This window comes from Chelmon rostratus, chromosome 16 (assembly GCF_017976325.1).
Source record: "Chelmon rostratus isolate fCheRos1 chromosome 16, fCheRos1.pri, whole genome shotgun sequence".
Taxonomy (NCBI): domain Eukaryota; kingdom Metazoa; phylum Chordata; class Actinopteri; order Chaetodontiformes; family Chaetodontidae; genus Chelmon; species Chelmon rostratus.
Window position 1 is genome coordinate 23192094 of NC_055673.1, and position 144179 is coordinate 23336272.

At 40.9% G+C, this 144179-nt stretch overlaps 1 protein-coding gene across 5 annotated transcripts; it reads right to left on the reverse strand.

Annotated features, from left to right (window-relative positions):
* Positions 1 to 9246: 9246 nt before the first annotated feature.
* Positions 9247 to 87970, reverse strand: phf14 (PHD finger protein 14). Of its 5 annotated transcripts, none has more exons than XM_041955409.1 (18): positions 87888 to 87970; positions 83719 to 83829; positions 81923 to 82680; positions 80560 to 80692; positions 72914 to 73073; positions 71979 to 72090; positions 70373 to 70510; positions 68870 to 69016; positions 67776 to 68046; positions 66372 to 66478; positions 63586 to 63681; positions 56879 to 56985; positions 56503 to 56634; positions 52111 to 52261; positions 45209 to 45271; positions 43747 to 43868; positions 27070 to 27187; positions 9247 to 10571 (listed from the first exon to the last, which is right to left on the reverse strand). In XM_041955409.1, coding segments are annotated over exons 1-18 (2802 nt in total). In that variant the 5' UTR covers positions 87889 to 87970; the 3' UTR covers positions 9247 to 10496. The 5 variants fall into 5 exon arrangements, 4 of the variants coding, with proteins under 4 accessions (XP_041811343.1, XP_041811342.1, XP_041811344.1 ...); XM_041955408.1 differs by having other exon boundaries at positions 52099 to 52261; XM_041955410.1 differs by lacking the exon at positions 56503 to 56634 and having other exon boundaries at positions 52099 to 52261.
* Between the last annotated feature and the right edge of the window lie 56209 nt (positions 87971 to 144179).

Genomic DNA, 144179 nt, shown 5'->3' on the forward strand with positions numbered 1-144179 from the left:
AAATATAAAAAGCTAAAAAGAAAACACCTGTCAACTACACCTGCAAACAAAATAACCCAACGTCTGAGTCTGGAGCTTGTTTTGAACACATCCATTGACTCTCTCTGCACCGTTTCACATGATTCTTCTGTAGGTGGTTAAAGAGGCAAGTGGTATTTCAGCCTGTTGTGTGGACTGGTATGCAGCATAATTTGTGCAGTTTTCTGGTCTGTGTCAGACTTTTCATATCTAAACCACATCCATGCAGCAGACGTACCCAATCTATTATGTACAGGCTTGTTGTTTTATCCTTCTCTTGCTCAAAATTACCCCATTCTGCATCACGTTCGCCCTCCTCCATGTTTGCTTTCTTCCTGCTTGTATCCGTGCCCTGCAGAGGACCACAAAGTATCATCCAAATGATGAAACATTTCCCATCAAGCATGCAAAGGCTGAACTGAGTAGTTTGTTAAGGTTGCTGTATTATGTTCCAAAATGCAGACGCTGCTTTCTGTTAGTGTCTGTAATGTGTTTGTTCACGTTGGTAATTGTCATTTTTGTGCTGGTTTATAACTACTACTACTTATAACTATTAGTGAAGTGGCTTTAACATCTCTTCACATCAGCTGTACTGAGTTTTGGAGTTGATCACCCATGTGTTAATTGTCAGTATATTCCATTATAATGGACTGTCTGATTTGAGGATAAAAGTTAACAAGTAAGAAGTCTATACAAACTTTAGTAATTGTAATCATGTTATTAAATTTGAAAGACTATTTTTTTACAATTCTACCTACTGCCAGAAGTAATGAATACTTACAAAATATTAGCAAATCACTCAACTGTGTCAGTGTTTGGCTTCAAAGCCCTGCAGTCCAACCTGAATGCAAACACACCAGTTTCATTTGACATGAAGCAGATTGGTGAACTACTGTAGCTTGCGTGTAATGTTGGGCTAGAGGAGATGAAAACAGCGATAAGTCAAAACCAGACTCATAAACAAGCATTGAGGGGTTTCAGCCTGATGTGGACCCCCTGTCTCCTCAGGAGCCAATCAGGAGGTCTATTTTTAGAGACTGTGAGTGCAGCGCAGTTCGGGCAGCAGATGGTATTTGAGAGGGAGTGGGGTGCAATTTACAGTAAACAGATTTTTTATCCTTGGCAGGTCATGGAGAGAGCTACAACAGTATGGCGATTTAATAAGAGTGCTCAAACAAACTCTGGCAGGACAAGACTTAAGTGAGAGAGAGTAACCTCAGCTTGACTCTGAAACAAGCCCTGAAGCCACCAACTTGTTTACTCTGGCAAATTGTGAATATTTGGATGCACAAGGTGGACTGTAAAACTCTACAGCCTCTTATATTTTCATAGAGCCAAGGTACAAGGAATACAGTCTTCAAACACTCCTGAAGGTTCTGTATGTTCTGCAAATATAATGACCAGACATGTACATGTTTGGAATAAAAAAAAATCCATGTGTACATGTGCATTTAAAACAATTGAAAGGCTTTACCTGGAGAAGGTAAATGTACACTTTATCAACCTGAGCCTTCATTATGGTTTTACAGGTACATTTGTGTAGAGACATTATTCCGGCTACATTTTGGAACACCTTGACCTCATGTTTATGGAGTTTATAGAGTTCAGTTCATCATTTTCATAAATCACTATTCTGAAAATTACATTTTTAAAGTCTTCACAGACAATCCAGTTCCAGTCTCGCAAAATTTCAGATCAAGTTTCAAATCTGCATGACTATATCTCTTTCTCGGAAAAGGAAGTGGATAACCATTAGAGGTGAAACATTTAATCATTCATTTAATTTGATCAGCAGACAGATTCAGAACCCATCAGCTATCGTCTGATGGGGGTTTAACCTCTGGGGCAATCACTAGTGTCTCGAAGCTTCCGGTCTAGCCAGCAGATATCAGAATAACGGACAAAGACTAAAGCCAAGACTTCCTCCTTTGTGTGCAGTCGGATTAGCAGCATGAGAGGTGAAGACATTATTTTGGCCAATCTGTATAATAAACAAACACCTGCATATTAATGTAGTTTTTTTTTTTCTCTGACGGGTTCTGAGATTGCATTTTTACCAACATTTACCTGCATGGGCACAAGTGATGTGTGTGTCCTTGGAGGACTGAGAAGAATGGCACCGGGTGGTCTGCAGCGCTCAGCAGCACTGTCCTCTGAAGTGGATGTTTTATGAGACAGAAGGAAGCTGTGACTGTGGGCTGACCCCCAGCCATGAGCCTCTGCCCCGCCACACACGCTCAACCACACATTCATCTGTCAGATACACTGAGGGTGCACTTTACTGCTGATACGTGCTCTCCAGACGGGGAATTTACAGCCGAGATTAAACATGTTTCATTGAAAATAAGAATGGGGCCGAACACATCAGACTAACCACAGTGTTTTTCCCAAGTAACAGAACTAAAGATAGAAGAAACCTCCACTTGCAGCAACAGATAACGTGAGCAGCATATAATTTTCCATCATCTTATCCACTCCTTTATAGGGTCTTTTACTGGTTGAGGTATTTTGGAGGTACTGTATATGGGCTGATAATTTTCAGAAGGGAGACAATTCTCAGCTAAGGCTCACTGGTGGGTGATGTCTGTATGAATTACACCTTCCATAAAGCTGTAATAGGAAGGACAATCAGCAGCTTGTATCTGTGCAGCCTTGCAGGGTATTTACCTTTTTATGTGGGTGTAAATTTTACATGTGCCAAGGACAAGCCTATTTCCAGATGTCTTTCCTTTTTGTATTGGCTCATAGGGCCACACATAGTACAAACACGTAGCCATGCCTGAATAAACAGAAATATCTGGGCCAGCCAGGGTCATTCATGATGGTCTAAATGCTGTTTCAGAGGCAAAATTGAAATACAATGGTCAAAGTGAAAGAACATCATCAAATCTGAAGCAGAATCTGCCGTTATAGCCAGAATGGTTGAACCCAAACATGACCATAAAGACACATTTAATTGCACCACCAAATCCACATCAGTTGTTAAACATATAAAGGAAAGAGTGGCCTATCATTATGAAACTGAACTTATTTGCTTCTCTTTGAACCATTAAAATGAACTGCCACAGTATGTAAGGGAAAGCAACAGACTAAATATATCATAAGTATTAAGTACAAAGCTGTCTGTCTAACAGAACCGACTGCTGCTTGTTGAATGGATTATAACAGCTGCAGGAACAGACTGAATTATGGGTTGTTGGTCTGATGAGAGAAATAACAGAGGTGGGTGAACATTTATGGGTCCCCATGCGTGTCCTAACATGCACGGACACGCATGTACATGTGGACAAGGACTTTTTCAAACTTGGATTAAATTTGTGAAATATTTGCACACAATCCTGGTGCTGTAAGCTTACTTCCATGTTTTTGGCTGTACCTCCCAAAGACAACCTACTAATCAGTCACTGACTGAAGCAGTGAGCAGCCACATCTTAAATGAAGCATGCATAATTCGTCCAACAACCTGGACCTGTACAAGATGCAGTGCGAATAACAGCATGTAAAATCCTCATGAGCTGGGTGTAATTCTGCCAAAACAGAAATATATTCAGAGAAGTAACACATACTGTTATTTCTATCAAAGTGGCACAAGTTTAATTTCTGCTAATTACTTTCAAAGCATGTCATAGTGCTTCATTTGGTTGGCTGTTTTTCCCACCTTCCAGGCAGCCATTGCTTCCCATTCATTTTCTATTCCATGACAGTGAACAGCAGGTCAGCACTGCCTATTGCATGCACGTCTGACCCAGTCTGAGCAGACAGTCATCATGAGCAGATCCAGGGTTCATCTGCCAAAAATGCTAGATTTATTCTTTAAGTGGATGGGTGGTGCTGAGGCAAAACACCAACGCCTCAACTTCAAGCAGTCCAGTTACTAGCCATGTTCACTGATGGGAAGCTGGTGCGACCCTGCCTGGGTTATGTTCTGAGACGATGTTTCTTTGTGTGAATGAAACACGGTGTCAGATGAAAATATGAAATACATTGTCAGAGAACATATGTACAGTATGAACATTTTAGCAATGATTCGGCTGGCATAAGATTTCCCTGAAAACATGTTTGCTGTTTCTAATTAGTGCTAATTAGTTGTATATAAACCTAATTTCTGGGAGACAGAGCTGGCTGGTTAGGGATCATGATCTGTGAAACTGCTGCAGTTGTGATTCCTGCTGGCTGCCTGCACAAAGGGGAGTGGGATCTGGAGGTAGCATGGACTTGTATCAGGCCCTAAACACATGATGGTGATACGAGCGGTGTGCACAGTGGAGAGGCTGCTATGGTTTCAGGGGATTTTCGGACTCTAAATGCCACACTCAGACAGAGTAGCCTGGAAACAGGTGCACAGTTTAACAATTTAAGGAATGTTCAATAAAAAAGACAGCAAACAAATTCGACTAGGTAATGAGTTCACAAGGGTTGAGTCCGGAAAGCTACTGGTCCAGGTTTCACAGGGAGGGCAGACTGGCAGGGCGCAGACGAGAACAGGTGATATCTGAACACAAAAGATAGTCAGGGAAGCTGGTCACAAGCAAGCAGCAGACTGACAGGAATACTAAGCACACTCTGAGGTGTATGTCATCTCCACAGGACAGGAGGCTGGCCCAACCTGTCGGCCACGCCTTGCAGTGACGCCACTCAACCAGACAGACAGGAAACAAGAGGAGGGGAAAAACACAGGAGACCAAAGGGTTAAAGGAGGAGAGACTGCAGATCTCCACAGAGGCAAACATGCAGCATGGTCAGCAGTGTGTTCAGCTAACAGGAAAGTGTTGGGAAGTTAGAAAAAAACAAACAAAAAACATTGAACATACATATTTCAGCATTAAAACAGAAACATTCAACATCATTTTATTTCAATAGAACTGCTGCATTCAGCAGATTTGCTTGTACAGCCCCATTGAATCTGTGTGAATCTTTCCCATAGAGATAAACTTGAAGCACGGTCTGCACACAGTTATGAGAGAGGTGTACAAATATGTCTGTTCCATGTCATCTATTGTCTCGGTTACCGCACTGTAATGATTTGGTCTGATCATTAGCGTTTGTCTATAGAGGCAGGTGGGCTATTGTCAGAAGCTCATTTAAATACATTTCTGGAAAAAAAAAATAGAATATAAAGCACAGATGCATGTCTGGGTACTGTGGGGTTACATTGTACAGGACGCACTGATGTACATGCACACCACAGACAGCAGCCGGAGCAATGAAGCAGCAGTTTGTCATTAAAATGCAGCTAGAAAAGGTCATCCAAACATCTTCACCACATGGAAGAGATGTTATCTCAGGAATTATCCTCAGCAGTTAAAACTCAGAAAACAGAATAAGAACATACTCAAATCTTCTGGTAAATGTCACTGTGAAAGCAAATCTTACTTAGCTCACAGGCTACATGCTCCCCTGGCACAGAGTCAGCTGCGGTGAACTGTGGACGGAGGAACACACATGTCTGAGGAGGCGTAGCAGCAGCATTCTCACTTTGCTCTCCGTCTTTCCTAATAAGCACAATAATATGCAATGTACTGTTGTGGCTCACTTTTTGTGCTTTGTGCTGGACCCAACAGGATTAGTAAATCACTGTTCTTGCAGTTTTGGTGTCAGTTGGTCTGTTTGTGCATCACTTTGGTCCACAACAAGCTCTCTCAACAACTACTGGACTGGAATTTGAAGTGGAGGTTCATGGTTCCCAGAGGATGGTTTCTCCTACTGAGGTTTCATCCATTTTATTCCCCATTAAAATATTTTTTGGGGGTCTACGCACGGGGGTTGCATGCTGCACAAACTGTAAAGCCCTTTGATGCAAATTGTGTTTTGTGATACTGAGCCACATAAACTTGACTTGGTGATTTTTAATCCTTTGACCTTTCATCTAGCACCTCCCTCAGGACAAACATAACGTATTTACACAAGAACAGAACAGAACAGAACAGAACAGAACAGAATAGCAACACTGACAGTATGTAGTTTGAGCCAATAGACACATTTGTGTTGTAAGGTGTAATGAACACAGAGGCTTCTACTCATCCATCCTTCATCTTCTTTACTCAGTTACTTTAAGGTGCCTGGGCTTGAAACCTAGGTGGGATGCAGTTTGGGTTATTTCAGGTGTCCGGGGTTCTGGATGTACAAACCCAGCTCAGCACTTCTACGGCTTGGATGGACATGAACCTCTATTGGCTGAATTGTTGGTACAAAGAAAATATCTGGTTGTGAGAAGTCAAAGGTACAAGCCTGTGGACATAACAAGACTAAGAGTCTTAGAGAAACCACACAATGACAATGTCTTAACCACATGATTCATTTAAAATGACTTGACAGTTTCACTCGCATTACTCATACATATTCATTTCTAAGTCCAGATGTAACAGTTAACGCAAAGACGATAGTGATTCTGAACAATGGTGATAATAATAAAAATGGAACGAGAGGGTGAGAACAACACAACTGCTATGTGTTTAAGCCTTGTAAATGTGCAGCTCTGGTGCAGAATCTGTGAAACCGCTGTGATTTGCACTACTACACTGGCACCATCATCATCATCATCATCAGGAGAAGTGTGTGTACAGCGATGGCGAGGACGTGAAGACACAACAAAGCGAGTGTTTCCTCTGTCGTCGTGAGAGCTGCTTGTTAAGCGCCGCTCCCGCTCTGCGTATTGTTCTCTTCATCAGGAGCTGTTTAGTATGCTGCGGCTGTAAATGGGAGATTGGCGGGGCACTGGGTGGCAGAGCGGGCCACTCTGTCATTAATGTGCCCATCGCTGTTATCATACGGCTAATGGCGTCGCTCTCAGATGGCATGCTGGGAGCTCGACCGCGGGGAGCCCGGCTCAAACGTCTGCAGGCACCGACGCCTCCCGTCATCAATTCTACATGTCTCTTCACCAAAATCTGAGTCCTCCAGATAATGTCTTTCACGGTTCGGCAGTCTTACAGGGTTTCCCTCCTGCCTGGCCTTGAAATGGGCAAATTAATAGTTCCTTTGAAACAAATTGGAATTACACCCCTCGATGCCTTAATGTCAGAATGCGAATGCGTTGACGTCCCGGATCTGACTGCTGATGGAATTTTAAGATCTGAGAAACACACTGGAGGGGAGGACAGTGTGAAGGGGTGTAAAGATATGCAGGACACACACACACACACACATTCCTCCCTCCCTGCTCAGCATGGACCTGTACAATACTGTTGTCTGTGTGAAGGGAAGTGTTTCAGCCTCAGCATTAAGAGGAAAACTCTTCGGCCCGATGAAACACTGTGAGACTGAAGAATGTCATGAATTATCCAGTACTGTCTGACTCTACAGCATTTATTACAGAGCTGTGTACACAGCAACAAACTGCTTTAAATAACAGCACAGTCTCTAAATCCTTTGCAGCCTGTGCCATGTTTGTATCCTGTACTTTTTATGGACATCCTTGACACTCATTTGAGGATTAATGCTATTCTGCATACCGATGGCACTTTTTCCTCATAATTTCCATGGTGAAATGTCATTGTCGTTCTTAAACTCTTTAAGAGGGCACATTATTTATGCCGAGGTTAAAGATGTGAAGTGGCTGAAAGCCAGTGCTTGATTAGCCAGATTTTTAGTTGAAAAACCCTCAACCCAGGATACGTTGCTCTTTATTAAAGGAGGATTCTCTGTAATTTAGTATTGTACTTCCATTAAATCCATGGAGTCCTTAGCATGGGGCAAGCTCTGAAGTCTCTGCATACTACATTTCCCATAATGCAACTGAAAGCATCATTCATTGTTAGTAGTTAAGTTAGCAATGTCTTTCAAACGCCACAGACCTTAACACCCAGTTTACATTGAAAATGTAGAAACTCTGAGCCAAGCATCATTTTGACATCATCAGAGCTTATTTTCTCCTATAAAACATCATAAAACCATTTTCACAGGTAGAGCAGTGCTGAATGTGACAAGTAAACCACATCTTTAAGTCTGTTAAGTTCACCCAAAGTCAATTCACTTTCATGCAGAGATTTCTTTGAATTCAATTTTGGTGAAGTTAAACACACAAACTGCTAAGTATAATCTTGAGAGCTGAAGAGTTTTCAAAACCAGGAATGCCACCCCCCCAGTCCCCCACCCGGCCTCAGATCAGGTGAGGAAGGAGCTCAGGAGGACAAAGATGAGGAAGGCTACTGGCCCTGATGGCATCAGCTCCAGACTGCTCGGGGACTGTGCGGATCAGCTCTGTGGGGTCGTTCTGCATGAGCCTCAGCCCGGAGAGAGTTCCTGTCCTGTGGAAAACTTCCTGTGTGGCTCCAGTGCCAAAGACCGTGCTGGTCAGGAGAGCTGGCTCTGTCCTGGACTGCCCTCTGGACACCACTGAGGATGTAGGTGAGAGGAGGATGTGAGCCAAGCTGACATCGATCATTGACAACCCCTCCCACCCGCTGCATGACACAGTGGGGGGCCCTCAGCAGCTCCTTCAGTAACAGACTGCTGCATCCACCCTGTAAGAAGGAACGCTACTGCAGGTCCTTCATACCAACAGCTGTCAGATTGTTCAGCTCCAGCGTTGCTTAATGTAGCACTGGGTCCATATTCAGACTGTTTTTGCACTGATGTGTGATTTATCATACACAAATTACCTTATGCAATATTACTTTTTCACTCTCTTTAAGTACTCCACCTATGCATATATACTGGTATTCTACATATATATTTATTACTATGCAATAGTGTAAGTGCTGTACTTGTATTATCCAAACCCACCATGTGCAACTACTGTAACATCTGAATTTCCCCAGCTGTGGATTAATAAACTCTTATCTTATCTTAGTGATATTTACCAGTAATTATTTGGCTGTAATTTAATCAACACAAGCAGCTGAAAGTTCTTAACTGTCTATCACTGCTTATGAAATCAGTGTGGCTGTACAAAGGCAAAGCAGCAGAGACAGACTCACATGTTACTGAAGAGCTTGCAGGGTCTTTTTAAAGTTTATCTTTACTTCTGCCTGCATTGTATGAGTTGACTGATGTTGACAAGTAATCATGAGTTTTTCCACTTCATGAGTTGTCACAGTGTGAGAACTGATAAGCATGAAGGTAATCTGAGCTCTATGGTGTTATTCTGGCTTTATATAACAAGTACTGAGTGCTATTGTTGTGTCACTGTAGTCCGACACCCAACAGGCCAAGAAACACTCATGATCAAGAGATTTCAAACATTTCAAATGAGTATCAGCGACAGACAAACACACATTTTTTGCAGTTCAAATTTATTGGCACTTTAAGGGATAACTCCAGATGGACTGTGAGAAGCTGACGGTGCTTTGGCCTGACAGTAGTCTCTGGTCAAATTCATCATGTTTAAACTCACTGATAACGCTCATATAAACCAAATGGAATCATCACTTTCAATGAACTTTACCCGACTTCTAATTTAGGGTCAACTCAGCCATATTTAGAATCAAATTACATATGGAAATCGATTTATATAATTATACTATGAACATTCGCTGCCTCTGTGGCGTCAATTAGTTTTCAGTTGCTAAACTTTGCCCACAAGTGAGTGATGATCCCCAGAGAGCTCAGAGACTCAGTCTGGACCACAGACTACTACCAGGTCATAGAACCATCTGGCTAATAAAAAGAAGAAGAAAAAGAACCCAAAACTAATTCTACTTTACAAAGTATGGAAATACAATCTCTGAGTAAACACAACTCCTAAACATGGAAGATTTTTAGAACAAATCCATCGACGACATAGACTGGCATGTAGCACTTAAAGATACTGTAAATCAAAGATAAAAAAAGTTGTTTTTTCAACACAAAAACCAAACTCCATACTTTACAGAAGTGTTACGTGAGAAAATAAGTAGATATTTAAAATGGGGGAAGTAAGAAGATATGCGTGAAATATAAAAATAAAATCCTCCAGTCAAATGTCGAGTGAAATGCGCTTGGCGGCGGGGGAAAGCACTTCACTGCTGACGTCAGACCGGTGTGAGCGTGCTCGGCGGGGAGGAGGAAGTGTTCTGCGGACTCACACCCACTCTGCTAGTTCACCTTGTAAACAGGACGCTGAGGATCCTCTGTGTGCACACGCTGTCTGATGATCATTAGTGTATGAAAATAGATTACATGGAAAGTGTCATAATACATCAGGGGGCTGGGCGTTAACAGTCAGACATATCTCTGCTGTAGAGGGAGCACAGTGTGCTCCTGTGGCTGGATGCGTTCATGTGCTGCTTCATGAAGGTCTGTCTGAAATCTGTCTGCCCATCAGTCCAGCCCTGCCCATAAAAAGTACAAACTCTACCCTTGAGTCTAAAGATATCACCATTTAAACTGTGTTTTCTAAAATACACCTCTGGCTGCTAAACTATTTGGAGTGGAAGCTAACTGCTGGCTGACTAGGAACTTTGGGAGGCTAGTAGAAAGTTACGTGTGCTATAGTCTGAACAGAAATGCTAAGACTGGAGGTGAAGCCATAGAGCTGTGGTGTGTTTGTGTCCTCTCGCTCAGTTTGGAATCTCCTGCTCTGCTGTTTCCTCTTTAACAGAGCCATCTTCCTCCAGCTGCTCCTCCTCTTCCTCCTGCAAACACATGACACCTCGTTACACATTAACAATGAACAAAGTATGACCTCAACTGACCCTTCATCATTCTAGCTTCATTGATTTTTGCAAATATCTGCTTACCCCTGGTTTTCATAGCACTCGAAGCTAAATGGATATCTGCAACTGCACTGGACTGTAAAATTGTAACGACTCATCATTTTAGCCATGATATCATGACTGCATTCAACAGAACCTGAATCTGGACTCTCCTATGACTGTCAAAGCCTCGCGGGAGCTGTAGATAACCATCAGAGTACGATTCAGACAAATAACAGCTAATAAACAGCTAGCAGGACATCAGTGCTCACTATGACTTCTTCCTGGTGTTGGACAGTTCGAGGCCACTGGAGCACAAGCGTTCATCATGGAGCTGATGAGGGCTGTGACTGCAAGTATGCTGGTGCTGTCCTAATAATGTTTCTATATGGATATTCTACGCACTGTATATGTATATTGATTTAATCAATAATAATAATAAAAATGCTGGACCACAGTACTACGATGCACCCTCACATTAAGTTTCATCAAAGTCAGGCTGATGGTGTTGGATCCATGAATTTTATTTAATAATGAATAATGAACTACTGTTGATTTTACCATTTATTACCATTATTCTGCTCTATGGTTTGTCTGGTTGGTATGTGGTTGGTATGTTATGCAGAGGACAGCACATTCCTCCTTTTGTTAATGACAAAACAGCCCCTGATTGTACATGTTGGTTTAAAGCCAGCAAAGGGAAAGTGACACCCAGAGAGCAGGAGTCATGGTGGGCCGGCCGAGGAGCCAGCTGATTTAGTAAAGCAGACAAAGTGAAAGTGACAGTGGTGGGAGCTGCAGTGGTGATTAAATGACTCTGACAGATACAATTATACCCCCTCCAGAGGTTAATGAACACATCTACACACCAGAATGTGTGATCACTGGGCTCGGATCAGCAGCTCACAACACCTCATGAATCCACATTCCCCCAGCTCGCTGAGAGTGGACATTAGTTAGGCTCTAATTCTCTGTCAATCAGGCACGGTTTCACTGTCGTGCACTCACATCAATGCACAGATAGTCTATCGTAAATATTGTAAACTCTGACTGATCCTGGCACAGTCTGCTGAGTGCCTACATAAAAACGCCGGTACTTCAAAGCTACTTCCAAAAAACAAAACCACACTGTATGTGATTGTTGCCCTGAGAAGCCCGGCCCAAGGGATGCTGCTTTTAAGACTCCAGCATGTCCTGGCTATGTGCTCGCTAATTAAGAAACACGTCTTTGAATAGATGAGTGTCAGAATACATCTTTCAACAACAGATTGTGGGGGGAATTTCACTGGCAGACTCATTTAACATTCAACTCCTGGGCCAAAAAAGCACACTGCTCTTCATATTTTTGAAGACCAGGACTTTCTTTCTTTTAAAAACTACTATTTCCCAAACAATTTGGTCTAATGATTCTTTAGCTTGTAATTTATATCTGGAAAATTATCTCAAATGTATAATATGGCTCTAAATGTTGATGCTAATATGCTCATAATAACAAAGCTAACATGCATGTTTAGCAGTGTTCTCATGTGCCCCATCATAGGTTTGGCACTAAACACTTCACAGGTACTTACTTTACGTTTTAAAATGTAATTTACATTACTCAGGAACAGTTATTAGAATTCCTCCTCAGGGGGAAAGAAATTTACTAGACAATCAAGTAGTTTTGCCACCTCTAGAGACATGCTGGTAGCATGACTAAAAACATATGAACACTCTCCAGTGAGCCCACTCTGACAGTGTCTTATCAATGCTTGTATAACTCCATGTAAGAACCAAACTTTGGATGAAAAAGTGTGAAACGTTTGCACAGAACAAACGTATGTCGAGCCTAACTGGAAAATGCATAATTCCACATGTTCCAGTTAGTTTCCTGTCGACGACACTGGTCAGCAGTAGAACCTCTGAGCTCTAGCGGTGATGACCATATTTTCCTTTCCTTAGTTTCACCGACCGGCTGTGTGTGTCATGTAGGTTCATGCTTTTATTTGTTTCCACACATACTAAGTCTTTGTTGTATGTGAACCTCTTCCTGCCATTCACTTCTATCTGACACCGCTTGATGTTATGGATGTGGACTACGCAGACTAACCATGATGTTGTTGCCTGACCCTCGATCTTGCGGTGTATAGAAATGGACACAGGTTCCATTGGTCAAATGTTCATTTCTGACAGCTAAATTTGGTGTGGAAGTATATTAAAGAACATGACGGTGCTCTCTGTAATCATTAGAAATAAATAGGGTGTCATGGTTGCCATAGCAGCTTCATGGCAGCTCACTGCCTGCTCTGAAGTCTGTGGAGGAGCATGACTGAGACGCTGGCACGGCTGATAAAACTGACTGATTTTAGCTAATTGAACATATATTGGTGGTCATTATGACAACTCATAACCACACTAACTACCATTATGTTTACAGAAAACAACTTTGAGCTTTGAGTAATTATGGGAAACGTTTTACTTGACTACAGGGGGCTGCGGCCCCCACAGGACTCCTTTTCCTCTGCTAATGAACTGTGATGAACAAACTGTGGATGACATTCATTAGAAATTTCCTTCTTTTCCTTAGTAAAAAATCATGTTGGCCTTGCCTGTCGTTTGATATTAAAAGTGTGAGTGTCAGATAACCTGGGATGAGGATGAGCTGAACTCATGTATTTCCTGCATCTTGGTGTAAATAAATCAGAGTGGAGGATGTGCGGAGCTATTTGTAGCAGTTGTTAAGGCGTGTGTAGAAACAGTAAATTAAGGTTAGGGTTAATGCAAAGGACGGCCCATGTATCATCTCTTTACTAACAGGAACCTTGTCGGTGCCTCTACAGCAGGCCTGATATGCAGTCTCCCCTGGAGAAAAATGTGCTACTTTTTCCTGAACTCTGGACACGTTCTGGTGCCGGTCCATAGGGCTGATATAAATCTAGCTGTGGGTTGACACCTCATGAACTCCGCCATCGTATACATTCATGCCATCCACCAAATCTCCCTGACAAGCCTGCCAATTTTCCAATTACCTGTGGCGCCATCCGTTATCGGAGGGCCAGTCAGCTCTTAAATGGGAAACAAGAGGGGAGGAGGGGCCAGCGCATGCTAACTATGTCATAAAGCCAGAGCTGTGCCTCCCGAGCCTCCTCCGCCACTGATTTAGTGCGCGTCCCTGGGGAGAGGGGTGACACCAGTCCTCCTGGCCTCTAAGGGCCTTCACAGGATTTCTCATGTGCTCTTTATCCTCCCCACTCCAACACCTCAGCCACCTATCACTCCTGTCCCTGCCTGAGGGAAAGCAGATGGGTGTCAGCGCTTCACAACTTCACTGTTGCTGCCATTATCCTGCTGTCTGACTGCCTACAGATCCTCCTCCTTCCAGTCTGGGTAGGAGGGCAGAAGCGGGGAGAGACACGGCCCAGCCTTCATCTGTTTTCATCTTGCTTTGAATTTTGGAGAAATGCTGTGCTAGAAGTGATACTACAGCTGAAAATTGGCTTCCGTTATGGCCCACTCCTCATTTATCTGCCCTCATAGTCAGGCTTATGGAGTGAGTCTACAGAAATTGCCTGTGCAGCGTGCAATTTAAAGTGTCAGAGAGATGGAGAAGACGAGCTGTTAATCATATTTGAAATGCACCAATCACCTGGGGAGTCTCTGACGAGTTGTTTGGGGAGGGGTGTAATTCCTGTTAGAGACAGTGCGGAGAAGTCAGTCATTATACAGTAATTCTGTAAAGCAGCTCCTTCATGTGTCAGAGCATTATTGAGCTGTGCTGCAATTAAAAGATGATCTAAACCTTTTTGAGAATGAAAACCTTGTTTAGAGCTGCATTCATCGACTTTTTGGCCCAACTTATTGTGACATATTATCTTGCCTTGAATTTTGATGTGGCGAGCATTTTAGCAAACGATTCCCTATTAATCCATCCGACAGACAGAGAGCAACACTGGAGTGTTTGTGTATGAATATACTTGATGAATATAAGTCTAATATTCACTCTCATTTTTGCTCTGCTTTGGTCTCCACCAATCCTGAGAAACTACATGCTCCTGTAGCTTCACCAGCTGTTTGCTGTTCTGGGTACTGTTCAGAGGGTTTCTTAGCGATGTCTTGGTCTAAAGAGTTCCTTCTTTTCTGCTTCTCTGCATGGAATGACTGTCCCAGTGTTTCTGGTGTGTTAACGAATTTCAACAAATCAAAAACCTCACACACACACATGTTTTGCGCTGTGCAGGAGCTGCCCGGTGATCTGCCGTGAATCAGCCATACAAGATAAACCAGTGTGTGTTTGTCTCAATTTACTGACCCTGTAATACCTCCAGATATGACTGAAATGTACCATCCAGACCCATAAAGAGCTGGACGAGCCTCGTAAAGCTGGACCCAAAATGCTCGGCCCTCAATAATAAGTTTCACTGCAGCAACAATAATGTTCTTCTAGCGAGGAGGAGGAAGACAAAAACATCCCACGTACTGTATACGTAAACCTAAACTAGTATTGGGGTATATCAGAGATACCGATGACAAATATTCCACTAGCCAACCTTGTCAGACACAAAGGACGATGTACTCAAACAGCCTCGACTGCTGGAAACAAATATATGGCTGTGACATGTCGTAGCAACTATACAAGTCCTATTCAGAAGTGTGTAATTATCAATAATACAATACAGTAAACATGCAACCAACCAAACTGCATCACATCCATCACATCAGTGGTGGACGACATACACAAGATCCTGTTTTCGTCAACTTACTCTACTTTCTATAATATATATATATCTATGTTTTGAAGATGTGTGTGATTCTTGCTGTATTAAAATTTGTAGCACGTTTGAGAGCGCAGCTACAGCCGCTGATCCAAAGAAAGAGGACGGAGGGGAAGCAGCGATGTTCCGCCTCCCCCTGGTCTCTCGCTGTGGACTACAGAGGTTGAGGTATGGAGCTGCGTTTTGCATCAGTGGCCCCTGCTAGAGACATTTGCTTTGTGGAGAGCGGAGAGGCAGACGCTCCCCCTCTGACGAGCCTGCAGGAGCTGATGGGCTCTGGCATTGTGGGATATCTCCATCAATTCCCTCTGGGGAGACGAGGGAGAGGGGAGGGGAGGAGGGGCCGGGTTTGTTTTCACCGCTCGCTTTCCATAGGCTGGCAGGCCCTCTGGCACTAACATATACATATATGATAATGAAATGCCACATTTTTCATTCGAGCTGAAGTCCGTGTTTTAAAGGGCAGGAGCAGAGCGCCGAGAGAGGAGGAGAGCTCACACTGAGCCCTAGGTGGCAACAAAGACCAGTGGAGCTGTAACGCTGCTCAGCCTCACACGGCTACCGCTGGCACCGCTAACTTCACCTCCGACACACACACACACACACACACACACACACACACACGATCTGCCAACTACACAACCTTTGCAATCAACCTCATAAACTGGGATTAAATTTACCCTGTGAAGGAATCATAATGTACAACACAGCGTGCACTTTAATAAGCTTCGCCTTCCTTTATCAAGCATATTCAGTCCTCAAAAGAATTAGCAGTTAATTAGTGTGACTGATTTTCTTATCATGTTTTCTGCTTTCGCTGTATTTATTTATGAGTGTGTCTTACACTGCACAATGTGTGTATGCAGAAGGGGCTCTGATTTATAGTGTCCTATCACCTTTGATGGATTCACTGCCCCCACAGCTCAGATAAATGTTCAGTTGCACAGATAATAGCGCAGTCACGCACATTTCTGTGCTCGGCTCCAAACATTAGGAGAATAAGAAAAGAAAATTCGTGTAACTAGCAGGTTTATACCAGTTTGAACTAGGTTTAAAAACTGTCAGTACAGCATGGCTGATTAAAAAAATATGTTTATTTGCTTACGTAATGGTTTAAATGCTCATTGGCAAAAATATCCCCACAGCTAATGCTGGTACAAGCTCAAGCAGTTACATCTGAACTACTAATAACAGGAGTGTAAACTTCACAGCTTTCAACCACATTTGATGGTCTTCCTCAATGAGTCAAAATAATAAGCTATTTTGTAGGATTTTTTACAGAGAATCCCACGTTGTTCACGTATGGGCTACTACAGAAATATGCAATTCCAAAATGTAAAACAAGTAAATAAATATTATGAAATAGTGAAGAGATAAAAATAATAAATTAAACAAAACTGGACTTTTTATTTTGTTGCAGCATTTTTTTTTATTTTAAATGCCATTTTTACTCTACAGTCTTTCTTCATTATTACATTTTTGCCAGCTACACTTTAATTTCATAATTTGTATTTTTCTTTAGGTATTCCCCAAAAATAGGATATTTTAAATACTCTTTGGACAATAAGCCAGTATGTGATTATGTACAGGATTTTAGGTAAGTCCTCAACACAAGTTAAGGCCAAAAATATATCCAAAGTAAGTAAAATAAATTGTATGTCATTCTTATTGATAACTTTTATTAACAACTGGTAAACCTGTAAAATCATTGATTTCATCTTTTTTAAGTGTGAAACTCAATTCCATGCCATCCATTATGTGCATATCCCAGTCATGTATGGAGTATGAACTGCACACTGATCAGCTGCACATGAGCTCATTATGATGTGAATGGACAGTTTATCAGTTAAACACAGGATTAGAGTCAACTGAATACAAACGTGTTTTAAAGCCTCCAGTCCCTCCCATTGCATCAGTAACTCATTCAATACATGAAGCTCAATTAGTTTTCATATGATTATAAATTCATTAAAAAATCATGCCAAATAACATGAAAGCCTGCAGAAATCACACACATTTTCTTCTAGAAATGCATATTTATTTAATATTGGCCATTTTGGGGTTCTGTAAAAAAGTATACAAACTGTGAAGTGTGCATATCACTTTAGGGACTAAATAAAGATTGATTTATGTGTCGCTGTATTCATTTACATTGTATTTTTCCTGTTGCTTTGATGTATGTATTCTCTTTTATTGGCATTATAAAGTCATTATACTGACTCTGATGTTGTACGTGTGCTGTAGATTGTGGGTGTGTGGCCTCTTCTCAGCACCTGACAAGATTTTTGCTTGAGCAAATTCTCCCTTTTTCCTCTGAAAAACAAGACATTGATAAAATGTACTAACAACAACAGCACATTTGGTAGCTAGAAGCACATCCTGGAGTGTGTGTCTGTGTGTCTGAGTGGCTCCATGTGTGCGCTGGCATCTTGTTGCCATTCAAGAGATGACACAATTGCAGTGGGTCATAAACAGCGGCTTCATTAGCCTGTTCAGGCAGTGCGTTACGCGCTACATTTAACCACCTCTGCCCACAGCGCTTCTCCTGCACCTCTGCTCCTCAGCACCCACAAACCAGTCACCGGAGTGCACAATTAAATTTCATGACTGCGCATATTTGCAATTCCCATTTCATTTATTACAAAGGGCATTCTTTAATGTCCATTTTTTTTCTAAGAAACATATTTCCATTTTAGTGAGGCATGACTGATACTGCGGTGAAGTTACCAGGCAACACGTAATTTAATCAGAGGTAAAATTCACAAGCAGGTTTTTCTTTTTATTGCCTCGTCAGATGACTACAGGTGCCTCCTGGAAGAGGATACACAGTCTGGAAAAGGAGAGCTGCTTTCTCTCTGTTTCCAATTTGAAGCATTTAAAATAAAGTAGAGAATCAGAAATAGGTCTGAGCTCTTAGGATTGTGGGAAAAAACTGGTTGTGTATCTTCGCTTTGTTTCTGAACAAGGCTGGGAGCACATATCAAAGAGAAATAAAGCAAGAAATATCTTGTAAAATGAAAACAAAGAGGAATAGACTTCTTACTACATGATGATGGATGTGTTTCACCTGACACAATGATTTTTATGCAGAGTATTTGATGCAGGTTCCTCCCAAATATTGAAGTACAAGTACACAAATGCAAATGACAAGGACTTATCCACAATAAACTCAGGGCATAATTATACTTACTCAACATCACTATAGTGTTTCCTTTACATTGAGTCTTGTGGCGCACCACCAAAGGTTGAAATAATTAATGAATAATAATAAATATAGCTGCAGTTTCGGTGTTCAAGAGAAGGAAACAGCTCAATCACCTTCAGTTAGTTTCAACGGCATCTCGAGCTGTGCAAATATGTGATATATGTGATATGTGATTGTATCAGTATGGAACACCAAAACTGGTGAAATCCTGTTCATCTGGGTTTTTAAGTACAAATGTTTGGTATTTGTGATCCCCTATCATGTAATGCTTCAGTGGGCTTTTTCCCAAACACGGCCTGAAGATATGTACCCAGATTTATGATGATTGGACAAATTGGAGATATGGCCATTTCCCTGTTAAGACTTGCCCTTGGAGAAGTTAACTGGTCAATATCCTGAAAACTAAATAAAATATTAAGTTTCATGCAACTTTGGATTAGCTTGGTCCAATAATGATCCATTTTTTCCATCCACTATTCAGAAAGAGATGTTTAAAATGTGTTTTTTTTTTAATCTATTCATCAGGACAGACTTTTATTGTCCAAGTTGGCTATAGGGTGTGAGGGGCGTGGACTTTCCAAAATTTAATTTTTGGGCATTAATTACAGCGCCACCATCTGGCCAACTGAGCTCATATTTCTCAGGAAGCATCATTTTCAGTTATTGGGCCAGGTTTCATGTTTCTAGCTCTTTCCAGCTCACAGCAGTTTGAGCTGTTGGCATAAATAAATTAATTAAAAAATCTAAAAAATTACAATAAAAATAATAATAAATTGGAACAAACACAATAGGGTTCTGCCCCTTCAGGGCTTCAACCATAATTATAATGATAATAAATAAACCAGTGGCAGATTTTATCAGCTATAGATAATTAACATCAATTTTGTGAGAAAGTTAATGGCAGGCAAAAATAACATTTTCTGTCTGATGAATGTGCTCTCTGCAAGTTTGTGTCTGTCCTCAGCTAAAGATCATTTCTGAGGGAAAAGAAACTGGCCTCACTGAAAATGATTTCATAGAAGAAAGCATGAACATTTCACTAACATGTTGTAGAGCCGTCCTTCCAGTGGGTTGGGGTCTTTATCAACACGAGATGTGTTTTTGAACACATAGGTGCAGTACTTCAGCTAAAGTTCAAACATGGAAACAAAGTTGGTCTTAAGTGAACTTGAGGTTTGTGCATGCCAGCGATTACACCGTGTATTAAATGACAGAAAATCACAAGAAGCCGACATGTCCAGTATTTCAGTCATTAACACATCTATCCAAAGTAGCTGTCCATTCAACTGTGGTTCACAGAGAGAAAGTGAAGTTTCTCATGTATATTTACTGGAGATAACAGTGGTGTCTCTATCCAGACTGCCATTAGAATATAGCATGCTTTCTGCCCACGCAGCAGGAGCCAGGGACTTGTGGGAATGTTATCTTAACGAAGGCTGGTAGTGCTGCTGCTCGGTGTCTGCTACGCTGTTTATGGCCATAAAATACGGACGGGATCTGAAAAGTGGCCTCGTGTACGCTCTCCGCGAAGAGGGTTATTAGAATGAGCTAGATCCAGAGAAATGGACTGCAGGAGCCGCTGGGGATCCCGACAGCAATCACACACTCCTGTTTACTCCACAAATTGGCCCCTGAGAGGGGCATGGGCATCTGTAGCACCTAGTTAAAGTGATTGAGGTGACTTCTCGCCATTGATTTTCTCTTCGTCTTCAGCGTCCCGCCTGGCCACCCTTGACCATGTCCTGTGCTCCCTGCAGGCTACTTTAGCTAGCTGCTCCTGTTTAGCTGCCACGGCTCGCCTTTAAATCACATTAAACTGTGATTAAACTTTGGCCACGTCTAAAAGACAGCCATCCTTGATGAGGTTATCATGCTTTAAGCACCTCATATGCTTTAGTAAAAGCCTCGACTGTTGGGCTTATTGATCGCGCAGTCCTTAGGGCATTAAGATTAAACTTGAATACAGATAAGAGAATGAGAGCAACAAATTCAAATCACACTCAGGGATTTATCTTCATTCCATAAATGCACCAATGATACTGATTAAACCAATCAGACTGCTGATGAAAAGTGCCTCATTGAGAAAATAAAAACAGGCTAAAGGTTAGATTTTTCCACTAAGATAGACACCCAGTGGATGAGAAGCTGGTAAAAACTGCATTTCCTCTGCCTCACTCTAAATACCTGAACATCTGAGGAGTAATGACGCCTATTTTTCTTTCAATTTACCCGATATAGCAAGTCAGCCGAGTGTGACACTTCATTAAGTTAATTAGGCTAACTTAATTACAATCTTTCACAGGTCAAGTGGTGAAGCTTCTGATTGATGGCACAGCTTGTAAAGGTAATCTTCCTCCGACTTGGGAATGACATCAGAACGAACATTAGCTACTGCAAACCATCAAAAATGGTCAAACGTACATTTGCAGCATAAAGACCCTCTCAAGATGCAAACACTGGCCGTATACAGCGAACTCTCATTTATACATAAACAGAGCTGAATGCTCTGAGGTCGTAAAAGAACTTCAAATACAAACTGTTTGCTGAGTAGGAGTAGGCCTGTGGCTGTGGAGGAAGTGAAGAAAATTAAACTTTTACGCACTGTAATTTCAACAGTCGCAATCCTTTTGATGACAACAAGTCTGAGTGCAACTAAAGTAGTGCATCCCACACAAGTTCACAGCTGAGTACTTTAAACACTGCCTGAGCAACTTTAAGAGCTTTTGGCATTTCAAACCTTTTATCCAAGTCTTCTGGTCTGACTCACCGTGGAGCCCAACACGCAAGGCGACGCTGCAAGGGTGTAAATAAAGCCTTAAACAAGCACCCCTTGGCACAGTAACAGGCTTGAATTAAAGGCCATCCGTATATTACAGCAAGACTGTCACTTTATTACTGAAATCAATTCAGCGAGGGCCTGGGGCGACAGCGGGAGGGATGTGGCCTTGGTCAGAGCGAGGTTTATCTAAGCTGAGCAGGCCGAGAGAAACACAGCGTCTATAATGAACTCAAGCCTGTCAAATAAAGCCTTTTATTGCCCCTTTGCACAACAGAAACATGTCTGCAACCCCACCAACGCTCAGCTCCTGCAACGCTGTTAACCAACAGCTCCTCTGTAATGACTGCTGCTCTACAAACATCTCAACAATACAAGCAAATGACATCATCATCAAAAACGCATTTGTAATTAATCAGGACTAACAGACAGTAGCAGAAGCACTGGTGTCTTCGGGTTTGTTTTTCCTTGGCACGAACTACTGTATTAACTTTGTGGTACATTTGTATTTGGTTTGGTCACACAGCCAAAATACAAATGAACTAAGGATCACAAAAAGAATTAAGAAAGTTCTGCAAACCTTCAGTCCCTCTAAGGTAGGCTGAGAGGTTGGTAGTTTCGTACAGTGTGACCACTTGCTAAGTTTGGTTCTACACCTCTGAAACGCCACGCAAACCTCTGACTTGTCCAGTGATTTAAACAGACATGGTGTTGTGCTCATTGACAGCTGTTTGCCCTGGTTGGAGAGACAGTTAGTTTAGTGTAGCCAGACAGAGAATGGAGATGTCGTCGTCCTGCGTACAGCTAGCGACGGAGGAGCATCCAAAAATAGTGACAAATTCCCACAGAAGTGGTGACAAGGTTGGATGACATGGATGTAGTTGTACAGGTCAACAGGCATATTTATTTGATCATTGTGGTAAACACTCAGTCATCTGCTTGTGGAAACCGCCGGGGCCAGCATCTGGTCGTCATTAAGTCATAATCCAAAAATGAAAGAGGTTTATAAATGGTCATAAATGCCAAAAGCCAATTATTCTAGTGTGATTTTCAAATAATCTTTAATAATATCGCTTAAGCATATTTCCAACATTCTGATAACAACCAGACAGACAGAGATGCAGGAACAAAAACATAATCTCCATGGAGGCAGCAACAACCAAATAACTGCCAGTTAAGATGTAGTTCTGTTAGAAAGAGGAATAAAGAGATTCTGTGTTTGTCCGTGCAGCAGCATCACGGCACATCCTGGCTACTCTGAAGTAAATGTTCCGTTTTTGCTTCCTTGTTTGACACCAAATTTCTCTCTCAGTTGTTCTCAGCAGTCCAAAAGTATCTAAAGAAAGAAACATTATGTCAATGAAGCCCGCTTCATGCAGTGATTGGCCAGGCGTTTAAATGTGTGAAAGCAGGGAGGATCTGAACTCCCGTCTCACGCTCTGTCTTTGTTATTCTTCACACAGATACTTCCATCACTTTCCACCAACAACAGCCTAAATGTTTGAGAGGAAAGACTGTCCACAACACAGATAACCTCCCAGAGCCTGTAGCATAGCTGCACACTCCATGACTACAGGATTTATGCACCAATGTCACAAAGTGCTCTGGTTTGTCAGGTATTTAATTGGCTAGATGAACCAAAAACAAACACTCATGTCATGAGGAATCCCTCAGCTGGTTTGATACATAATGATATTGTGATCTAATACTACACAGAATGTTGCAGAGGATTTTTTTCATATCGCCCACAACTGGTGAGCTGTTATCTCCATTTGTATGATTTATTGCATCCCGCGTCCCTTCGAGACAGCAGGCTTATCGTCCCACCTTGACTGTGGCCATCTGGAAGAGGTATTAACACTTCTGTCTTCAGACATGCACAGACGTCAGACCTTCGTGTCTGAAACTCGAACAATGCCTCGCTCGCGTTTTATTTCAAGCAAACCTCCGGAACCTCGAGCAATGCACAAACAGGCTGGCTTTCAAACACGACATTTAGCCAAAACCGCGGTGAGCATCACATACTGTAAGATACTCTGTGCTGCTTCTCGCGTACCTCTTCCTTCAGATGTCATACATCTTCCTCTCAGATAAGAGCAGTGGCTGCAGGGAGCTTTGACAAATCACTTCCTGTGCCATTCTGTGTAGCAGACTGTCAGGCAGAGGAGTTGACCGCGAGCTATCTCTGCCAGCAGCTGAATCTCAGTCGCAACCATCAGGTAATATTCTGCACTTAATGCTGGCATTTAAGAAACATTCTCTCCCCACAGGCAAAAACGGTGCATGGCTTGGCATTTAAAAGCAGATAATAAAACTTTCCTTAAATACAGCTCTCATCTCAGAGTGCTTTTTAGATGCCCTTAGTGGAGTCAATTATCTCCCCACACTTGCTATTACTGAGACACTCTGAGCACCTTGCGCCTTAAAAGGTCTGTACACCATGCTTTCTCAAAAATGTCACATTCTTAACTGCCTCTCAAAATGTAGACCCTGCAATATTAGAAATGGCGTACACGTGTTGGCTTCTTTCATCCATTTGTTGCTTAAACATGCCTCTTAAATGTGCCGGATAAACTCGAATTGAACAGTAAAAACGCTTCAGAATCGGAAACCATGCAGCCCTTTCGTATATGTATGAGCTCCTTCCCAAGCTGGAACATAAATAGACGGGTATAAGCAGAGCTTTGAACAGGCTTGCAGCTACTGAACAGGAGTGATCTTTGCTTGCTGAAGGAATGGAGAGAAAAATGTTCAGACTAATTTGTCACATCAACGCAGCAAACACTGCTCTCCTGTCACCACGGAAATGTTGCCCTTCTCTGAAACAGAGAGCCAAAGCCCAGAGCTTCTCCCATTTGATGTTAATAAGGCGGAGGAAGGTGGAGGATTTGAAGCAACTTCACATGGACAATTACTCCAGAGGGAGTGAGATGGTGGGACGATAGAGATGACCACAGAGACTGGCTTAATACTAGCTACTCACTATACTCACTACAATATGTGGACAGAGTACATACTGATGCATCAGTGATGAAGGGGGAAAATACAGTGCATAAGGTCTCATCCAACATGAGGATTTGAATCAATGAAGTGAATACTGCAATACTGCATTGTTCCTGACGAGCAACCTCTTGTGTGTGGTGGGAATAAAGTTTGTTCTTTCTTACAAGCAAAGGCTGAGGTAGTGTGATGTAATGCGAGTCCAGCAGTTCAGTCAGCCACAGCCACTTTGACACAGAAACCACTGTTTGCTTCCCGTCCCTGTTACCTTTCACTAAACTTCATCAAGCAAAAGTGAACCACAGAGGGGGTTAATTAAGAGAGGTCCAGGCATTGCTGGCATGTAACAGGTATAAGGATACTAGCTACTGTGTTTGCCTTGCCAGCAGCTAAGCTTTCAGGTACAGCCACATCAGCCTTAAGTCTGGGGATGCACCAATCCAGATGTCTCTATCTCAGTTCAGGCTACCTGTCGATACAGGGTACTGATCTACAACTGGCGCTCTATTATTTAGAAGCCTGTGTGTGGAACTCAGCGGGATCATTTCATGTGAGGTAACATGAAACTAAGGATTGCTGTGGCATTACAGTCACTAAGTCATCCCTCTTTTTAGCCATCTCTATTTCATTAATATTATACAGAATGATCACAGACGACAAGCAGCCTATTAAACTAATGCCACCGTCTGCAGCCTATAGTGTAATACTGTACAAAACAGGTGGATACCACTAGTGGAATATAATGTAATCTGAAGTGGATGCACCAATCTTATTTTAGAGGTGTAGCCTCAGACCACCCTGAAGGATTTTTTTTTTTAAACAAGATTGAAAACATTTAGTCAGGTTTCCACTGAAGTGGTTGTTTCAGTTGATGGTCCCCATTAACAGATGATGAATCCTAATGTTTTTGGCGACCTTCTGACATTTCCTCTTGTAGCCATTCCAGGCCAAACCTTCCCCTTATAACGCAATCGATACAAAAATCAAATGCAAATAACATAACATTCAAGTTCGTTTGTGATTACTGCATCTTTCTATTTATTCTGGTGCAATTTATGTTTTGCTTTTTGGGATGGATCCTTGCAGGGAGGGTAGCAGCACACTGTGTCTGCTAGTGTCTTTTTTGATGCTACCACTGGGGTCACCAAAATCTTAAAATGTATAAATCTACATGTGAGGGCTTTAAACTCACCAGATATCAGACAGTATTCCCATTTTTCTTTCATTCATCAAGACACAAGCTCTCAAAGATTTGCAAATTAGAACTGCTGCAAGGAGTATTATTGACTGGAACCAGAATCAGATGGTACATATGTGTAATAACGTGTCTGTGAACGTAATCTACTAACTGAATGAAGTGAATTCCAATCATCAACAGAAACTAAGACTGAAGATATAAAACCATCAAGATGCCTAAACATTCTGGGGATGTTTTTTCTCAACAGAGCTACGCTGAGGTTTGTTAGAAGTTAGTGGATTCCCAGTGGACTGGAGCTAACCCAAAGTCCCTTTATGGATGTGAGGAGACAGATGTTCACGTCTGATACTGAAACATGCTGCCTGGACTCATGCTCATATTCAGCTTTTCTTCATGTATTTTCAATTCCTGTGAAAACTAGAGGTCAGTTATGGCAAAGAGCGCAGATCAGACCATCAGGCTGGCTAAAGTTAGAGTAAGTTAATCTGTTAAATATGTTACTTAATACAGCACCAAATGTTCATGTTCTGTGTGTACTTAGAGCATGTGCAGTACTGATTGTAAAAATACACTAAAGGTACATTATAAAGAGTTTTACATGGGGAACACTTAATATTAAACGAGAGCTTTAACCTATTGGTTTTCTTGATAATTGAATGCTTGATTCCTGTGATCCAGCGTTTTCACCAAGGCTTTTATAATTCACTTCCTCTGCAGCAGCATCAATCAGCCCTAGCAGGACAGACGACTACTTTCTACAGAAATGGAAATGGGGATACATTTATCAATTAGGTTGAGAGGCTACCAAATGTTAACCTTTATTGCAATATAATCTAATAAAAACAAGCAAACAAGACAACAAAAAAGAAGAAAAATGTGATAACTGTATGGGCATGTCAGTTTACAGGAGAGCTCACAGTGGAGTCTTCCTGTGTACAAACATACAGGCAGTTATATTTGACACCACATTTATTACATGCTGTTTTCAAAGCTTCTTTAACACAGATTTTGGCCTCACAGTGAAAACCTTTGAATTTTTTGGTTTGAGTTGAAATTCAATGAGTCCTTCCTTTAAACTGTAGCCCTAAAATGTGCTCCATCAGTGCTGTTTGACTAATGTCCTGTATTTAATGTTAGTGACCATTAGTGATTCAATCTCTCTGTTCCTGTACAATATTCAACATTTGGAGGATAAATTGTGCTGTTAAATTTATATTGCACTCAGAAAGTGGATGCTAGTTAGCCTAGCCTGCTAATGTTAGCACTGATTCTCATTCAACATTATGTTTTGAGCAAGCTTTTTCAGAGGCTGCTAAGTTGTTGTAAAGCTCAGAGGAGTGTTATTCCTGCGTTACAAAAAGGAAAACACAGAAGTAAAAAAGCCCGATGCAATATACATCATTATTGATAACGTAGCAAAATACTCTCATGATGAGAGATGTCAACCCCCCACCCCGCTTTGCTGCTTTCATACACTCATACACACACACACACACACACACACTCACCTTGGAAGAGGATGTGTCACACTCTTGGCAGATCCAGCCATATCCCGTCTGCTTGGGGGATTTCTTCAGCGGGGGATCCAGACACCCGAAGTGATAGCAGAGCCGGCACTCGTCACACCTGAGGCACAGACAGGAAGGGCATGTGTTGCTCCTCACATAAATAAATCCACCGTCTTCCTACAGTGATGAGGCCAGCTCAGACGCTATGATGGATGATGACAAGGCAGCTAGTTGTCAGTCATGAGACTCTGTCCATGCATTCCAAAGACCCTCTAATCACCCCAGTCCCCTGACCTTACACAGCCATTGACTGTCCAATGGTTCATATCGGCAGCCAGATAAATACAGGCCTTGTTAGTGTCAGATAAATGCCTGCTGGGTCTCCTAAAGCTGGACTGACCCTGTGTCTTCAGGTGAGGTAACAAGGGTTAGACAACACAGAGGACACAGCGGATGCACTGAAAACTATGCTCCCAGAAGATGACGACCAGGTTTTAGCTAATCTTTTTAATGGTAAAAATAAGTGCTGTTACTCACAATAACAATAAAAAAAGCTCAAACAAGTAAGCAGTTACACTAGTTATTGTGTACCAGAGAAAGGAGACACATTCTGCGTCTGTGATTTAGGAGCTGATAGCAAATACTCCAGTTCAACGTTCATGTGTGAACTCAGCAGCAACAACACACAACACTCAGCAGCAGTTAATAGCACCATGGCAACAATGTCAATGACAGGGATATATATATATATATATATATATATATATATATAGGGATATAAGCTACATTAAAGCCACATTCATCTGCTGACAGGGTCACTGTGAATGATCTCCAGCTACACTGAATTATATTATTTCAACATGTATTGATCAATAGAGAATTTATTTCAAAATAGAAAACATGAGGTACGGCAGGGGTCCCCAACTGCTTGTCCAAGGGCCAGAATTTTGTCTGTAGGGACCAGACTTCAAAAAAAAAAAAAAAAAGAATTAGGCCTAATCAGCCTATTATTGGTAAATATTTTCACTTTCTAAATAAATGTTATTTTTATGAGTCTATATCAATGTGAACTATCTAGTTATCGTTCTGGATTTTCCAAGTTTTTTAGGAGTCGATATCAATGTGAAAAAACTTGGAAAATCCAGAACGATAACTAAACAGTGATCTAGAAATAAGCTCAGTGCTGCATACAAAACCCACAGTTCAACTTCCATCAATGCTTATCTCAACGAAAACCCCTCTTCAGGATCCCAGGAAGCAAACAGAAATACTCAGCTTGTTGGCCAATGAAAATAAACCCATGTAGCACCTCTTGCCTCTAATAGACATGCTCTGTGAGTCTAGATGACTGTCTGTAGAGCGGGTGAATTATGAAATATGGACTCATCACTCCCAGCATGGACTGGACCTCCTCCACTGGTGAGCAACATCACATTCATACATTAATATTCTGCGGCTGCCAGCTGGATGTGACCCGTGTGCCGCCAGTTGATGATATGTATTGTTTTACCTCTGTATATGTGCTTGTCATGTAATGTCCTGTGTTTTCTTTCCTGCTGCTGTTTTTACTGATTTGCATATAAATAAACTGAAGCTGAAGTTGAAGATTAACTGGTAAAGGAAACGAAATATGACAACAATTTGAGAGCTTCGCACTGGAATTATTTCTTGGCAAACAACAGTTTATCCATTTGCTCATAAGACAACATGGTCTCTTTACAGGCATGGAACCAAACTCACGGTGACACCAGACTGCTCTGGGAAACTGTCGCTGCACCTGACTGCTTTGTGTCGCAGGGGCTTAATCAAGTGCAGCTGAGGATGATGGCAATGTCATTAGCGTTGCAGGTATTTAGTCATTTATTGGACAAAATGAAGTTCTGAGTTGACAATGCGCGAGAGGAAAACTTGGGGGATCACCAAAGTGATTACAAACCATCCAACAGTTGTGGTCATCCAAGTAGACGGACAGACAACGCCATCCACGAAAAGATTTTAAAAATAGTTTGTCATTCATAAAAGTTGGACTCTGGTAAATAAAGAGTTATAAAGTAAATGTACTTGAAGTGCAAAACTTGCACTGGATTCTTTCTTTGTACTGAAGGTCCACTCTTAAGCCCCTTTCAGACTTGATGTATTTTTTTGAGAGGTGGCTTTAACATCACTCGCGCTGGTCAGTGAAGTAGATACAAAATACACCTGTCGTTCTTGTCTTATGCTTCTCTCCTTGTCTTCAAACCTCTCAAGCTGTCCTTCTTTCCTCTATAATAGAGACGAATAGAGCGGGTTCAGGTTGACCTCTCTAGCTGTTTTCATTGGAGAATGTGAATCTCCTTCATTGATTAGGACATAATTGGCTCTAATTGAGGAGTGTGTGTGTGTGTGTGTGTGTGTGTGTGTGTGTGTGTGTGTGTTAACCAGGCAGGGGCTTACTGAAGGGCAGTCAGCCTCATAAATGATTAAAAGAAAAGTCTGCTCTCTTTGTGCTACAGACACAGGTCAGTGTATCCTGCCTCAGACACACCCATGCTTTTAATGTGTTTTATGTACTCATTCTGTTTCATTTTGTCAGGACTGTTCTGTCTTTTCATGCTGTGGTTTCAGGATGAATATAATGAAATCACATTATACACTCAGTCCAAGAAGCTATCTGTGCATGATTTGTGGCAGCCAGTGTTTGGATATCAGTTACTAACAATGAAGCCAGCTTTGTGTTGGATGTGTGTGTTGAAAGGAATTAGGCAGTTTGATGGCATCGGATCTGATGGCTCTACAAATGCAGTATGATAGATGGTAAGTGTGCCTCAGGCTTTCACTGAGGCAAAACATGAAAAGAGGCTGATACTCCGCAGAAAGGGCTGAGAACACCTCCAGCTTCTCTTCATTTTTCTAATGATATTGAATGAATTTTCAATTTTCATCACACACCCACAACAGTCAAACAAGCTTCAAAATGCATTCTGTGAATACAGTTTGAGCTATTTTCTTAATACACCTGTAGCCAGTAACCAGTTTGATTTCAGGAAGTACAATTGTATTTTTTTCCCGCTAAACAAAACCACTGTGTTTAAAAACAACACGTCAAAAGAGCCCTTTACAGCACCCCACCGGGCCCTTCCAGTGGAGAAAACATGATGCAGTGCCATAAAGACTTCCCTACATGCTGGAAAAGGGTTTGGAACTGTTCTCTGTAAAAGCATCATGACTTTGTGTGCACTGATGCCCAACAACATGCAGATGGTGCCCTTTTTGTTTGTGTCGCCTGTGCCCCTCAAACATCCTGAGTGCACCACTGTCTAGTGGCGTTATGGTGCTGTTTTTCAATGAGCGAAGCCCTGCTTTGTTCATCTAGATGCATGACGTCGGCCTTGCACGTGCGAACCCGCCAGTGATACACAGTGCTGCCTATGGTGTCACACTATTCCACTGATCAACAGGTGGCAGTTCACCAAGATACGAGCAGTCAAACCATCAGACAGGTCGGACAGACGCACAGTTTATAGAGATGATCTAAGCGAGCACACCTGTAGTGTTGGTAATAATCCTTCATTATATAGGAAAACCACCTATAGTAGGTCAAAGTTGATCCGGGGAGTTAGTCTGTAAACTGCATTGGAGAGTCTAGGTAATGAGTTTACCATCGGCTTTAGTCTTTTTTGTTCCTTGTCACATTGACTTGTCAGACAATGTCACCTTGACCCCAGGTGTTAACAATTAATTAGCTGACTTGTTGTCGATAGAAATGACGGCCAAAGCACAAACACACAAGCATGGATGAATTTCTAATAAACCAAACCAACAGTTATCCTACTGTACAAGCAACCAACCACACACAGTGGAGACTCCATCTGCATGCAGAGTGAGAAGGGCCAAACTCTTAAACCAGCAAGGATAACGTTATGGAAGGTAGCCCTCTGGCACGAGACTACAAAACCTGTGAAAAAGGTCTAATAATATACCTGTAGTGTTTACACATTAAGCATGGTAGATTTACTCAAATCAGAGTAGAAATTTAATTGGCATAGATAATTGGCATCTTATGAGTTGTAGGGGCATAAGCTACCAGCTGCTGCACATTAGCGCAAATATGCCGAGGCAGGTGGATCTCTCTCTCTCTCTCTCTCACTCACTCACTCACTCATACACACACGCATGCACACGCACACGCACACGCACACACACACACACACACACACACACACACACACACACACCTCTGAATCTTGGATGGGCTGAGCAGGCATATCTGCCTCGGAAACGATGGGAATTTAAAGTGCCCTCCGGCCACCTAGTGAATAGAAGACAAATGACCAAAGTGTGTGTGCTCCACTAATGAGCACACTCCTTTTGTTGCACACAAACCGCCGATTGATTCCACATGAATCTCCAACTAAGGCAAAAAGGAAGGAGCAAACTCTTCAGTTTCGCTGCTGGAGACTCTTGAAGACCTTCCAAACTCACAGGGGGGCTCTTTTTATTTAGCAAGACTGTGACGGCTGCACACATGCCTCCATAATTACTTTACCTTAATGAACCCTGTTGTAATGTTTGCTGTGTAGTGTGGGGAAGATCTTTGAATTAGAGCAGTGCTCACTGATGCAGACGCACCATTTTCTGTGTGCGTGTGTGTGTGATAAGGTGGTTTTTAATCTTCATTTATCCCTGGCAGCTGGGTTAAACTCTACGCTATGTTTCAGCAAAAGTGAGCTTTAATTTGGGACAGTTCCACACGTTCACCCTGACTAACACAACCACAGACCACTGCTGGAAAGGCCTGGCAACACTTACACTTTTACACAGAATAATTGCTCATGGAATCAAAGCAAACGCACAACGTGTTTCCATGTAGAGATCAATTTTGGTGAACTGTTGTGCAGTACTTCACACTGACCAACAGCAAAACATCTTGACAGTGCTGACTTTTAAGGAAAAGGAAGGTAAGAGATGAAAGAAACTGTCATGGTATTACCTGTGTCATGAGAGCTAATACTACAAAACAGTTCATTATATTAAATTTCTCTCTCCATAAACTTGTAAAGCTTGGTGTACTGTTGTGGCGCGCTAGCATGCTACTAGCTAGCCCGCTACTAGCTAGCCCGCTACTAGCTAGCACGTTACTGATGAGCTCACCGGCCACAGCTTGCCAACTAGCTGCACAAGTAGTCACTCACTCACCAGTTCGACCATACCCACAGGTGGTATCCACTGGTCTGAAGTGTCACGAAGAGGTAAGAGCAGTTAAAGCATTTTGGGAAATCAACCAAAGTCATTCAATTCATCAATCAATAAGGATTCAGTATCTTTCCTCTGCTGAGAAAGGGGAGTGTCATCCATTCATTCCTCCACTCCTGTCCACAATCAATCAGCTATTTAAGCGGACTGTTGTGTTTGGCAGCTTTGGTCCATCAGCTGGCTGCAGTGTTCAAAACTAAATTTTGCCTCACCTGCTACGGGCTTGTATCCAAGAAGAAGTACCTGACAACAATATTTTCATTGGCAATGTACATTTTGACACAGTTTAATGTAAGTTCAGGAAATAGATTAGAGCCACACTCATACAGTAGCTACTAATTGACCACTATGGCCTGACACGGATGGTTATGCCAAAGTTCCTTAAGACACAAACATGCCATGAACGTCTCTACAAAATTTTGTGCCAAGAACTTTAACCAGCTGGTGCGCTAAATAAAAAAGGGGATCACCAAAGTAACCTTGTTTCCTTCTTTTCACAACTAAAACCGTGACTCCAAACAAGTTGGGATGCTTTGCAAAACATGAATAAAACAGAACGTTATAATTTGTTAATCCTTTTTGACATATCCTCAGTCGAAAAACAGTACAAGGACAAAACATTGAAACAGTTGCTTATTTATACATCTAGCAGCCACAGAGCAACATTATCATTCCTCCAAACAATCATACACCCTGGAAAGCTCAAGCCCAGCATCAACTCTTTAGATCTGCTTTTGGTCTCTACCAACTCCTGAAGGAAAAATCTGACTTGTTAGCTGCTAAATGCTCCAGCATGTTTACCTGCTAGTCTCTAGCAGCATCTGTCTGCCATTCTGTGCTGAGCAGCATATGGTGGTTTTATAGCTGTTTTTTCTGAAATCAACTTCCTGCTTGAAAATGAGAGCAAATATGGTAAAATTACAGTCGGACAGCTAAACAGCTGAAACTCACTATAAAGCTCCGGAGCTGCAGGTTCAGGTGCTAATTCTCTGGAGGTTCATCACTATGAGCGATGCCTCTCACAGTGTCATACTGCTTTCACGTTATCATTTGATACATTGTTCTAAAATTAACCATTAAATTTGCATAAGGCTGAAAGAGAAGTACATCTTAACCATGCAGATATGATGTGATGCTTTAACGCAGTCTGTGGCTTTAGCCGGCATTAGGATGCTTAACTACCCGGCAGTGAGGAAACAGATGCTTTTGGGTGGTGCTTTAGTTCCATAAAAATCAAATATTTGCAGCTTTGGGCCCTTGGAGGATGGTGAACTTAGACCCTCAATGGCCGATCTTCGTAATGTAGCCAGTGTTCAGCCACCTGCTACCACCAGCCTATCTGCTCCCAAACCTGCCCTTACACACCCGGCCTCAGCAAGGTCCTTGATGTTATCAAAGCAATTTGGCCCTGCTTTAATCATTGGAAAAATTGAGCAGCACCCCTCCCCCTCCCTTGTACTTTGGAAGCAGACAAAATCCAATCACTCATAAGAGAGGTTATTGATTGATGTAATCTTATTGGAGGTGAGGTGTTGGAGGGGACATGATTGATTGCTTTTGTCTGCTACACATGTTGCTCTCTGTTGGCGATTTGTGTCCACTTTCATCTGGTGTTTAATCCCTGAGTGAAGTTCTCAGTTCCTCTCCTCCCTTCCGGTGTCACCCCAGAGCCTGTCCTCGCCAAGCAAGGCTGATGGCCCACAATTCTAAGATGGCTTCGTTTGATCTCATCCACCTCTTCAAAATCGCTGTCACATTTCTGTCCGGGTCTCATAAAAGGGAAGAGGAAGCGCCATTACTCGAGGAACCGCAACGATCCCCCATTCATCAACACAGCCTGCAGTAATATCCAGTGACGTATCACCGCAACTAAATTAAATCAAACTGATGAGGACACGTATGACACAATTTTAAATTGACTTACTGACACTAAATGCGAACTCTCTAGACTTGAAAATGCAGCAAGATAATTCAAGCTCAGTGAACCATGTCGAAGCAGAGGACAGCAACAAATCTTACTGATTTCTTAATGTACTTGATTACTTTTATGAGTAAATTTAAAAAGGAGTAGTTAGAACTCCAAGCAAAATGATTTCTTTAGAAATGCTTGAAGTGTTGTGTTGTACTGCCAGAGAATAACCCTATCAATTAACGCCAGTCTGTATTTAACTATATCTCGACCAAGATACAATGTCACATAAGATAATTTTACACATTAAGTTTCTTAATCAACGGGAAGTGATCAGTGCAAAGCATGCAACACTGGAGAAACCAGCACAAAAGCAATTAAAGCAAGCATACCCAACGTATGAAAGGCAGCAGTAACCCTGACCCTGAATCACCCTTGTCACTATGGGCACACGGGACATTTATAAGATGTTGGCAAATGCTACAATGCAGCGAAACAGTAGTACAAGCTGAGAACAGATAAAAGTCTGCAAAGCTGATCGCTCCCATTAAGTTTGTTTAAATCATGAACATAAGTTACTGCTCATGGGAGACCTTGTGAAAGGTTCAGTTTGCTTCAACCAAAGTGCTAGCTGGATGGTCAACAGTGTAATCCCCTGATCCCACACCTTTCCAATGACAGAAAAATCCAAGTCTGAAAGTCCTTGTAGTTAAGAATGTGGCCTAGACCTGCTCTATATGGAAAGCATCATGAGATAACCTTTGCTGTGATTTGGTGCTATATAAAAAAAAATCCAATTCAATTGAAAATCAATCAGCTCACTTCCAATAGTGACAGGCCCGGCACAAGAGAGTAGACATGGTCTGAGCTTCTCTCGCAAGCTCTCTTTTCCATTTTTCACAACCATTTCCATCACTTTTCATGTTTACACCAGAGTGAAACAACACAAATGTCTGTTTAACACTGTCCAGAAGTGTGTATCTTTACTCTCATTGGAAGAATTATCACACCTTGCCCCCGCTCTATGATGAAAGGTATCAACTGGTCATGACGAGTTTGTTCCAAGCAGACCCCAGCCTTACCCTTGGTCACTCTGGCCAAATGTAACAATTATGTGATAATGATGTGAATGCTGTAACAAGTCTTAAGTCAGCAGACTGATTCTGTGGTGTCTGTTATACAGAAAGTTTGTTAATTAGCAACCTAAGTGGTGCTGCAACAAAACCCTGAGTGCAGAATTGAGCAAGAGTGTGTTTTGTTCGTTTGAATTCATCTCTTAATGTGTGACATGGTCTTGCTTCAAGTGTTAATATCAGTTAAACGTGAATAACTGTTGTTTACCTTAGGGTGTAATCATTTAACCTATTTTGATTAGCTTCTCTGTGGCTGAACCCCTTGAGGAGTCACTATTTAGATATGCATCAGCTCCCATGTTCTCCTTTCCTTATCAAAACCAAACCAGATGACAAAAACAATGACAAAAATCCAAACACAGAAATGAAGCACTGAGCTAAATAACCTTAATGATGAGACACAGAACCTGTAGGGTTATTGATGTTGCTTCCCGACTGCTTTGTATCCACAGTCATGGGTCCATGTATTGACAGTGGGTTTGTGGCCTCGAAAACTTCTTTTCTCTCCAGCAGCTCTGGTGTCTGAGCCCAAGTGACTGAAACAAGGCAGTGAATTTATCACAAGTGGGCAATGCAATTATCTTGGGAGTGGCCACGTGACAGAAATCAATATGACACAAAGCGCTCAGCCATTGACTCTCATCCATGACAAAGTGCGCTGGTGTCTTTCCATAGAAAGGAGTGGATTATTGGACTTTGTGAGACTCCTACTTTTTTGATTTACTGTTGGGTCACTGCAACATTATAAAAGAGCCATTGTTTTACAAGAGGGGGAAGTAATGAATGGACTGCTGAAGTCACACCTATGGAGAAAGTCAGAGGGGCTGCCTTTATTAGCTCATCTGGACACAACTTATTCACAGCCGGGATGGAAAGGAAGGGAAGGGGAGTGATCTCTACAGCTCTCACTAGGTGCTTTTTATTCGTCTGAAGTTTTTCATGTCTTCCAGCAGGGGGCCCCAGTGAACTGGGCACAATCCTGGAGAAGAGTCAGGTCTCTGCCATCATTTCTGTGGGACAAACTGAAGCCTTGTAGCATCCGACCAGGCCAGAAACTCAAGTCTGCTTGCTACGTAAATTCCACTACAGATACAAACAGCTTGTAGTACACTACAACTCCATTAAAACGAGGCTATGACGAAGTAATCGATAGATAAAAGGCACCAGTAGAGCTTTGCAGTTCATATTCGGTGTGTAATGATTAAAAATGGGTTAGGAGGCAACACAGTGTTAGAGTTAATAGATAATAGGACAGAGAGCAGCTGAGGAGGAGGACAGAGGAGAGTGTGTACCTCAGGAAGCATTTGAGCGCACCCACACTGTAGAAGAATCAGTGGGATAAAGAGACAGGGGAAGAAGTTGAGGAGTAATAGATTTTAGCTGCTTGGCCGCACTTCCCACACAGACCCAGTCTGAGCTCTTGTGTTTTCTGTTTTAATAGGGGGGAAAAAAGGTGAAGTCAGCAAAAACAAAATGCCGCCATTAAATCATCTCCCCGGATCCAGTGTCAGAGCAGTAATGGGAAACGCACTCATCATCGGAAAGGTTACTGCTTTCCAGAACCTTCCTGCTAGCTTTTCTCTCTCTTTATCCCTCGGCCCCTCCCCTTCCTGTGCCTCCTGGCCTCAGTCTCATCCCCTAACCAGAAACCAGCTGTAACCGAGCTGATCTCCGGTTTGCCGCCTGCTGTTCGGTCCCCAAAGACCCTGGGGTCGAGGATGAGGGATTGGGGCAGCTACAGTTCGCTACGGTGAGTTGGTTCCATCTCACGGAGATGCCACCATGTTGAAAACCAAGATGTCTCTCTTTCTATCTGTCTCCCACCATTATTTCAAGAACAAAGAGGCAGCCCTTCTCTTCACCAAAATTTCTGAAATCCACCTGCAGACGAAGTCCCTTTTGTTGCAGTATGCTAGAAAATTTCACGTTTGGTTTTTACACCACTGGGGACAGCAGTATCGGCTCCATTTGTCAGAAACTGATCAGAGGCAAAATAGCGGCATGATCCGCATTCTGGACTCTTGTGGCCTTCTTCAGCAGATTTCTTAGATGTCACGAAGAGTCCAACAAATGAACAATCTAGGTACATTACAACAGAGCAAACAATAAACAACAATTCTTCAACAGAGGCCACAAAAAAATTCTGAAAGCTCCACAAAATCCGAATAAGTGGATTTTGTGCTAAATATTTCTGCCAAAAACTATTTCCAAGGCTCAATAGCTCAACTACTTCAATGAAATCTAATGTGGATGATTTTGTATCCACTGACCCCCCTCACTTTACTCCACTTTACTATGTCAACATCAAGCTTGGTCAAAACAAGAGCCAGTCCAAGAAATATTAGTTAATAGGAGATTTAAAGCCCTGATTGCAAAAACACAACTGAAGTGCTCTCAAGAGTGTGCCACAGTGTGTCTGTCACAGATATAACCCTAGCCCTTAAGCCATGTTGGTAAACCAGAGGCCTGGGGGAAAAAAAAAAAAAAAAAAAAAAGCTTTTACTGGTAGGGTACCTGAAACTACAGGTCCAATCCTACTGTGGCAAAGGCAGCATTCACCATAGCAGAAGTCATAAATTGGCAACAGTGACATTTTTAAAGCGGGTCTGTGTCGTGCGACTGTTGGATTACATAGCAGTGACCTTAGAAGAGCATTTTGTCACCTCTGTTCCTCAAACACAGTGGAAGAGTAGAGGTGCATTTATGTGTAAACATGGAAAAATTCCTGTTAGCAAAGTTAGTACTCGCACTATTGTGGCCAAGCCCACCCTGCCTCATGTAAACAAAGAACAGCGCACACTGTGATGTCAAACAAAGAAGATAACAGTGAGCACTGTGATGTCAAACAAAGAAGATAACAGTGAGCACTGTGATGTCAAACAAAGAAGATAAGAGTGAGCACTGTGATGTCAAACAAAGAAGATAACAGTGAACACTGTGATGTCAAACAAAGAAGATAACAGTGAGCACTGTGATGTCAAACAAAGAAGATAACAGTGAACACTGTGATGTCAAACAAAGAAGATAACAGTGAACACTGTGATGTCAACAAAGAAGCTAACAGTGAGCAGTGTGATGTCAAACAAAGAAGCTAACAGTGAACACTGTGATGTCAAAGAAGATAACAGTGAGCACTGTGATGTCAAAGAAAGAAGATAACAGTGAACACTGTGATGTCAAACAAAGATGATAACAGTGAACACTGTGATGTCAAACAAAGATGATAACAGTGAACACTGTGATGTCAAACAAAGAAGATAACAGTGAACACAGTGATGTCAAAGAAAGAAGATAACAGTGAACACTGTGATGTCAAACAAAGATGATAACAGTGAACACTGTGATGTCAAAGAAGATAACAGTGAACACTGATGTCAAACAAAGATGATAACAGTGAACACTGTGATGTCAAAGAAAGAAGATAACAGTGCAAACTGTGATGTCAAAGAAGATAACAGGGCACACTCTGATGTTAAAAAAAGAAGATAACAGGGCACAATACGATGTTAAGCAAAGAAGATAACAGCGCACACTTTGATATCAAACGAAGAAGAAAACAGTGCACACCAAAATATAGATGTCATTTTGAAAAATACCAGTGTACATGTGAACAAGGCATGATTGTTTAGAAACAGTGTCTCCATTACATTACATTAAAATTCTTTAGGATCAAATTTAAACGATCTTTATCAAAAATGTGTGTATGTCACAAACAAATTTCGCCAAAATATTGTCCTGTTTCTTTCAAATATAAATTTGGGTGTTTCCTTCAAAACTAAGTGGCAGACTTAAATTAAATTCTCCTCTCCAGAGGATGAACCATTTACATTTTGGACACTGCATGACAATTTTGTGTAGCACCAACCTCAGAATAAGATTTCATATCTAGACATACATATCTCACTAACTGACAAATTGCAATGAAGCATATTATATTCCTGAGATGATGAACTCTTTTGTGTTCTCTTTATGGGCCCTTTTTTTTACATTTTATTTTAATAAAAATCATCGGTGTGGTTATACAACTCGTAAATGCTTCATTGGTGGTCTCTGGGTTGTCAACTTCTGGGTCCCATGCTCGAAATGATTTTTAGGTAGTCTTTTTCAGACGTGAGAAATTTTTCTGTGTGTTTAGGCATGAAAATAGGCTAAAGTAAAGGTCAAGATGTTGTCAATCAGCCATTACAATACTGTGCACAAACAGTTCTGTTTTTAAAAAGTCTAAGCTGATCAAACCTCATCAGTTACTGCAGTAAGAGAATTCCAGCAAATCAGTCTTGACTGTACTACGGTGAGAAACAACATTTCGTCTGAGCCACCCCCTCCCCCCTACAAGAAGGCCACTTCCCAGGTGATAAATCACAGATGACAGAGGGCATTACACGCACAAACGGACCGCCGCTGCCGCACCTTTAGAACAATTAATTAGCTGGCTGACACTCATTTATCACTGCAGCAATAAGGTGAAAAAGTCAAGAGTTTATTAAAGCTCTGCTTAATTTTCAAGAGTAGGCCAGAGGCTGAGACACTTCACATACACAACAGCAGCAACATTCACATTCTTACTTCATACAGTATCACAGTAATACAGTATACAGTACACAATAAATCAGAAATATTCCCTTAATAGCATGTCTGTAAACAAATGTTTCGTAATTAAAAGAAAATATGGTAGTCACGTTAAGACTACAACACAAATCAGAGTTGAACTCTGTTCACAACACAAGCATATGATTTATAATCAAGTATGTAGGCACAAAAAGGAAAGACATGTATGTTTGGCCTCTTTAATAAATACTGTACAAATCGTCACACTACATAGCTACCTGGCATTCAAATTCCACAAGACGACATCGTGTTCAGTTTTAAATTACTGTACAGATCTGAATAAATAGATATAGCCATGCATTGTAGAACTGACACACAGTCTTTGAGAGTTTGAGTAAGAGAAGTGGGAAAGAACTGGTCAGGAGTCAGCAAGTCATTCTGCAGTGAGATCTTATCTCCAAAGACAAACCCAGTGTGGTGTTGTTTCTGGACACACTCCAGGGAGACAAAAAGCAGTAAACTGCATGGGTTTGACTGCTCCCAAAAGCATGCATATAGGGCCCTCGATAGGCAACAGAGTGACATATGAGGGCAGAATGTGACACTTGTCATGAGCCCTGACAGGGCAGCAAGCAGCTGTTGTTTTGACAGAACTGACTATGGGCCACTAGGGACATGGAGACAAAGCTGGGCTTCTTTCTGTGGACATGTCAGTTTAACTGTCACTTCAAAATATGCAGACAGAGGAAGACTTCTAAATGCCTTAAGACACTAGAGACAATTGGACTAATATTTAAGTACTATTAACGCTAACTACACTAGCTTGTTTCTACTACAGAGACTTTATGGTAGCATTACTTTACTGCTACACTTGATATACAAGAAACAGTTGGCTTTTCTATACATAACACTAACTTTTCTTGATTCTGGTCCTCAATTTACTTAGAAAACACAACACAACACTCAAGTCTGGGACAGCCTAAATCCAAGTGCATCTGCAATGAACCAAATTCACAGTGAAATGCTCAAGGTGACTGGGTGGCAGACGACTCCGATAATACTGACTGGTACTGATGAGAAGTTGTATGTGGAGGTCAAAAGTGCAGAGCACCAGCCTGGTACCAATGAAAAAAAATTGTTTATTAGAAAAAATGTTGGATGCAGGTGAGCCCCTAGAGGCATAGAGAGGAATTATTCATCTTAAGTCAGAAGATGCAGAAATCAACAGAGCGCAGCTGTTTTCTGCCTTTAATAGCACTTTGAGCTTTTTGCTGTGCTTCAACACTGCGAGCAACACAATCAACTAGCTAAGAGTCTTCTACTTATTTCCTACAGAGGGAAGCTCAGCTGCCATGTGAGCAGTCAAGAAGCTTGTAGGCTTTGCACCGACTCAACAGTGAGATTTGAGATCCGATGGGCGCTTGAGCTATCCAGAAACCTGATTCTGGATGGAAAACAGTGCATCTTCAGTGGTCTTCATGTTTCAATAGTGGGTATACTGTTAGCAAAAACTGACTGTCCCGTCATATCGAACTGATTTCCACTTCATAGCTGATAGATCCCTCCCTGTCTAACATCATATTTCGAAAGGAAATACACAACATTAATAAAGTATTGACACGATTTCATGGAATCTTCTCAAAACACCAGGAAACAATGTCTGGAAAATCTGGAACAGTTATATCCATCAACTGGCTCTATGGTTAGCTCTTTAGTCATTCTCTACTTATTTGTGTTTAATGCTACCTAGCATTAGCACAATAGAGGTTGTTGGCCAAAATGGTTTAATTAATGAACTGTATGAATAATTAACTTGTTCTTACTTGGTCAAAACTGCAGATGCACACAATTGTGTTGATGCAAGTGGAGCCACAATCAACCAAGTTACTCGTAGAGTGTAAAAAAGTCCAACATCAACCAAAAAAAAATTTGTCTCCAACAACACTTCAGTATTTATGCTCCAAGTTTTAGATTTAGACAGTTCTGCTCAATTTTCGTTGGACAGTTGTTGGTCCAGTTTGGATCAGAGGTGGTTGCGGGGCAGCGTGACGGTCTCTTTCTTCAGCCTGACTCGAGCGCCATTCTTCAAACGCCTCAATTTGCCACTCTCTGTCTCTAAGCCAACGGTCATCTGTCCCCAGTTTTAAGGGAGGTGAGGTGGCTGCCCCGGCTCTCACAACCTGTGCAATGCAAAGATAGAAAGAGTCAGGGCAGCACACCTCACACCCCGACCAGCAACCCTTACAACTTAAAACACTGTGGTACAACAGAGGCATGTCATATTCACCACTCTGCTGTATGAAGTTTCTTTTTTTCACAGGAAAACATTCAAAAAATGCATACAGGTGCTTCTACTTTGCCGCTTTTTTACTTTTCTATTATTGTTCTTATTTTGCATCTTATTGTTCTTATTTGCACCTGCACCCCCCCGTATGTTCTGAAGAGCTTCTGTATGAGTGAATTTCTCCATTGTGAGATCAATAAAGTCAAATTTAATCTAATCTAATGCAACACTTCATGATTGTGTATTACATTAAAAGCCTTTTTTATTTTACCATGGAATGATAGCTGCAATTATTTTCATCATTGATTAATCTGCCTATTATTTTCCCGATTAATTGATTGTCTGACTTACAAAATGTCAGGAAATACTGAACACTTTCCTGGAGACTACAGTCAAAGCTTTACAATTCTTTTTTTGCTTGAAAAATGACTTCAATGACTATTGAATTATCCAAAGTTGGCGGTTCATTTTCTGCTGACTAATTACTTAAGGTCTGGAAGAATTACATTCTTTAAATTGCTGGAATGTGAAACATCTGTGCAGAAAGTGCTGAGTTTCACTAAAAGTAGTAAAAACAACAAAGGTGCAGGTAGAATGAGGCAGTGAGTGACCATTGTATTGCTTGCCATACTCAGCGGAGTGGTGAGTATGGCATGACTCTGTTGTTGTAGAAATGGAATTAGTTCTGTAGGATGTACATTACTCTGAATTGATCAGGACAACAGGTAAAGATGGAAGAAGATTTACATCAACTGCAAATTAGAGCAGGAGCAGATATGAAGTGGGGGCAGATAAGATGGAGACGTCCTGTTAAAATGATAAAAGACACTTAAAAACATTACATTTTGAATAAAACCCTGTTTCAAGGCTTCCTTCCACTATGTTAGAATTCCTGGTTTTGTAAGGGCTTGTTAGAATACAAAGAGATGGGGAAGAGTGTCACGCTCAAAATGGTTTGTGCGGGATTATTTCAACCTAACAATTCAAAAACTTGTGAGTTTAAAAGAGCCAATGATGGTTTTGGAGGGACAATGTGAAATTCATGAAGGGAATTCTGGTCCAAAGAGAATGGAGAAAAATTTTATGCAAGAGATTCATCACATGACAATGTGCTGACATGGTGCCTGCTGTGATCTAGTTTTTTATTTTCTCGCAGAATTCCAATGTCAAAGAAGAATCCTAGTTATTAGATGGCTGACACCTGAAATCCCAAGAAAGGAGCAGAATAAATTGTGCTATTCATTACGCCTTAATGAACTGTGCAAATGTATGTGGCAGGTCAATATAGGGGGCCTATGGAGAAGATACCCTCAGCCCCCTCATTCTGCAGAGCCCAGGCGGCCAGAGCCTAATGAAGACTGAACTTTAATCATCAGGAGGATATGGCTGCCTCACGAGACCAACACGCACACACGCATGCACACACGTCTAAATACCCCACCCCCTGCTACCTCTCTGAGCCACACACACACACAATGCACACGCGCACACACATATGCACACACACAAGTATGCACACGCACGCACACAGAGCCACACATACGTGCGCATGCACACGCATATTCTCTCACCTCACTAGGTTTTCGTTGTCACCCGGTCCTTTGCAGGTAGTACACTCAGTCCTTGTGTCGTCAGCTTTGGGTTTTTTCTGCATTGCAGACTGGCGTTGACGGCGTTCCCGTGGCAGTGGTTCCTATGGAAACACGGCTGATTAGAATTGAGAGCTGTATGGGAACTTGTTAGCGGTCGGGGAGAGATAGAGAGTACGCCAGAGCAATATTTGTTGAATATGATCAATGAAAGTGACTGTTAAGATTAGACTGACGTGAGTCTTCAGTGGAATTTCTGAACTTATGCAACTATGCATACAGTGTTTATTTAGTTTTATGTGATTACTGCAACTTTCAGATTGTTTTGGTGGCCAAAATTTTGGTTTGGTTATTTAGGAAAAACCTATCCTAATGAGAATTAGCACATTCTGTTTGTAGCCTTCAGAAAATTCATCTTAGTTTCCCTGGGTCAAATCTGTTTTTACATCATTCAACTAAGGGGCTTTAAGAGACTAGTTCAACATTTTGAACTACAGAGCTGGATTCAGGACGCGGTTAGCCTAAGTCAGCTTAAAGACTAGCAACAGCTAGCCTGGCTCTCTCTAAAATCCAAAACTACACCAACACCTCTGCAGGTCAAGACATTGTATCTTGTTGGTTTAATATCTACACACACAAATGTAAAAACCTCCAGTTGTGGTTTTACGTTGAGTTATGAGTTACAACTATATCTACTTGTAGCTGCAGGGAGTCATGGAGCAATTAATGACAGGGTGGGGATGATGCCGACCTTACAACAATCCTTTTAATGGTCATTAGCCCAAACTCCAGGATCCCTGGACTTCATCAAAGACTCATAGAGGGAACAAAGGAACTGAGCTTGTAACGCAAAATCAAAGGAATTAATTGATACGGGCTTTTTGGTTACAATGCAGAAGCAATAGAACCTGGACCAACAGAAACCTGTTACACATACATGCTACAGCACGGCTGTTGTTACCAAGAAATAGTTCCAGCACAGAACTTCACTTAAAACCACAAACTTTCAGTTTAAGTCCATTCAAAGCTGGGCTAAACAGTCCTGGCTCCAGCTCTGTAGTCAACACAAAACCATCTCTTTCACTCTTGGAAACAGGCCAAATTTTCCAAAAATGAACTTCTTTCTGCTGCAGCCAATTAGCAACAGAATGATTAGACTCTTGCCAACATGGACAAGCCCCTCCCCCAATCTATAATTTCTAGGTTGAGGTTTCTTTTTGAATTTTATATTGTGATCAGTACATACAACACGGTCATATCTCTTTCTTTTGCATATATAAAAACTTTGTAGTTATAAAAACACATTTATTAAGATGTAATTTAGGAAAATCTAAGTCCAGGTGGTCAAAAGAAGAGCAGAGCTGAGCTGCTTCATACAGAACTAGAATACAGTATATCAGTAGCTCGAACAACAGCAATACTTTTCTGTAGCAGAATCACAAACCTCGATTTTATCTTCTCTGTCTTCACAGATGGGAACTCTCTTCCTCTTCTGCCCTCTGGTTCTCTGTGAAAAACAAACATTTAACTTTTAAGCAGTGCTCAGAAACACAGTGCACTAAAACCCTTCAGTGAAATTTTCATTTTCATTCTACTTTCTCCTGAGTGGGTCAACGCCTTCTTGAAATCAGAGCATGGGTGTAGTTTCCTGCTTTTACTGGTTCAGTCTGAGTCACTCAGTGAAATCTCTGTAAACAGTGTTCACTGACCAAGTGCCAAAATCCATATCACAGTCTCTGAGTTGATCAAAGTTGATACTCTCATCATGGTTGACTTCAATTACTACAATGCACTTACACCATTAAGCTTGGTGAGAAGAAATTATGGGTATACACAATGTGTTTTGGTGAGAAACACTGACTGGGAATAGCTTGTGTTTGTTTACACTGGAGGAGGACAAGGCAGCTTTAAAGGCTCTGAAAACTTTCTCAATCAGCTTCGAACTCTGAGTGGATCCTACATCAACACAATTTTCCAATTTTTGTTTTTGTCATTGCTTTTCTGAATTGTTTAAAATGGGGCAGGGGTCTGTTGGAAAATCATACTCTTCTGTGTGGTAAGTATATAATGCTATATAGAAATAATTAAGAGCAAGAGTTGAACACAATGGAACTTAATGTAATCTTTAAACACAGACTGAGTACGATTTGTCAGTTACGGTTTGTAAACACAACGTAAGTTGATCCGTCCTCCCCCAATTTTGTAGCTTCCTCCTGGGAGCAGGCTTACGATCTGGCACCTGGTTGCCATTTTTTCGCACACTTAAACTCTTGTGTGCCGTTATTGCTGGGGCCAACACATCAACTGCCCTCAGGTTGATGCCCAGAAACACAACCAAACAAGACAAAAAAAGAAAACAAAGGCAGAGGGCAAGGTCTCTGCAGATACAGACACCGCCACACACTTCTAGTGGGTCATAAGTGATGACTGGCAGGGTTTATTTCTGCATGAGTCTATACACAGCCTGACTCACAGCACAGCACTGCTGGATATCACTTCCACAGCTAGCCACACAGTGGCACTAAATATGACAGCTGAACACGCCAGAACAACAATCGCATTCTTTTATGGAAAGTAAACAATGCTGGATGGACATCTAGCAGCACTCCCATCTAATACACTGTTCTGAAGTGTGCTTCTTCCTCACAGGAAACTGAACAGGGCATGAAAGGGAAGAAAAATCAAACATCTCCTTCTTGCTGCTAGCAAGCGAGCGTCGGAGATGCTGGGGAGGGTTTAAAAGGGGAAGAAAAATCGACAACATATTTAAACAGATTGTGAAAACAATTCCATCTGTCGCCTTTGGCTTGCTACCACTTGCCAGATGGAGCACTTATCATTAAGAATGCTAACTGCTAGAATGCTGCCAATTGGCTCCTACAGACCTTCACTATTTCTCCTGTGACTGCGCCGCCAAACAAAAGGCCTGACATTATTTAGTTATTTCTGCATTAAAGTAGTGTCTGTTAAAGTAATCTATAAGGTCAGGGAGGGCAGAGTGCAGTTCAGTAGCTGGTTCAGCTAAAACGCTCAGCCACACAACACAGCTAATCTCAGGCTCTGCTCAGGTGAGGAAATTAAAACGGCAGGCAGTTTATAAGTCCCAGGCAAAATCAATCTTTTAATTAAGTACATCAGTGCATCTTTAACAAGCATGAATCATTTCACACAGGATTAGAGAAATTAACAGAGCATAGGAAGTGGTAGTAACTAAATATATTAACTTAATTCTCATAATTTCCATCTGATTAATGGCATATGGTCTTATGGGAGGTTTGATGTTAGCGCTGTGGTGGAAGCAGGCAACAGCAAATCGTGACCCATTAGGAGGAGCATTTTATGGTCACCTTCAGTCAGCCTCTTGAACCCCAAACTTCACCTTAAACCTCCCCTTGACTTGCTTTAAGGTTTGAATGACGATGCAACAGAATCAAATGAATACAGAGTAGATAAAAATTATTCACTCTCTCGTACTTTTTTTACAGAGCATGTTCTTACATTTAACTATAAAGGAGGCGTTGGGTATTTTTTGAAGGAAGATTTACAAGGCAAAAACAATCCCTGACTCACTGATTTAATTAACTGTAGCAAAAATTGACTACAAACCACCCATAATGCAATACTCTCTGTAGGAGTTTTACACCAGTAGTCTCTGAGTTTAAAAAGAAATCCTCACGTTGTGAACATATAACTGTGTCATCCTCGGATATAAATTTTAACAGACTAAAATTTTTTAATTTATATATATATATTCACCCACTGCAGTGGGTTGCTGCTGTAAATGGAACGGGTGACACCATGTTTGTTTTCAGAAAGTTAACCTAAACTTGTTGTCATTTCCTCTCCCTTTATTTACAGGTTTATGTCATTGTCTTAGCTCGTCTCAACTCAGAAAGCCATGTCCTGTAATTTTCATAGTAAGTTCTAGAGGACATCATAAATGACATCATTTAGCATGTCAGTGATGCCACACTACTTCTTGACAAAAAAGTTTTTGGGTGCCATTTGTACAGTATGGAGACGGGAGAGTTTCAGTGTGTCAATATCAGCCATGTACATTTGATGATTGTGAGGCAAAATCTTAAGTTATGAGGAGTGTCTTTTTTATATGATTTCAAAGTGGGTGTTTATCAGCTGTGCACATGGAGTCCATGGTGAGAGAAAACACTATCACTTGGGTATATGACATCTGAATGTTATGCTTTGAGAAAACAGAATGTGATTTTCTATGCAAATTGCATCCATTAGTCTTAAAGAGTTTAACAAATTCCAAGATCAACAGGGAAAACTGAGTGCACACTGTCCAGTAAAGTGGCAAAAGAAGCTGATCTTTGTACATGGAACAAATAAATGATGATATGAAATGGGAAACAGTGGGCTGGAGCCTTGCCTATGACAGGCATGTTTCCAGTATTTTCTAGCACAACTGATGGCAAAAACATCAGTAGCCACCTTATCTGATCAAACTTTATGCCACCGTCTCAATTCTGAGAGGATTCAGTGATGCCACATGTCTCCTCAATGGTAAGGTGCTGTCTGCATCCAAGGTCAAAGTCATACACAACACTCAGGTGTGTATACATGTCTTAACGGTGTGTTATTCAAACCTTCAAGACACCATTACACAATGATTTCTAAATCTTCAGTGATATCCCTCATGTAATGTATGCAGTAAAGACTTTGAAGGAATTGAATAAAAGGTATTAAATGTATTACATTTGGCAACATGGAAGTTAGCACTGTCTTGACAATGTGATTCAAGTGAATAATTTCCAGAGAGACACACGTTGTCTTCATTTAGAGACTCCAGAGGAGCACAGAGGACTGATAGAGAACTTCATCACATGGTGCAACAACAACCACCTGAAGATCCATTTCAGCAGAACTAGTGAGCTTGTGCTGGACTACAATACTTTAAATCAGGATCAGCACAGAAGATCTTTACAATCAGCAGTTTCCAGGTGGACGCCCAAGATTAGTGTCACCAATTCAGCATCTGACCAATTGTGAAGTCTGATCACAATCTGCCCTCTGTTCCTGAGTTATGCTGTTGAATGACGGCCAGAAAAGTGTTTTTGAGGAACCTTATGATGTCACAGTGAAGATGACCTTTGACCTTGTGGATATAAAACGCCATCACTTCATCATTTTATCTGATGACGTTTGTCTGAAATGTTGTCATTATCTGCAAACTCAAATTCTTGAGTTATGGCAAAAATGGTCACAGTGACCTTAGCCTTTAACCATCACAATCCAATCAGTTTATTCTTGAGTGCAAGTGAATGTTTGTTCCAAATTTGAGGAAATTCCCCGAAGGCGTTCCTGAATTATTGCGTTCAAGAGAGTAGAAAGACAACCTGAGAACATAATGCCTCCAGCCTTGGCTTGCGCTGGCATGGAGGCAGAATAAAACCCTGGCTGCCTTTCAGCTACATACCACACACTGAAGAACAAATGTGTGTTAATGAGTTGTCCTTGCAAGAATCTCAGTTTGTATCTGTAATAGTGTGTGAGCTGGTGTCTCGTAGGGTTGTGAAAAATCAGACCAAGTATGCTATGGAGCATTAATTTTACAGCTGTGACATTACACACATGCTAAATAAAATCCTGCTCACAGGTTGACTGTGAAGGTTTTCCTCCAGTAGGCACTACCCACTACGGCCATGAATAACAGCCACAAGACTCTCAGCTTCATCAAGGTGGCACTGGGCCATGTTAGCCCTTCTGGCCAAATGTAAATGTGTGCATGTGTGCGCACAAGCTCCTGCTTGACACACACCCACACCCACCCACACCCACACACAGCAGCCTTGGAGGCCAGCAGGAGGTCGATTAGCCAGTCCTGATAAATTGAGACATGGCTTTAGAGAAGTGCCAGCGCTTGGGTGCCCTGGTAAAAGCATTAAAAATGCAAAGCAGGGCCCTTTTAGCGTCTGCCATTGCACGCCTTGCATTTGAAGATAAATGCTGAACTGAAGTGCCTCACCCGAGTGGCTGTGGCTGCGAGAAAAATCAGAAAGCTGCTTAATCCCTGAGAGCTCCAGCAGGGTCCTCGGCACATGTCTGGGCCCAGGGTTTCCAAACCTGAACAGAAAAACACATTAACCCAGACTGCCACTGTGCTCCAACACTCTGCTATTTCCCCTCGAAGACAGATAGAGTGCAGGGAGCGGAGAAGTGGCTCAGACACTCCTTCTTTTCTTTGTTCATTTCTCTATTTGTAACAGAGACTGTAGTCAGAAGCAGCTTCTGCGGTATTGACTCTGGTTTGAGCATCCACAGTCACGAGAGGAAACTTCCCTCAAGTCCCAGGTGAATGGCACTGGGTCACATATCGACAGTGGAAAAAGAAAAGGGAAGTGAAAGACAGCTCCCCTTCCTCACCACCAAGCTGTCAGATATCAATCTGGAGTGTTTTTTGAGGGAGCGGGGAGGCTGCTCTTTATCGCACATCAGAGCATGGTCGGTACAGATAAGTGGGATCCAGTGAGGGATGGAGAGGGGTCTGTTCCCTCTCACAGCTGACACAAAATGTTTCACGACAAGCGTACACAGTCCACATGCTGTCGCTCTGTTATAGTCGAAGAAAAAGTCGTAGGGAAATAGGCAGAAGATTTACGGCAGCATTGACACTGTGATTGGCCACATGGACTTCAAAACTGCACGAATAACAACTTCCATAACTGATGCTGAACACTTGAGCGTTAATCTTGGCTGTCACTGAAATAACGTACATATCTATTGTTTGTTAGCTGCCTCATCATCATGCCTTATAAAGTCATATTTTTAGGTTTTGCCCAATCTTGACGACATCCTGGAACAAAATAAAAGAAGAAAAAATCATTGAAAGCCTTTTGTATTTGATGTTGAAATTATATTTTATATATTCCTCTGTGGATTTTCTGCTAAATTATTAAAATACCGATTATAGAAAATCATATCCATGCATGCAAGACTGGGAAGAAATGATAGGGAACATTAAAACCATGGAAAATTTCACACAAGTAAACATTTAAGAAAATCTTTGTATTTTGCAACTTCCTTAAAAGACAGAAATGTCGTAAGAAGGGAATGTGTACTGTACTTGGGCATCTATTTTCTGTATGTTGTTCTTTGTTATTTCATGTGTTGTCTGTGTGCTTTATTGTCATTTGTTTTTCTGAAATGCATTGTGTTTTTAAAGCCAACAACAATAAGATTTAGAATAAAACATGAAATGTTAGCTCTGGACAAATGACTGTTTCTCCATGTTATTAGCACTAAGGCTAATAATATCGCCAAAAGCTAAAAGTTTAGGTTTTGTTGTTTGAGTAAATTGTTAGTGTTGTTGATGTTCTCGTTTCATTTATTCTGTTATTGTATTTGGTACCTTCACAGGCTGCGAGCATAGTGGCTGAATAGACTAAATAGCTTGGAAAAAAGAAAAGGAAAAAATGGGAACCTAGGATTTAACTTCTTAATAAGATGGGACTGACATTTAACTGCATTTGTGCTAAATCCCCTTTCTCCATCTTCTACAGATTTCATCTTAATGACAAGTACACAAATCAATTGATCATCATTTTCACAAAATCCACATCACATTGTGCAGTGGATGCAGACACCAAGGCTTTAATTCTGTGGAGCCCTGATGCTTCATTATATGACTGAGTTGAGTTTGAGTTTCTACTTCCTCACATTTCTATGAGCCTACTTTTTAAAATACCTTCAAAACTACCAGTCCTCCCTGTGGAGACAATGCAAACTAAACTTTAAGCTTTGCTTTATTTTTATAAGAATTTGTGAGGGTTTTTGGAGAGTGTACCACGGGTGATTTTAAAACTTCGCTAAGAAGCCTTTTGTTTTAATTATTTCCCACCAGGCTCTTTCCTTCCTGCTCTCATCTCCTGCCTCTTACCAAATGAAGTAAGGATACAACAAAGGATAATAATACATTTTTCATTTGTTGATTGATTTTTGAGTGGATGCATCCTGCCTCAGTCCACCACGAGCAAATCCACATCTGATCCAGTGACGTTTCTCGCACTGCCATCTTTAACAAAAGTGCTTTTGGTTACAAATTATTATTTTGAGCTCATGGGAACACACCATCACCTGTTGCAACTTTCTGAAACATTAAGAGGAGCGAGAGACTAATGAAAACTCATGTTGATCATTTGTTATCAATAAAGATCAAACAATTAGCCAGCACTGACATCAGTTACAGTACGAATTAGAGCTGAGGACGAGTTGAGCATTCAAACTTTTCATTATCTTGTAACAAAAACAGTTTGTTTTCAGAAAGAAATATACTATATTGATTGCATTTTACGTTTCCAGTGTGTCAATACACACCGTGCCTCTCACTTGATGTTTCTTGGGCTCTGGTGACATCTCCTGTGGGATGAATTTGATTGGTCCCTTGATCTGCCTTCTGGACCTCTTGGTACCGTCTGGTAGCGTCTCCATGGCAATATCAGCCTCATCGCTGCTGGCCTGGTCACACTCGGAGCATTGCCTGAGGAGACGGGGGAGAGCTTCTCTCAATGAACTGCATTGATTTTATTATCACAGGCCCAAATCGTTAATCTCTACTGTAAAAGAAAAACAGGCCTTCACAGCTTCTTCTGATTAAAAGCTGAAAAACACAAGTGACACAACAGGGGCAGAGTGAAAAAAAGAAAATCGGTATACCAATATGTTTGACTGCTTTCTGATAAAGAATTGTGTTTGCAAACAGATATGTTGCTAAATGTCAGTCGGTGCTTCACATTGCTAGTTGGTCTTGTGTGTCCTTAAAAGGAAATAAAGTGATCTTTTGGTGATGAACAGCAATTGCAAAAACCTCGACAAATCAACTTTGAACTGGACCAGACTGGCTGTTTCCCCCTGTTCTCATTCGTTATGCTAAGCTAGGCTAACCACATCCTGACTTCAGCTCTGTACTTCGCACAAACATGAGACTGATATTCATCTTCTCATCTCAACCTTTGAAAGGATACAAATGAGCCAATTTCCAAAAAAATTACTATTTGTTTAACTCCCGGAGGGTGTTATTTATGATCTGTGTAAATCACTCTTCCTTTGATTTCCCATTGGAGGAGATCCACTGGAACTCAGAGGGAGTATACATGTTTTTGGATTAGACATTTTCTTCAAGAAAGAGAAGGATAACTTCCATGTCAGCTCTCTTTCAATTAAGCTGACTTTCGTGGTTTTACTTTGATGCCATGCGAGGGCCAGCCTGCCATCAAGGCCACCGACGAAGCTGTACAACAACCCTGTCATTGTCAGCTTGAAGAAACTAAACCATGCACTCCCTGAAGCAACCTCAAGTCAGAGGGTATCATCTGGGCAGACAGGTTAATAATAGTGTGTTACTGTAAGTTTTATTGTTGTGTAAGCTTTACTGGACTGTTGTGAAATTAACAGGCTACCACATCCCATTGTTTGCTTGAAATACCTCAATAATAGCGCTAGCTGCTTGTGTCTCGGTGCCAAAGATGTTACATTGATCGTGTTGTCCCATGCCAAAAATATTTGTGCATGTGTTGTGATAAAAGCACCACTGTGCCTAAGTACAGCCTCACAGAGCTTCTAGCATGGCTGTAGACTCTTGATGAGAGATTATTTATAGTTAGTGATGTTGCTGCTGTTGCAGTTCGTGACCGCATCAGTGCTCCTGAAAATATAACGGTATCTTGTGGAGCTCTTCCATCGAGCAGAACCAAGGCTAAACTCATCTTAATCTCTAGTTCTTTTAGCGTATTTGTGATAGTGTTCTCACAATCTTTAAATCACATCAAAATATGAGCCGATCAATATTCCCGGTTCTTGAAAACATTTCAGTGGCACCTAAAAGTGTGTGTCACTCAAAGTTCAAAGCCTGAAACCTTCTAGGAAACAGTAGTATACCGGGTGGAGATAGTCATCATTGTATTTGGGTGCTGATGATGCATCATACATGTGTAATTATGGGCAAGAGGAGGACTTCAGTATTTCAACCATGTGGTGAAGAGTAACTGAGATAAACATCCTCAGTTGCTGGAACTGTTTCAGCATTTGAAAAAGTCTACACCTTATCAGAGGTTCTAGCCAACAGACAGCCCTATTAGATAATACATATATTTACTGCATCTACCAAGTCAGACGTGGGAATGGAAAAAACAATTCCATTCCCACGAATGGAAAAAACAAAAAGCGAGCAGCTTTAGCCTCCTATATTTGTTGTATAAAAAAGCACAGTACCCTTTAGTCTCTGTGGCCTTTTGTGCGCACACATCTCTGTAATTAGTTATGACTCTGCATTCACACACTTAAAAAAATCAAATGGTTTGTAATTTTCACCCAATAAACCATAAGAGTTTCATGCCTAAAATGAATGCTAAATGAATTACTCCAGTCACAAACAGACTGTGTTACACAAACACGGCCTGTCTTGTAACACCAGCTGCATCTCCTCATTCCTTCATTTACTACAGAAGGAGAAAAAGATTCTCTTTTTCAATAAGCGACACAATATCTTAGAACGATCATATATGGAACAACAGACACACTAAATCTCCTTTCTAGATAAGGAACAGTAGGAGTTGAGAGAAGCGACTGTGACATTTCCACCATCTCAGCATCCGTCATCTGATAATCCTGCTGCCACAGAATGGCCTCAAATGTCAGGACTAATATGAATAAACAAACTGCAGTAATGTGTTACCGCTCCTAGCTGACAAAGAATGAAAGTGAAAAGTAATTCCTTTTCATACTCAGATTAAGATGTTTTATGATGGTAGCACCAACTATGATTGTGAAAGGTATTGATTTTTCTTTGAGCATCAATTCTATATTTATGGAATAATGGATAACCAGTATACATTTCACAACAAGATGGCCTTACAGTATCCCAAACCTGATCCATCTCTTACTGTAACCTCAACAGGACCATTTGATTGGCCTAGCGTCTTGACTCACAGTTGGAGTACTTCTACGTCTCGGACCATAACATGAAACTTATATCATTAGTGCAAAAGAGGACCAACTGTGTCACAAAATATCTGTTTTTATGATAAATAAATGAAGGGTACAAGCCTGTGTACGGAAACGGTTAGGGAAAGAAGAAGCAGAGGTTTGTGCGTTTGATCAGCACAGTCGAAGGTGAGCAGGTATGCTTCAGCTGCAGGCCAGCGGCAGGGGCAGAGATAGAGGCGGGGACTATTTGAATATTCAGAGCTATGAAGGCAAAGGTGCAGAGCTACAGCCAAGTGATTTTAAGGCATGAAGGGATTTCTTTCATGAAAAAAATTTTGAGATAACTTTTTAGGAGTTTATTCAATGCCAGGGGCCATATTCATAAAACATCCTAAGGCTAAAAGTAGCTCCGAACTCCCAGCTTTCAGTCAGTAATGTGCTGTAGGTTCGCTCATCACATCATTGTTTTGTAAGAAAGAATAATTTAATTTTAATCCGTATTTTGACTCACCAGTTTAATAAGGATTCAATTGGCTCACCAAGAAATCGAAACAATTCGATGACAGTTTGCTAAACTCCATGTTACCGAGACACAAAGTAGAAGTAACACACAGCTGATGATATAAGCCTCAGCTGTCCCACAGAGTCATTCATCAAAGCAAAAATGTTTTCAGACCGCATTTTGTTTGACAATGCATTGAAAACAAACCACCACCTACAAAAGGCAACTTCATGGCCATTGGTGGTTTAATATGTTCTTCACCACACTTGTGTATTAGGCTAATGAGCATCTATACATGTCAAACACTGATCACTTTGTTCATCCATGAGACATAATGTCATCCTGTATGAGCATGAATGCCATTAAAGGCGCGTGGATGTGGGTTAGTAAAAGAGAGAGGGGGGATCTTCAGTGCCGGGACACACAATCAATATAATGTCTCTAATGTTTTTTGTGTGAGTAAGTTCCTCATCAGGCTTTTGGTTTTACATCCATCCGCTTGGTGTGGTACCAATGCTTATGCTAGGACCTATTAAAGGATGATTAGGTAATACTGCATACTGTTAAAGGTGTTTTGTTGTAATGACTTCATGTAAAATTCAGTTCTCATGATTTATGATAGGAGCATAGACCAGTTTTTGTATGATATGACCAAAGGGTTAACTTCTAACACCTTCAGTTATACATGCATTTTAACGTATTGTTGTCTCTTCCATAAAACAAATCCCCAGGATATACCTATGAGTGGCTGTTTTACTGGATGTTATGGCAAATACGTGTACAGTTAGCTAAAGAATGTGCAATGTTCCATGACACAAATTCATATGTAAAGTATATTTACACTTTTTTCCTTTTGTTTTCTAGCTTTTTTAATTTGAATGTGTTGTGCTTTTACTGCACCTGGATACGTTCTGTTACCGATGCATCTGTCATCTTGTTAAAGAAAGAAAACATACAGCCACACCGCCTCTACCTGTTGGGTTCCTCTCATACTCTCTGTACCATCTTCACTGTCATGTTGAATCATGTTATGAAGCATGGCAGCCTGTACAATGGAGCCTCAGCAACCAGCAGATATTCAGGGCTGACAGAGTACCACACTGATACGCAGGTGTGCCTTCTGAGGAATCTTGAACTGTGTAACCTTCACTAATGGCGCTCCAGCAGTCTGGGTTTGCGCCTGTTTCCTTAGGCTTAAGGTCCCATACCTTCAGTATAAATCTTCATGTGTCCTTACATGCTATATTTCCCACGTATGGCTCTGACCTCCTCCCAACCCGCCTCATGTCTCTTACCAGTAGCTGTTCTTGGTCTTTTTGGGCATGCGTGTTAGTGGCGGCTCCAAGCAGCCCAGATGGTAGTAGAGCTTGCAAGTGTCACACAGCACCAGCAGATGTTGGTCCTGGTTCTTCTTACAGATGCCACAGCTGCAGGAAAACATGTGAAGTTATGTGTGAAGAAAGGCTGCTTATTGTTATTTCTAGTCATGATTTTGGAAGGCAAAAATGCTGGAACACAGCGGTGATCAGTTAGGCACACCGTTTCTGCCAATGGCATTTGATGATATTTAAAATAAAAGCACCCCGGTTTCATTCTCTTTATGATTTAACCTTCAGCTTTAATCCTTCCTATTCTCTTTCCCTAGCATCTCTCTGGACACCGTGTGTTCACCTGTAGAGGATTGCTGGCAGGCTGGACGACTTCCCTGGGGTTCCTCCCTCCTTCTTGCTGGGCTTCCTCTCTTTTGGGGCTTTCAGAACAGCAGGGGTGTTCAGTTTCTGCCAAAACAAGTACCACAGTTGTTTTCATGTTACAGCTATGAACAGAAACATTCCTTCTCCTCAACAGCAGCCCTGTTCCTCTGGGCCACTGTCCACACTGCTTCTAATGTAGGAAGTAGTTCTGATCAAAATTCAACATTGAAGTTGGTGAATATTCAGGATAAAGTCATAAAAAGTTGATAACAAGCAATACAAAAAATCTTAACCTATCTGGTTAAGATTTTTTGTTGAGAGCTCAAAAAACTCAAAAAACGCACTCAACTATGCGTCGTCCACCTCTGCCAGATGTGTTACAGCGCTGCTCTCCTTAATGACAGTCATGATCTACAATGTGAGCATTTCATTCCATATGCAAGTAAAAACTGCAAATTTTCAGTCCTGGTCTCTAGTCCTGACCATTGCTTTCACAGGTTAAAAAGACAAGAGACAAAAGAGACAAGAGAAAGGTCTCTGGCAGCAGATCATGTCTGTTGTGCAAGTAACTTGATAGCAGGACTACATGAAACTTGGCTACGTGGTTTGTTTTATGCGGTAAAAGAAGCATCATTATGTAACACCACTGTAGTACAACTGCACTGTTTCTGTAGCTCCAACAAGTCCAAAAGAGTGACAGTCACCTCTCACACAGATCGTGCCTCGGCAATTCCAGGAATTGTATTCTCCCAGTTAATCTTTCATTTAAATGATACAAATAATTTACGCTTTAGTTTTATAGTTTTGAATCAGGAGGTTCAGTATTTGGATCAAGTGGTTCGTGCAAAACAAGGTGGGCCGAATTTGAAAGGCTACAGCTGTTATTTCAATGATTTAGACACATAAGAGTACAGTATTAAATCAACATTTAGATAATCAGACGCATCAGATTAGATTTGACATTGAACTCCACATCAGTGTGGAGTCCGGATGAAAGGACTCAGATGAGAGCCAGAAAACGTGATCGCGATGTAGATGAGCAGGTAGATTTTTTTTTATTGTCGTCTTTTAATGCAGGGACCACAACAGGATTTCCATTCACCTCCCGTAAAGGGGTTGATGCAGATATGTGATAAATTCCAAAACCTGAGTGAATAAAACCAAAACTATCTGGATGACTAAATACCACTAGATGCAAGTGAGTTCAGTTCAGTTAGGTTTATGAAGAGTTCATGTTGTTGTTATAAGAGCAAACTGTCAACCATCTACTGTACAACCTAGTTCAATATTTTCTCTCTGAGCATGTTCACCCATAATTTTACCACACCCACTACACCACAGAGAGAGAAGTGAACTTGTAGGCTGGTGTTGCTAAGGGCCGAGTGAGACTCGCCAACCTGTGACACTTTATTGAACACCTGCTTTGTGCTGGCTGATAGTTTAGACTGTGCAAATAAAGTGTTAGCCAAAGCAGAGCTGTAAAAGTTCCCTCACAGCTGAGTTGTGAGGACAGGCGTAGGGAACATGTTGCATGTGGCAGGTGAAAAGCAGCAGTAGACAACCAGTTTATTCTCCCCTGCATCTCAGGTGCATTGCTGCCACACGGGTTAATTAGAAAACTTATCTCGTAGGGGCCGAGCCTGTCACTAAACAGACAAGGTTTTCCCTGAAGAAGTTCTAATCTCGGCGCGTTCGCTCTGCCTGCAGTGCCGAGGGAACGTCCCCGCAGGGAGGCCTGATAGATGGAGGGACGGGGTGACCGAAGCACAAGGGGCTGCTGGGGCTATCTCCTCAACGTGGACTGCAGTCTGCCTGCATCCGGCCGCAAGGAAGCGTCTGCTGATATGAAGCAGTTGCAACATTGTTAACATGCTTTATCAGACAGATGAAGGAGTTTAGCGGTACAGATTATAAATAGTGAGTGGAAACAGTCAGGTACACAGACGAGCTTTAAGCTGTCTGGCTTCCTGCCACCCAGTTCTCCCCTCAGGGAAAATCATCAAAACAATATAGCGCAGGAGCAAACTGGGCACTTTCTGCTGCTGAGAGCATGTTCACCATATTCAATACAGTAAATAATGAATTTCAATATGTGGCACAAAACGTCACTTGAACAGCTCTTCAAAGGCAAATAGGCTCCCTCGTATCTATGTCTACAAGTGCTAGTTGTGTGTTTCAGCTGTAAGACTAATCCACTGTTGCTGGCACCTTTGGGCCCTAAAGCCCTTATATCTGAAGCTCTCTGATCTAATATCAGATTCAGGGATGCATTACCACCTGAGGATACATGAGGCTGAGAGTGACAGCCACTCTCAGCAAAATCTGCAAGCAACCAATCAGGGCTCAGTCAGTTTCTATTATCTCAAACTATTTCAATCCCAAGGAGGTTTTGACTTGTCTTGGCCACAGGACTAGTCTTCTTCAGTCTGTGGTCTCAACCACGTCCAGTTGGAGTTTTTTGTTTGTTTATTTTTTGTTGCCTTCCCGATCAGTGCTGCTCCCACCACTCAGCAGAGCAACCACTTCTCAACTCTACTTCACCATCATAAGGTTTGCGCTTCGTGAGCCACTCGTGCTCAGCTTCCACTTTTGCCCAAGAGAGGTTTCACAACCACTGAAGATGACCCATCTGTGGTCTTAACGTTTTGTTATTAAGCGCACATTTGCAACCTTCAAAGCCAACAAACATCAGCCTCTTTTGTGCGACAGATTCAACAACTGAAGCGTCAAAGGGACATGATTTACAACCAAACAGACAAGAATTGATTTCAGGGCTGAAACAATTAGTCAATTAAACCATTAAACTACTTCATCCACAGAAAATGAGCTCTCACCATGTACATCATATAAGAATATTTTCAGCTTGTCAAAATTTGAGGACTTTTTGGTTGAGTATCTTGGTGTTTTAGACAGTTGGTCGGACAAAACAACTTTGGGAAATTATGATATGAATTTTTTACTTTTCTGACCCTTAGACCAGTTTATTGAGTAGTAAATTGTAAATTGAATAGTAATTTTTTTCTGTTGACTGAGAATTATACTTAAACACTTATCCCTGTTATGATACCTACCGTCTAGTAACTGCTTTAGCGTTTTATAGAGGCTGCTGGGAAATGTCTTATGAGTGTTTTCTTGTAAAGTTGCCAAGAGTGCTAAACTTCCAGGAGCATCCTGAACAAATGCACTGACTGTGTACTGGAAGAGGGATGAGAGTCCCAGTTAGGGACATCAATAATTTCTGCAAATGCAGAGGCAGGATGACAAATAGGAGTTGAAAATGTGGCAGATAGATGACACAAAGGCATGCGGTGCTGTGACTGATGTTGCTACTTAAACCGTGTGTGTTCATAATTAGATGATTTATGGTGGTCATTGCAGATTCACTGCCAGTTCTCCTTCTAGTCCCTGTCCATTCTGCGGCCTCAACACTGCATTAATATAATTTGAATATTTATCTACATGTCTCATACTCTCAACGACCATACTTTCAATAAGCCTTTTTATGGATTTAACTGGTACTTATATACATAAAACCTTAAATGACTGACTTGACTGTCCCATGTTCTTGAATAATTTTAGGTAAAGGGTCAGAGTTAGCTCTAGTCTTTGAGGACAAGACACAACATGATCTAGAAAATACTAAGAATACTGTGCACAACAAAAGACAAACACAGTACAATGTACATTTCATCATGCTATAGATAAGACACAGAGAACCACAAGACTCTGATGTATTATTTCAGCATCTTTCAACTTCTTGAGCACAAAATTTCATTCTTGACTTTGGAAACAGCAGTTTTATAAAATGATAATAATAATACTATTGGAAAGAACTGTTTTGCTTCAATAAATATCAGGTTCAAGATGGACATAACATATCAGTTGCTATAACTAGGAAGTAGTTTTATGAGCAGCATAGTTTTCCCTTGTTAAACTGGTTTCATTATTAAGGCATGGAATATTCCCAATCGTGACTAACTGGCCATGTTGTTCTCTCTCAGCTGAGTATATTTAAAGGCTGATTTGTTGTACACTGCATGTTTACAACCCTGACTCCAAACAAGCTGGGACACTGTGCAAAACATAAATAAAATAGAACTTGGTAATTTGATAATCCTTTCTGACATATACTGAATTTCAAAAACAGTATTTAATATTTACTGGGAACTGTTCGACTGTTCTTTGCTAGATGTAACCTCTGCTGCTGCTAGATCATCTTCCCTACTACCCACTTTCTTGTATGAGCCCAGCCTCAACTCATTAGTCTCAAAAGTTAGGTCAATTCATGCTAACTGCTGTGAGAACTTTGATACAAAGGAAAAAAATCCAAGTTCAAACCCCAGGCTAGCTGGTTAGCTGGCTAACTGAAAGAAGAGTTAATTATTCCTAATTATTCCATTGTGTCAAAGCAGTGGCAAGTTAGTTGAGTCAAAATGACTTTGGCATTGCTGCTGTTCAAACTAACAGGATCTAGAAGGCTTAATTTGGTAGAGGTTGATGACACCATGAAATCTAAAAAATATTATATCTTAGCATTTTCAAAGTGAAGCTACTTCATTAGTGGCACAAGGCAATGCACGAGCCACTCTATTGTAATCTCTCGCATTTTTCTTCTTATTCTTCTAGTAACTAGTGCCGCAGCTTTGACAAAAACCCTCGCAAACTATATATCAAAACGTGCGGCTCGATCGGGAATGGTGTGCTCTGCAGTTATGACAGGATTCGTTAATAATTCGTGTTATTCACAAAAAACTGCAATTTTTTTTTTCGTGCTCCAACAAACCTGATTCAAATGATCAGCTCGTTACTGGGCTCTGCTGAGGCCTGATAACGAGCCATTCATTTGAATCAGGTGTGCTGGAGCAGGGATACATCTAAAACATGCAGGGCAGTGGTACTCCAGGACCAGGCTTGAGAAACAGTGGTACAGATAACACCAGCAGCCCCCTCGTGCCACTGTCAAAATTTCGGTGGCGCCGGAATTGTTTAGTATTCTCATTAAACTCTCCGCAAGAAAGAGAATAAGCCTATTTCAAAAAGCCTGAGCGTCCATCTTTCAGTTCATCTCACCTGGCTAGTTGACAGTGTAAAAAAATTGCTCAGGTGATAGTTTACATGTTAATCTATTAACAACTAATTTACATATTCAATTCTATTTGTGCACGATTTCAAGTACTTCAGGAGTTCTGTGTTATATATTTTACACTGACCACCTGAATTTGTGTGCCAAAAATTGTAAGTAAATATACAGTAGCTGCAAGCCACAATGATCAGGGTACAAGCAAAATGTTGGATGCTTGTTTCTTATTTGAAGTAAAACTCTTGATTTTATTTAAAATAATTGAGCATGGTCATTACTATATGCTGACACTCTGTTGAGGTATATAAATCTACCTTTGATGTAATTGAAATAGACAAGCGTATCATTTTTTTTAACAACCTACAACCAGTGAATTGTTTAGATGAACCCAAGTTTTAAGATGATTAGTGGGGCTAGCATGTCAAGAATTTTTTTTTGTCTTGACACGTCTAGTGTGAGCTCTTCCATGACATGATCCTGAGCGTTTACCAATCAGTGCTCTCTCCAGGGCACAGTCAGGTAACCATGGTGAAGAGCAGGAGGACGGACGCTGAGGTTGCTGCTGTCATCAGTGGGACAATGAAAGAGAGGAAAACTTTGCTGAGCTGAGGCCTGCCTGTTTGACCTTTCCTCGAGTGACTCCAGGACTGGGCAGCAAAGCTCAGCCCTACCATTGAAACAAGTGTGGCAATTTTGGTTCCAATAGCTTCAGCCAATTTTGATGCAAAATTGAACTAAAACACAAAGGTTTAAAAACGTACAAATTCCAAACCATACGGAACAGCATTTTTCCAGATTAGTCCAGACATGCTACGCAACCAACTTAATGTAGATTGCTCAAAATTTGTAGGAGGAGCAGTGAAAAACACAAATTTGGACAAAATTGAAAATGGTAGAAATGTATCATGCTGCAAATACGTTATAGGCCAAAACAAGTTGATGTTATAGCTCCAACATTTGACCAATTGTTTTTGGGGGTTTTTTTGGTCTGAGTAGTGGGAGATTTTCTGGGAGCTATAGCTGTTACGTTTTCAGAGATCCAAATACTTTTAGGGTACAGGAAGAAGAAGTGATAGTTGAAAAAGAAGAAAAAGAAGAAGAAGAAGAAGAAGAAGAAGATTGCTGCAGCTTTATTATCATACACACCTGTGTGCTACAGATCAGCATTGTATTCTAACAAAAAACTAAAGATCTCAGTCTATTTCTGTAGACTGCAGTTCACATTCATTATATAACCCGTCACCCATAGTGGCACATCTTGGCAATTGGTTGCCATAGGAAAGAGAAGTGGGAGACAGCTTTTATTTCACCACAGTCAGGTCTGAATTCATGGCAAATGACAGGTCAATCAGTTAGCGCTAAATGAAAGGATATTTATAAACAGCACGGTTATTACACCCCACTGCTGTCCATGTGGGTCGCTACTCGTAATCTGGATAACTCTCCATCACAAATCACAGCTATGCTAAAAAGGAAATCTATAAACAGGAGTCTTTCTTCCGCAAACTTTCTTAATAACTAATCTGTATGTGGAGAGCAGGATGGCCTGAGGGGAGAGAAGAGGAGGGAGACGGAGCGTGAAGAGGCAGTGATGGTGGCGTTACCTGGCCCAGGATGCCCCCCAGCAGAGTCCACATGGCCTGGCCTTCACTACGCAGTTTCCCATTCACATTCAGCAGCTCCTCCAAAGATTCACAGAGCTGCAGGGGGGGAGAGGAGATGACATGAGGCGAGGTTTCAGTTTCTGCCAGTTAGTATGTACGCGCAGCGCAACACACGCACACACATGCAGACTACCTATTTCCTCTTTATGCTAAAATAACCATGTTCTGACTCCAGGTCTGTACTTAGCACAAAGACGTTGGCGCTATCAATCTTCTACCTCATTCGCAGACAGAAAGCAAATGAACAGTTTTCTTTCATCCCTAGCTCTAGTTTTGCTTTGGCTTTCTATATTTTAGTTAAAGGGAGCTTTGTATCAGTAACAGTGTCACTAGTATATGCATTTGAATAATGTCAAGCGTCCCCTGATGTTGCCTGCACCCAGAGCTCCCCGCTAATTTGCCAGTGAAAGTCCCTGTTGTTACAGACTGTACCACATTTTCTGAATGTCCACCTTGACAGACCGATCGAGAGAGATACAAGGTAGTGCTGATCAAATATGAGTCAAGATTATGTTACTGCATTGTCTATTTACCACCTGAAATGGTCTCAGAAAGATATTTTAGTGTACTGCTAAGCTGTAATACTGCTAAGCTGTAATACGAGCAAGTTTGTGACCAGGCCACCGGTGCTTGAAACAGGATGAGCCCAAAGCAAGTACTGCCCAACTCTCAGTACAGTGGCCACCTGCCACAGTGTTTAGTGGCGCGAGTGGCGCAATGCATTCTGGTTGTTGGAGGTTTTCTACCTTTTGAGCGAAAGGGAATACCACAGCCCTGTTTCTCTACTTTCACTGGTCATGTAGCCGTAACTTCTATTGCGTAGACAGCACAGCTTTATATATATATATATATAAAAAAAACATCTTTACTTGTTGAAGTTCACTAGACTTGCTAATCATCCAGGCTTGGAGAAGCAAGAGGACAGAGCCTTCTGGTTTTGTGACAGCCTATTTGATAAAAAGCTACTTTCTAGCTTTAGTTTAATTGGCTCACGGTCAGGATCACAGTTTGAGTAAAAACATGATGATCATCCAGTCTTATAAATGCTACAGTATATTGTGCACAGTGGCACCACTGATGCTGCAGGTGAACCTCTAAATGAATTTTGCAGCCAGTGTAACTGTTTAATGTCAACACTTCAAACGATGACAATGGAGTTGAACCTCGTGTCATGCGTAAACCTTGTACTGGGCTCTACCACTATTTATCCATCTAAGAAAGACTTGTAATAGCATTCCTCCGTTGGCATTTTCTCCAAGGCCAAAGCCACGTAAGAGCAACTCAAGCAGTGCAATTAGCACCACTCACTCCATTAATAGTGCTTAACACGCACGGCAGAAGAGTGAACGCAACATTAACTCTTGTGACTTTTACTCTGCTGGTGTATTCCCTTCCTCATGTTGACAGATGGAGCGGCAGTGACTTCACAGCGGTCACGTTTGCAGAGAGATGAAAGAAAGGCATGCACAGAGTTGGCCAGTTTTTATCACATATAGTAAGGCCATATACATGCCAAGCTGAGCACTGTCTGTAAAACATTACCAAATAGCACCTGAAATTCATAAATTGATTTTGTGTTTGATAAACACGTTTGTCACTAAATTCAGACTGACATGCCAACTGTCAACATGAAGATATGACTGATGAATTTATGACCAAAGCTTATTCTGCTTTAGTTTTATAGATTTTTTCCATGCTCGCAGCTCTGTGAGGCTGTTGGCACATGGGTGCTTTGAGCTAACGGCTACTGACAGCTAACATGCTCACTGTGATAATGCTGATGTTTACCAGGTAATGATTACTGGACTTTAGTTTAGCCTGTTAGCATGCTACCCTCCACTGATTAGCACTAAACCAGTCTGAATCTGAAGGAAACCTCATTATTCCTTTCAGTTATTTAGTCATAAACCAAAGTATTTATAAGACAAAGAGAAATGTTGATCAGATGATGGTGCTAGACGAAAAGTTGCAGAATAACCAGTCACACTTCACCCAGGGGGGACAGGAATGTCTCATTTCTGAACCAAAAATGCCCACCTCATGGTAGCACCAGAGGGAAAGTCACAATCACAGAAGAAGGATTTGTCTTCTGGGGATCATGAACACCTATACAAAATTTTATGGAAATCCATAATCCAGTCATCTGGTCCTCAACAACTATTGAATGGATTGCTGTGAAATTTGGTTCAGACATCCATGTTATCCTCACGATGAATCCTATTCGCTACATTATCCTCTGACTTGCCCTGTTTCACCTATCCTGTGAAATCTCTCAACATCTGCTGGATGAACTGGTGCACAATTTGGTACACACGTACATGTCCCCTTAAAGATGAACTGCAACAACTTCAGTGATCCCCTGAATTTCCCTTCGCCGTCATTATGAGGTCAAAATCTAAATTTGTCCAAAACTTATTAAACTTTATGACCAAATACATGCAAAAGGAGTGACGTACCCACCCGCCTCAGGTGTAAGATGTGTTCAGTCCTAATCTGCAAATGTTAAATGCTAAACATTATATTGGCTAAACCTGAATTCTTTGTTCATGTGGTCATGTGGATATTCGTCTGATCACTTGTGTTTGAATTATTACCTCATAATCTTACTTATTACAATGTAATATTTGAACATCAGCACAAATGTGTTCGATCACTGACACATTTCACGAATCAGTCTGTCCCAAGAAAAGACCCATATTCCTGTGGGTTTGGATTGTGCAGCTCACCTTGTTGTACTCCACGTGCAGTTTTTCTTGCTCACTTTCCAGCTTGTCTTTTAAGTTCTTCTGCTCCGAGATGTTGTCCTGGATCTGGATCATTCGCATGTTCCGCTCTGAATATCAATGGGACAAAAATCAATAGCACGATCACAATCTATATACAGGAAAAAGCACATGAGAGAGTGTACTGATGGCAGATAGGCCCTCTGCTGCAGGCTAATGGAGTATGCTCTCAAGGTTACTGGCATGGTGTCTCACACATCTGGCATCACAATCACTTATTTGGGGAGAAAGTGCCTTTACAAAGCATTAGAGTATGGAGCTAAATGGTAAAACCCTTAATACAACCGTTAATAGTAAGAGGTATTCTATACTAGTTCTAGACTAATACAAAAGTAATCCCTCTCAGTCATCATCATTTATGACCCACTAGCAGTGTGCGGTAGTGTACTTGCGCTGAATTTTCCGATGTCTTATTTTGCTGTCTTTGACACATTTCTGGGCTGCAGCCTTTGGGCAGTGTGTGTAAGGGAACAACACATAGACTTTCCTGGAGACTGACCCTAACCATAACCATACCCACTACTTGACTGACCCTAACCCCCACCCTAACCTTAACCTAAACCTAACCCAAATCTTCACCTTAAAATTAAATGACATATGTTATGGGGACATGCATTTTGTCTCCATGAGGAATACAAGTCCCCACAATGTGACAATGTAGACAGATGTATGTCCCCAACTAAATGAGTAATGGACAACCATGCATGCAAATGCAGTTCTTTTGCACCAAGTTTGCTGAAAGCTGGAGCTATAGCAATGGCCCACATTTCACATCACGGCGTGCTGGACTGAGTAGTTTGTTAAGCTTGCCGTTTTATATTCCAAAAAGTAATTTTAGTGTTTGTACAAGAAATGTCAATAGTTAACCACTGATCTCGTAACCACAGAGAATACTTTTGACCAGTTATGCCTGCCAGTCAATATTTTAATTTGCATTCACACACAGTGTGATGCACACCAGTCTGAGGCCCTTACCGAGTTGGTGTGCAGTATGATTGAGACCTGCATGGTGCCAATGAGCGTGGTAGAGGGCCAGAAATTCAAAGGGTAGTCCTGGTAGTCCTGTAACTTAAGGCTGAGTACGTAGTACCACTGAGAGCTACTGTGGCTAAAATCATTGAAAAAGACTAGGAGAAAAAGAGTGAGTTAAAAGTCAAGCTAGCAAGCGCAGACAAGCTAGTTCTGACCCCCGACTGCTGGACAGCTCTCATTAATAAAAGCTACATGACAACAGCTTGTCCTTCCATCAAAGTATGACAGTCGAGACACTCTAGTGTTTTAGTATATAGTTTTGCAACCTGAGAGAAAAAAAGCATGCTTCAGCAAGCTGATAATGAGTTTCCTCACCCAGGTAGTAGTTGACAAAGTCTGCTGTGAGGGCAGGCTGCTTGTGTTTCCTGCGACCATCCATACTGGCGTTGGCATCAGATGTGTCCACAGGGAAAATGTCAGTGCTAATGCCCATCAGCTCTGCCTTCCTCATTAGCTTCCTGATGGCTGAGGCACTAGAGGTCAGAGGTCGAGGCAGCTTCTCCCGGGGCACCCATGCCTGAGGCCGAGTGTTCCTCGACAGCTCTGCTTTTGCCCTGTACTGCTGCAGGCGGGTAGTGATTCGGGCCTGCAGGTGGGGCACATAAATGTTCACATACTCACACTTTCTAAAGTTAATAAACCACCAGCAAGTTGCCAGTGTCTTCACATAATTTGTTTGCCTTAACTTAAATCAAGAATAAAAAAGGTAGAACATTACATAATCTCCACCATTGGACTGAAGAAGCAGCAAATGTCCTAACATTGGAACGTTCTCTAATCTTCTTCTTGTAAGTCATATGGGTATATGGATAGAGGCATAAACACATGCACATGTACATTAAGGGTGGGCTGTATGGCCAAAATCTTCTATCACTGTGTATGTCATTTTTTAATCATGGTAATGATAAATATTACGGTACAGTAACAGTTCTGTAAATGTAATTAAAAAAAGGGTTTGGATTGTCTAGAGTGGCACATTTGTCCATGTCAGACACCTTCTCACTGACTGGAAATACTCTGCTTATTTGAGGAGAGAGGTGGTGCCTTTGTAGAGTGTGCAGGAGGAGGCCGTGACGATGATTGTTTTTCATCAATACTACATGTACTTGGACATATCCACGATATCACCAGAAGTGTGGAAAACAATATGCAGACAAGCAGATAGCGACACTCTGTGTAATGTCATCAACACACCCACTCGCTCGCTGTGTAGCAGGGTAGCAGTGCAAACACTGTGAATGACAGCGTGTAAATACAGCCTAAGGGACACGGAAGTGCCAAATCTCTGCCGGTGGACACATTTCTACTGTTGCACATATATAGCATCACATCGCCCAACCCTAATGCACATGTTTAACAGTTGTTCTGACATTTGGCTGCTGACACTGATATGAATGACAAAATCTCACCTGAGCTTCAGGAGTAAGCTGTTTCTCTCTCTCCTGCAGAGAGACCTTACAGTAAGACTGTAAGGCAAGATAATTCTTTCTTTTCCACTTCCTGTCAAAGCGGTCTGCATGCTGTTTGCAATATGCAAAAAATGGATCAGCAATATCCTGAGGAAACAAAAACATGCATCAACAGTTGGAATAATTAGTAATGACAGGGGACATTATTGTTTACAACTTTTACTAATTTGACATTTTACAGCCTAGTCCACTCCATTCCTCACTCTGTCACAGAAAGACAAACAGAAAAATCAATAGCAGTTTTTCCAAATATTGGGCTTCTAGAATCATTTAAGCCTGACTTGTCACAGTGGAGGCCATCAGCACTTTGACTTGTGATAGAAGCCTTTTGTGCAACTGACTAAGTGGTTTGTAGTGTGTGGAACGCTTTCTTGTGCAGAAGTACAGGATGTATGGTGCATACATGAACCGCCGTGTAGAATGGACAGTGATTATAAATACTCCAATTCTTGTCAATATCAAAAAAACTTATTACAAGTCACTCGTTGAAAACGAAGCTGAGGGGCTTATTTTTGATGATGATGATGATGGTACTGGGTAGTGGCATTGGCATAAACATAAACTGAATCCTTACATCCTGTAATTAAAGCTATCTAGCAAGTCAAAGGCTTGTCAGACAACAACAAATGACAGTAAAAAGGGTGACACTAAAACAAATATAACTACTGATTTACAAGCCAGGTAGCTTGGTGAGCTAATGCTGGTTAGCTTGTCTGCACTTAGGTCAAACTCAAACATCAGTTTTAGCCATCCTCAAAAAGAAGACATCTCATGCATTTGATTTGTTCTGCTTGAAGAGTCTGCAGGCCTTCAGAAGAGCCCGTTTGCTTTATGCTGCCTAGCTAAGAGCCTAGAAGCTAATGCTGCTGCACGCTGTTTTGTTGGGAGAAATTTGAGTAAGACTCACACCTTGTTAGTTTTTGAGAGTTGTTGGGACTTAAAATGTTTCTGTTGTTTTGTCAGCTCTGACCTGTTTGTAGATATAGTAATATTCGTCAATTAATACCACAACCCACAAGTAACTCACACTGAAGTCAACATGAGCTAAATGTCTCTGTAGGTTGAAGAATAATTGTATTTAAATGGTCACAGAAAGGGAAAAATCTATTTTTAGATTTATTACAAGTCAGTTATAAATCTACCAAACTTTTGATTGAGTGTGACAGAGGTTTTGATATTGAGTTGAACCTGAAGTACTTCAACCTGAAGCACTTGATATGCTGTGGGACAAAGCTCATCAGACTGGGTCTTCCTTGTGTTTCATTTTTTTTGTCTGTCGTTAAAACCTCAACTGTTTGAATATTGCTTCACTTTGGTTTGTCATTTAAACAGCTGCAAAGCTGCATGGCACCTAGAATTGGGATTTTTTTCACCACTTAGAAAACTGACATAATTAATCAATATGTTGCCAATGTGATTTGAATGTTCAGTTTTTTTCCTTACCTCCTCTGCTGCAGCCTCAGATAGGAGTCCCTCCCTCTGTGCACAGGTGACATGGAAATAGGAGCGACACATTCCTGCATCACAGCTGATGCACACACCAGTCCTGGCAAAGCGAGCATCCTCACAGAAGCTGCACTCCTAAATGCAACAGAACACAACAGGGAGACCTCAAGTGGCTGCTGCAACAAGGACAAAGTGAACACTAGTTTCTGTTAGCCCATCACCACATGACTTGCTTTTTTACACACATATGCACCATGAGTTTTTTTATTTAGGGTGGTTGCAGAAGACATGTATCTACTCCAAAACAATGTGTTTTATTTTATGAGTCACTGAAGGCATCACATTTAGCTGCACCGCACAATGACTTAAGTGTGAAAACAGGATGGATAAAATGTTGAAAATTGTGCTCTGTTCTCCCTAGGAGCCAGAATTAACAAAGGTAATTTTTCTGACATTCAAAATGTCCAAACTGACTAACAGTGATGTGGTGTTTAGTATTAAAAAGTGTCCAAAACCATGTGACTGTCGAGTGCTGTCTATGCTTTCATTTTAAATGAAATTGTTGCCTTCACAAGACACACTGAAACTGACTTTTACCCTTCAACTATTGACAAATGTTGTCAATACTTGCACATCAATTGACACTTTGAATGCAAATAAATCTTTTGCACTTGCACTACAACCGATATTTCAAGAGTTTTCATCAATTATTCAAAGGACTGTTTGTTGACAGTCTTCACTTCACTAACTGACTTCACTGCTTGTACTTGAACTGGCACTTCAACTACTTTCAGAGTTTAGATAACTCCACTGCTTCCTGTTCTTACACAGTACCAAGTACCAGATATATTTCATCTGGAATTAATTAGCTGGAACTTTGCAGGATTGTTAACATGTCACTACTGGACCTACTCATCTCTGTTCACTGTTTTCAGTGTTTTCACTTCAACAGACATTTCAACAGTGTACACAACTGTTATCTCTTCTATAACTCAGAATTACTATTTCACCTTTCAGCTCTTACACTTCTACTGACACACAGTATCTGCTGCTGTCAATGCTTGCATATGAACTGACACGTCAACAACCATCTCTTGCAGTTGCACTTCAACTGACAATTCCCCTACTTGGAGCTCTTCCGCTGACATTTCTACTGCTTTCATCTTTTACTCTTCACTTGACAGTTTCACTTCATCTCATTCCTTAATTACTTTAAATGATAACATTTAAACTCCTTTTAACCCTTCCACACCAATGAATACTTCAAACACTTTCAGTGCACAAAACTCCTGAACTGCTTCAGCTTCAAGTTAACTCCCATGCAAAACCTTGCCAGGATGTTCTGAAATCAATCTTTGAAAATTTTGAAATGTTTAAATGTTGTCCATAGAAGTGAGCATCCTAAATTTCCTTCAGAAAAATAAGCATTTTCTAGTGGACAATAATTAAGCAGGAATGATGATGTAACATAACCAATATATTTGAACAGATGACCATACACTAATCAAAAAGTAGCTCCTGCAGGATGCTAAGATGTCAGTAAAACCTAAATCAAGATGAATCCAACCTACCTAAATTGGTAAAAAAAGAAAAGAATACTTGCCTTGGCCCCGTATTTTGAATAGTTCATCTCTGTGAGCGTCACTGGTCGTAGTTTATCGATGTCTCCAAATGCTACTCCAGGAACGTAAAGTGCACAAACCACATGCACCCATCTGAAAGCAAAGAGAAAGAAAATCAGATCGGCTGATAAACTGGTTTGTCGAAGAGAAGCAGAACAAACTAAAGCACACCAGTATATAAAATCCTGACCTGAAAATGCTTCAAGATGAAAGGCACTTTTAAAAAGGTGACATTTTAAAATTTATTGATTTCTGGTCACTGATTTCAAGGAATACCATCAAACTGATTAAAATCTATGGCTGCGGTTATTTTTGCATTTAGTCTAGTGAATTACTGCAGACAATAAGATGCTTAATATCATGAAATTGGCTGCTCAGACACTTCAAAAAGAAATGGATTCATAGATTTATGAAGCCCCAGACTCTAGCTACAGTTTGGTGTGACACAATTTCAAATGCGGACTTTAGGGAAGAGAATCCGAAGTCCAATATAAAGATATCCATCTCTAGCAAGCAACAGCTTCACAGTTTAATTTGCTGTGTTTTTCATGCTCTAGTGAAGTAGTAAATTCGGGTGCAGCCTGGCTGAGGAGCACTATCAGCGATAACGTGGCTGAAGTCTCCACGCTTCACATAACACACTCTTTTCTCTCACTCCTTTTCTTCCTCTATCTCTTCTCTTCCCTCCATCCCCTTCTCTCACTCCTCTGCCAGTTCTCTCTCTCTCCTCCTTAATCCAACTTCGTCTTCTTTCCACAACTGAATATATGTACAATTTAGCCTGTACATATATTGCCTTCAGCATTTAACCAGCTAAGGTCATTAGCTAAGGCGTTATTTGTTTCTGAACACGTTCCACTCGCTGCCTCTAGTAAATGGCAACTGACCACCGGGTCAATGTGCTACTGTGTCCCACCTCCCAGCGTCCGTCTCTTTGAAGATGCCATCCTGGTTGGGGCACAGCTCACAGCTGGGAGTCACTCCATTCTTACAGGCGTCACAGAACCAAGGCTCTGTTGAATTCTCTGAGGCAGAGCTCATGATCGAGTCACTCTCACCGTCCACACCGTAACATCCTGGAAACACAGAAAAGGATTGTAAAAACAACTACATTTTTAAAGACAACAGCAATCTTATCGTCCATGTGACTGCTCCTCATAAAGGGTCTGTCACTACCCTACAACAATCAGAGGAAATATATGCTAATGAGCTGACTGTCCGTACTTTCAGTGGCTACACCCCTCAAAATCTATTTTTTGGAAGTTTCAAAATACAACTCTACTCTGTAAAGGTTAGCAACACGTCCTTCCAAAAATGTTTTATCCTTTTCAAAATAATATTGGAATCTTTCCATTTTTTTACGACAGCATTTAAATGTAATTTGCAGTAATTTAATTGCACTTTCTTTAAATTGCAGGATTTTGGATTAAAAAAAAGAACGGGCCAATCTAAAGCAGCGAGGCCAAGATAGCCTAACTATTTAGTCCCCAGAATGAGTATCAAGACAGCTCATAATGCAACTTGATAGCAAACACAGCATTTGCCATCGTCAGAAAGTTCAGCTGCAGGTTTTCCTCTTTGTGGAAGTCATTCCAGATGAATTCACATTCAAGAAACATTAGGCTGTCTTGATTGATGTCATTCTTCAACTGGATGACACAATCCATTAATCATCAACACTGAATGGGAAGAGATGAGTGCATGGACTTACATCTTGCTCTGCCATAGATTTGTTTGCCCTTCACTGCTAACAGAAATAACAACACAAAGCAATAAGAAGGATGCTGTTGTCACTGCAGAGCTTTTCTTGGATAGTTACTACAAAACTTAGTGACAAAACTGAGACCAATGAACCTCAGAGACATACAGTTCTAGCATTGTTATACTATTTATCATGTATTTAACTGACTCAAAATCAGTGGACACTGTACAACAGTGTCAACATGGCTGACTGTACTGTTGTTATTCTAACACTGGGAACCAAGTAGAAGGCAAAAAGTAAGAAACAGCCCTGATCTGCTTATGGTCCAAAGCTGTCAATCTACTGTGACATTGCAGCAACACAAATTGAACATTTGATAAAAAAAAATAAATAAATAAAAAATGAAGCACGAAGAAGCCAAGCGAAAGAATTTTAATGTTGTCCTCTTAATTTTCTGAGGTTGCCTAAACAATTACTTGGCTGATGTGGTTTCTATGGCAGCTATTACACCAGGCAGACGTGCTCTTCACTACCAATGAGGGCAGCAATCAGTACTCTGCCTCCGTTGAGGAGATAACACGCTAACTCCTAATTCAGTCAACCAGCCTTCAGGCTTTTTGAGGAATGGGAAAGACTCGCAAATCAAAAGCTCAATGTTCTGCATGCCCGTCACTGAGTGCCACACTGGGGAGTTGGGCAGCACATCGAAAGCAAACACTGGGGCAGATGGAGCTGTTTATTCAGCTCAACACTTTGTTTGGTAGATGCATGTCCTTTTCTGATTGAGAGACCATTTGCTGTGTGTCACAGTGAATCACTAATTTTGAACTCTGCTCTTCAGAGGCTGGTGGGGTATATCCACTTTTTACAGGCCACTGTTTTTTTTCTTCGAGATCAACTCAAAGGCAGGACACACCAATCAAGCTGCTGATTATTCCACTGGGGCAATTAAGTCACAGCTGGACTTCATTCTGACCTTCAAAATGGAAGAACTACTTAGGATCTAACAAAGCGAAATTGTGAACAGAACTACTGCACATTTCTACCTCCATTTCCTCCACAGTACAGTGTGTGGCAAGGGCAGGAGGCTAAGTCGTGCTAGCTCCAATATAGCTCCACTCAACGTTTATTTTCTTAAAGAAAGGTATTACCGGAATACCTCTGGCAACAGTTGAGCGCTTCATCTTCACTGATTGGGCTTTGAACCGTGGAACTGGGGGTTGTGAATGACCACCATGCTGGTTTAACCGACTTATGGCTGAACCATGGCACAAATCTTCGGTGTTCCTTTTGAACTGAGATACAAAGCTCAGACCGTTAAGCCACGGGTTGCTGGCTAATATGAGCTAAGCTGACAAAAAGTGATGACTACAGGATAGCTTCATAATCCCTGAGGGAAAGATTATCCTTGTCAGAAATGACGAGCTTGGCAGGAAAAAAAAAGGGGGGGGGGGGGGGGGGGGCGCGGCAAGGTAGAGTTGACTGAACCAAAATAAGTACTTTTAACTGTATTGAGATGTAATAGAAAGAAATGTTTTCTTGCCATCAACAAAGGCTGCTGGATGCATCGAGCGATGAGAATATAAAATCGCGTGTGTATGAAAAAATAGGATCCAAGTTAATGCACAGGGGTTCCCGTGGGTTGTTTTTCCATGGGATGAAAAGTTATAAGAACCGCAAATAAATGTACCAGCCATCTGTTATTCTGACAGCACACTGACGGCCCACAACTTGGCAGCGGTCTCCTACTAATCATCTATGTATAACCATCTACATACCAAACTATACAAATGAGCGACAAATTAAAAGAAAAATGTGAATGAGTGGAGAAACATAATGAATAGAGATGCTTCATACAGGTCACTGAATGGTTTGATGAGTATGAAAATGATGTCAGTCATGTGCTACAGCCTTCATAGTCACCAGATCTCAACCGAACTGAGCACCTACAGGAGATTTTAGAGAAACATGTTCGAAACCACCCTCGACCCCCGTCATCAAAACACCAGATGGGGGAATATCTTTCATCTTTATCATCCCTTCAGTAGAGTTTCACACACTTGGAGACTGTATGACACGGAGCACTGAAGCTTTTCCTAAGGCTTGTGGTGGAACAACATCTTAATAACACACAGACATCAGCTACTACCACTCAGCTATATTACTTTGACTCAACCCCACATACACTGTCCTGCTGCAAGAAATTCTCATCAAAGCACCAAATATTGAAAAAAACACTATTTGAGTAATATCTGTAGTAACTGACAGTGACCAGCTGTCATAGGAAAATACCGAGACCTAAAAAAAAACACTATACATTTGTGAGAAGTTTTTGAGGTATTTGGGCCTTGGGGCTGAATTCTACAGACAAGCAGGGGAAGTTAAGAGTATTGAGAGATACTAAGAAATAAAATCAGACGTATCCATTTCTTGGTGTTAAATAGAACAAATAAGGTGACAGCATAAATAAGTTAGGCACATTTGGGGAAATAACAACATTTACAGTGCCTGTAGCTTAATTTCACTCACATTTGTATAAAAAATTCAATATCACTTTGACATCAATGAATCAGGAAAGGATGACAGTTTGAAAATGATATACTATTAATATAGTGTATATTAATTTAATTGATATTAATTATCAATTATATGTCTTTATATATCTAAAGTAACATATAATTGATAAGTAGAAACAAAATAAGGGACTTGGATGTACTAACTACTAACTAAAAGGAAACCAGCAGAGCTCAACACATAAATACAGTATGCAAAAAAAATTCCCTTCTTTTGCATTTACAGTCAAAGGCAAATAAAAGCAAAGGGAGAACTTGTGGTCCGGTAATGATGTCTCCCTGTATGACTGGCAAGAGTCTGATAATCAAAAGGCAGGATGGTAAGAACAGGACTCCTCTATGTGCTCTGTGTAGATTCTTGCTTTGTGGACTTCTGCCCACTCCAGCGTTTGATCTCCCACCCGGGTCTTGAGTGCCTACCTTTCATGTCAGCTTCTCTTCTCGTCTGAGAGGGAGTGATGGTGTCCGGAGAGTGGTGTGAATGCAAGAACAAAGAAACCGTGAAGTCGAGCCAGTATTGCTATACTGGCTCGTATGAGGACTAGATATTGACGGCTCATCTCTCATCTATGCCTCAAAGTCCTTCCTTGTTTGACCTTGTCTTAACCTTGAACAAGGTACTTTGTGATCTCTAAAATGAGCCAACATGTTACAAGTACATCTTTTCAGTAGAGGTGCATGATATCGTCTCCGGCTTGAGAACTATCACTCATCCAGCACGCAAGTACACAAATACCCAAATTAAGCTGTCAATATACTGCTAATGTAGGACAGCATTATTTTACTGAATATTTTTTCTTGATCTATTAATCACTGAGTCGACACACTGTCAGAAAATAGTAAATAATGCACATAACAATGTTTCAGATCCCAAGGTGAGGTCTCATTCTTTGGGTTTTAATATATTATTTTCATCAGCTAGAGAGTTCCATCGTGAGCACAGCATACTGAGTGAATACAGTGCTATTTCCCAGTAACAGCATACACTGCAAAAAAAAAAAAAATAGGGCCCAAATTTCAGCCCTGAGGCACACCAAACCAAATTTTGGCCAATAAATGGAGGTAGTTTTCTTTGAAAATACAGACTTGTCTATTTTCAAAGTACAATTTCAGGGATTCAAAGTGTCTCAGTGTGTCAGTGACAATGTAATGGTCAATTACATCAGATTTCCATAATCTTAAAACAACAGCTGACTGCTTTCTATTTCAAGTCACGTCAGCTCAACACCCCTTCCTGATGTCCTGTGTCCAACGAACAGCATCAGAACAACACTGACTTTTAGCACAGGTTTCCCATACACTGATCTATTTGTGGTTGCCCGCCACAATTTCAACATCTGTCACATATTGATTGATTATGATTTCTAGAGAGAGAACACCATCACTGATTGTGGTGTGCCCTCTCCTGTTTAATGTAGGCATACCTGTAGGCCATTGTTTTGTAAAAACTTGTAAGTGCACCTGATTGTGCCAATGTCATATGGTATCATGTTGGTTTAGATTGTTTAGACCGGATATGTCATAAATAAGCAACTGGACTTGCTTGAGGTTCTAGAAGATGTTCTGCCTTTCATCCAAGAGTCTTTTTCAGTTCTACCTGACTGGTGGGGAGTCCAAGGCATTTCTCTTCTTGCAGGATCATTGACCCAGCTGGCCATCATCTTATGAGACCAACAAAATCTAATCAGTTCATATTTGAGTCCAAGTGAACGTTACTGATTTGATAATGCAATGGATGAGAGGTCAAAGTAACCTTGACCTTTAATGTGCTCACTTAATCCTGACGTTCAGGTGAATCTGTGTGCCAAATTTTCTGAATTTTTTTCTCGGCATTCCTGACATATAGCATTCATTAGATTGGGACAAATAGGAGGGCAACCCCGAATCATAAAACCTCTGTCAATGAATGTCACTGGTGCAGAGGCATAAAACACACACTGTATATTACTGTCTACCCAAGCATATTCCTACCATTCCATGTATTAACATGCATACTGACAAAGTTAATTTCTGATACTCTACGGCCACATCAACAATTGTGCTCATGGGAGGACAGGACATGCTGCCAGTTCCAGGTCAAACTAGCCTGCCTCAGCATAACCACTTGGCAAAATAAATGCTTGGAACAACTCAATTCAATACCTTAGATCACAGTGCAGTATTGCCCTCAGCCCTACCCCTAACTGGAATTTTCCTGGGGTGACACTACCAGGAGCTTTTGCCCCTGACAACACATCAGGTACACAAACCCGCAAAGAAACGCCATCCATGTCCTTGGAGAGGAAGATAGGAAGTGGCCACAAGTGCTGCCACTGCCTCCTCCCTCTCAAGCCTCCACTGCAAACCACTTAGTCTCCCTTCTGTGTCTTTTCAGGGAGATTAAACATGTCTCAAAGGAAGTAAATATCAACCAACCAAAGGAACAAGATAAATTTAAAGACCTGCTTCTAATATCTCATGTCTGCTGTGGAGAATTGGTGATTAGGAGTGAGTGTGTGTGTGTGTGAGCAGGAGCGCGTGCACATGTCATAAGAGAGTGCGTGAGTTACACTGTCTGAGATAATATAACAAGACCTGCTTGCACTTCAAAGGTGGTCGCTGATTCGAGGCGAAACGCTGATACATTTCAGCCAATCACGGTGACACTGGACTGTGTCAGTGCAGCGTAAGCTGTGAGTTTGTGTGATGTTATGTGTGATCACAGGCATATGTGAGCTTGGTAGCTGACTATGAAGCCCAATCAATGTCTTTTAACTGTCAGTGTTTTGAGTCATACAGTGTTATTTTATGATGAAATCTATAAAGCACTTTGAACTGCCACTGTTTATGAAAGGGGTCATCAACTACATTTGTACAAGGGCCAGAATTTTTCTAACCAGACACATAAGGAACGAACATAAAAAAAAAAGAAATACATATATTTATGCATAATTAGCCTACTTTGTACTATATTTTCACTTTCTTACAATTTTTTTAATAACTGTTAGCCCATATGAGTGTTGATACTTAACTAGAAAATCTCAGACCTCTACCAAGGAGGCAGTCAGTGTTCAATACAAAGACCAATGAAGGAGTCTTTATCTCAACAAAAATTCTTCAGGATCCCAGGAAACAAAGAAAAATACTTAGTCTGAGATTCACTACAAAAGTTGCCCAACAAAAATAAACCCAAGTGACAGCTCTTGCAATAGACAAGCTCTGACAAGTACGGAGTTACCCCACGTAGTATGGCTGCTGTTGGTTCCAGAAAAGTGCCAGCCAGACAAGGGCCAGCCTGGGAGCCAGGTATTTTGATGTAGGGTCCAGGAAGCAGAGAGGATGGAGTTGGACAATAATCCTCTTCTGTAGAGAGGGTGAACTATGAAGTATGAACAAAACTGATTTATTGGCTCGTTGCCAGAGGTTGGCAAGCTGACGGACAATCATTCTCAGGATGGACTGGGCCTCTCTCACTGGTGACTAACATTCAATGCATGTATTTTAGGAATTCATTACCATCCTGTACAGGAAGCTTTGGCCAGCTGGATGTGGCCCACAGGCCTCCAGTTGATGATCGCTGTTTTATGGAATGTGCTATATAAATATATTGCCTTACCTTATTTCAATGTGTCAGGGGGGAAAACAATTAGTGGTGACTCAATACAAGTGCAGCCATTTGCAAAACTTCCTTCAAACCCTACTTTCACTCCCCCACACACCTGGCCAATGGTAGGGTAAAATGACCATGATTATTAGACTATCTGCACTGGAAAGTTACAAAAATTGGATTGCACATTTGCCTCTATTCCAACATTGGACAGTGGTGTGACGTAGAAGGCAAGCACTTCATTTGAAGCATAGTGAGGCCTAGAGAACTGACGACAGTCGTATCAGTCTTATTACCTTTTCCACTATGTAAAGTAAATGTAAAGTAGTTTGGAACAAAAAGGTATAGTGCAATCACCTTGTAACATCTAGTGGTAGTAAAATAGATATACAAAGTACAAAATAACTTCTTTCTGGTAGAGTTTGCTGGCAGTGATACACGGCCTGAGAGCACATACTGCCAACTTCAGGGGAAAGCAAGTCCCTGAAGCATCAATGTACTTGCAGAGAAGTTGCTTGGTTAAGTTCAAAATTCACTTTTTAGTACTTTTTTTGTTTTTGACCTGGGATGCTAACGGTCGTTTTTAAGAGTATTATTTTATGAAGCAGTCATGACAATGGACAGTTGCCTTGCTGATTTTGGGCACTTGCAGCTCCTCATATATGTGCACACAAATACATTGGACTAACTCTGCAGCTTACCTTCATGCACGGTCACCCCACAGTTGTCACACTGGATAATCTCATCTGCATCCTCGCTGTTGTCGCCCAGACAGACGCAGCAGATGAGGATGTGCTGAGTGCTCCAAGTCTGGGACCTGTCCAGCAAGGCATCCTGGGAAATCAGGAAACAGAGCCATAGTAAAGCCACTTATCTTATGTTGCCCCCCTCTGATCTGACCACAGATCCAGTAACTGGCAGTTAGTAAATCCCATATACAATGCTCATGGACACTGTGAGTCGGTTACAACAAAGGCAGAAATTCTCCTGCAACTATTGTGATACCATCTAAACCTCTCATTGGATTATATGGTGACTTTGTGACTCATATTGTTGTTTGGTATTACGGAGTGCCACACAAAGTAGCCAAAGTGAGGACCGAATACCTCGTTCATCTCCAGTGCTTTACATAACTAGGACAAGGTGGAAGACTGCACTTGAAAGGAAGAAGAAAACTTTCTTCCTTTAGAGCTACATCTGAAATTCTCTGTTATCTTACATGCCTGAGTATGTGTTTGATTGACAGCTGAGCTGGCAGGGGCACCCAGACACAGCATATGCAAACCCGTGCTGGTAGCTGTAGCTTACAAACATAGTTTTTTATTAGCAGAGCTGTTGAACAAGGATCACACCATTTATTAAATCTGAACGAACATGTATTTTCCTTTTCTTTCCTCTTTCTTCTTTAATTTGAATGCAACACATGTGGTCAAATCCTACACTACACTGTACAGTTACTGCTTCACAGTCTGCCTCACAAGCTAACATTACTGTAAGATGTGAAGTTGCATTTTACAAACTCATCATATGCTTCAGCTTTTTCCATGATTTCTTCACATCAATGGTGCTGAACCCAAAACGCTTCCTGACATTACACAAATGACTGGTTATCATTTTCTATCAGTTGATTAATCGATTAACTGACTGATCACAGCAGCTCTAATAAGGAGATACTAGCTAATAATCAGTTGAGAGCAGCAGTTTTAAGTCTGTGGCTCATTTTGTGTTATGTCTTGGACTACTTTCTGGTTAAATTTAAGATAATAGTAACAGCTAATGATAGACTTTTAACATTAATGCTTTATGGAAAGAAGTTTAAAAGATGTTTTTCATGTATGCAACAAATTTGTTTGCATCGACGGTGAGTGGAAGGCATCCTGACCGGTTAATGCACAGATGGGGTGTACTCATGGAACCAAAAAATACTAAATGCAAATTTCTTGTTTTGAGTATTGATTCTAAAAAGGGAGGACAGCAAATATGTATGTAGTAGCAAAATGAAACAATAATTTAATTTCAGTAGGACTAGAGGTCTTAGACCTGTGAGACTGGAGTTGCACTCACCTCGTTGCCCTTTCCCTGGGACATGCTGTCATTAGTCAGCTCTTCATCAAAAGCACCAGCGCTCTTAGCTTTCTTCTTGGGCTTCTTCACCTCTTTGTCACTATCACTGCTACTGTTGTTGTTGTCATCGCTATTTTCCTTGTTATTATCTTCATCATCCTCATCATCGTCATCATCATCATCATCATCGTCGTCGTCGTCGTTATCATCGTCATCGTCACTGGCACTGCCGCCGTCCTCTTCCTCAGTCCCTCCTTTTTGAGTGGCTGCTTTGCCTTTCTTCTTCCCCGCTGTAGGTCTCCAGTCGTTATCATCCTCACTGTCGTAGTCGTCCATCTCGTTCAGCTCCTCCATGGTGGTGAAGTCCAGAAGCGGCCGGTTCCTGCGGAAATTCCATTTCTTGGGCTCAGCCTGAGACTCCTCTGTGTTCACGCTGCCGGACCCTGACCCTGACCCTGACAATGAGGTAGACTCAGTGCCAGCAGCTGCAGCAGGTTCAGGCTCAGATGTCTTCTTGCTCTTGCGTCTGCTTTTGGGTGGGGTGACGGCGGGGGTGTCTTTGGTGGAGCTGTCTGAAGAAGGCTGCTGTTTGGTCTTCTCTTCATCTTCCGTTAAGTTGTCCTCAGCAGCCAGGTCTTTGGCCTCCTCTTCATCTATACCATCGTCTGCAGAGGCAGCATTGTCCGAGTCACTTTCCGAACCTGCAGCACTCGCTTTAGATCCTTCCTCGTCACTGCCATTGCCTGTGCCATCTGATCCTATCAGAACACAAAGCAATGAAGACAGAATCAAAACAGTGCACAATGGGGTCCTTCTGACACACACACACACACACACGCACGCAGGCACAGTATAAATATGTATGTAATACACCGTTTTTTGTTACTAAATTCTGTGTTACAGTGTTATTGAGTGGAGCTTCTTCACTCATAAAAAGTCTTTGGCTGAGTACACAAAGTGGCTTGCAGAGCTCACAAAGACCCAACAAAAGCCAAGTTCTATTTTGACCTGCCATTAAGTTACTCAAGAAATGAAAGTTAGTTAGTGATAGCTGATATGAACTGTGAAAGTGATGGTCAGCCCCAGCTAAGAGTGAGAAGCTGTAACATATTAGAGTTGGTAAATACATGCATTTTTCCAACCTCACTGCCAGAACTAATTCACTCACAACTTTGCACTTTTCACATTCGTTCCGCTTGCATATGAATGCCTAATGAAGAGATTGAGAATACTAATCATTCCAATCATTGACAGGTGGATTTGACAAAATTGTATCAACTACTGCTCAACTATTTTGATTTTGATTTTTCAAGCAAAAATCCAAAAGATTCTATAGTTCCAGCTACAGAATTTGCTTACTTTTTTTTTTTTTTTTTTTCTCTATTCCAAATGAATATCTTTAGATGTTGGGCTTTAGAAAAGTGTGATGGGCATTTTTCACTACTGAGAGAGACTTTAGATGTCATGCGATTAATTGATAAATGGTAAAAATAACAGGCAGAATAATCTATAATGAAAATAATCTTCGGTTCTAGCCCTACAGCGGTTGTACCCAACCCTTGAGGATCCGCTCCAAAGGGGTCCAAAGATAAATTTGAGGAGCTCACAAGATTGGAAGATGGGAAGCATTGTTTTTTATACCTAGTAGGGGTTGTACACAAAAAGGGAACTTTTCAGATCAACAACAAAAGGAAGATCCACAAAGGTAGGATCCTTTGTGGATCTTCCTTTTATTGTTTAATTGGGATGTAAGATAATTTGGTTTAAGGCTGCTGTGTTATAGAGACTGTGCTTACCTGAGGCATCTCCCACTTCAAAGTCACTGTCATCTGAGCTGTCATAATCCAAGGCATCTAAGAGAGAGGCAGCAAGTGGCTTGACCTGCCGGCGCTTCAAACTGCGGTCCACTAAAAAAGGAGAGTTGCAGAGAACAAAACACAAAAAAACATAATTTGAGTAAACAATTATGGTCATAAATCAAGATAACAAATTTGGATTTAGGAGTGTAGTGACAAGCAGCACAAAACTATGGAAAACTACCTACACAAAGCAGGTAATCAGAGAAATCCTGTTACTCTGTATCATGTAAAACCTGTAATTAAACTGTTGCCTAAAGGCGATTACTCCCACTCACTGATGCTATAATCAGACCTAGCCTCAATGAATCGGACTGATGATAAGACTGTGCAAAGAAAATCAATGAAAATTCTGTCATCCTCTATACATATATGTATACAGTGCCTTATCAGAAACTGAAATTATGTCCAAATTTAGACTAAAAGTATTAGGTTTGGGCTCAGGCTGCCGTGTTGAGTGACAGTTTCTTTAGATGGAAATCATTACAGAACTACAAGTAAATCAAACTGATCCACGCACAAACCCTAAATGACCATGTTATAAATACTGACTCAATAATAACAGGAAATGAGGAAACGCTATTATAACTTTTCATGAATCTGCAATAAGGAAAACATCAGAGATAGTATAAAAATACAAAAACTTGTAATAACCAAATAAAATAAAATAAATGACGATTGATAAAACGTAATAGATATAATAAAGTCACTATAAATAATGTGAGTACAACCATAAGTTTAATGTGGGGTATTAAAAGGAAAATAAATATAAAAAATAAGAGAATAAAATAGTACAACCACGACCAGGAGATGTGATGTAGTAAAATCAGACATAAAAAGTATATGTATATATGCAGTATAAGTACATGGATTTAAAGCACCATGCTCAACAAGTAGACAATGATATGCAACTCCAACCCCAGATATATGCTTGACTTAAGGGTCTAAGGGGAGTCATATGTTTTCATTTATACTTCAGCCTCAGATTTCACCTACTGATGGCACCCCCCAACACGGAAAGATGTATCATACTTGATCAAGCAGTATCATGCTTTAATCGTAATTCCCACATCACTTTTCCACAACTGTGGACTGCTGAGTCTTTCTTAAACGTCCCTAAAATTGTTTGCACTTTCAACAACTTCTATACCTGCATCAGAAATTTGTAGGAGAAAACACAAACAGCTAATCACAGTTCTTACAGTCCCCCACATACTATCTCTGTAACTGCCAAATATGTATAGCATCATTTTAAGGAGGCTACCATCAGTAACAATGAGGGCTTAAGGGGCTACATATATCTATCTACTGCAACGTCACATGGTTATTTACTATCTACCCCTGTTGAAATTGTGTTTTTTGTTTGAACAGGAAAGGGCACAATCATAGTCGTCAAGAAGACATACTCCTGTCACCCTTTGCATGCAAGCCAAGCACTGCTGAAAATAAACCCAACAAGAAAATGAATGAATGAACATGCCGATAACTAAAAAGAGATTGAGGATGCTCTATCGACTTTTAGAGCTGATGTGCGGCAGCATTTCGGTTTTCCTGTTTCAAGGACTGACATTGGCAAAAAAGACACTGACAAACGCAAAACAACTTGCAAATAGCCTACTGCTGATCAACTACACTACTGGAAATACATCATACATGAGAGGTCATTGGCACATTGCCACCCAGTCACAACAACAAAGCTTCAGCCAGACCAAAGAAGATTTTTTAGCCCCTCTTCCACATGACAGTCCGAGAGTTGGAGAAATAACAAGATGCATCAGTGAATATATAGCCAAACACTTAAGGCTGTTTTCTGTGGTCGACAACGATGGATTTCAGAGGTTAGTAAACACGTTGGAACCAAAGTATACAATTCCACCAAGGCCACACTTAAGTCGCACAGTGATACCAGCTCTGTACCAAGAGACAAAGGCTAAAGTGACACAGAGCCTCACAGAAGCAGAGTGCACCTGAATAACCACAGATGGGCGGACTTCATGAGCTACTCTGAGCTAGATCACAGTCTCAGCTCATGTTATGACCAGTTAATGGGAAATGAAAAGTTTGTCCTACAGATGTGGCCTCTTTTCCAATCACACACTGGACTCAAGGTAGCTGAGGTTTTGAAATCTGCTGTTTTGGAGTGGGAGCTCAGCATGAAGAAAAACAACAGTCATCACCGTCTTGCTGTTGTTACAGACAATGCACAAAATATGGAAGTAGTGGTGAGAGAGGCTGGACCGTCCCCACACATGAAGCACTTTGCACACAATTTAAACCTTGCTCCATAAGTGAGTTTGAACGTAGGACGCGCAAGCCATCTGCTTGGACGAAAGAGGCATCTAGCAGCGTTTTTTTCAACGTTCAACTGCCACAGCTCTGCTGACACCAAACAGAGAGTGTGCCAGTGCATAAAGTGATCATGGATGTGGTCAACTGATGGAACAGCTCTTTACTTTCTCTCTCATGTTCTAGAGAAAGCTCGCCAATTCTCTTCACACATCACAGTAAGGTGCTGCCTTTAATCTTTATTTTCTCTTACTGTGCTTCTTGTTAAGCATCAATTCTCAAAGGCAAATTCCTTATATATGAAAACCTAATTGGCAATAAACCTGACTTTGATTCTGAGGTACCAGTTGCAATATGCCAGATGAACTGCAGCAGCACAACACCTGTCAAACTGGCATATCACTAACTACCAGAATATGACACTAAAACAAGGGTGACACACCATCAGTATGTGTCGGTGGAAAACAGCACCTACCAGTCTAACACAAATGGCATGCCATTTACGCACAAGTGGCCCACAGCAGCAACACTCCATAATCGGTAGTGGCATTTGTCAGTAAGAGTCAGAATATGGCGATGGGATGTAGTATGTGCTACTGGAAAATGATGAAGTGCCATATGCCAGTGGAACAGCAGCAGCACACCAATAGTGAAGAGTGGCATGGCACTAACGTATGCCGCTAAAACAAGAGCGTCATAGCAGCAGACACATTTTGATCTCAGCATCACTTCAATTTTCTTTAATCTTTTGCTTTACCATTGCAGTAAACTTGGGTAGTCTGCTACCAAAATCTCACTGTAAACTGAAGAGCACTTCTTTAGAGCCACTAAGATGAGTTTAATGAACACAAAGTTGTGTGTTGGGATTTTAGAAGAAACCGTGGGCTTTAAGATTTTCCTTAATAGCATAATGTATACAGCTTTTCCGTTTGTTCACAAAGAGCTAGTAGAGGTAACTATTGCTCTGCTAAGTAACGCCCAGAGCAGCTCTCTTTGCATCTGTCCTCGTTTTGGATTTAAGTTTTATTTACCCTTCTCCTTGTAGAAAAGGCCTCACGATTGCTGTCTGTTTACATTTTGCAAATCTTTTCACAGCCACTGTAGCTAAATTATGCTAAGCTGCGACAACAGAAACGTGAAACACGTCTGTTTTTAAGCATCTGCTTTAATAGTATGTACCCTGATGCTGACACGGGGAAAATGTGAGAGACATGAACGCTCCTCACCTGCATGCTGCGTTTGATAGTAGCAAGCGGTTAGCAAACAAAGAGAACCGCTGCGCCTTTGCAGCTAACGTGAGTTAGAGTGGTAACGTTAGCAAACTATTGCTTTTTCGGTCAACAGTGAAATACACCGACTCTCTGCAACCCGACCGAGTTTCGGTGTGCGCAGTAATTCCGTCAAATAACCTCGCATTTACTGTAGCTGTGTCCTCACCTCACATCCTTTCTACCGAGCTAGGTTATAGCTACCATTAGCTAGTCTTTCACGTCAAATTACGGCATTAGTACGAAAATCCTTAGGTCCGCTCCACCCAGGTATAAATATGAAAAGACCATTAAAGGGTAAGATTCCGATTAGACTGACAATAATAGACCGAGCATAGTACCAAACTTCACATACAACAAACCAGAATTAGCATTGTTAGCAACACCAAGTGCTATACTAGAGAGCGTAGCTAGGCTATCTTAGCCGACTAGCTGCTAATTAGTAGCTGTTCAAGCCAGCAAATAATGTTGTTTGATCGGCGTGCCGGAAAATCCAGTTTAACAAAATCGTGCTGAATCTCAGTGGAAAGTCACAACGTGGAAAGTAGCACTCACTCTGTAGTTCGTGTTTACTACAAGGAACGAGGCAGGTCTCCTCTTAGCAGCATGTTATGTGGACAATGGAAACTAGAGGTGACGTAAAGACGACTGGATGTTGTTGCCATGGGGATAATTAAGCTTGAAGCTACAGGATACCTAATTAACCGATAAATTAATAAAAAAAAAGAGAACTAAATAAATAGACATACTGTTGCGTATTATTTAATCATTTAGTTATGTTATTTGTTTTATAAATGAAATGCATTGGAATGGTATAAACATTTATTTTTATTTTTGAAATCATATGTACAGCATCAGCATTTAGAAGACAGACCTTACTTTTTATATCAGACTAACAGCTGAACCCAGAACACTGTCACAAGCATCACAAATAAATCTATGACATACAATGAAAAGAGAATCAAAATATTTGTGGTTCCCTAAAGTGCTTATTATTTGTAAGACCATCTCTTAACTGTTGTTACTTCACTTTACAACTGGTATTATGGACATTGAAACACAAGCACTGCAAAGTCAAAGGGGAAAACAAAAAAAAACAACAGTAAGTGTCTCAGTCATGTGATATTCCACTTTGAGCCTTCAGAACAGCTTTGGTGCTTCTTGTCATAGCGTGTGTGAAACTCTGCTTGAGGAATGAAAAGCTCTCTTAATGTGAGGAAAATATCAGTTTGTAACAGGACAAGAGCGATGCAACTTAAGATACTGCATAGAGCACATGTAGCTCCAAACCGCCTCTCCAAATATTGAAAGGAGGTTTCCCCATTTTGTCTTAATTATAGGACAGGAATTGATGATCTTGCTCACTGTTTTTGGTTTTGTGTAAAGATACAAAAATATTGGAATGATGTCTTATTCGAAATGCGAAAAGGTTCTGAAGAAGGAATTTGAATTCAACCCGGTTTCCCTCCTTCTAGGTCTTCTCAGTAACTGTGTAACTGATATATATCAGAAGAAACTGTATAATAAAATGACATTTTGTGCTAGGAAAAACATTCTTTAGCACTGGATCTCAGATAAAGCCCCCTCAGTTGTGGGATGGCATCGGACAACAACTGAATATATACCTCTGGACTTTTTGACCTGCCTGCTGCACTACAAAATTAATGTTTTTGAAAGAGTATGGAAACCATTTCTTGACTATATTAATGTAAATATTTCTGCCATAATGACGAGAGCATTTGTATGAAGGAAAGAAAAATCTTATTTTCCTCTAGCTCTCATTATATTTTACACTTCATATTATACTGTATAATTTACCTTTACTTTAGGTTGTTACCCCCAGCTTGTTTTTGTGTTTGTTTATATTTGGGTTTGTCTTTTGTGTTTATTGATAAAAAAATATTAAACACATAAAAAAAGAAAGAAAAGCTCTCTTTCGAAGTATTCCTTTATATTTGGATGATGATGGTGCTGAGCACATCTTGCATATGGCTCCATATTCTTCCAAAATTGCTGAGGATATGAAAACTCAGATACTCTGCAAGCCAAATCACAGCAAGGATACTAGTGTGACCAGTGCCATGTGAATAGACTCACTGATTGTGTAAGTAGAAGGGCCAAACAGCCGAACAACTACATATGATTACATTTGAGCAATCAATATGTGCTGTCAGCACATTAAAATCACATTCCCTGAAATCAAATGCATAACATGTCCAGGCTTCTGGGACATTCCTGCTGATAGAGCCAGCTAGTTATTTCGTGATCTATTACTTGAGGGAAAAATTGTGCCATGCAGAAATGGACAAAAGGAGTAAAAGAAAAGAGTAAAGACCTAAGCTGTGCAAAAAGCAGAGAGACAAAAATGAATACATAATAACAGAAATGAGAGTGCATAGCCAAATAAATCGGTTTAGGTTTGGCTGTGGAATAACATAGAGTTGTGGTTCCTGTTTTCAACTGTGTTCATACAAACAAACACAAAACTGGTTTAGACTGAATTCTCTTGAGTGCTGAAAATGACCCGAATTATTTTCCCTTCTGAATCCTATTTTGTCTGTTTGTTCTCTGCAAATGTTGTTCTTGAAAATATTGCTGTATTTAGACTTACTTTTGGATTTAGGAGGAAATAGTAAAGTTCCTTTAAAATGGTGCAGTTGTATTAAAATGAACTGTGGCTCATATTCAGAATGAGCTTTGTTCCTAGTGTCCTCCTTTGACTTTGCCAGTTTAGCAAATAAGAGACGATTAAAATAAATGAGCCTAGATTGATCCTGATACATGGTAAGGGGAAGACTGATGGGGTAGGCAAGCAAAAGGGATGATTACAACTGTCCTTGCTTGATGACAAATGGCCCTGTATTGTGCTGGAAAGAGGTAGTTTTTTATCACCTTGCATCAAAACACTTTGGGGATATCACAGTAGCCATCATTGTCATCATCACTATCAGCATTTTCATCGTTTTCTCTCCTGCCCTGCTTTGATCAACATCGAGCCAGTGATGCAGCCAGATAGTGTTGGAGGGAATACGACAAGTGTTGGGTCTGAAAGTGCATTGATAAAGTTAGTGAGGCCAAATGTAAATTTAACAGAATTACACTCACTGAATTATAAGCTTTTTCCAAGCAAACCCGTTCATACAATTCCTGAGCAGTACAATTGGAAATAGAGCAGTAAAGTAAGGCCTACACTTCTAAACATTTGGTAAAATAAGGAAATTGTATTCCACTATGTGGTTTTTGACCTCTACTGACCCTCCTGAGGGTAAAATTAGTGAACGAGCATCATGATGAGAAAGCATATGGATATCAAGAAATGCAACAGTTTAGTTTTTTCTTTCCTTTTTAAATCCAACCATTTGATCAGACTCAGAACAACAGCTCAAAAAAGGAACACTGTGTTTGAATGTATCCGTGTAAACACTGGTAGAGGACTGAAGGGAGTCATTCCGATGTTCCCAGGGTCCTTTGTTCCCCAGATTTACATGGCACTTAAGGGGAACGTGACAAAGGGTCTCATGTTCCCAGGGTGTGAATGCTCTCTTCACCATGACTAACTTTGTAATTGGATGGACAATCTAAATTCCAAATATAATTTTGGAAGAAGTGACATCCTGTCAAACGAGGATAGTTTGAGCATATAATCTCTCAACTGTGGCAAAAAAAAAAAAAAAAAATCAAAGCCAGATACACAGGATTAAAATGAAACAGCGTCCATGAAGCTGTTCATTCATTGGTTTAGAAATAACACACTTATGGAGTTGTCCGGGAGACATAATCACAAGCAGTGATAATGTTTTAATCAGGTTATGAATTACTAACATGTATTCAACCATTCATTTAGTATATTGTTATTCAAAATCACAGACAAGGCTGGAGTCATTTAAAGGGGAAAAATGAGGTGCACAAACATACTGTATACCCATTAGTCTGAGGTAGAGTGAAATGCAGCTTTCTAATGTGATTTAGGAGGAGCAGTAGGGAAGGCTGTGCAGGCTCAGTGCAGAGAGCTGAGATCTTGAGAAAGTGTCCTACCACAGATATTATTCAGTCTGATGAGCCAGAGGACAGAAGCAATTACATTGAGAGCAAGAATAACACAGGGTTTAGGAAATAAAAACATTACTATGAGGACACACCGTGACAAGTAAGGTTTAAAACCTCATTTGAAGAGGAGTAATTGCATTGGATGTTATTTATGAATCCAGAGGTAAAATGTACCAAAATGTCTGTGTTGATCTACAGCCTCGCTCCACCTCAAGATTTTGCATTTAAATTGGAATATTTGTCCGTTCATATGGTGTAAATCATGTGACACCATGTTCTGCATTTATCTTTCATGGGACTGCCTTTACAGTTCATTCTACATCTGGAGAAAGTGAATTGCATTATTACCCCACTGGCAGTGCCTGACGATGTCTTGCAATAAAATGTTCACCAGTAACCAATTACTTCTTAGGCATGCAGAGCAAATTATATTTAAAGAAGTGTCATTTTCAGCTTTCACTAAAATAAATCTGATAACGCAATTTGATGAACATAGAATATAATGCCTCACTATTTAATACAGTGGTTGTCAAACAGCGGTTCAGGGACTCCCAGGGGTCTGTCAGGGGTTCAAAGAGCCCTTGTGAAAGAGGGTTCCAGTGGATAGGACTATGAGCAGTATTTCAGTTAATTGTAGTTTCACTGATTCTAAATTTTAGCTAAAGTTAGTCCAGATTCAGATTACCTAGAGTTACAATAAGACTGATAATTTTCATCTCTGTACTAAGTGCAGAAATAGTTGTAGGTCCTGCAGACCCTTGCTTAAAAGGAGACTATGGAACTTTTACTGAATACTGGCCACTGTGGCCGCAAGTGACCAAAAGTTCAAAACCTAAATAGTCTTGCTTTGCTGACTGGAAGTAGGTGGAAACTACTAGCCTAGCTCTGTCAAAGAAACAAACAAAATCTTTCCAACAACTTTAAGATTCACAGTTCACAGTTTAAGACTGCGTGGTCATTTCTCTCGTTTTATTTTCACACCTGGCAACGGACAGCACATGAAACTTTACATTGCATGCTCACTTGTGCTCATTTACAGTTCATTTCAGTTGATCAATGAGTACTGTCTGTAAATAAACTACATGGCCATAGTGAACAGGCAAATATAATAACTGTCCAAGAGACATTAAGCTGCCAATGAGAGCAAGCTTTCTTTTGCAATGACACCCCGATAACAACATATAAAATAAATTGAAAAATTATGGGCAGAATGATAGACTGCAGCTTGAGGTTTAAGAGTGGAGTAAAGAGTAAAGAGTAAATCACCATAGTCCATAACAGGTAAAAATATTGACTGGACAATTTGCTTTCTGCAGTTTGGACTAACACAGTCTAGTCTACTAAGTCTTGTTTCTATAAAAATCAGCATTTAAGGACTCATTAAAATGTTAAAAAAAACAACAACACAGCTTTCATCCAGCCAGAAACCAAGGTATTTATAATATGATAATCATTCAATGGGAGGAGGGGTGTAGGAGGTTTTATGTATAGAAAGACATTGTACAGATGAATTGTACTGTCTCCAACTTTTTCACCCAATTCATTTATAAAACATGCGAATAATAGCGATCCCAGAATAGAACCCTGTGGCATACCTTTGTTAACGCTCATAGAATTGGACTGATGGCCATCGGCCAGAACAGATCGTGTTCTACCACTGGGATAATTTAGGGACCAACTTCAGAAGAATTTGAAGGTCAATAGTGTCAAAAGCCTTGGATAAGTGAATAAAAAAGGCAACACAGACCAAATGGCAATTATGTTATGATGATCAATCACAACAGAACAAGTTGAGTGGAGTCAGTAAAGTCAGCCAGCTGTCTCAATTACACAAATAGTGTTAGCAAACTTCGGGTAGATATTTCAAGCATTAGCACAATAAGCTAGTGGTTAGAGCAGAACAAGAAAGGCTGTAGCAGTAAACCCCCTGAGCAGTCTGAATTGAGGAAGGTTGTGTTTTGTGTCTTGAGCTCAGCCTTGCATTTACAGGACTGTGTTATTTTTCTTTCAGAAGAGACAGTCTTACTTTAAATGTGTGCGTGAGACATAAATGTCTACATATGCACGCTCTAAAAATATGGCACCAATAGTAGAAAATATAATATTGAAGTGCAATTGATTGACCGATTAGATCATGTGCCAAATTTTGTGAAGGGCATAGAACTGATTATTGTAGCAGCTTGTGGGAAGTAGCTGTTGGACAGCCTAATGGGCTGGATGCACCAGTATCAATTTCAAGACAACGACAAGATGAAAAGACTGCAAGTGTAGTGTGTGGAATCTTTAATAATATTCTCTGCTCTTTAATTTGACAGCGATTGTGATTCATAGCTGAGACTGGCGATCAAGATAAAGCATTGTTGCACTCAGAGGGCTTAATTATGTGCTATGTATTCACATGTTTTATCTTGTTTAAATTTTGTGCTTGGAATTTTTTTTACTTTTCACAATAAAAAATTTATCATTTAATCTAGCAGTCATACATTCAAGATTTTAAAAATCTTTGATAAAGGATGGGTCCAGGTCATCCAGGTTCTACATGGATACAGGCATATGAAGGAGGTTTTGAATCACAATTATGGCCCTTAATACATTTTTGTACTAAATACTTCAATGAACGTATAAAACTTGACTATATACTAAAATAAGTCCAGATGTTATGTTTTTGTGCAGTTCAAAAAGACCCAAAAGCAAAAGAAACTCAGGCAGGCGGGTTGAAGAAACAAAAAGTGAGCTTTGATAACAAAAGCTGATTCCCGTCATATAAAGCAGGCAGGCAACAAAAACAGAGGGAGCAGTCTGGGGCAAAATCCAAGAACAAAGGAGAAATGTAAATAACCAAACTAGTAACAAAATGGTATGGCTGGAAGAAGACTGGCAGGAATACAGATGAGGAACTGTAGCAACAAACACAGGACAGAACAGATGCAGGTGACCTGACAACTGAAAGAGGGAAAACACGCTGACTCAATGCATGAGAGGGAAGACTAACGAGGGACAGGTGAAACTAATCTACATCATAAGAGACAGAGACAGGAAGTAGAACAAAACACAACACATGAAACTCTAACTAATAACAGGCATGTCAAACCGATTCCATAAAGGGCCATGTGGCTGAAGGTTCCAACCAAGGAGGAGCACACCAGGCTGGAATCAATTAATCAGCTGATCTCAGTCTTCAGATGAATACTAAGTGATCCCTTGAAGTTAATTGGTTGGCCTGGTGTGCTTCTCCTTGGTTGGATGGTAGGTTCAGGTTTCTCAGAAGACTCTAAGTTGAGTGTGTGTGTGTGTGTGTGTGTGTGTGTGTATAGATATTTACACACACACTGAAATTCTGTTCTAATGTATCTAATAATAACCCAAATAAAAATATTGATTAAATGATTTTTTTAAACTCAAAAGATGTAGTTGGTTGTACATTTTCTAGCTTTTAGTGGTGTCTGCAGGTATAACTTTAGCCTACAGTTTCAACAACCTTTACCAATAAGGTAGGGCATTGTAGGCTGAGAGGCCAAACCCAGAGCAAAAAAGCACTACACCAACCACTGCTGCTCGTTAGTGTTGCCAGATGTGCTGTATTTGTGTGATAAATTTGCCCTCTGTGCGATGTATCAATAATGCCAAAAGTAGCATAATGTATGATAATCTGACCATTTTGTGAGGCTTATGATGAGTTTTAGTCTACGCATTTTAATTCACTTTCTAACCTGATCAGGACAGCAAAATATGGATCCTATATCTGTGTTCTCACGTGACCTTCTTCCATCCAATAACGCTTCATCTGTGCTATGATGATCATGAAGCAAACACCGCTGTCGTTTTCTCTCTCCTGGCTCAACCCTCATTTAAAGACAGTTTGCACAAGAGATAGCTAAGCACACAGAAATGGACGGCTAAAACCTGTTGCAGGCTGTGACAGTAAAGCCTTTTGTTGCTGCAGCATACAGATGCTGGCGGAGATCACAATTTTGGAAAATCATGCAAAGTCAAAGAAACACCAGGAGAGAAAGAAATGTCTGGCCCCCACATGGAGGTGGGGCTTGAACTTTGTCACTGAGTTCTGCTGTATTCAAGTCGAGTTATTTTGAACGCACCAGTAATTCCACTTATTTATTTAATTAACTTCGCGTACGGCTTGAACTTTTTTCATTCAGAAAATGAGCAGGCTTCCAGTTGTGCTGTCTTGCAATTAACATTTTTATAGGCTATTCCAAAAAATTGGCAGACTGATGGACACATGTAGCACCTTCCACGCACGCACCACAGCCATGTCAGCTTGCTTTAAAAAAACAAACAAAAAACCCCTAATGAGGGTAGATTTGTTGGTGTGTCAAAAAGTCGTTTATATACTATACATGTTTTTTTTTTAATTACACATTTAAGCCTATCTGCTCTCATGGTTATGACGCAATATTATCATTTTAAGCGTCCAGCAGGATAGTTTAACTTTTCTGCTGATTAAGCTTATTGCTTTAAACACAATCTAATGGACAAAGACTTAATAAGGAAACAAACTAAAAACAATGAAAGTGAGTTGGACAAAAATAGAATTGTGAAAAGTGACTGGCGCATACTATTAATCATCCACATGATCCATGGAGGATATCGCTAGTCATTGCACTGGCTTCCTGTATACCAGTCTAGTACTGAGACTGTGATGTGAAACTGAACTTCACTGCAGAAGACAGTCCATGCACTCATCGTTCAGCCCTCTGCACCTCCATATTTAATTTCCACTCATGTTATAATTGCACAAAGTAACACTGTCTTTGTCTCTTTTTGGCAACATGGTTGAGTCATGGCTGGTCTGTTGTAGTGTAGTGTCAACACAATGTCAAGACTGCAGTCTGATCTCATTGTAATTAAACTTGATGGTGTCATAACATCTACGTGATTCTATTTACCAACTCGCCAGTTTTCTGAAAGCTTGGAATTCTTAGACCGGAAACCCGAAGCCCTCAGGAGCCATTCTTAAACTGGCCCCCTTAGCAGAACAAGAAATAAAGATAGATGTTCACAAAACACAGTCACACACACAAAATCAGCCACACAATCACATACACAGCATAGTATGAGCGAGGGTAACAGCTGTATTGGGAAGCTCGCAGCCCTGGCACCTTGACACTGTGTTACTGGGCTGTGAATAGACTCCTCTCAGTGCAGCAGGCGATCCAATCGTTTCAGGATAAGCTCTCAGCTCTGCCACTTTGTATGTTGTGATGTTTCAGTCATGTTCAGAGAGTGCCTCTATTGGAGATATTCTCAGAAAAATGCAGATGGCATGTGTCTGACAACTTCCAATTTTCTTTAAAAGGCACAACTATTTATAAAACTTCCAGGCACTCTCTCCTTGGCACTTTAGACACAGCCTCCATTTCTGTGATGGATTGGCTGTCATATTCTGACACTGCAGTGCTTCTTTCACTTTCTAGACGTCTCTGTGCTCCTGACTGCGCGTTGCAAGTAGTTTTTCTCCCTTATCGTTACACTGCTGCTTCCGGCCTCCTCGTGTAAACAAACAAGCAGCAACTGAATAATCAGGACTTTGGAATTGTTTAACTCAGCTGATGGAGCTCATATGCCGTGTAAGGTAATCGCGGTCACTCATTACCTCATCAGAAATGTGAATCGCTTCCATGGCTGTGATAGCACGGAAGTGATTTGCATGCATGTATTTTGTCAGTGTGTAAGCATGTGTGTAAAGTGTACATATGTGTTGCTTTATTTCTACAGATATGCCCAGTAAATGAGATCACAACAATAAAATAGGGGGCAATATGGTTCCTGCTTTTTCAGTCATACAGACATAACCAAAGACTCCAAAATCTCTGCGCTGCAGCTGCTGAGTTACCTGTTGTTTTTTATCCAAGAGCCACTTTGAAAAGCACTGGAATATTTTATCAAGCGGGAAGGTTAGAGGTTGTGGCAGAAATGTAGCTCATGTCCTCACAAGAAGAGTTATACAAATGAATGTGTATGTGTCTGTTTTTTTTTTTCGCTTGCGAGCGTCTGACCTCGTGGACATTGTCTTCCTGGTAAATCTGGTCCCTCCAGCAGGCCTGCGTGTGAGCAGCAGCTTATCAGCTCCGACCAGAGTTGCCCTCACTCCCAACCACCTCCATCGCCTGAGAGGAAAATAAATTGCACCCATGCAGTTAATAAGAATAAAAAATATATTGCGACGGAGTCTCACACAGCCATTACAAATACTGCACAGAGACGTAGCTGGTGGGGGGAGTGTGTGCCAGTGTGCTTCGACAAGAACTCGTTGGCATGGTGAGACATCTCCCGGTGTCAGATGGGGGGTTCGACCTGCTTCTCATGATGAACAGCCAAGGTGGTTCTCACCCTCCTCCGCAAAGCCAAACAAACATTTATTTCCTTCGTGTTACACTGCCAGTGTCATGGGTGCATATTGAATTTCTGACAACACCGTGACGATGTCTATGGAAGGTAATTACATATTGAATGTTCTTTTTCTTCATTCAGCTCCTGGAGGGGAAAATCCATCTGTTGCGCCCAGTGATTGTATGGAGAAATCATGTTTCCTCAAGCCCTCAAACACAGCCATTTACATCGACATCAAAACAGGTAGAGCAGTGCGGGATATCTGCTCCATGGTAAATTAACTTCTGGCAATGCTGCACGTGAAACATTTCCTGTGAAATAAGGAGGATGTTCTATTATCCAGTGCCGAAAAAAGGAAACACTGAGTTCTCCTACAAATATGATTTAATAGAAAGATGTTGTGTTGGGTTACAGTAAATGTCTTCTGAGAACTGCCTAGCAACACAGCTATGTGTTATGTTGCAGGCTTCTCAGAGCGTTGTGGGGATAGGCAGGAAATGAGCAGAGGATAATAAAAGCAGAACATGAGCTGGGTTTTGTGGCACTGAAATTTCCAGTGAAAGGACACCCAGGTAAACCACATCAATGTGCTCCACACTGCAACACAAAACAAAGGGCTTTTAATCGCAAGAGTGGAGACTGAGGCACTTTTATTCTGTAATCAATATAGTTAAAACATTTAGACAGTGTATCCATTCAGTGAACACTCTTGGTACAGACATGACGGTACTAAAACCTGGTACCCTCTCTGTAAATATGAGTGTTCACAAAGCTACATACAGTCAACATGTTGCCAACTCAGCACTTCCATTCTAGAGTTGGCAACTTTTATGACTCTTTCAACAAAGCATGTGGCAACTTTTTAGCGAGCCCTTAACTTCCACTCCTTTGAATAGAGTCGTCAGTATTTGTCAGTGAATGTGCTCTCCTCATCATCAGCTATGCATTAGTTGACGTTGTGAAGGTTTAAATGTCAGTGTGACAACTTTCACCATCCCGTTTGTTTTTCATTCGCTTGCTTGAATGACATCCACTTTGGTGATGATTGGATATTCAAGTGCTTAGAAAATGTATGAATTTCAACCAGATTTTGTGAACTGCAAACATTGTATTTCCTCACCTGGCGGCACATCGCCTGTATGAATGAGCTGTGCATGTATGTCCTGAATCACTGATCCTCTATGTTTGTCTTGGGAACTTCTTCTTCTTGTTTTTTTCTACATGATTTATATTGACGATTTAACTTTTATTTATTTTCTTTGTCAATATATAGACTTTACAAGTGAGTTTAATCCATTAATTCCAGTCCAAAAAACATACTGATGTGATACTGAAGAAAACTTAAAAATGTCATTATTCTCAGGCAAGCTTTGAGGCATTTTTTTTCTTTGATGTCTAAGCAGATATATGTGATGTGATGGTAATTTACATTGAAGATGTCATCCTCTGGAACTTGTAAAACACACTGAAACATACAGTGTTTCATGGTTGAAGATTTGACTGAGTTCTGAGTTACAACGTTATTGAAGGATGTATTGTATTATGTTCTTGACTGCTTGGTCACACTGAACACTTGGTCACAGCCGAGGTACACAGAGCTACTATAGGGCCATAGACGTCTAGTGGAAAAGTCAGGGGATGCACATCTAGCAACTTTTTGAGCAGGGCAACTCTGACATAGTTGCTGTACCGCTGTTGTTCACAGAGAAACTCTTCCAGCATGTAACACCTCCTTAAACCACACATTGTTGTTTTTAAATTAAAAGCTGTTGGTAGGGGTATTATAAGCTTTGGACGGGGCCAGGATAGCTGCTTTCTGCTGTTCCCAATCTTTATGCAAAATAGGTTAACCTCGGCCTGACATACCTTTCAACTCTGGGATTGAAAATACAGGACATTTTTCACTGCCCTGCCCTGGGCCGTCCCACCACCCTTACTACTGTCCACATACCCCTTACATTTAGACAAGGGTACACACAGCGAATCCTAAAATCATCACTAGACAACTTCTTGCTTTAAAATATCAGAGAAACAAGGATTCTACTCCTCTTCCCTCCCAGGCTAAGGAAGAAGTGGGGGCAGAGTCCTGTATGACTAAGCCAAAAACACACTGACAAAGGAGATTGAAATAGCAAAGAGGTGCTACACCAAAAAGCTACAGGACAGCTTTTCAACTAACAATCCTTCGTCAGTGTGGAGCAACCTACAGGACATTACTCCCTACAGGAGACCATCCCCCCCACGCAGCTAAGAACCGGCTGATGACCTGAATGCATTCTACTGCAGGTCTGATTGGCCCATGTCAACACTCAGCACCCACCCACCCACCTTCACACAGATTTTCAACAAATCACCAGAGTTGTGTGAAGTTCCCTCATGCTTCAAAAGCGCCATAATAACCCCAGCGCCAAAAAAATCCTCCATCTCAGGATTAAATGACTACAGACCCGTCGCCCTGACATCTGTGCTCATGAAATCCTTTGAGAAACTGGTGCTGACTCAGCTGAAAGACATCACAGGGTCCCTGCTGGACCCCATGCAACAACATGTCAACATGGGACTCAAAACTCACCCAGCTCACTGTGCCAGCCTCCACCTGTCATTGGATAGCAAACTTCCTGACTGGGAAAAATCACATTCAGCACCTGAACCATCAGTGCTGGAGCTCTTGTACAGTCAGAACAACCTGGAGCACCTAAACACTGACCCCTATCACCGTCCTGAGCAACACTTTTTATACTGTGGAAACCTTCAGGTTTCTGCGATCCACTGTCGCCCAAGATCTAAGGTGGACTTCAGAGATAGCCTCAATCATCAAGAAGGCGCAACAGAGGATGTACTTCCTGTGTCAGCTCAGGGAGTTCAACCTGCCTCAACAGCTGCACATCCAGCTCTACACAGGAATAATCCAGTCTGTTCTATGCACATGAACATCATCTGGTTTGGGTCTGCCACCAAACAGGACAAGGACAGACTGCCAGCGACTGCTGAGAAAATCATTGGGGCCAACCTGCCCTCCATTCAGGAAACTAAAATCCATGTGACATATCTTACAAGAAGCATGACTTTGATGTTGATCTTCGTTAATTATGGGCAGGAAGCATTACTGCAGATCCTTCACATCCTGGACACAACATGTTGCAGCTTCTCCCCTCTGGTAGGCGCTACAGGTCACAGAACGGCACAACAACCAGACAAACACCAGTTTCTTCCCACAAGCCAGCACCCTGATGAACAGTTAACTATTCATACAGTGTCACTGACCCTCTGACACCAAAACGTCCACTGATATGTCCACTTTATAATCTATTAATGCACAGCTTTTAATGTGTCCATTAATCAGTCACTGTCAACATAAATGCCTGCACATTGTAAATTTCATTGTATATGTATGTATGTTATTGCCTCATCATTCTTTGTAAATAATGTTTATTGTCTATTTTGTAATTTTCCATTACTTCATTTATTGTCCGGTCTTTTGTTTTTTTGTCTTTTGTAGAATCAGATACCTGGTTGGAGGTGAAATGTTGTGACCATCCCTGCATAATACCAATAAAAAAACAAAAGGGCAGACAAACTCAGCTCAGCTCAATTTAGTTCTATATTACTTGTGTACAAATCAATGACACATTATGATTCAGTTGTTACTGGTGGGGGATGGATGGCAGAGATAGTATATACACAGGCATTGGTGAAGCATGTTTCTGCACCTCTTGGGTGAGCTTATGCTTGGCTGCTAAAATCCATGTGACATATTGTCCAAAAAACATGACTTTGATGTTGCTCTTCATTAAGTATGGTAAGCCTCCTCCCATTTGGTGGGATACATGCACAAAATGTTGTACTTTTTGACAGGTACTCCATCCACCTTCTTCTTCTTCTCCTTCTTGCTCTTTTTTTTATTGTTTTATTGGCAGTTGCCAGTTAAGTGAACGACTTCTCATCACTAGATGAAAAAAGGGCTATAACAAGTAAAGTTAACTTGACTCTTTTGCTTTCTTCTGCTTGTCCACAGTGTTTTCTTATCATCTCTTCCAAAAACATGGTATGTCTGCACCTTCATCCAGTCCAAACCTTCCTGGACAGCATCCTGAGGACCCCCTAAACCTCTGCTGTGTGTACGCCTCTGTCAGACTGTGGAAATAGAGCTTTTGTTCTCTGATGTAAGATCCTGAGCTTCAGCTGGTGGGATTAGCACTGGTTATTCACTGCCTTGGCAGGGGCTGGCTTTGGTTTGCACAAGTCTCACAGCGGCTACAGTGCCACAATGCATTGGTTGTGGGAGGGGACTCACAGTGGAGGTATAGGCTGGCCATGGTTCCTGGCAAATAATACTGAAGCTACTATTGCTGCCACCAGGGACTTAACTACAATTGAGGACACCGAGGGCATGTCCTCAGTAGTGTTTCAGGGACGTTGGAGGGTTTAATGACCTGCGGCGGAGTCGACATGATACAATTTCATACAAATGACACATTTCTTAAATTTGACTGTTTTAGGCCGTTAGCAAATTTCTCCACCAGAATGATATTTGTGGTATTGTGGGGAAGGTTTGAATACAAAAAATACTTTATTGGTTGAAATAATAGTTAAAATGTAGAAAAGGAAAATTTACCTACTATTTAACACATTCAGAGGGGTTGGGTTGCACTCGGGGGCTGTGGACTGTGGCTGACCCAATTCTGACTGTCTCCTACAGAATACTATTTGATTCTGCATATTTACATGCATTCTGTAAAAACAGGAAGCTAGTATAGTAGTATATAGTAGAGTATAGTATATAGCAGATAGTCCTGCTATGACATGTTTCTCACAGGACACACTGTAAAATATTTCGCTGTGAATTCACAATAAATAATTGGATAAGTTTTGCATGACTTTCACAGCAAGGATTACAGCATTATACTGTGAAATGTACTCACAACAATTTACTGTAATTTCACATATGTGATATTATAATGCATTGTTGTGAAAGCACAACTGTATACTGTAGCTTCACAGTTTCAATGACAAAGCAATTACTGTGATATTACAGTACACTACCTTTTGCTGTACATCATTACAATGTCAAGTCGTTAATGTCAAGTTGTCATAACAAAGACATCTCAAACAATGTCAACTTAGCATTAAAAATAACAAAACTGACCAAATAAATAACACATCATGACAACAGTCACATGACATGTTGTCGTACACATTTATAGGACAACTATTAGTGCATATAATTTCTTAAAATGCCATTAAAAAGCTCAACAGCAATACATCTTCCAATATCCATTGCATCTACTTTCTATTTCTAGAGAGAGTCCTCGTGAAAACAGTTGACGGTTTGTTGACTGTGGATTAACCAGAGTAATGAAGGTGCTGTTTCTGGAAAGACAAGCTGCTGCTGAATTTTTCAAATTTCATTTTCAAAGCTGATCAAATAGTTCTCACAATAGCTGCTGACTGTGTCTGTCTGCTCCCTGGTGCTGAAGGTTTTCACTGAAAACAGCTGCCTGCTGCTGAAAACAGGGTTAACGAGAAAACCCACAACAACAACAACAACAATACTAATAATGTCTCTAACCATAATGTACAAATTTGCACATTAGAACAACCTGTGTTGGTGTACAGTGTATGTTGGCTAATTGAAATGTAGTGTCATGATGCCCTTGAAGTTCATTTATTGAATCACTGCTCAATAGCAGCCAGTTCAGGAAATTCAATGGAGCTCCCCTCTCTTATGAACAACACTTCATTTGGCATTGTGATTGCTCTTTGATGAAATGGACGAACACTTTTCATATCTGTGTCAGTCATTCACTCTTCAAACAGCATTTCAGACATTTTTTTCATGGAGCACAAATGGCAGAGAGCCTGTTTTCCTGCTGCCAAACGTGACACATTTGTATCCCACACCTTCAGACCACTCCAACACACAGCAGCGAGTGTCAAAGTGCGCTCCGGCTATGTTCATATTCATTTCCTCCTGATTATGTCTTTCTCGTGTCTGTGATTACTCTCAGACAGCGCGCTGGGCCCGCTCATTTCAGAATACATCATAAACAATTTACACGTCATTAGTTTTGTTTTGATCATATTTGTTTGACGAAATGTCTCCCTGCATGGTGAGTGCTGGGGTTATTTTCCCCATTTAGAGGCCCAAGGAACACCACGCGGGGTGTGTTACGTTGCTTTGTGTGATTAATTGTCATTCCTCTATGCAGAACTTTGAATGAGACTAACTACGAGAGGGAAAAGTGCATCGAGTGTTTGTGTGTGAGGTTAACTGAATATGTGAGAGCTGCATGTGTTCATTGCTTTATTAATGTAAGCTGGAAAGAGGATTGGCAGTGTGTCATTATGTACTAATAAAGGTGATTTAATGAATTTAATGTGTCATCCAACTGCAAATACAATGCAGATGATGTGCAACTACCGCTAAACTGCCAAGAGGGTGAAAGGGCATAGTTGTTTTGGGTTTTTTTTGCGTATGTGTGTGTCTGTGTGTGTGGTGTGCCCTGTGCTGATGTCCTGCAGAGGGCAGTAAAACTAACAGCAAACACAGAGGCTGGAGCAAATAAACAGTAAACTCATGCAAAAAACATGCAAACAGAGCGTAAAATATCATATAAAATCCACACTGTGTCATTATCCCTGTGGTCTGTGGCCCAAATTGTTTCTCACATACACTACAAACCTCTGCTACTAGTCTTTTAGGAGGTCCACACACTCCTTAACATATTTAACATGGCATATATTTCAACTCCTGAACCACTTTCTCAATCAACTTCTTACCATAAGCAAAGGGATTGTACATGAGCACACAATATTCTGCCAAATTAAGAAGTGTACAACATTTTTACTCTGTGCTTCTCTCACTGGTTTTAAGGAAGCAGGGCTCAGGTAGGAAAAGGTGATGTCAGCTGCACCAATCAGGATTTGGGACACCTGAATCAAAATGGGCTGTTTGGTTTATCAAATCTGATAAATCACACCCACACAGTCCTAATGAAGCAGATGAGTTTTTGATGTTTGATGTTTGATGATTTTTTTTTTTTTTTTTTTTTAACACTGATTGTTGCTGGTCCTGGATGTCTAACCTTCTGGTTGAAGATTTCTGGGGCTTCAAAAATAGCTGTTTAGTGTTGTTTAATGTAATCTGAAGGGATATTGAAAGACAGTGTTACTTCTGTGAAAAATGTCGTGTTCAGCAAACCACACAAAAAACTGTTTTAACATGACCTTCGAAATATGCAAATGTGCAGCACAACAACTGAATGTTTGACATCACTGCAAAGAGGAAACTAATCTAAACTGCTACAGTTGATGTCAGGGCTGTAGAAAAACTCTGCTAAATTCATTTTAAAGACATCACGAAATGTCACATTTAAATCACGTAACTATCAGTTACATCTTCTGTAAAACTGTATTTCCCTACATTATGTTCTGAATTTGTGTTTTCCAGCTGGAGGGATGGGACCCTGCAAGACAAATCTGAGGGGTCAAAAGATGATCATAAAAGAAAGAACATATTTATTTTGCAAAAGTACAAAAGAAAACTGAGAAATCAAACTACTCTCAACTAATGTCCACAACTGTCCTCAGTGTGTGTGTGTGTGTGTGTGTGTGTGTGTGTGTGTGAAATGTGCAAATCTAAAACCAATTACCAATACCAATTGTCAGATTGGTGAAATTGTGTGTCTTGCATTGACCGTGTGATTGTGCACATCTGTAGTATCAGTAATGGTTAACTTTCCACATGGCACCTTAAAGTAAACATCCTGTTTCTCCTCTAGTGGCAGATGGTGCCCCCAAACTCCCAAATTCTGTGGAGTTGCTTGGGGTTATGGAGCCACTATTATGTACTATGATAAAATTGGAGAAAATTCTAATTATGACAAAAAATAAAGAGGAAATTAAGACTTTGACTTGTAAAGAGCTTGTTTGAAGTGGCCTCTCAGTGTGTCAGTGGCTTGGGCTGGCATAGAGTGAATAATATCCAGCATCCTGGAGAAAAAGATCAGCATTGTCAGTCTTTATACATCTGGCAACACTTGATACAACATGTAGTGTCGACACAATATGTCATACAGTATGCCTGCTGGCACAGGCACTCATTATGTGCTTGTATGTTGATGATTCATGGACTGTTAAACAGGTCAGCTGATCTGGATACGAGCAGCAGCTCCAGCATATGGCCCAAAATAAAAAGGCAGATGTGTGTAAAATGGAGCGGTTCTTGACTACTTTCATAGATTTGCAGATTCTAACATGGGAGAGGTGGAAGTGGTTGTGGTGCCAGCTGCTGCTGATCACTTGCCCACAATCAGTTAATTGGCAGGTTGAGCAAAGCTGGGTGCTGGCAGCAGGTCCAGCCTAAGTGTTGTTTTCTCCCTTTATCTGTTGACTGCTAGACAGCTCTTCCAAAGGAAGTTGATTCTCTTGTTTCTCAGCCCTGGCATCACATCGAGGTAAATGTCCAGGAAGCCACTGTCCTCCCTATTGATTCATTTCGACATGAGAAATACTGATGAAAAACACATTAGAAACCAAAGTAGAGAATAGAGTACTGTGTAGACTGCACATGACATCCACCTCCTTTCCAGGTGAAATGAGATTTGGGTACATACCACATTGTGCTACGCTCATGTCATCTGCGATGAAAGGTAGTGATGGGAGTAATTCTCATGGCTGCCACTTGCTAGACAGCTCTAGATAGTGGCTGGCAGTGTTATTAATAACCACTGTAATTAGCACAGTGAGTGAACAGTTATCTGGGATTGAGATGGTGGTGTGGGGGTAAAAAATAGTGTCCATGATCAAAGCTGCAGCTAATCAAATCAATAATGGAAAGATTTTATTAAGCTGTGCCACTGTCAAGTGCTGCCAAACACTCCTGACTATTGTTTAACATCTGCTCATTAGCTTCCCTAAATCAAACTTATCCATCATTACTTTTATGGGGTCAGCTGTGTTTTCCATGTTACAACACAGCTGTGGACCAAAAGTAGTTTGCGTTGCTAAAGCTACATTGTTAAAGGAAATCTATGGTTTATTTACATGTCTATACATCTTGGAGTGCTTTGGCCATCATTTGTATTTGTCATGAAAACACTGTCTTACCAAATTAACTGCTAAAATATTGCTACTGTCAAATAAAGTGTCAGACAAGCAGCACAGGTGGTCTGATGATCCGACAGGTTTGACACCCCCGTGTGAACCAAATGATGACTCAAACATCCATCACAGCTTACAGAACCACGTTCTGCTTCAACTTTGGCCTACCATAGCCATAGCTGTGCTGGGATTTCCACGAAAGAACTCTGTAATTTGGTACTAATTAAAGGGCAAAAAGTGAATGAACCAATAAATGAATTATTTGGATTCAGATTGAGCTTTTCTTTCAAGTAAGTCTTACTATTTCCCCCATAATTAGTGCCAAATTAAATATTCATTCCATGAAATGAAAAAAGACTGACCTGTTAAGTGTTTCTGTATTTTCTATTTGTACACACATACAAAAAATTGAAAACACCAGAAATTTGGAATAAGAGAAGGTCTCAAATCAGAAAAATCAGAAAAGAGGATCCAAATACTGTAAACTCAATTAATGCTACTGTAGAAATTCACTCCTCTCCTTGTGGAATACTTTAAGAATACAGAAACCAAAAGTTGATGGTAGACGCCGCCGGCTAACCAGCATACCTGTCAGATACTTTTTTGTTACTTCTGGGTTAAACAACATAAAATATAATCCAGCGATCACAGCACATACATGCCTTTAGCTCGAATGCATTAATCCTGAATGGGTTTGGATGTGTTGTCACTCGCTTTAACTGTATAAACAGCTTTGGAGGGACAATTTACGATTTGCAGAGGGAGGCTGTAGCACAAACTGATACCACAGAAGCAAAATGAGCTGCCAGTGGCAGGGCTTTTCACACTGAGGGATTATGCAGGACTTTCCAGCCGTACCATCGCTGTACCTGGATGCCAGCATCATTGTGCACCCAGCAGCAGCAGCAGCAGCAGCAGCAGCATTCCACCAGGTTTACACACAGCTGCATGAACAGACTGGAGTTTTTAAATGATCTGTTAACAAATGTAGAGCAACCATTAAGCACATCATCTGTGTGCGTTGAGCAGTGTGTGCATATGCTACTGTTAGTCTACACTGTGTTCTGAAGAGCACAGCACACTGTATGTTTTATTCTATATTCTTCTGAATGGGGAACTGAAACAATGAGTACACATACACGTCGATAAAAATCTAAATAAATACATTTGTCCATATATTACCCTCTGAAATATTGTACCTGATTCTCAGAAGTGTATTGTAAATTGGGCAAGGTGGGCAAATGCTCTGGCAAAATTGTTTGGCTTGAGTGTATTCACCACTAAAGCACAACACAAACAGAAAGGATAGGGGCCTTAGAGGGCTAATCCAGCTATATTGAAGGCCTACTGCAGTTCTAAAGTTAGGGGACTCACAAGACACATAAAAAGAATGGTCAAACTGTGTGCTGTGGAGGCTGAGACATCTACTCTCTAGCATGGGCTCACTTCCGAAATACTGGATCCGACTTTTCTCTGTAATGCAACAGGAAACCATCTTTCAGCAGATCTCTCTGCTTCTTAAAGTCACACTCCTTTCAAACACCTCATATTTGTTACACAAGCTGTCTGTTCAAAATGTTAAACCTCAAGCCCAATGCGAAAAATAACCCTGATGACATCATTAGGGTGATCTGTCAAACTTTCTAAAGCTGCCCCAGAGCCACAGAAGAGATTTACAGGCTGAGAAGTGCTGAATATGAGGAGCACACTTCAAATGTAAAATCATCGAGGAGCCGCATTGTGATCTGGGCAAAGTTGGCCATTTAAACCTTTCTTTCTTTTTGTCATTAATATGGCATTCATCAGACTGACCAAGGCTTCATGCATTTCTCCACACTAGGCATTTGAACATATACAATTAGTGATGGTCACTGAGGTCTGTACACTATAACTTTCAAAAAATTGTGTAGAACTTGTAATAGTAGAGCAGTTATCAGAAGGACGGTGGTTCGATCCCTGGCTTCAGCTGCCTACATGTTGAAGTATCCTTGGGCAACATACTGAACCCCAAATTGCTCTCAGTGCTGTGTATCACTGTGTTAATGCTCGTGATGAGCAGGGGGCCTCGCTACCATTGTGTGAATGGGTGAATGCAGGCTTGTAAAAGTGCTTCGAGTGGTTGTCAGGCTAGAGAAGTGCGATATAAATACACTCTGTTTACCATTTATGAACAGTTAAAACACCATAATAAGAAACAGGGAACAAATAATAAGCAAGAGTTAAGGTGGGTCCACATAGTGTTGTTGCCCTGGAGCCCTCTGTGGAGTTAATCCGGTCCTGTTGTCTGCGAGGTGTCATTAGATTATATAGATTTATAGGCTGGGATACATGAGGATTAGATTGCATTACACTTTTCTTATACGCTATAGGTGGAAGTGGTTCACGTGATAAAATAACACCAGTTCTGCCAGAGCAGTTTCCCTATATAATACACATACTGTACCTGCATGATTAGCAGGCCCTTTATCTCTGCTGACATGCCTGAGTCCTGAACCATGTTGATGTTGGTTTGATGCTCCTCCAAATGAATGCTAACCGCACTGACTGGCTATCAGCAGCCTATCAGTTATTACTTCAAAGCTCGGGTGTGAGCTCAGCAGGCTGAAGGTCTCTGCTCTAGTGTCTGATTTAGGAGATCAACCCAAACAGCCCAGAGTCAATTACCAGGCTTAGCTAGGATATGAGCTAAAGTAGCTAAGATTTCCACCAACACATGGGGAAAAGAAAGGCTGAGAGAGAGGGAGAAGGCAGGGGAGAAAGCGAGAGAAGAGAGTGAGAGGGAAATATCAGGGAGAGAAACCTTGGAGGCCATTTCAATACTTTCCTTCAATTTATCTCCCTCGTCTCTCCTCCCCTGCCTCCCTGCAAGTGCCCGCAGGTACAGAACAGACTTCCACTGAGCAGTTTTATTTGAATAATTCCTTCCTGTATATACATATATATGTGTGTGTATATATATATACATCCACACACACACACACTCACAAAAATCGGGGGGTTGGATCAGAGAAAAAGGGATTATGCCTGAGTGGTAATTTGTCTTTTTTTTCTTTTTATCTTCGCTGGTTATGCGTGAACAGAATCAGTGTGAACAGAAGGGTGGTGAACACTGTGATGGCTTTAAACTCTGAGGTTTCCCGCACCAAACCAGGCACCTTTACATGCAATGTGATACTGGCTATTAACATTGTCTTTTGTAGAGACTCCAAAGCTCTTCTGATGATGAAAACAAGGTTAGCAACTTAGTTGTCTGTTTAAAACTGCACTATTCAAAATCATCAGATTACCTTCTGTCATGTCAAAGTAGTTGCTAGAAGGACTTATGACCTTACTCTGCACTTCCCCTCAGTTTAAAGCAGCTTCTTAGCCTCTTTTAGTGTGTTTATTTTGGTTCACCAGCATGCAAATTCTGCTTTTATCAGGTTTCGAGCTGTAGCAGCAGGGCCAGAGTTCACCAATCTGTCGACTGTGCTAAACAAAGCTCCAGGAATTTTTGTATTGCAATCGCAATTGGTAAAATAAGCATTTCTCGCCTCTTTCACTTCCCTATGAAAAGATGAAAGTAGTTGCTTCATGGGAATAAAATGAGCCTCCATTTCAGTGCTTTCCCACCAAAGTGCAACCTTTCTGCCCTTTCTTTTAAGACAACATATGCTATCGTTCATCCATTCGGTCTGGGCAGGGAAAGACATGTCCTTACTAAGGTCTGCAAAGACAGAGGTGTGGTTGGTTGCAGTAGATGAGGCAGTGGCTTTTGAGAGTGGAAGAATGGGTTGTGTGTTTGATGGGTTGGGTGTCTGCATTAAAGGCAGCATCAAAAACAATACATCTGTGGTCAAACACAGAAAAGTCGTCAATGCATAGAACATTAAACTTCAGACGCAAAGTAAAAGCCAAATCAGGATGCTCAGGGTGCTTTAAGACTCTTTGTTTGTGATGATGGATTCAGTGACCCAGGATCTGAGGGACCGGTTTGAACGGGGAGATGGACCGCTGGCTCCGGTTTGTAACGAGGCGTCGTATTTTCCACCCTTGTTTAGGGTAACAAAATTGGGTATTTTAAGATAAAGTATTATCCTTTCCAAAGCCCAACCAAGAGGTTGATATCTGTGCTTCAGAGTGAAATGTCTCCACTACTATTGGATGGATTGTCAAGAAATTTATTACAGACATTAATGGTCCCTAAGATGAATTAATACTGATAATAATTAATATTTCCTCTTGTACACAATAAAAATCAGCATTTAATGGAGAGACTGTTGTGACTTTACATTCATGCTCATCAGAGGATTAATTACTCCATTTTATTAATCATGATCATAATCATTTTGGACCGTTCATGTTTTCCTCTAGTGTCTCCTTCAGGAGAGAATGTCAGCTTTATACATGTGACATCTCACAATCCCGTGGACATGTTCATATTGATTTTGCTGTATCCGTGATCGCAAGGGCTCAGCGCCTTGGGAAAACCAAGACTCTGTAAAAAATAAGGACAAACAGTTAAACTGAAAGATTTTATAACTTGCTATAGTTTGAATCATGTGATAATCAATATGATAGATATTAAATATATTACAAACTATTGACGAAAAAAAAAGTGAGACCAGTCACTTCTTTAATTCTTGAAGAAATTTACCCCAGCATCTCTGACTTGCTTAGTGGGAGCAGGACCAGTGCAGTGTTCAAGATCATAAAACCCCAGATTTATCTGGGTGGGTCAGATTGATCTATTAGAGGCCCTCTGTTGACATCACATCCACCATGTCCTGTGCTTATGCTTGCTAAACGCCTGCTCTCCACTCAAGTTTTCTGCTGAAATAAGCAGCGCTCGGGCTCCTCGGGGTGGGACAACCTTCGCTGCATCGTGCCTGGATCATCCATAACCATGGAACTGCGGCACTGATAAACGTTCCCCCTACAGTGGAGGAAAGGGCTTGGCAAACAATGTGTGCTTCTTTGGGCTACGGGTAATACATTCATTCAATCAGCCTTGTCAGAAGCGGTGCAGCCTCAAGATGGTATTGTATTTGATTTTCAAACTGGTCTTTGATTGCGAAAGGGAATGGCACCCCTGTGACACTAAAAACAAGTAATGCAATTACTCCACTATGCTGCGCTCTTCAGGCAATTAATTCATTTTGATTTGCTGTGTATTTCCTGGGCCTCCTTCCTCATTAGTAATGATTAATCACGGAGTAGCCCACTTCAGTCTTGGGGTTTGGTCTCTACTTTTAACCAGTGTTAGAGTAATGTGAAACAACACAAAGCGATCTCTACTCTCTCGGGTTAGGTGTGACATTTCTGCAGCGTTTTAAATCAATAGGCTAGATTAAAGGAATTGACAAATTTCTCAGGTGTGAAGGCGAGACACGTTTCTAATTTAGCACGGAATCATTTTCGTGGACAGATTGTCTGAGGCGAGTTTTAATTAGAATTTAAACTACAAGATCAGTTGAGTTAGAAAGCAAATGCGGAAACAGTCGGAATAAAATAAACATGTATTCCATTCTCTCTGATAACTGGCAGGGCGGACCCGATCTGGGAAAAAGATTGTCCAAGCTTTCCAGCGGCAGCAGCCCTCCCCCCTCCCCTCCCGCCCACCAGTGGTCTCTTCCAAATGGAAGGTACGGGGTAGGAGGGTGGTGGGTAGGAAGAGGCGGTGGGAGGGAGAGTGCAGAGAAGAGGAAGTTATCACCAAATTGCCATATCTACAAAGCTCTCCCTGCACGCCACAGATTTCCCCTCTTTAATCTGACACATACAGCCTCATGCCTGCTAAAACCCTGCAAGGCGCTGTGAAGCTCAGCATCCTGGGCTGAAAGAACACCGCAGCCAAGAGAGAAGTGAGTCAGAGGGATAGACGGAGAAACAGAAAAAGAAAAGATAACGTATGTGAGAGAGAGAGCGGGAGAGAGAAAGAGACCATTTTATTTGTTCTTTGGAGCAAACATGCGCCCGGCTCTATGAAGGGAGTTAAATCGTGGAGGTTAATTGAAAAATGAGATAAACAAAGGCTGTGAAAAGCAGAGGGAAAGATTGTGGCTGGCAGCGCAGGCGGGCCACCACTGAACCTCCTTCAGACTGTGCAACCCTGATAAAAAAGCACAGTTAATTGTCTCGCAATTTCTTCCACTTAATTTCAGTCCAATTAGAGAAAAAAATAGCGAGGAACTGTCTTCTTCCTTTCATTGCTATGCACGTACTGTACCTCCATAGAAAATAACTTAAATGGGTGGATCTTTCTGCAGACAAGCTTTCATTTTGTCATGAAGTCATGCTCAGCAGAGATGTTCCAGTGTCTCCGAATATGTTATACGTTATCACATTATGTCCTAAACAATCTTCTTTTGAGTTCGTACATTTTCTCAGCATGGTTAGCAGTGAATTTTCCAAGTCCTGGATGAAGTTCAGCTCATTTGGTGACTAATAACTCCCTCGTGAATAAATGAGGCAGTGCGGGAGCCACAAAGCTCATATATCACACGTTACTGTAGAGATGTCTGAGAGGATCAGAAGCAGTCCATTTGGTTGAAGACCCCTATTTCAGGTAAGAGGCAAATTGAAATGTCAACGCACTTAAAGGTGAGCGAGTGACCTGTGAGATCGCAGCAGTGAATGTTCTGCGTGGATTAGCTGTGAGCAAATTTCTAAATAACAATATGAAGTATGTGTGAGGATATCAGCAAAACCACACCGTCTTTGTATTTGTATTATGATTTGACTAATGTACCGCGTCAATAAGAAAACCTCACTCCAAATCACATCCAGGCTTGGAACATATCTATTTGTATAGATAAGGATGGTCATTTTTTAAGCAGCATCAACTGATCTTTTTTTGGTCACTTGAGGGCAGCAGAACAAGTTGTGAACACTGATATATTATCACCTTATGAAGTTGATATGCTGAATTTGTTCGCAAACAGTTGCCTGTGAAGGCATCCAGCAGGCACAGGGTGATATTTATTTGGAGTCATATTTCTGGCAATCTGATGAACGTAAGTCCAGTGTTCACTCTCCTTTTAGCTCTGGTTTGGCTTCTACCAATTCTTATTCACCAGCTGGGCTAACGTTGTCTGCTGTTTGGTGTTAGACGGTGGCTTTTTGGAGCTTTGTCACTGAAAACAGTGGCCAGCTGCCAAAACAATGAGCTGCAAAATGCTACACAACGTAGATCTCAGGGGAACTACAGAACTGAGTGATAATTCTCTGTGGGTTTTTCACTACAAGCATTTACAATAATATATCATATATATTTAATCATTTGATCAATAGTTTACATGAGAATATCAATTTATTCAGCTCCAGAAGTATTCAATTTCAGAAAGTTTTCTATTTATGAAGCTTAATTGGCAGTAACACTGTGAAGTTGTTGTTTATATGGTAAAGTATTCTGATATTGTATACAATATACTAACACTGCAATGTGATCATTAGTATGTCTGGATTTGGGATATAGCATAAGCAGAAGCATACCAAGAAAGCTAAGGCAAAACAAACAAACACAAAAAAAAACATGACTTTTCACATGACATACATGAAAGTGAAGTCATTTTCTAAATGTGTAATTCATTCCTTACATGTTAAGCAAGCATACTGTAAATCCTCAACTAGCAGCCTTTATTTACTTCAACTGCAGAGAGGACCAGGCCTTTATTTGAAACAGGCCTATTTAAGACACAGGCCTTTATTTTAAATTTTTGTTGCTTTAGAACACATTTTACAACATATATTTTACAGTAGATTTAAATACAATTTTTAAAACCAGAGTTACATTATTTCAATCAAAGACAGAAGGAAAAAGCCAGGCATGGAAGCATCTTTGATTAGGTTGGTAATAATATTTGTCATTTATTACCACACACTAGGTAAGTTACAGACCAATTTGATGTGATGTAATCAACACACACACACATACACACACACAAACACACACACACGAGACAAGAGACAGACAACCGTGGGAGAAGTAAGTGAGTCAGAGAAAGGAAATTTCACATGATGTGCTCAAAAAATAGAAAAAAGTAGACTGCAAAAATGGAGCTTTTAATCAAGAATGGCCAGACTCACATGCCATGAACATGACTTACATGTTCATTCTTCCCATGGATAGTTCAAAACCAGAATGTCTCATATCTTCCAAGAACGTGGCGACTATTAACAGCAGCGCTGTGAAACCTCACTATGAAACAGAGCATCTTTTGAGCAAGTCTGCCCACTCAAATCCAAAGTGAGGGCACAGAAAATAATTTATATGACACTGAACTCTAACTTAAGTTAGACATCATGATGTTCTGGACCATTAATTGAGGAAATTTTCTCTAACTAGACCTAGTTTCAAATTTAATTGAATACTCCTGCACACAGGAATGCAAGCATCATTGCCAGCTTTGTAAATTTTTGGCCAGAATGACATCAAAAAGAACAGGAGGCCTTTGTTTATTTTTCAAAAAGAAAAGGACAGAGGAGAAATTAGCTTGGATTTGATTCCTGTCCACACTCCACACCACAATTTAAATATGCATGAAAACTGGCTTGTGTTAGGTACAGATGAACGAAGCATGTGGACACAAAATATTCTTTAAACTGCCTAGCTATGGCAGGGAATTAACACATCACCTGCTGGTCCTAGCCCTTTCAAAATGTTGTTATCTTTATTAACGAATGGCCGTTTTTTTCAGCTGGCTATTATTTGAGACACAGCCATTAGCTGATCCTGGCTTTTATTTGAGAATTTAGGATAAACCTAAAACACTGCAATAGTAGAAATGACATTGCAATTTTTCTGGACAGACACCTTGGGGGCCAGACACTCAAACAACATGAAATAAAAATGTTTATTGTTTATATATATATATATATATATTTTTTATTGCAAAACTGAAGGCATTTTTAGCCTTTATCAGTCAGGCTGCTATCACCTATACCACAGTCAACCACCAGGAGTGATGGAGATATTTTCTCTCAACTCAATTCAAGCAAACTTTATTTATAGAGCACTTTAAAACAAACACAGCTGAAACAAAGCTTCGATTGTGGGGCTTACATATCAGTAAAGTACGCATATCATGCCAACCTTCCGAAATGCATCACCTGTTTGCCTCATCTGCAACAAAACTGTTGCTGTTGTAAAAGAATATAATCTGCGCCGTCACCCCAACACTGCACTGAGCAGACAACTTCCTGCTCTCCATGGTGCTGAAAGCCTGAGCACATGTTGGGGGTCTTGTCCAGAGGACTGTGGCATATTAAAGACGCCGGCTGTGACTGTGCTCACCATGATCAGTTCAGCCTCCACCTGCGAGGCTGCTTCTCCAAGATGAACTCGATAAAAACACAGGAGAGGAAGCGACTGTCAGAGCAGTCTGACAGCTGCCAGCCTGATGTGAAGAAGCTGGTGTCAGAGGGGAAATGTAATTTCAGCCATTAGGCAGTTTGAGCAGCCTCATTCAGCCTTGTGATCTGAAATCGCTACAGCCCACTTAATGTTTTATTTGATGTGCCGGACATTATTTGTGACCTGTGTTTTGTTCTGATACCAGGTCAGTATTTACCTGCTATATTTTTTCTCCTGGGCCGCCAGTTGATGACCACTGGTCTAAAAGTTTAAAAAACACAAGTTTCAAAGGGTGATAGCACTACTATTAATTCTAGGATTCACAGAAAAGTTAGGCAGTGAATATTTGTCCCTCTCCATTTTTGCTTTTCCAAAGCCACAAGAAAATTCACAAATATACTCTAAGTTTGATCATGAGAGCAGCTTTGGCACACTAAGGCCTCTTTAAAAGCTAAAATGCAAACACGAAACAAAACAAAATGAAAGTATCTTAATTTTAGATCTGTGGCTGACTTTGAATACTCGTGCCTCAGGGACACCAGTGCGTGATTAGCATATGTTTCCAGCATACAGAATGAATCTGAGGGGGATATACATACATTAGGAGTTGTCCCATTAGCAGCCCGGCAGAAGGGCTGATTTATGTTTTCTGTTGGCATCACCTGACAGGGACATTAGTGTTACAGATGGGGACAGGTGACGTTGTCAGGATCATCAGTCTCCAGGTGACGCACTGCCAAAATGATGTGAGAGGAGCAGGCAGCGAGGATTATGGGTAGCGGCAGAGTTTGAAAAAAAAGCTTTTGCGGCTGCTCCACTCACTTTCAGAGCATCTACTGTAAGATTACCTTGTCAGCATCAGAGGAAAACACTTCTGCAGCAAGACAAATGACAATTCAATAATTTTGAATGTCTTGAAAGTGTCTCTGTCTTGCAGAACTCAATTACAGTGATAAAGGCAACTAATGTAAGTTCACTGGGTACATGCTCAGATGCTGACAAGATTTATCGCATCATGTGAGCTTATGACTTATTCATGGCCTATTATACTTTATGATTGCTATCACTTTGGCACTATATACAGTTGACACCATACAGCACAGTACTGTAGGAAAGGATTGTTTGAAAGATCAAGGCGGATATGTTCCAATAAGAAATTATTCCTGTCACGAAGAGGAGATCGGTAATGACTTACAAATCACAAAAAAAAAAAAAAAAAAAAAAAAAAAAAAAAAAAATCTGCACCAAGACTCAAAACGTAGCTGTTTGAACATGTACATGTAGGAACAATAACGAGTAACAAAACAAAGTAATCAAAGACATCATCACAGCACTGACCATAAGCTTAATGTAGAGTGGAAACTGGCTTCATTATTTTGATACTGGTGGACATTATCAAACAAAGTGGTTCCAAGATATAAAGGGTTCTGAGGAGAACCATACTGTCGAATCAGCCTGTCCTCAACAGAAAAACAGCTATATCGGTTGTCCGTGCAAGTAGGTTTTGACGACCTGTATATGGCTGTGACCTCTAGTGGCTGTAGTAATTATGATGGGAGTAGGGGGAGAAGGGGAAGGGGGAAGTCTGGTGACACAGTATCAAAAGTAAGACAGTCTGCATATGGAGGATGTGGGCTGGATGGACGGGCCAAACACAAACTTAGTAACAGTAGTGTGACACAAACCATAATATTTTCCTAAACCTAACCAAGTAGTTTTGGGGCCTAAACCTACTAAACAAACTACGACCATTTACCAAAATGAATAACGTGATGAGTCCACGATCGCAGAGTTGTTGGAGAACTTGCAAGTGGCAGTTAGCTGAATTGTGCATGAAGTCTGCAGTGTAGAAGGTGAAGAGGAAGAGTCATTCCCTGCTGGCTCCCTGTGATGCAGACAACCATGTTGGACTCACAGTCCCTATGGACAGTCGGTGAGGTAGTCCATGATTCTTGCTGTAAAGTGGTGGTCCACCCCTGTGTGCTCCAACTTTTCCCTCAGAGGACTGGGTTGTATGGTACTGAAGATACTGGAGAAATCAAAGACCACGATTCTCACAGTGCTCCCAACCTTTTCCAGGTGATAGAGGGATCTATGTAGAAGGTACCAGCCGATTACAAAAAAGTTGGGGCCCTGCGTAAAACATACCTAAAAATACATATACAATCAGTTATACAATAATGTGTGCCCCCAGTGGTGAACCTCGCTCCATCCTTGCTTGTGAATGACTGAGCCTTTCCAGGATGCCCCTTTCATACCCAATCACTATAACCTGTTACCAATCAACCTGTTTACCTGGTGAATGTTCCAAACAGGTGGTTTTCCCAGTCTTTTGTTGCTTCTGTCCCAACTTGTTTAAAAATGTTGATGATATCAAATTCAGAATAAGCAGATATTTACAAAAATCATGATTGTTTTCCCTCTCCAACTTCATTGGTGAGATACATATACTGTCTATCTACCAATCTATGTGTCTGTCCATCTGTCTGTCATTCATCATCTCATATGGAGTGCCACAAGGCTCTGCCCTGGCTCCTCTGCTTTTCAGTGTGTATGTGTTACCACTAGGGGTCATTGTATACACTTATCCTAAATATTAGAACTTTCCAAATTTTCTTTTATTTAGCATTATTATATCATGATTTTATAGTTGTTTAGCTTTCCTCTCTTTCCTTGTCTTCTTTGGGTGTATTTGTAAAAGTGTGCACCACAAGGCTCTGTCCTGGCTCCACTACTTCTCAGTTCTTAAATGTTAAGTTATTATGGACAATGTGTTACATTTTAGAATTGACAATTGCATTCACAAATTTTAATTATTGTACAAATTCTATCTATCTATCTATCTATCTATCTATCTATCTATCTATCTATCTATCTGGCTTTTCACATGCATATTTATTTCATCACACAGTGCAATGATAAACTCTCGACTCATACATTGTAATATGGTGAGAGAGATAGACAAACAGAGGGAGAGTGGGGTGTTGTGGCATATAGGGGGAGGGGTTGTATGCAGAGAATGTGTGTGAGTGAAGGGGGGGGAGAGAGAGAGAGAGAAAGAGAGAGAGAGAATCAAACGCTGACTGAATTGGGCCCAAATATCCAAGGTTAATTTTGTGAGAAAGCTGCAGTGCCCAGATAAGACCATCCCTGCAAATGAGTTCTGCCTGCCTGGATTACAGCTAAATTTATGCAGCTTTCCTTATCCTTTCACAAGCTCCTCTGAAGTGGCATAATTAACTTGCGCACATAAAATGTGCACATTTTCTGCATGGTGGTAACATTCCTCATTTTGCTGCTTTGATTTTTTTTTTGCCCTATTCATGAAGGTACTTTAAATTTTGCTTTTTCCTCAAGTTTAGAGATTTGTCATTGTAATGGCACAAGATGAGTCTTTCACTACTTAATCATTCTAATTACTCAATGGCAAAATCTCTGCTGTCATTATATTCTGCATAGATACGACAAATAAACAAACACAGCGCTCCAATTATCCTCAAGTGTACATGGTGTGTGAATATATACAGTAAAAACAAAAGGTGAAAAGATGATTATGCAAAGCAGATTTAACTACTGACTCATCATTCATGCTTTACATATCACAGTATGTACACATACAGTACAGTACATGCATACAGAGCAGGTAAACATGTACATACTAGACTGCTTGACAGTGAAGGAACAGAAATCCCTGATACATGTCCAGACCCAGAGAAATCCTTGAATCTTCAAAGCACATGCAGTTGAGATGCAAATATGGTAAGCTGCACTTGAGGACAGGAGGATGTGCTCTGCTATTACAAAGCTTTTTTTTCCCGTTTCCCATCATGCCCCGGGCTGCTCTGTTTATCTGCCCACACCCCCCCAAAAAGCTGTCCAAGGAGGGCTTCCTCGGTAGCAGCAGTAGTCCAAAAAACCAGCTCCGCCATTTCAGTTCTTTTTCCACTCCTCTATCATCACTATGTTTAACTGGCATCCATAACCACTTGATTAATATTTCTCCTACAGAGGACCAGCTCTAGATACATGCACACACGTGCACACCAAACAATAACAAGCAACAATCAGCATACTCTGTGGTGAGGTCTTACAGACGGGGAGAGTGACATGTGAATGTCTGCTGCATGTGGAATCTGGAAAATAGATGAATACAAAAAAAAAAAAAAAAAAAAAAAAAAAACTACATACAGAGGGCCAAAGTCATGATGACACATTGGCTTACTTAAACTCAGAATTGCTTTCAGAAAATTAATTATTCCAAGAATGAAAGGGGGCCTGGAGCTGTTTAATTACCACACCTTGGTTGGCACTGGCAAGGAACACTATCATCCGCGAAGATGGGATTGGTTGGAGAAAAAGTTTGGCTCAACATAACATAAGCATGTAGGCCTGGCATCATTATGGTACCATCCCAGGCACCTGTTGCCTTGGATAATATTAGTTTAACATTACCAAATCTACCATCTTGTCCTATTAAACACAATCCAACTCTCATGACTGGGAGAGGCGCAGTCAGCAAAAGACATTTGCAGCATCATAATATTCTAATTCATATATAGACAATTCAACACATCTTTGATGGAAAGATTTTACCTTATAAACTTCTTAAGAACAGATTCAGGAGAAAATACATAGAGGGTGCAGATCGTCCGTCTTGCTGTGAACAGGATCAGATCTTTCTGAATGCAACCTTGTCGTAAGCTAGCCCACAAGGCTCTTACCTCCACTCAGGTGGCCTGGAAACAAGACCTTAATTCATCTCTTACCACTTCACAGTGCGCCTCTAGATAGATTTAACCAAATGTGTTGGAGACAGTATCGTTCAATATAAGATTGTATATGGAACATATGTGACTCACAGACAAACTGTAAATGTACTGATCTGTGTTGACATAATTGTAGTTGTGGTTCATTAATTGATTTGTTATGTGACTTTCCTGCTGTGAAACCATTGTGGTTAGAAGTTCGTGCCATGATGACAGAGATTTTAGATGCTGAGATTCCCCTGTCTCCTACTGTATGCATTTTGGCTGATAATATGTCGAGTCCTATGATTATACGCCTTTGGCCACAGGTTACATTTTGGCTAAGAGACTGATACTCCTTAACTGGAAGGAGTGAAAGCCAGCTTGCTTCTTAAGAGAGTCATGGTTGGAGGATTACCTGGACTTGCTTAATATGGAGAGAGCAGTCAGTTTACTGAAAGACTTTGATAAAGGTGTGAGTGGGCACTGGAACAGTGTCAGGACTCTGAGCTGAGGATTGCATGCATTTGGACTGATATATAACTATGTTATGTATATATATATATATATATATACACAATTTAAGCTATGTATATATATATATATATATATATATATATATATATATATATATATATACAATTTAAACATTGTAATTATAAACAAAACTTTAAAACTTTTAGGTTTACCTTTCATATTCTAACACACATTGGCATCCACTATATCAACTGCTATAAGAAATTGAAATGACTGAAAGAATCCGAAAGTTAAATGAAGACTTTGTAGGTGCAGAAAAAAAATACAGCCCCTATGAAAAAGAACACATGTACTTATGTCATCTTAACTTGCTTTTCTCCATATTCATAAAGTTCACCAAAGTTCTTCTGAAGCCATTTTCAACATTTTAGTTGTATTCTCTGCGGTCTAAAAACTTGCTTTTATTACAGCCATGTCTGTAATTTTGCCTCCTCCTGGCTATCTAAAGATCCCATCCTAATACACTTTCAACGTAAGTGATGGACAAAATCCACCGTCCCTTAATCTGAAGCTGATGCCAGACTTCAGCAGTCTCTGTGTGTCAAATCAAGTGGATATAAGTCCTTCCTCGTGTTTCCCTGATGAGCTTCAGTGGAAGAACAGTAACAAAAGGAGGGAATTTTAAACTGAAGACTGTAATTTTTGAAGTAACCTACATGATCTGACTGACTCAGACGGCTGAGGCCTCATATTTAAATTAAATTGTGTAGGATTTAGGAGGATTCGTTGGCAGAAATGTATTATACATAAGTATGTTCTCATTAGTGTATAATCACCTGAAAATGTGGTGCTTTCGTTACCTTAGAATGAGCTCACTGTTTCTACAGTAGCCCAGAACAGACAAACCAAACACTGGCTTTAAGGCACGCCTCTTATATTTTATCATGGCCATCGTAGGGGAGGGCACAATCTGCAACTTCACCTCTAGATGCCACTAAATCCTACACACTGGGCCTTAAATATATTCACAGATAAACCTTTTAAAATATTTTAGGAGGAGGGCTATGGACGTACGTAGTGTACCTCTTCACTTTAGCCTTTAACTAGCTCTGACTTCCTGATACAGACCTGAAACTTTTGTGCTTTGCCTCACGCTCATGCACTTCTTTTAAAATGTTGGATTTTACCTGATTTTATGCATCCTATGTCGTCTATTTTACCTAGATTTTACTATTTAATGCTGTGGTTTTAGTTTCCATTTAAGGTGCAATGTTGTTATATTTACTGTCATCCTATTCTATCTTACTTTTACTATCATTATCGAGTGGTTTTACTCTCCGACTTATTTCACATTGATTTTTATCCCGTTTTTATGTCCACTCTGTCTTTTCTATGTGAAGCTCTCACTTGGTGCATGTGATTTGTTTGGCCTGTAAAACGTCAGAAAATAGTAAAGAATGCCCTTAACAACAGCCGAAACTGGTTCGTTTTACTTAAAAAAAAAAAAAAAGTGCCATCTTTTTTTCTCATGTTTGTCAGAATCAGCATAGGTCAGTAATAGTTTCACAGTATATATTTCACAACATATACAAATATATGTTAAATCACATTAGTTTGACAAGACTAATGGGATTTGACAAACAGAACAAATGTATCTATTACTATGAAGCTAATTAATATTCTTCCACGATCACCTAATTAGTTTGTAGTTATCAAATTAGGTTGCGTGTTTGTCATGGAGAAGAACATCTCTGTGCTTTCATGTGGTGGTGATCAGAGTGAGAACAGATGTTAGATGATTTTCCACCTCATTTTACCTCCAGCAACAGCAGCATGTCAGAAAAACTAGGAATGACTGTATAGTAGTTGTTATTGTGTAGTATAACCAGTAGTTCCAACAGCCACAAATGAAGCAACATAAAGATACAGTTAAAAGGCCTTTGTTACTTCAGTGTCCTCCTTTACAACTCAAATATACAGTATACACTGGTAAATATTTATCCAGATAAAGATATAACCTAACAAATGATTTACATTTATTTAAGGTTAACACAAGAAATAGCCATTAGCAAACTAAAGTGAAGTCCTAATGCTCAATGTAGCCATCTGGGAAATAAGGTTTTGATTGTACAGATATTGTCCCATCAGTAGGTTGGTTTGTTTCCTTGGTGTAGACAGACTGACGCAATCTGGAAGTAACCAATCAGCTTGCAGGCCAATCAGGCACCTACATATCTGCAAGTCCATTTATGAGCTTGTTTTATGAGTCAAGTATTTCTCCATATTTTCAGTATTAACCCTTTAACCAGCAGCTACATGTCACACACAGGACACAGAGTGTTAATCATCAAGCCAATAAAGCCACCCATGAGTGTGTGTGTGTGTGTGTGTTTTGACAAAGTACACAAGTATAACCTGGTCAGTTCATAGCAACACACTTGAGTGGCGCACAGCTGTTGTGCTCACTGTTGCTGGTTAACGTGTATATATTGGATGACATGATTCCATATTTCATATTTAGAGGAGTACTTGATCCCATCTTTTAAAATGCTTTTGATATGAAGCTGCTAAAGTAAAACATTAAATAAACTGTTTTGTACTACTTTCAATTAAATAACTGAATATATGTCAAAAAGGATTAGGAAGGCACATTCTGTTTTATTTATGCTTTACACAATGTTGTGGGGGGTTTTACTATTTCATGCACTTTTTTTATCACAGAAAAAAAGTACTTGCTTTCTAGAGATTGATTTTCTATTTCTGAGTTGTTGTTGTTGTTTGTATTTTAGATTTTTTTTTTTTTTTTGTATTTATGAATTGCCTTGAGGGCCAGAAGGCCAGGCCGCTTACGGCCCACGGGCCAGATGTTCACCTCCTCTGTTTCAGAGAGATGTGACACATACAGTATGCTACAATAAAACGGGACAAAAAGGAAGGAAGAAATAATGCACAAAAGCTCTGCTTCCTTGTTGTACGCTTGTTTTAATGCAATCCATTCTCTTGGTATTTTACAGTGTTTAGGCTTGAAGCTTGAACCTCTGGAAGAGCAATGCCGCATGGAACTACAAAGACTTACACGCTGCATAAATCAGATATAAAAGATAAAACTGAAAAGGAAAAATTGTTCTTCAGAAATTAAACCTGCAGCACCATGCTTTGTCCCACACTGTCACTATGGTAACAATATAATTAGTGAATGTGCTCTATCACTGTCAGCAAGACTGGACTGAAATTAATTTCCAACATTTCACAAATGAGTTGATGAGCTTGAGATGGAATGGATTCTGTTGGTTTAGACAGATAAAAGGAGCGCTGATAATGGAGATTATTTCTGTTCATAATTCAGGCTTCGGTGTTATACAGGATTGCACAGAGACAGCGAGCGTCCACATCCTGCGCTGTCGCATGAGCAAACTTAGTGTGCTTATTCTCCAGCAGACGTATGCCAGCCGTTTTCATCAAGTAGCGCCCACTATAATCTTTTCAATCATGTATGCCTTGCATGTTGAATGAAGGTTGAGGATTACCGAAACCTTAGTTACAGCTCTTAGCATGGAATAACTGTTAAAATTCACAATGCCTAAATTGCTTTTTTCCATATCTGACGTGATGATCTGTACTTGCATCAACTTCTCGCCAGACAGAAACAGTGCTTTGCGCTTTGCAAAGTCTCAATCACTCCCATTGTGATGCTTTTCTATGTAATCCAGCAATTTTCACAATCCGGATTATCTTATCATCTGCTTCCTGATAAACAGAAGCAAAATAAAGTCAGATTTAATTTACACTATCCAGGACAGAAGTAATCACTCCCAGTCCCATTTATGAATCTGGGTTCATGCCCTACTTTTTGCCAAATGCATTTCGCTAAACTTTTTGGCCAAAGCCAAAGTATGTGTATGCCCATGATTCCAGCTTACTTTGACCCTCTGTGCTGTCCTTTATCCTTCACATTAAGGTCAAAGTTTGCCATTAATCAACACTTTTTAACAAGGTAGCTCAGAAACTAATGGATGAAAGAATCAGACAACCATTTGTACAAAATCAGGCCAGATGTGCATAAGATATTGAATCAGTATTCCAAAATACTGGTTTTCTGTGTCATAACTGCATCGACTGCCTTTGGAAACGTATTTGCATTGTGTAATGTTGATCACACCAGAGATGTCCATGTAGTCTTCCTGTAGCTCGGTTCCAGACCTCTGAATCAGCCCCCGTAACATTTTCAGTTATTCATGGCCAACTCCAATTTGTTCAGTGATTCAAAAAGGTCTGGTTTTGTGTATATTGATGGCTGTTTCATCCAGCTGGAGAATCAAGCGAACATCGTAGGTGTGATAAAGAATGGAAACGTTCCTACGTAGATAGCTAGCATGAAAAGTAATGACAGAAAAACTGGCTTATGACATCCTGTTTGTATATGAACATGGCATGAGCCAGTGTGCCTTGACGTTGGGGGAAAGAGAGCTATCTGACAGGTACAGAAACGTTCCTTACAGCTCTTACAAATAACCATCCAAACCTATGGAGTACTCCACTCCACAGGTCTGGATCATTCACGGTCAAAAAGAGGTTGCTGGCAGTTGGTGCTAATACAGTGCAATAGTAACTGCATACCTAAAAGCCCCCTTACTCTGTCTGGGTATGAAAACAAGCTCCTTTTTTTCCGACTTGACTGCTACTTTGAAAAATTTGAATTTCAGATGGAAACTCCATATAGTCTATATATCAGTGCATGTCCTGTCTTCACCGTCTTTTAGGTTTAGAAATGACTTTATAACTACTGCATGTATAAATGACCTTAATGACTAGGAACAGACAGCAGCTGATTTAGCTCAACATCCCATGTATAAACTGTATGTGAGAGACTGTGATTGTGAAAGCAATTGTCAGGTTTGATTTTTTTTACACTATTGTCAAAGTGGAAGGAGGGACGAGTGTGAATATGGAGTGGAAGAATTCATTTTTTTGCATCTATATGTGACTCAGCTGCATGAACTTATGCTTGTGCCACTGAGTGTGAAAAGCTTTGGTCACAAACCTAGAATGCTCGAACGCGATATTTTAATGATTTTGTTCACTGACAAACCTCTTTAAGCTGCTTACTTCCTCTATTTGTGTTGTTTGCCAAGTAAAACTTCACGCTGGCACTCACGGTCCATGTATTTCAACATGTCATATTGTGATCAGTGTGAGTTTGCGGCGTGGAGGGATTGCAGGGTTTGCCAACTTTCACGCCTGAATGTCCCCTGATGAATACTACTCCATTATTGAAACTACCAAGCACATTTTCTTTCTCTCCTGCAATCAGTGCATTGATTGCAGGACAATGGATGTGTTTGATTGAGACATAATCAGACACTTCACTAATTCGGCTTCAAAGGAAAATCAGCAGCATGCAGACATGAGGTAAAAATCACACAGCAGTCCAGGTCCTTCCTCTAAAGAGGTCAGAGCAGTCTGCTGGAAGAGGAACTATGGTCACATTGGATCTCAGAACATTTAATCATAGCATATGTGTTTATGTAACTATTGACAACACTTCCTAATGAACAGAAGTGATATCATGATCTTCATCATCATCCTTTGTGTACATTTGACTTGATGTGTTTTAGCGTCATCTAAGAGAAGAGCTCTAAGCTCCAAGCTTTCACGATGAATATTGGAGCTCATGTCCCGTCATAGTGGAAAAGTAAGTGCACCCCATGAAACATTTTTCTTTTTATAGATACGTATGTGGACCCATTGTTATTTGCTCTTCAGTGAACCTTTATCTGTAGATAAAATATGTATTTAAACAAAAAAAAAACAATAGAAAGAGATATATGCAATCATATGTTCAACAAAACCTGAACAGAGATATTATTTTCATACTGGGAAAAAGTAGGTACAACCCTGAGCTTCAGTAGCCGTTATTGCACCACTTTGGCAGGATTCATGTTAATATTTCCTAGAAGTGTCTACCAGCCTCTCAGGAACCGGGAGAAACATTTTCCTGCTCTTCCATGCAGAACGTTTTCTTTTGTGCTGTGTTTGAGGAGTGTCTTGCATGTACAGCCTGTTTCCAGTCTTCTCACACCATTTCTATAGGATTCAGACCTGAGCTTTGACTAGGCTATTCAAAACCCTCCATTTCTTCTTTATCAGCAGTACTTTCGTGGATTTACTGGTGTGTGTTTCAGAACATGTTCCTGTGTGAAGGTTCAGTTTTACCTTCTTAACAGATGGCCTGACAAGCACTTCAAGCACTCGGGTATGACAGATGATTCATTGTCAGTGATCATAAGTTGTCCAGGCCCTAAGGCTGCAAAGCAGGCACAAACCATGACATTGCCACTACCATGCGCTACAGGAGATTACACGAGTTTCTTCTGGTCAGTTGTGGTTTTTGGCATTTACCAAACATGTCTCAGTCATCTGTCTCCAAAAATCATGGTCCATTGTTTAACTTTGTTTTTGCCTTCATGTTCTTTGCAGACAGCAAAGATATTCTGACACACCTCCCATACAGCTCAAATTTGGACTGTGTTTTTCTAATAGACTGGTGAACTTTCACATCAGCAGTGGCAACAACTGAAGATCCCGTGGTGGTTTGGGTTTCTTAGAGTCTTCCTGCAGCATCTTACGGTCAGTTCTTGAGGTAGATTTGCCTGGAGAAGTTGGCAGTAGTTTTTAAATCTTGAAAGCTTCTGAACAGTGGAATGATTCATTCTCAATAAATGAGATATTTTCTTAAAGCCCTTGTCAGACTTCTATCAAATCATTCTTTTAAATGAAAAAGGTGTAAAATGATATACCTACTTAGGCCCACTTCGTACAAATAAGTATAATCACAAATAATATTAAGGTACACACATTTTCAATTAGCATCCATATTAGTAGCATGTTAGCTCTTTATTAGTCATTATAAAGCACTTATTAATGCTTGTTCTGAGGAACAGTCTTAGTTAATGGCCTTGTAGTTGTAGAATATGTTCATGCAGAATGAGGCAGAGACTTTGCAGTGACTACAAAGAGCCATTATGCTACTAATGTGCAAGCAACTTGGTAATGGTGAATATTTGTACCTTAAGATACAATTTTTTTCAGGTAAACCAGAAGTGCAAAGTGCTGATTTTGGTTGAAAACTGCAACTGAATTTCAGTATTTTGCTCATGTTGGAGATGAGGAGTGCTTCATGCCACAGCACATTCACACATACTACACAACATTCTAGGAATGTCCTGATCAAGTGTTTTTGGTTCTGATCCAGATCCGAGTCCTTTAATATTGGATATCTGCTGATACAGAGTCTGAGCCGGTGCTTATCTGCTCACTGCAATGCTTATCTGACACATTAGCAGCTGTAGCCTTCTGAATTTGACCCACCTTATTTAAAAAAAAAAAAAAAAAATCCTTCTTTTGAATGAGATTTTTCACTTTCCAAGGACAAACGTAAGTCTCCAGTCTTGGGGCCCTAAAAGTAGATCTGTACAGTCACCATTGTAAACTCTGAGACACTGTTGTGCCCCATGGTTGTGTTTTGTTTCTCTCTCCTCAGAGCATGGTTTACCACACCAGCAGCACAGCCATCATCAAGCAGGTAGTTGCAATTATTACCAGACAGCAATTCCGTGAAGACACTACATGCAGAGTGATGTTAATCAGTGAACACTGATGACGTTATGTATTTATTTAGTAAATATTCAAATTGGACTTGAATGAAGGAGCACTTGGCAACTTATAATCAGCCCAGTGTGTCTGTAACCTCTAGAAATTAGCCCGCGCTAATTAACGGCTAAAAGCTTTAATTTGTTTTGCAACAATTCCAGAGCTGTGTGCATGCAAAATGGAGTGGCTCACCAGAGACCGTCTCATTCCCAACTCCTTTGCTCTTTTTTGGTTTTGCCGTTGTAGAAGAGGGGAAGGCTCCCCGTGGACCCTTCTATCACTACCTACAAGCGCTCTCTCCGACCAGCCACAAAATACAGCAACAGCTTGTAGGTAATTGATCAGGCAAGTGAACTGTAAAATATTCATTTTCTACTTCAACAGCCAGATAAATCTCTAGGGAGGGTTTGGGGAGGACACTGGTGGAAATATTGCTTATGCACCACGAGGTAGGAGCTGCAGCAGCATGATGGCGAGAGGCAGATAAGAGGGAAAGCGTCGCCGGGTTCGGGTGTAGCTGCCAGTGATGGCCAGTCATGCAATTCCCTGCTTGGCTTTAGACCAAGAAGCCAAATCCCCCTCTACAGCCCTGGATTTCATGCTGCAGAGCTGAGGGGGGCTCGGTCTGCAACCTCCATGGCTGGCAGGCTAAAGAGCTGATTCCTGCCCCAGTCTGCCTGACCTGTTTTTGTGTATTGTTGCTTCAAACACACACGCGCGTCTGAGACGGCCACTTCAATTCACTGATTGTGTGTGTGCGTGCGTGCATGTGTGTGTGCGCGCCTGTGTGTGACTGACACTTAAGCGGAGGGGAAAACAGCAATTTCCAAGGCTCTCCTTTTATTTGTCAATGGAATTTATCAATGAGGCAGCCAGTGAAACAGATGAGACACAAATCCACGTCCCTCAGGCCACAATGATAAAAAGGTCACAACGTCAGAAAACAAAGGTTATTTAAAAGGTGTTTTTTTCTGACATTTTGATTGGTCCATCCTGATGAATTCATATTTCATCTACATGAATCTATATATGCTAATGTGTTTGATCAACAGCAAAGCAGCTAAATGTTAAGAGTCTTTTGCTCTGACATTTTACTGCATCTGGTGGGTGTTCACACCTCTCTTCACACACACACACACACACACGCACACACACAAACACTCACACACACACAAACGTACAGTTTATGCAAATTATGTGTGTCATCTCTCACAAAGACACCAGTCTTTCTCCAGTCTTATGTCTTGTACTTTATACTTGAATATGAGGTGCTGTTCACTTCCTTCACTATCAAAAATGCCACATCCAAAGAAAACAATGAAATGTTATGAGTTTAAAACCATGACTTTATGAGAAAAAAGTCTTTACGGCATAACACCTTATGAACATTCGTCTTAAAAGAATAAAATGCCAACTTTATTTTGAAAAATTGTGACCTTTTTCTCTGAAATCACTTTTTTTTTTAAATTTACTTTTAATTGTATTCTTAAAATCTTAAGGCTCAAAACCTGTTTCTGAAGAGAGTTTCAGTGTGTGTATGTCTTTGTGTGCGTGTGTGTGTGTGGAAATGTCAGTCAGACATTTCATCAAACCGAAATAATTTAAAAATTCTGTTTATGCACCATAACAGTGTTTTTTAAGCCTCGACCTTGGATTACATTTCAACTGGGTATTGTGTTCGCTCATTGGCGATGTGTGACAGCTGTATTTGTCTTTTCGTGTTGTGCGTGTTCATTGTTGTAGTATTTTTTTATGCTTCCCATTTGGCCAGGTCACCCTTAAAAAAGAGATTTTGATCTCAATGAGACGACACTGATGTCATCTGTCGGGCGCACACACAGTACCCACACACACAGACACACACACACACACAGACACACACCTACATCTAGGGAGCAGCAACTGCAGAGGAGTCCGAGGATTCTGGGACTAAAACAGACAATGATCACACAAACACAGACACTGTTGGTGGAGCAGCTGTTCCACGAGGGACGACTGTCACTCACTCAGGTCGAGTGAGGAAACCACCCCCTGAGCTGGACTTTCCTCCTGACCAGGAAGCAGGACAGAAAAAAAGAGATGGGTTACCTGTGAAAAGGAAAAACTGTGTGTGGGCAGCTCAGTATTAAACTCTGCTGTGAATGGTCCACATTTTTGAGGGTCTTCTTCTTGTTAGATTTCACATCAACACATCAACTACAGAGCCAGTGTATGAAATACCAGTGACAGAGCACACTGGTTTATGTTTCACATGTGTATCAGGGATGCTGAGTTTTCTTTGTAGCAGAGCTTTGAGAGAACAATTGTGCAAGCTGCACACAGCTGTTGTGATCAGTTCGATTCCATTTGATTTTATTTAACAAGCACCAAAACACAACAACACTTATCTCATGACACTTTTCATTGATCTAGAAAAATAAAATCCCTTTTTAACTATTGATATTTTTGAATGGACGAGGGGCTTTGAGGCTTCCTCTGATTTGGTGGGACATTTGTTCGGGTTGTGTAAGAGTGTGCTGGCAACCCTGTATCATGTTAAGCAAAAATGAAAAAATTATGTTATATTACTGGATTTGAATGTTTTTAGCCTGCAGTGTTATTTTAAGCTGTATCGACGTTTGTGAAGATGCTGGGCACTTTTCACCACCAGGTGGAGCCTGTGGCAGAGTGTTTTTTTTTTTAAGAAGAAGTTGGAGAAGTATTCTTTCTCTGTTGTTGTTATTTACAGTTGTAGCAAGAAGATTTCAGAAGTTCTACCAGCCGCAGAGAAAACATGGAGGCAGTTTCAGAAATTAAATTTAAAAGAAAAGGCTGCTAAGAACGAGCAGGGCTATGGGCCAGCGACGCAGAGCTGCTGGATTCAGGATCCCAGTAAATTGCGAGCATCTGCATCCAAAGCAGACAACAGTACTGAGACTGACCGGGACGCTGCTGACAGCTCCAGCTGAATATATTTGAACCAATCACATCATGTTTTGGAAAAGCTAATCTGTGCGCTCAGGACGCTGGCAATGTTCCCCCCTCAGATGTTTTATATTTCGTAAATACTTTTTTAAAAATTTCCTTCTTTATGTATTTAATTACTCCTCTGTAAATGGATATGCATTAAACAAGTGTTTTGTTGAGTGATAATATGTAATACAATGTAGCCCAAACTACAAATATGATTTCAGATCTAAAAGTCCAAAGGGTGGAGATGCTTTTCATCTGCCACTGATTCTTTCTGCAGTATATCATCTCTACAGGGGAATGTTACTGTTGTTTTATCATCAGATTATTTACTATGATTCAGGTCTTTGGTCATGTGTTTTGTCGCTGCACACAGCCACGTTACTACAAGTATTTTCTGCATCCATTACATTTAATGGTTTAGAAAAAAATCCAAATAAAAGCGTGAGAGCGTGTGAAGAGTCACTTGGGCCCCGCAGTCAGTGCACGGGACTTGGCCGCCCTGTTTCAGCAGCAGTGTAGTCAATAGCCATGCTGTTTATCGTGGTTACATGAGCACAGTTATCTGCGGGACCATGTGTTAACTGCTGCTGCAGAGAAATGAACCTCTCATTCATGTACAACATTGTGCCTCTGCTTGCGCTTGTTAAGGCTTGCTAGCATTACCAGCAGCTCAGTGTGTGCAATATCTTTATGTCTTTAGAAATGAGGGGCCGGAGATTTTGGCACGTGACCACACTGACCAAATCACAGAATCAGTAACTGTGAACATCACTGGCAGCTGACGATGCCATTATCAGCTCAGCTGTGATATAAACTATGTTACCTAATGGTTAAAAGGCAACAAAATGTCAGACTTCATATTTCATATTTCCTGTTTCCACCTGACAGTCAGCAAAGTACAGTGTTTTTCCAACCTTAACCAAGCAGTAATTTCAACCCAAACCGAGCCATTTGTAGCAGCATTGACAGAAATGACAAATTCTGTGGTCCTGTTGCTAGGGGCATCAAAGCAGAAAATGTTCATACAGTATCTGCACTGTACACTCAGAAACACCACATTTACTTGTTTTATTTGGAGGTCTTGTCTAGAAGCAGCCATGAGTCCACTTGGCTAACTGACATTGATTTTTATTTTCAAAAAAGAGTGCATATTTCCTGCGAGATGATCCTGGTCCAAATGAAAAGGCATCAAACTTCCTCTGAACGTTGCAGCCGTGAGAGGGAGGAGAGGAGCTGGTCACATGACAGAACGACTCTCATAACCAGCTGCATGTCACTTTGATATTTGAAGAAAAAAACTAAATGGCGCCATTCCATGCATGTGAAGTGGTGGGTGGTGTGAGCAGGGCTGGGTGGCCCTCGCTGAGCTCACACATGCTTTTATTGCTGCGTGTGAAGCGCTTTGCTAAACACTTTATAGTCTGCAAAAAGGCGACGAAATGCCCAACTCACAGTGCTGCAGCAGAGCAGTGTGTTTGTAATTAAGTAGTTAGAAATCAAAGCAATATGTGGAATGATTAATATTTAATAACATGGAGTTTTTATGGCTCGGTTAATTGAATACCTTATCTTTATTATGCAGATGCTTCATAAATATGAAATATTACACATTACAGATAGCTGCTCTTGAAAACCCCACTGAAGCATTAGAAATATAATTAAGCTTAGCAAAAAATAAACCCCAAACTTTTCCTCTTTGCAATTTTTTCCTCTGGAAGCTTTATCTACAATAAACCTACATCAACAAAATAACAAATAGCTCTGTGGACTCGCACAGAATGCAACTTCCTTCATCCCCCAACCTACAAAACACAAACTTAATTTGTTATTGCTTCCCTCAAAAAATGTACTTTGTCTTTTATTCTTTAAAGATCAATGTAAGCTCTCAGAGAGGGTTGATTAATCGTGGGATTACGTCTGAGCTCAACCGTTGAATATTTCAATATAAAATGTAATCTTGTCATTGTTTGCTGCTCCGTGGTCAGAGCAGGCACGCTGGATTTGAGGAGTCCAACAATGATCGACTACAGTGGATTACTTAAAGCCACACATAGTATTAAAGCTGAGGAACTGAATAGCACAGACACAAAGGTAACTTATATGCACAGATTCTCTACACTGTTCCTGTGTCCAATTTCCTGCCCGGCTTGATCTGCTCTGTGCAGCTTGGCATGGCTTCCATCAAATATAGACTACCATATTTGCAAAAGAGAGTGAAAAACACTGCAGGACTTCTGGTGGAATCACAAGTGTTATCTAGAACGGCTGCGATCAACTCCGGTGGACGCGTCGAGGCTGGAGCATGACGTAGCTGTGCCTGGTGGAAGCAAGCTGTCTTGTTTTCTCTACGTTTTCATACTGCATTTATTTACAAGCATGTACTTTTAAAAGTGGGGGAGACTCTTTCTTCATCAGCAACAACAACAAAACCCTATAAAACTATTAATCTAGCAAATAATACCTTATGATGACACTGGTTATTGTGCTTTCAACAATAATGGTTGTCGAGCAAAATGGCTACCAGTGCTGTATGAACCTCTGCATACACTACAAACAACACAGTCAAGTCTGTGACAGTATTTTATTCTACCATTTTTGTAGGAGAATATTACACCTGTAAATCCAAATAAAAACTCCATTTATTTTCCCCACACTTCTTCAGCCTTGATAGGGCGTCTGCTCGTCTTCCTCTCAGGTTGTGCGAGGCTGAGCTCTACCAATCTGAAGCTGTGTCCCAAATTCATACTGTGTGCGAAGTGCCGGTTTTGAGTACGTAGTGTGTCCACCGTGTGGAGGTTACAAATCAAATGTCAAACCCTTTATGTTTCAGTGTGCTGTTGATGTACACTAATAAACTAAATAAAGGAAATAGAGGAGGTCTCACAGCTGAAAAAATTCAGAAATCATTGTGGATGGTGGCGAAACAGCAAGTCCCAAGAACAGCGGTGCAATCTGGTGCCCCACAATGACATCTGTTTGTCACAGTGCCATCTAGCAGCTGTGAGGAAGTCCAGAGGAGGTTGGGGTGGATCAAATCATGTGACTTTTGCACAGGAGACACCTTTTTCCGTTGTTGTTTCCAACTAACGATGAACTTTGTTTTTTATAGCCACGGCTACGATGGTTTCCTAACCTCAACAGAGTACTGACCACAATGTTTCCCCAACATTCAACAAGTACTGATTTGAATCCAAACTATGATCTTTCTCTAAACCTGGGCAAGTTGTCCATGTCTGAAGGTAACTAAATCTTAAACCTAGCATGTAACATCATAAAACCGATTTATTTTCCAAGAGTGGTTTGTCCTGCTGATCGGGGCGTCAGATCGGAAAATGCTTCTATGTATCGTTTCACAAGGCACGAACAAATGACATATTTTGTCATCAAATTTGGAGGACTTGTTGGAAACAGCTCAGAATTAATCCAAATGTATTAAATAGTTTGAATATTGCTTTAATTGGCACTTCCACGTGTGTGTCCAGTAAGTGGACGTATTGCTAGAAATGATCAGGCTGCGCTCTAAGGATAAAGGGTGTTACAAGTTGTAGACGTTGTAAAATGTCTGGGACAAACTTGTGATTTTGGTCTACTTACAGAAAGAATATTATGCTGACTTGGTTTCTATATGTTTTTTGGACCTCCTGACTTCCCCACTCTTCCACCATCATACTCTAATGGACAGATTAGCGTTAACTTTACTGAGCACATCCTTGTTCTCTAGAAGATGAACACCATCCAGTTTGGGATAAAACATTTCTGTTGGGCTACTTGCAGACCAAAATGTCACTTTCACTATTTCACACAATGTTGGTAATTTATCATCAAATTTGAATATCCATTCTCTCCAGGGGATTCACTTTTAATTGAAATGACTTTTCCTCAGCAACCCATTCTGCACAGACTTAACATTTATAGGCCTAGTTATCTTAAGGTTTAGAGAAAAGCCAAATCATCAGTGTACTATTCTGTATTTACATGACATCAAACGAAGCTGTGGCTGATCACAGAAAATACTGTTTCTGCATCAAGGTTCTGCCACAGATGTGTATGTGGGGGTGCAGGAAAGCCAGGGGTTTGACCGTAATGCAGAACACCAAGCAGGCAGGTAAAAGAAACAAGAGAGAGCTTTAATAAAACAAAGGTGATACCAGTGCCCAAAAAAGAAATACAACAGGAAGCAAACCCAAAAACTGTAAGATTCAAACTATCATGGGACACTAAAACTCTCCACTAAAAGCCAAACTAATAACAGGTGGCTTAGAGACACCTCAAAGTGGACTGAGGCTGCTTTCAGTGCAGGTTTTGGACTTTTCAGAGATAAATCCCTCCAAATCACATTGCATGATTTATCTGGTTGGACATCTAATATACAATATACTCACTAGTTGTGGATTCTCCGCAAAGATGAGGGACGAGTTTTGGTAAAAGGTCTCTTCTGGTCTGATATATAATGTGAATATATAACGGAAAGAGCAGCAAATGGAACAACAGGTCCATGGCCAGTATTCTCAGTAAGTTTCCATGTATGGGCAGTTGGCCATATTACCAGAGGTAATAACAATCCCCTTTGCTACAGCTCCTGCAGGCTGAAGGATCAGAAGTGAAGACACACCTCCTGAAGGGATGAGGAGGAGGACGACCTCCCGTTCCTTCCACTCGTCTAACCTGCAGCATCGAGGCCTGTGGTGGGATTTTGACCATGCCTTGCTGATGCACGAACCAACATGTTTGGAGGCTGCATCGGTTGCTTCAGATAGCAGTAAGAGTGGAGGATCAAAGGCAGGAGACCCTGGGATTATATTATCTATGACGAAATGATAAACTCTCTCGTCTGTGGTAAGCAACAGCAATTGTTTAGGAAGTTTTCCGAAAACCGTGTCAGCCAAAAGCTGATGTCGGAACACTTGACTGGTCAGATCGGACCTGATGAGGGCAGTGCAGACTGAGTGCTGAGGCTGGAAAGTATCACAGAAAAACTTGGGTTTTATTTTCGTTACTCTTAGCATCAGCTCTGTTGGTCATGGTAACATTCTACCTATTGAAATATTTCAGTATCTGCGACATTGCTCAAAATAGGACCAATGGGAACAAGTAGGATTGGTCAGATGAGCAGGCGCGGTTGTAAACCATCCAACCATTTATATTATGGTCTTTTTCGGAAAACTATGTGTCAAGATCAGCAACAGTAAAAACAATTTGACTAGTTCACAGTGGGTTATGGGAAAATGAGGGCTGGGAAGGGAAGTCTTACCTGACTTACAGGTGTATTTGGTGGAGCCTTTAGAAATGGCCCATCGTGAGATAGAGTAAAATTAAGTTGTGAACTTTAAAGGATGTGGCAACTAATTAGTGCCCTTGTCCCTACCTGAATGCCTGAAACTGTCTTTGGATTACACCTTTTGCTGTAGGGTTGATGTACTGATGTGTAGCAATTTGTTGAGCACACTCACTTCCAAGTCTCATTTTAATTTCAATGACTTTCCTTCACATTGCTTCAGCCCCACTACTTGGAGGGCTCTAAGCATACCTGCATATGTGTTTTGTTCGCTTAATCCCAAACTTTAGAATGGAAGAGTGTAATAAACGTTGCATTCTCTAGGAGTTCCTTGCAAAGCTTTAGACGCTCAGTCTTGCTTACAGATACAGATTGAGCACATTGCTGTGTGGTTCTTGAAAGCTTGGGGTGGCTTTATGGACAGCATTTTAAGGCTTGATGAGTGACAGGTCTCGAGCCACGAGGAGGTCAGGATTAAGAAGACACTTGTGGTCTCAAGTAGAAATACTGTTGATAGCTTTAATGCTGTTTGACAGCAGTGTGGACTCTATTTACATTACATCAGTAAGTTGAGGCTGACATTAATGATGTTGGCACGCTATAGCTAAACCTAACGTTGGCAGTCATTTGGTAGTTAACTTTCTAAACCTGATGTTGAAATTGTTAAACAATCTCTTAGTTTCGTAATGACTTCTTTAGCACTCAAGCATTTGGGAGGTCTTAACTTGGGACTTGTTGGTGTTGACTTGGGATTTCATGAGACATGTAAAATGATGACTTTGTTTCACCCTTGCTATTTTAACCTGAAGGTTAAGGTCTGGGTCTGGGTTTTTAAGATATCAACCAGAGCCACTGTAAATCAACCACTGTTTCGTGGTGTTTTTATCTGCCCTGCTGTGGGCTGTCCGCTGCCAGCTATCCTCTGATGTGTGCTTTGTGATAAATTCAAGGCTCAGCATTTTCAGGACCCTCTCAGTCAAGTTACATGATGACCTCTCTTCATGGAACAGTGACAGACAGCCTGTTTTCCCTCCACTTCCCTCCTCTTTGCCATAAGCTGTCATGTCAGTCATTTTGGCTGAAGGGCCCCCCAGGATCCCCTGAGGGTCTCACTATAATGTGACACGATGGCAGACATTAACCTGGAATTAAACCTTAAAGGTAAGATGGCGACAGGGATTTGTGGCTGTCACAGAAGCTTACAGGAGATGTGGTGAATTTTATTTTATTTTATTTTGCAGCAAGGGCAGGGAGGGGGGAGAATGTAATTAACCTCCTCGATGGGGGAAATTCTATTACAAGCTCCTATTCTGCCATGCAAAGTGTGGTGCGGGGAGATGTCACAGGCCGTCAAGCAGAAAGCCAGGGCTGTCTGCATTTTAAACCAAACTTCCAATTTTCTCCCCCTATCTTTCTTCATTCTCACTGAAGCTGGAAATTGAGTATGGCACACTTATGTGAAGAGGGAGGGAGGGGAATAAAAGGTAAGCTGCTTTTCAGGAGTTTAACAAGTTATTTATTCAATCTACATTACCTGTGTGTTGGTATGGGCAGAGCAGTCGGGTTGTTTGTTCTTTTTTTGGAGTGCTTGGTAATGTATACATCCACTAACTGAATATTTACAAGTTAGTCAAAAGTCAAGAAACTGTGTTGGATGACTGTTTCACCCGTCCAGCACGTTCCAATTGAAATCGCAAAAGTCAAACCTTTGTATTCAAAAATCATTGTCGAAAATAATATTTCTACTATTTAAATGAAGAAAAGGTGGTCTTTGAAAATAATTCAAACTGTAGCCTCCAAGCCTCTGAATTGGCAGTATGGTGTACAAATTTGATTGACAGCTAAGCCAGCAGGGGCACTGACACGCAGTATAAAGTGTGTGTCCCCAGTATGTGCATCATATATTAGCATACATTTGGGTCATGGAGGTAACCATCAGTTTCTCTAAAAGATGTTTAAACTGCGGTGTATGAAAAACCAAGCAGGTTGTTTAAAAACCCTTCCGGCCATTCAGATGTTACATCTAAAAACACATGGAAACAGCAGATGTGTCACAATTATTCTTTTTTCCAAGGTGCTTAGGAGGTTGTGCTCCTGTTGTGTCTGCTGTCTCTAAGAAACCAAAACCTGCATGCTGAGAGAATAATGATGATGATGATGATGGTGAAGTTGTGTTACAGCAGAGCAGTAAGCCTCACTAACTAAACTAACTTAAAGGATAACTTTCGTTTTTTTTAAACCCGGACTTTATTTGTAGCATTAAATACGACCACAACTTTGGTGGCATTTGGAGTCGTTTTGAAGAAATTAGCCCCAGAGGAGCGGCGCGTATATCCGTATAATGCGAGTACTCGGGGCATCCATGCGCAGCCTCTATATAACGCATAATCTGCGGTGAAACTCGTTCATAGTGGCATGTTATCAACATCCAGCGTCTCTAGGCAACTACCTCTGACCTGGATGATGTCATTACCGAATGCCGGGCGCTGTGAGCAGCCAGCCATAACACCGCTGACTCTGCAGTGGTCGGCTACGAATATGCAATAACGAACCATAGCTGTGCCAAACTACAGCTAAACTAGCCGACTCGGAGGGGAATAGCACCAACATATCATAACAAAATATTGGAATATGAACGAGTTTCGCCGCAGATTATGCGTTATATAGAGGCTGCGCATAGATGCCCCGAGTACTCGCATTATACGGATATACGCGCCGCTCCTCTGGGGCTAATTTCTTCAAAACGACTCCAAATGACACCAAAGTTGTCGGGTGAGTAAATGGGCGTATTTAATGCTACAAATAAGGTCCAGGTTGTAAAAAACGAAAGTTATCCTTTAACTAAGAAAAAAGTCGAACTAAAGAGAAATTGATTTCCAGCACCATAAATCACTCACAGTAGCTTAACTGCTCGATTTGTCTGTAGAAAATAAATATCAAAAAACCCTTGCCATGTCTGGGTGCATCCCAGCCGTCAAGCCCCCCCAAAATATGCAGAATTTCATATCCATATCCAGGAGCTTCGTCTGGGTGATTTGAGGTTCAAAGCTTGCTTCAGAGTGACCTGTTTGACCTTGTTCTGAGAAAAGGTGACCCACATAGCCTATGGCACATGTGGTGGTTACTGATGAAGCATTTGACCTCCAACATCACATGATGCGACAGAAAAAAAGGCTCCTCTGCTACAGGCTGTCAAACGGTGGAGTGTCCATTCGGTATAGCATCAGCACAATAGCAGCTACACAGGATGGCCGTGGGATTGACCTCAGGAATCTCAGAGAATGCAGTAAAAGCCACCTGCATCCTCCACAACCATCTGCGGACAGATCATCCACGTGTAGAGCCTGAGCGCAGCGCCGAGGCAGTGAGGCACCTCGGCTGAATAAGCAGCAACAATCGGCATTAGGGTATTTCTCATCTGCTGAAGGTGCATTGTCATGCAAGGATTAGATCATCTAATATCTGCCAAAAGAAATTTGGGAATAGCCGTGATACCCATACATTATAATGCGAGAAACAGATTACATATTCAACAAAACATTCCTCATTGCTTCATTTTATTTTATTAATTTATCACTTATTTGAAAACACAATAAAAATATTTGAATGCATACACACACCCCTACCTTTCAATATAAAATCCATTTAATCAGGCAGTCTCATGGCTTTGGGTATGAGTTTAGTGATTTCCTGTTTTGTATTGTAGAGTGTTTCCTCATGTGCCATCCTTGCTTCACTTTCTCACTTTGTGTGTTTTCCCACCTTTAGTTTCACCTGTCCCTTATTAGCCATACCTCCTTTGTGCATGTAAGTCTGTTTTCTCTTAGTCGGTGCCAGTTTGTCTTAGTACCTTGTGTGTCAGTGTTGGTGCTGTGTTTTCCAGGACTTTGCCATTTATTGGATTTTTGATTCTCGCCAGCGCCCTGTTGGATTTGTCTGCTTGTTTGGACTGTTTTTCTTTGGATTTAACCTTTGCCTACCTCACCATCCTGTAATCCTTTTGTTTATTGCCATTTTTCTGTAATAAAGAATTTGAACTGCACCAGCTCCACCTTTGTTGTCTGCAATTCTGGTCCTAGCCCTTTTATTCCTTGTTTCCCCATGAGCACAAGCGTGACATAAAGTCTACGATAATAAATAGAAGGGTCTTTGAAAAGTGGACAGTACATGAAATGTGATGTGGAAAGTCTCTTGGATATGATAATGATAATAATTATAACTGCTATCACAAAAAAAATTATCCTAAATAAATGTGTTTGTGTCTGTCTGCTTTGTAAAGAACTATCTCTATTTTCATCTGGATCTCTGCCCATTTCTGCTGAAGCAATATTTTATGTTCCAACATGATTCATGAAATACAGTTTTTCATAGGCTTGTGGTTTACTCAGGTTGCTGAGAATACTCTTCTGAAATTTGGAAAGGTCCGGCTCTTTACTCCTCTTCCTGTTTCGACATGTCCCCATGGTGGCGTGTCCAGTGGAGACGAGGGTGACAGGCCGAGAGGACACAGACTGGCTGACTACTGCCAGTCCACTGGAAGCAGGTTGAGGGTTATGAGGCTCTCGCCTTGGCTCTCTAATAAGAGAGAAATTGAAATTTGAAAATTTCAATTTGAAATTTACACTCTGTGCAGAAGTCGTACAGCTCAACTCACAAGCTGCTCTACAAAGGAGTGAAAGACTGTCCTCACTCTCCTCAAAAGAGGCTGGAGTCAGGAGTCCAATACATACCAGACAGCCATCCTCTGACCTTCTGGACAACAGCTGTGAGTACACCATGGGCCTTGTACTAAAGTCTTTGTATCCCTTTTGGATTGATGAACTCCCCAGCTGGATGCATGGATGAGACACGAGTTGGGATCAGAGATGCTCACCATATCCTGATGATGTGCTTTGCTTGTCACAGCCTTTTGACGGTCATGTAGAGCATGTGTGAAGTGCATTGGTTGCATGGTTTCAGTGGAAGTACATGTTGATCCTAAGGACCCACAAGCAATGATGGTGTTAAAAGAGAATCACCCAGCTCTGTAGGTGAGGTGTGAAGGCTCCTGAGATTCTTCTTATTACTGAACTCTCGTATAAGATTTCTGAAGAATTGTGCAACCCCTGTTTAAACTGCTTCAATTCAAGGAGAAGAAGACCAATGCAAAGGCAAAGAGAGGCAACAAGAAGAAACAAACAAAAGCCTCTTGGCAGCTACCATCAGCAACATCACAACAGCAGTAGGCTGAAACTGAAATTTAACTCTTGATCGTGGAAACAGGAGTTGGCAAAACTATTTCACCATCAAAAAATCTTAGCCATTGATATGGATGATATCCAGTCAAGTCATTGGATAGGTTCTGTATTATGGAACATAATGTTACATATTAATATCCTGTCACTTTGCAATGGGCGCCCACCAGGCGGAATGCTTGTTTAGTTGTTGCACATCAGTAGTTACTAAAGCTACTAATAGTGTGATGCTAACAGGACAAACAGTGCGATGATGAGCGCTGCACCATTAGTAGTCAAATCAAAGGAAGAAGTCTGCAAACAAAGATTTCAAGTGACACAACAAGGATGTATGATTTTCCACATACACTACATACATCATTGATGTCATAGATTTATAATTATTTCCCAAATCATAATTGACAAGTGAGAATAATTCATTTATCCTGTCCGCAATCATTAGAAAAAAAAAGTCAGATGTGTCATATACAGCACAAGGGGAAAAAAAAAACAGATTTTGGCCATGTTCACTAGCAATTTGAACATACATGCATCATCAGCTCTTTCCACTGCAGACTTTCTGCTCACCACAATCACTGTTCACTATCACAGTAAATAAAAGAACAGAAACACATCAATTACAAGGCAGTAATATCATGGTTAAAAAAAACAACACTGACAGGGACTAAAAAACGCCAAGAGTGGAAATCAAATCTGTGCTCGATTATAAGCCTTACACTACAATGTCCGGTGACCTGTCTGCTAGAGAATCTTCAGAGAGTCCTGACTGAACGAGCATGTCCACCATTACACTCCCCTTCATCCTGTGAAATTAGCAGATGTGTTCAGCATTGTTTTGCAAAGTGCTTTTCACATTCCTGTCTTTCAGCTTTGGATGGGAAGCTGAGCGCTGAAAGACCACTTTACACTGAGAATAGAACGGTATTAGAAAGGGAATTAAAAAGGGGTGGGTTTAATGGCCTCAAGAAAATTGCAGGCCACATGAGACCCCCCTTTGGTTCTGCTTCCCTGGAGCTTTGACTGACAGCTCCGGTGCCGCAATTGTGTGGTTGCCCTGCCAGTGGAGGCTGCTTTGGCTCTAGGTTTATGGAGGCAGCTACAGAGCGAAGGACTATCTGTGACAAAACCAGCTCTTTGTGCTGCACTTCCTGGCACTTACCAGGACAGATGTACCATTCACCTCCCGAAATCAGCAGCCATGTTGCAAATTGTTGCCATTGTGAGGAGTCACAGCAACCGGGGATGTAGTGGAGGGTAGACTTACAAAGACGCCAGTTCAGCCGTTTTTGTACACGCAGGAATAGTGTGTATCACTTTTGAAGACTGACACACAGAGGAGGAGTGGGAGTAAAAAAAATGGCCAGTGCACAGATACATCAACCTGCCACCTTAAAGCTGCACCTAGGGGTGGGCGATATGGTCACATATATGTAATTTTATATCATGGTACTGGTATATATAACAGTACAGTATTTGTTCTGTGCTGTCAATCAAGGAATTGTTTAATATAACCATAATGCTTCAGATTTTTTCTTCTTCAGTCACACCTCTGATCTTGTGTTGGCTGGAGGGGTGCCTCGTCTGTATTTATGATCTCATTTACCTCCATGTTTTCATGTCACTTGCTTCGTTTGGCAAACTAGCTTAGAGCTGCATTACTGCCACCAACTCGTGATCTCA

Coding starts and splice junctions, on each gene's coding strand:
- phf14 (XM_041955408.1), bottom strand. Junction 56,986..63,585: donor TGGGGGGCATCCTGGGCCAG/GTAACGCCACCA, acceptor TTGTTTTGGCAG/AAACTGAACACCCCTGCTGT. Junction 10,572..27,069: donor GTGACACATCCTCTTCCAAG/GTGAGTGTGTGT, acceptor ATGTGTTTGCAG/GAGGAAGAGGAGGAGCAGCT.